The following is a 144,179-nucleotide window of genomic DNA, read 5'->3' on the forward strand; positions in this document are numbered from 1 at the left end:
CCTTCGTAATTTATGAAAATTTATAATCTCTTTATTCTCTTCTTAATTCTTAGTTTCTTGCCGAGTTACAATTTTTCTTTGCTATCACCTATCAAACCTCCTTTTGTAACCGCCTTCTACCTGATAGTAGCGCTCTATTCACAGAGTCACAACCTCCCCAACTGCCTCATACCCGCTCCTTATCGTGATATATTGGCGCCGCCATAGCCTTTCACTCATTTTATAAACTTTGTACATCACTGAGTAGGAGAATGACCATAAGGCATTCTATAAAATCTCATATTATTTCATATTAAGATATAAATGATACAAATTTATTTTTTTTCTTATATTCGCATTCACTGATGCACTGCGTGCATATGAGACTAGTACTTCGTATATTAAAAATCTATTTATTTGCAATTGTTTCATATAATTTATAATATTAATCGATAACCGTTATTGAATTGGAATCGCCTATAAACACGAGGGTTAAACTTATGACTTACCAAACCATAATCACTTAACAAACTAACAATTACTTTAATCTATTTTCAGTTGGTGCAATAGAGCACTACAAAGAATGTGGGCGTCGAAGCTATGTCAATGGCAATGGAGGAGCATAGCCAAAGAAGCACTAGACCGCACCATAACCGTGGCTAAATTCCTCAGTCTCTTCCACATCACAGATACCTACATATTCTCTCCCACAATCGTACTTTTCTCTCTCCTCCTTTCTCCTCCTCTCAATTCCCTCAAATTAATCAAAACTTTATTGCTACTTCTGAATTTTTTGTAGTTTTAATTTACAGGTTTATGGCCCGAGTATGCTTCCGACTTTAAATGTTAGAGGAGATGTGTTGTTGATCGATAAATTGTCGCATCGATTTGGGAATTTGGGGTTAGGTGATATTGTCATTGTGCAATCGCCGAGCAACCCTAGACGGATTTTGACCAAACGTGTTTTGGGAATGGAGGGTGATGTTGTTTCCTATAATGCTCACACTGGGTTTGTCAAGACTTTGGTGGTGAGTTTTAGTGATTTTTGCATTGCCCGTTTCTGGTTTTGATTTTTGCATTGAAATTTGTTTGTTCAATTGGGAATTTGGATTAGATGAGCTGCTTTTGTTGTGGGTGCTTGGTTAAATCTGTGAAATGGATAATTTGTGGGGTGAAAAGTTGGTTGCTTGGTTTTTCAGAATTTTCCTGTTTTTAGGTGATGATGTTATTTTTATGTGAATTTAGGATTAGGAGGGGTGTATTTTGGTAGCTTGAATGACTGATTTGACAAATGGTATCATTTTTGCATCCTATCCCCATGTTAAGATAATGAGACATACCACTTAGTTGAGCTTATAGTATTGTAGTCTATTTCTATACCATCAGTCCTAGTGTACCAAACCTGGCATGATATTCAAGTTGACATTTTTTTTCATTACACACAATTGATGAGAAAGTGTAGGTAAGTAGGTTAGTATACGTAAACTGCAGATTTATGACCTACCACAAAGTGTGGTGGTGCTCCGGAGATCTTACTGTTCCGTTAGCTTTTGGAGAAAAAAAGTTACTTCGTATATTCTTTATCGGTTACAACTTACAAAAGTAGTCAATTAGTGATGTTATACGAAGTATATTAGTTTCAATAATAACCTATACTCTTCCTAATACCTAAGGTTATAACTTATAAGTGATAACATGATATCTTCAATAAACTCGTTGATTTGCTTCTCTACCTTCACCTTCTGGTCCTGTGCCAAATAATTGAACTCATGCAATCAGCACTTCAGCAGTTCAAGATATCACTATCAAACGAAAATGTGTTACCTTATCATAACTTATAACAACACCCATGGACTCTGGTTCTAGACCATCAAGTTTATCGTTCTTTGTTATCTTTTGAACTTCCTGTTTATCTGTTTTCAGCGTCTGCAATCAGTAAAAAGGGAGCAGTCACTTTGCAGACTAAAAATATTTTGCAAATATATACACTCAAGATACAACGTCATTATCCAATCCTAGTAAGGAAAAAAATAAAAGTTCCAACAGACCCAAACATTAAGTAATTTAGAATTGAACTTACTTCCGTTACGGAAGTGTCATCCGGGTAGAAGATGAACCTTTTATTGAGTATTTGGGGGAGAAAATTATCGAATAATTTGTTGTGGTGTGGAACTTTAAAGGGGCACATGTTTTTCTTGTTTAGTAATATTTATGAAGAAAAACCATTTGTAGCTTACGGCAGCAGTTAAGCTTTCGGATCCTATGCTAGAGGTCCCAAGTTCAAACTCAGTTACAGATAAAAAGAAAAGTAAATGGTAGAGATTGGAACAGGTGACGATTAGAGGTCTTGGCAAAAAGAGGAAGAAATTGAATGGCTGAGAATTATGACATGGTATGAAATTGAGTGGGGGGTTTTATGAGTTTGAATTGTTTATGAAATTGAATGGAGGGGAGGAACTGACGAAGAAAGGAATATGAATCCGGAAGGAGAAAAGTGAGCTGTTTCGGGGGAATATATGATAGTTTGATATCAATAATATTAATGAGCCGACAAAGTGTTGCTAGCTCAATTGGTTGGTTCAATTACGTATCAATTTTAAGTAAGAGGTCCTGAGAGTGAACCCTATAGATATAATTCTATTTTCCTCCTGAGAATAAGAGTGACTCAGTGACGTTGCCATCATCATGCATTCATGCCATGATATGCTAGTAGCAGTGATCTGAGGTGGCAAACTGGCAATATGTAATCATATCATGATTTAGAGAGAGGGTGACACGTGGCGGGATGACATGATATTTCCTTGAGTTTTAGGAACAGTATAGATGTCATAGACTAGGTTAAATGTGGCAAGAAAAAAGAGGTGGTGCTCAGTTCTGGCTATAATAAATTTTCTAGGTGGCCTTTATAAGGAAATTTTGTGTTTTACCACCTAAAAAATATCCGAATTTGTGTTTTACCACCTTTAAAAAAAAATCATTTTACCACCTTTTAACCGAAAAATCAACGGCACCGTTTGTGGCCTCCTTCTCATTCAATTTTTTACCTTCTTCTTAACTCCACTTCAATTCTCATCACCCATTTTTGCGCTTCAAATCTCCAAATTAATCAAATTACAAACTTATATTATACGACATGTTTAAAAACATCGTGGAATTTATGAGAGAAATGCTATACTAGCTGTTGAAGTGGACCCAATAACGATTCCGTTAACTTTGATGTTAAAAGGTGGTAAGACGGATTTTTTTTTAGGTGGTAAAATAAAAGTTTGAGATTTTTAGGCAGTAAAACACAAATTTGGATTTTTTTAGGTGGTAAAACACAAAAAATTTATAATGAGTATATTGATCCTCCATAGTTATCCATTCTTGCTACTTATTGTTATTATAATTTCCTGTAGACCGATATTTATAAGGACATAAGTACAAATTTAATCACGTTTTGAAGCGCATGAGTGATCTTGATGACATTGTTAATCAAAGAATTATGACATGTCTAAACATCCCTTCTGAAAGATTATTGGATAGAAGTTGGGTTAAGCACCCTAGGAGACAGTTTTGGTTCTTAAATCTTGAAACTTATAGTTTAAGCACCAAGTGCATAAGATAGGCTATTAATGCACTCCCCAATTAACAAATTCCATCTTCTTCCTCGTAATAATTTTGGAGATTCAACTTAAATCATGTTGATTAATGATTACTCCTTATTATTCTCAAGGTTTTTTTTTCCTTTTGGTTTCCACTGCCATCTTCACTCTTCTTTTTTTTCATTCAACTTAAAAAAAATCTCAAAGTAAACATAAAAAATAAAGAAAATAAAACAAGAATTAAAGTTCTTTAAAGAAAAGTTCAAAAATAAAAAGATTTCAAAAGGCAAACATAATAAATACTCCCTCTGTCTCGATTTACTTACACCATTTTCTTATCAAGCCGTCCCAAATTACTTGCACCATTTCTGTAAAAGGCATGAACTCACTATTTATGTATTGGGCCAATTCTCTCACTTACTTTGGGACCACTTTGCTTACTACTCCTTTTGTTCTTCCCGGTTTGAATCGAGGATGGGATTAAGAAAAGTGAATGTCTAGGAGAGAGAAAGTGTAAAAATAATTAGATTCTACCTTTTGCATTATTGATGGACTACTTTTTTTTTTGGTAGAAAGAGAACTAAAACTTAAATATCAGAGAGTTGCAGTACCATAGTACTGACATCCCTATTACACCCAAATTGACCATTGTTGAGGTCAGTGGCATTACAACCTTGTTCTCGGTTGCCCAAAGAAGCAGCAACAGTCATCAAGCTAGGAGTTTAATACAAACAGGAGGGAGGGGGGGACTGAATAACACATCTATGATTACAGACAAACAAATTCAGCCTTGCGTCCTTTGCCAAAATATCGGCCACTTTGTTAGTTGATCGTCCTTCATAAATCAAGGTTGCTCCGTCAGTAGCTCTAGCTTTGGCCCTGCACTCATCAACAAGAGTTTTTATCTTGAATTATAATTAGCACTTCCATTTATATCATTGCAAGCCTGTAAACAGTCAGAAGATACAAAACAATCTTTCCAATTGTTTTCCTCAATCCAAGAAAGGGCTTCTTTGGTTGCCATCAGCTCTGCCGAGAATGCATTGTGGGCAAAAGCAACCATTGATCTCCCCTCCACCCAATCGCCCTTATGGTTCCTAGCAACCACAGCAAATCCAGCTAAGGAGGAGGAGTTGATGAACGAGGCATCATAATTAAGCTTAAGAGTAGGAGGAGGAGGGGGGGACCAAGAGATGAGAGCGGGCTTTAATTCTTCAGACGGTTGATTTTGGGAGAAAAACCATTCCAAAGCAGCCCACGAGGCTTGTTTGATTGTGGAGGCAACAGGGATATTGTTTTGAGAGAAGTACCAAGCATTTCTACGCTTCCACAAGGTCCAAATGCCAAAAGCAAATAGAACGTTAGTGGGAGTAGGGTGTTGCACAACAGATTGGTTATGTAGAGAGTCCTTGATCCAAGTTCTAAAAGGGGTGTTGAGATAGATGTTGAACCCATCCCCCTCCCAGAATTCCTTAGCCCTAACACAAGTTCTGAAGATATGATCGTTATCCTCAACCAATTCGGGCAGAAAGCACAGTTCGGGTTCGAGTGAATTCTAATGCTTAGATTCTTATTGTTAGCAATTCTATCCCACCACAGTTGCCAAACGAAAATCCTCATTTTTGGATACCCCGGAATCTTCCAAACCCAATTCCAATCCTCCCCCAAGGGTGGCGAATTATTTTGATCATTATTGAATTCCCTAGCCAACCCCGAATTGAATTTGCCCTTGACTTGCCAGTCAGAAAATAACCTATCCCTACTACCAGAGAAATGAGTAGAACACAATTTCAGGCAAAGGTAGAGGGAAAGCTAAAAAAGATTGAAGTTGCTAGACAAAGAATCAATATCCCTGACCACTTTAACATTCTGCTCTTTTTGGATTGGGCCTATAATAATAGATCTCAACGACTTGTTTCCTACCCATTTATCCTCCCACAGGTTGATCGAGGCTCCGTTACCTACTTCCCACGCAAGACTATTCTTATACAACTCCCACCCTTTACCAATTGCTTTCTAAATTTGAGATCCTGTGGAAAAATTAGAGGGCATAGGTTTGTTGCCTATGTATTTATCATGAAGAGGCAATGGTATCCTTATTCTCCAAGTTCCAACACAACTTTGCGAGAGCAATGTTATTCACCTCTTTACCGGTCGAAAAACCCAATCCCCCTAAATCTTTCGGCCTACACAAACTCTTCCAGGCAACCCGAAACATTTTTCTCTTCCCCCCATTCCCACCCCAAAAAAAGTTTAAACACACAGAGTCAATTTTTTCAAGGATTGCGGCAGGACAATGGATTTCTTGCATGTAGTATCTAGGAATAGCCATGATGGAAGAATGGATTAGGAGTGCTCTACCGGCCTTGGAGAGAGAGTTAGACTTCCAAGAAGCCAGTTTAGCACTCAACTTATCAATGATGAGGGAAAGATTAGCTCTTGAAGGCTTGCGAGTTTGCAGCGGGAATCCTAGGTAAGTACCCAAAGAAGTGGAATTTTTTATTTGGAGTTGCTGTTCGAAGTCATCAATCATGTCTATGCTTGTATTTTTTGGAGAAAACCATGGAACTCTTATCCGGGTTCGCCTTTTGACCGGACATGGAAAAGAAGGAATTTAGGCAGGATTGAATGGCGTCTAGGGTACTATGGTTTGCTTCCCCAAATAGCATCACATCATCTGCAAAAAGAAGGTGAGAAATCTCTGCCTTTCCCCTCTCGCCTTGAAAGGGGTCCACTGATTTTGAATGCAACAAGAATGAACTTTTCAGGACAAGAATTCCATGCACAAAATGAATAAGTACGGAGACAGAGGGTCTCCTTGACGAATTCCTCTAGAAGGCTTGAAGGACTTAGAGGGGTTGCCATTTATAAGGATTGAGGAAGACCCTGACGAAACACAACTCATGATGAGGGAAATAGTATCCTGATCGAAGTTGAAGAATTGAAGACACAGTTGGATGAAAGGCCACTCCAACCTGTCATAAGCTTTTTCAAGATCTAGCTTTATAGCAAAGAAATCTTTCTTGCCTTTCTTTTTTTTCATGGAATGGAGAATCTGTGAAGCAACTATAAAGTTAGTATCACACCTCCTACCCGGAATAAAACTTTGTTGATATGGGGAGATGATTAACTGAAGATGGGGTTTGATTCTCTGGACTAGAATTTTTGTGACAACTTTATAGCAAGTATTAATAAGACTAATAGGTCTAAAATTTGTAATCTTCACATTTTGGGAGATTTTTGGAATTAGGACAATGGCTGCTTTGTTCATCGAGTCTGGGACACACTTATTTTGTAAGATGAGTTGAATCTGAGAAAGGAAGTCACTAGCAATAATTTCCCAAAATTTCTGAAACATAATAGCATGGCGTGGCGCTTTGGAAGACCTAATTGAGAACAATGCTTCCTTGATTTCCAAAAGAGAAGGGATGTGTGAGCACTTGATCCTGTTTTCAGAAGTGAAAGATTCTTCTATAACACATTGACCAGAGGTAAACATTTGTGTGAAGAAAGATAGGATATGGGCCTCGATATCCTCTTTGGTTCGCAATTCTTGGCCCATATTATTTTTTAGGAAAAGAATACTATTGGCTTTACGATGCAGAACGGTGGACAGGTGAAAAAAATTTGTGTTTCTATCTCCCAATAACAACCAATCTGATCTGGCTCTCGAAGCCCAAAATTCTTCTTCTCTATCTAGAAATGATTTCCAGTTCTTTGTTAAGGGAAACTTCAAGGTCAAACAAAAAGTTGCAACTCAGCTGATTGTGCCCCTTTGATTCTAGCCAGAAGCTTCTTTTTTAAAAAAAAATATCTCCAAAATTGGCAGCCGCCCACCCCTTAAGCTCACCAGCCATAAAACCTAGTTTTCGTGATAAATCCCCAACAAACGACTCCCACGCCCCTGCAAACCACTCCTGAAGAGATGGATCCGAGAACCACATGTTTTCAAACTTAAATGACTTGGGCCGAACATTCTGATTGACTTTGGTCGAAGCCAGAAGCAAAGGGTTATGATCAGAAGACATTCTCGGGAGATTAGACACAACGGCTAATGGGTTTTTTAGGATCCAGGACGGCGAAGCCCACACTCTATCTAGTCTCTCGAATAAGGGGTACCCTTTTCTCTTATTGAACCAAGTATATTTACTCCCCTCTGCTCCTAGATCGATCAAGTCACACACATTCATACACTCCCGGTAGGCTCGCGTTTTGTATTCTTTGGGTGGATTCCCTCCCCATTTTTCATTAGTGGCAGTAATTTCATTGAAATCCCCCAACATTACCCAAGGCATAGAAACTGTAGCACTAAAACATTTTAATGATTCTCACAATTCAAGTCTACCTTTGAATTTGGTAGGAGTATAAACAGCAGATAAACAAAATGGGGTTTCGTTTTGTACCTGAATTATTGCGTGAAGTGCCCTCGGCTCCTTGGAGACTATGTTCTGGGCAATCGAATTCCCGTTCCACAGAATCAAGATGCCGTCGGTACGACCTACAGGATCCACGGTCTCAAAAGAATCATATGGCAGCCCAGCGACAATCCCTTTCGCTCCTTCCCTCGGAACTTTGGTTTCGGTTAGGATGATGATGTCAGGGTTATGGTCTCTAATCAACTAGTTGATGTTTCTCTTGAAGCCCTTCCCGGCAATTCCTCTAGCGTTCCAAAGTAGCATCATCATGTCTGATTTGATTAATGGTATTCTCGAGATCTCTGCAGCTATCCCCCCGGGAGTCTGACTCGACAGTTCTACATACTCTTGGGCAATTCAGCTGAATATTTCCCTTTACGTTTGTCTTGATTTTTACTCCTGAGATTGTGTCCACGAACATATCCGCCCCATGGCCTCTTGGCCTTTCCCCAAGCACACTTCAGATCCAACTGATGGTATGGCTCTTCTAGTTTCATGAGTTTGAGGTTGTCTGTCCCGCTTCCGGCCCGGGCCGTCAACCATTTCTTTGTAATTGAGAGGAGCTTTCTTTCTTGTGGTAACACCGGAGCCGGGTCTGCTAAGAATTGGAGTTGCCATGGAAGTACTTGCTGATCGTTGTTGGCCTTGAGGCGTTGCATCCACCATTTCAGCAGAATCCCGATGGAAGGGGATAGGGCTAGCACATCTGTCAGGGTCGGAATATGGGCCGGAATTACTATTCCCGGTTGGTCTGGGTCTATCATGGAGAAGATTTTGAACAGTTGTGGGGTAAATTCCAGCTTGAGAATAAGGTCCCTGATCACCCATTTGGAGATCCCTATCCATTTGTCTTTGAAAAGAGTTTCCACATAGAAGCTGGTTTGGTTTGTCCACACTTCTGGGTAGGTGAGTGATGGGGGGGTTAGGTTGAGAAACTTCGGCAAGCTGATGGGATGATCTGGATCTGGGATGGAAATTTGGTAGGAGGGATATGGAAAAAGTAAATGGGTTTTTAATCAAAGAAGGTGAGGGATGGTAAACTAGGTCCAATTTGGGTAGTTGAATTTCTTTGGAAGCCGGGATGATGCCAGGTGGGTGGTGTAGATGAGATATAGCAAAAGAAGGGATAGGATTAGAAAGGTTAGGCAGTAGGTCCTGTTTGGCAGGCCATGTTTCGCAAGGAGAGTCCCCCTCCTCATTAAAAACAAAAAATCTATTTCCCAAAGTAGTTGACAACTGAGTTTCTGAAAAAACAACTTTTTCTTTTTGGATACAATTGCTTCAGCGGGAGCTGCTATCGTTGGGTAAAGGCCGACCGTTTCTTTTCACCACTTCCCTCCATTCCCCTGTTTTGGTGGTGACCTTGCTGTTGGATGTTCGACTCCCGTTACTGTAATCCGATGTACCTGACTTTACCCTCTTGATTTTACTTTCAAATGGCTTCCGTATTATCTGACCCGAGGATGACGTTTCTTTTTTCTCTGAGGAGCAGGCTTCCTTATGATGGCCTATAGAGTTGCAGTTTGCACAAAATTCCGGCCAGTCTTTAAACACGAGAGTTTGTTTAACTTACCCTAGTCAGATGATTTCTTTCTTTTGCTTTGTGATATTTACCAACACCAAAATTCTGGCAAATCTGACTCTGTTCGGCACCGCTGGCGAGTTGTCTGTTTTAATGAAGGAACCAATCGAATTTCCAATTTGGGTAAGCATCTGAACGTTGTGGAACTCGATAGGCAACTCCGGTAACTCTACCCACACCGGGTAGTGAACAATACTAGATTGCTACGGTTTAAACCCCGGGTACCGGTTCATAACAGAGAGAAAAACTCTAAAAACCAAGGGCCTTTTTCCAAAATTCTGACAAAGTCTTCCTTGAATTCAAAGGAAGAAAGGAAGTACCCTTTTCTCGTGGGAATTGTCCTCAAAGGCCCTATAGGTTTCCAAATTTTTAATAATGAGGAGGAAACATAGTCTGAGGAAAAAGACCGACCACATGGTTTAACAATCACATCCCACGCCCATGGAGAGCAGAGTTTAGAATAAGTGTCGCTTGCAATTTGGGAGGAAAGATTGGGTCGTCTCATCGAATTCTGGGGGTGGGGTTGTGGAAGCAGGGACTTGGCCTGAAAACGTTGCGGCGGAGGAAAGGATTTTGTTGAATGAGGCGGTGGACTGGTTGGTGATCCGATGAGGAGGGTTGCTAAGCTGCCTTGATGATTCAATTGGAGACGGATCCTGTAGCTGATCGGAAAGGGTACTTACACAAACAGAAAATGGAAGGGGAGGGGGAGGGGTTTGGAGGGCGAGGGGAAGGGGTCATTTTTCGGTTGTGGTTAAGTTTTTTCCTTCTACTTGCACAAAAAATAAGGTGGGTTGGGAAATTGAGGGATAAATTGGGTGAAGAAACTATAAAATAAGTATATGTGGGGTAAGTTAGTGAATAAAGAAGGGATATGTGGGTAGTATAAGTTTTAAAAGAGGGTATTTTGAAGATGTTTGCGTTACAAGTGAAGTTGCACCATAACAAATAAAAATAATTCGACACTTTTACAACTAAAATAATAATAAAAGGCTTCTCAAAGTAAACATAAAAAATAAAGAAAAAATAATAAGAATTAAAGTTCTTTAAAAATAAAAAAGAATTGAAAAGACAAATATAATAAAAGGCATGAACTCACTATTTATTTATTATTTCTCTCCCTTACTTTTTGACCACTTTACTTACTACCCCCTCCGTTCCCTTTTGTTCTTCCTAGTTGGAATCGAGGAGGGGATTAAGAAAAGTGAATGTTCTAAGCAATGGCGGATCTATTAAAGGGCTGGCGGGGAACATGCCACCCCTCCATTAAAAAAAAGTGTTAGATTTTACCCGAAAAAGCTGCTTATGTAATATAAGTAAAATAGTTTACATGTAAGTATAAAAAATGAGCATCTGCTTCAGTGGGTGGGAAGTTAAATTAGTGCGTGTAGAGTTCATTGGTCAGGAGTTCGAGCCTTTGTGAAGAATTTTGTTTTGCAATATTTTTTTTTCAATTTCAGTATATTACGTCGCTACATATTAACATTTGAACTGCAACATACAAGTACTGGTTATTATTTGGATTTTTTATCTTTTATTTTTTGTTTATATCAAATTTAACTATTTAAGTAATTCTTCTTTACTACGTACATTATATTTTTATTTATCTTTTTTTTTCTCAATTTTTATTGTTCTTTTTTCTCCATTGTACCTTTGTATTTGTTTGATTGCATTTAAAATCTTCCACTACAGAAAAATCTTGATTTTTTAAAAGTATAATAGAACTTGTTAATATTGGGTTGACGACAAGGATAAAAATGATTAACTTTTACAACTACAAGGGTATAATGCGTAAAATTTAAAATGTTTGGTTACAATGTATAAATCAGTGAATTATAGTTGTACAGTGTAGAAATCGTTGTTCTTTTTCTAAAAATTCCAAAAGATAAATACCTTGCTATAATTGAACTACAATATACGCCGTAGTTGTTTTTATATTTTATTATTATTCGCATCAACTTTAAGTACGCCGTACTTGTTTTGATATTTTATTATTATTTGCATCAACTTTACATTCAAGTCTTGTTCCTATTATTTATTATATAACCTGAATTCAAGTCAACAACGTTAATCTTTCCTTCATAATATAATATTGAAGTATTTTTTATGGATCTTTAATAATAGGAAAAATTACTTTTAATAATCCAACCTTTGGACGAGTTTCCGTTATAAATCCAAGCTTTGGATTATTATCTAATAATCCAACCTTTGTACCCTATAGACTTTTATTGCACCAATATGACCTAGAACCGGTTGAGAAGGTCAACTTTTACTGTCTTCTACGGAGTATGTATCAGTTGAGCTCGCTTCTACATTTCACTATTTCAGTCATGGACTCATGGAAGAATACCATCATTTTCGCCCCTTTATACATTAACCACACCCAAAAATCTCCCACAAAATACCATAATTCAATGACCATTACCATCGCAACAAGTACCCAGACTACACCCATCACCCTCGCATATCCCCTCTCTTTCTCTCTTGTTCCCCTGCTTTTCTCTCTCCTCCGCAACACCGTAGCCCCCCCTATGAGCAGCCTCGTCCCCCCCTCCCAGCTACCACCAGCCTTATCAGAAAAGCTACCCCGCCTCCATGAATCATAGACCTGACCATGGAAGTTGCAGAGAGAGAAATTGAGAAGCCGTTAATGGCGACAACGACGATGACACACAAGAGTTCATAAGATTTTAACTTTTTGCAAATCTAGATGAAGAAGCATCAAAAGCCCAGAAAATCTGAAGAAGCAAAAGGGTGTATTGGGATTTAATTTGTTTCGATTTTGATTTTGATTTTGATATTTTTTTTTGAGGGGAAATTTTGATTTTGATTTGGATGAATAATGTTTGAGTGATTTTGATTGATACCAAATGCCTGGAGTTTAATTTCATTCACAAATTAGCAAATTTCGAGTATTTACTTTGATTTTGTTTATATTGATTTTGATATGGATGAATAGAGTTTGAGTTATTTTAAAGGTGGAGGGAGGAAGGACGAAGGACGGAGGAGGAAGGAAAGAAAAATAAAGATTTTTTTTTTGTTTAATATGCAAATTATAGCGAATGGTTATTATGACACGTGGGTAGGTTACATGCTATATCAGGTTAATGACCGGTAGGGTGCAATAAAAGTTAATGGGGTGCAAAGGTTGGATTATTAACGGAAAATCGTTGAAAGGTTGGATTATTTAAAGTAATTTTTCCTTAATAATATCATATGTTTGCTTCAGCCTTGTTTACTTTTGTATTTGGTTAGTTGATTGGTGCCCCCCCTCACTAGAAGTCCTGGATCCGCCATTGATTCTAAAGGTGACTTTATCCCTCAAACTCAATCTCAATCTTCAGACTCTGCCAGCTTTCTACTAATTTTTACCTACTTTTTCATTATTCAGACTCACACAAGACTCTCCCTATTTTTACATATAGACTCACCTAAACTCCTAAAATACGGAGTAATATTTTATGATTGTGTATCTATTTGAAATGATGTTTTTTCTTATATACAATAAAGTAATTATAATTCGGAAAAATGAAAATAAAAATAAAATATTAATTTGGAAATTGGCATATATTCCGTAGAAATTAGAAACATTAATACAACACAATAAATAAAAAAGATCTAGAACATGAATTTTAAGGCAAATAAACCAATTAATACATAAAGCATCAATAATTTAGTTAACATCTCCTCCAAAACGTAACCAAATGTGTTCCCTCAAGTCATATTGAACTTGATGACATGAGTTCGACTACGAATTCGGAAGTGCAACAAAAATAATATAGCCGTTGAAGTGCAAGTGCAGCTAATATAAATAAAGTATTTTTAAGGGGTAGAAAAAATAATCAAGTTTTATGATGTAGCATGATTTGATTTGGTGGGAGGAAAAAGTGGAGCCTTGAGTGAGTGTGGGATTTTCAAACCCGCTTCCAGACTTAGTCTTTTATAACATTATCCCAGGCTCCAGAGTCCAGACTCCCCATCAGACTAGGGATAAACTCATCCTAAGAGAGAGAAAGTGTAAAAGTAATTAGATTCTACTTTGCATTAATGATGGACTACTAATTTGCACAAACAATAAGGTGGATGGGGAAATTGAGGGATAAAGTGGGTGAAGAAACTATAAATTAAGTATACGTGGGGTAAGTTAGGGAATAAAGAAGGATAATGTGGGTAGTATAAGTTTGAAAAAAGGGCATTTTGAAGATGATTGCGTTACAAATGAAGTTATCCATGCAAAGCTAGATAGTGCTTCAAGTGAAGAGAGTAGATGAGGGAGCATCATGAATACGTAAATAGTGGAAATGAAAGATAAATATTGTTGATAAGAGGCATGGGTAGCTTTAGAGGATTGAGTGTTCACCATATTCCTCTGGTTTCTGGATCCAGTGTCGTATCCCCCATGGCTCCCATCCCCTTTTGCAATTATGCAGAGAGGACAATATGTATGGCCCCTCATGTACCTTTAAAGAAATAAGTCTCTTTGTTGGAAAGGTGTGACTTGTAAGGCAAAGAAAAGCAAGGGTATGTGAGGATAGTCTTTCGTAACTTAGATTTGTAGGATAGGATCAATGAGGATGTTCGGTGGGAATATTTTTCTCAAAAATTTGCACCTTCTTCCTTGAAAAACACATTATGATGACCACTTTGTTTTGGGTAGTTTAGGTCCTTTTATCTCTTTATTAATTATCATGTTTGTCATCATTATATGTTTTTTTTCCTACTTTTCATTCTCGTGGATTCACGATTTTGTTCTCTGACGGGTATTTACAAGAGCAAGTGCTCCACATACTGTATTCAAACCTCTTGTCCACCAAATTGAAGATTGATCAATTTGATTACAAATAAACTTACACTTGAGTTTTATAATACAGAGCATAAACAAACTGTTCTCTAGCTCTTTTTAAGCACAAGAAATATCTAGCTTAGTTCCATTTTCCTTTATCGTCAAATGGGTCTTTACAGACTGAATATCAAGGTGGATTTAAATCAATTCCTGTTTTGTCCACCATGTCCGTTGGAGGAGCCTTGTCTGTTTTTTGCAGGCAAAGCATAATGTGGTTGTGGTAGTTGCCGTCTTTGTGGTGATGCTAGTTGCTGTCTTTGTTGCTGGCCTGAACACTATTTTCTTATTTCTTAATGAACAAAGACAAATGAAAAGTATTATTGAATAATTATCAGCCTTTTAATTGCCCACCCCCCCCCCCCCCCCCCCCCAAAAAAAAAAAGTGAAATAATCAGCCTTCTCTCCTGTCTTTCGGGTTTTCCTTCCAATTTTGCACAATGGGACAGAGAAAATAATACATTTTAACTTTCTAGGAAAATCTCATTTTTCCAAGAGCAGTAATGTACTAATGTCAGTAAACCTTGACTATTTTCATTTGATTTTTCTTCTAATCTTCAAAATCAAACAGGTGCCTAAAGGACATGTTTGGATTCAGGGAGACAACTTGTATGCATCAAATGATTCCCGGCATTTTGGAGCAGTTCCTTATGGTCTTATCCAAGGCAAAGCATTTTGTCGGGTATGTTTATCGGTTTATCCTAGTCTCGGTTTTAGGTTCACTCTTGTGGCCTTAGTGGGTTCTTCTGGTTACATGGTGCAAATCTACCGTGATGATACAATTGTTGCATTTTGGTTATAAATCTCACACACATTAACAATAACTTCGTTGTTGGTTTTCCTTTCTTTTGGGGGAAAATTTGGCCGTGGCCGGTGTTGTTTCTTCATACCTGCAATCTTTTTAATGGCTCTTTCTAAAATATCGGATACACATGAAGTTCATTCTAATTGAACAAGTTGTATAGTACTAAATACCGTATGGTTGAAAAAATGACAGATAGTGTTCCTGGAATCAGATTTTGATGTTTTTTATTTGATTTTATTTTACTTTACAAAAGAAATCTGTTTAAGATCAGTGAATTTTCGGGTCAGTGTGATTACCAATTTAGCACAACTTCTGTTAATAAATAATACTTCGATGTTTGGCATACGAAGGTAGATAATGATGTTGATGGTATGTAGCGTCATTCTTATTTAAGTTGAGATTCTGTAAACTGTTATAGATTTGTCTTTGCACTCCGGATCACTGAGAACTTATGTAAAGGGCTGATTTGTCTAAATATGGTTTACTTTCTGCCCAAACCCTCCACCTCCCGTACCTAAAACTAAATGAAAAGAAATATCTGAGCAAATCTACAGTCTTTTAGTTTTCTCATGTGCCAATTTTATACTCCGTAGTAATTACTTGTAGTATTTGGCATACTGTGCATTGATACATTTGTTATTGTTGATATAATTATATGAATTTCCACAGATATGGCCTTTTGCTGAGATCGGATTTTTGGGGTCGGTATAAATATCGAGACGAATGGCTGAATTGGGACGTAAGGTACACTTTAACCATTTTCTCCTAGACATTTTTCCATTTGCAGTTGTCATTGCATTAATAAACTAATCTCAGAGAGGTATTTGAGATTGAGATGTCCTTTTGGTGAATGTAAATCCTTATGACCTTATCATCCTGTTGAATCCATCTAATTAATCTTCTGTTGTGTGCCACCGTTGAGGTGCTCCAGACTTATACCCGTTTCACGAGTGATGAATTGACTCGAACACATTGTCCACTTATGATTCTCTAATTTCGGGGTTTCTTCAATCTTATGCATGAAGGTTCCCCTCGGTAGTTATGATCAATGGAACTCCTCTTGGTTCTACTTTTGGATTTGATTATTGTTGGTTGTCAAAACAATAGTTCCCGACTCTCCCCTCGTAAGCTGGCTATTTGTTGAAATTGTTGTATAATTTGGATTGATTTATTTAGTTTATGATAAGTGTACAGATGAGTAGTTAGGTTAATATATAATGAAGTTTTGCAAGAGATGTCTTATTATTTACGCCGTATTATTCTTGTTATTGGTTGCATAATCAGAAAAACTGTAATAATATTTGTCATGGATTAGAATGTCTAGCTTTGGATACTTGGAAATTGGGGCATATAGTATCAGTTTTACCAAGGACATGGCATCGGCTTCTCACGGTTCTCAGGTGCATTCATTTTTGGTTGGATTAATTATCAAAAGACCAGCAGTGAGTTGCCAAACACTGACATGGATTAATTGATATGCAGTATTACCATGAATTACCCTCTTTCTGTTCCCTTCCTCTCCTCTCACAGCCACCACCACCACCACCACGCTCAGATTCATGCTGTAACCATCCAGCCTCCACCAGAGCTGCCAGTGCACGCTGTAACCATCCAGCCTCCACCACAGCTGCCAGTGCCCACCAAACGGAATACGACGGGGTGGTGAGGGCCGTGCCTTGCGTAGAGGTGTCTGCATCCTCGCGGAAACCGTCATCTTTCGGTGGTTTAAAGTAATCTTAGTAAGCAGCTGTATTGTAAGTGCTGCTCAGTGGTTGTGACTCGTGAGATCCAGAATTTTTTATTATACGGAGTAGTGTAAAACAATGGTTAACATTTATTTTATTCAATTAAATTTGGATCATAATTATACTCATCACACCTAACGAGTAGCGAGTACAAATCAAAATTCACATCCGTCCAAAATGGTGTAAAACATATTAGGTGTACTCGGGTGTATCGTGTACTCTCTTATATTTTCTTTTTACATGTGAGGAGAAAATGTGTGAGAAACCACCAATAAGCATTAAAATACCATTGGGTCACCTAATAATTTTCAAAAATTAGTGTGTAGCCCGGGCGATGCCCCGGTTGCTACTTTGAATAATTAAAATTTGATTTTTTTTCAACTCAATATTTGACTAAGATACGTGTAGACCATAAAAGTGAAAAGATTCATTAAGTTCATCAATTACACATGTTCATTACCCGCACCATGCAAAGTAATTTTCCTAATGTTTTAATTGTTTAATTCACGGTTTTCCTAATATTGTAATATAGTCCATACGAAAGAAGAAGTAACATAAAAATTTAGTTGTTTTAGACTTCATGTTAACATGTATTATAAATTAACGTGCATGGATAAACAACAATTAGTGGTTGGTTAAGATGGTAATGAGAGTTATTCTCCAAACTTGAGGTCTTGTGTTCGAACCTTATTATATGACACATAAACATTTTTCATTTTTCGCAACGTCTTTTAATATATTAGTATAGATGGTGGAGTATAACATAGATTCATACATGCTCTACCACCCAAATAGATCTAATAATTGCTTGTTGGTTCAGTGGTGATTGAGGCTGAACTTGGTAGGGAGTACCCGCGTTCGATCCCCCGCAACAACAATTGGGATGGGACTGGAACCTAACCGCCCAGAACTCGCCCTTAATCCGAATTAGCCCTAAAGGTGAACAGGGTGCTAACACCAAAAAAAAAAAAAAGTAGATCTCCTATATACCCCTTATCATTCATTTACTCCCGCCTATTGTCTACCTGGGGGATCAGTTATAGGTGTACGAAAATATTTTTTCCAGTTCTTTTTTAGGCACAATTTCAAATATTTTAATATTTTCATTACTGGATAAAATATTCATTAATACGAATCTAATAAAACTATACATGATTGTTTTTTCTTAAATATAAATCAAAAAAGAAAAAAAAAAGTCAAATAAATTTGTGTGATTATTGTCAAAAATTATATTGTGTCATCTAATAAAGACTCAGAAAAAGTAGTTAGATACAAAGTGAGGATAAGATGGCGGGTGGATGGATGTGGGGGGAGTATGTTTTCAAAATCACAGAAAAAATAGTTAGATACAAAGTGAGGATAAGATGGCGGGTGGATGGATGTGGGGGGAGTATGTTTTCAAAATCACATATCCGCTACTCAAGTTGGTATGACGTTTGATATTAATACGACCAAACCTGTCTACTATACACCAGTATCGTACCATACTACCATACACCTCTAAATGAAGTGGGTACACTGAATGAAATCCACGGAATTGTATGCATTTATCATCCATAGTTGTAACTTGGAAATTACAATACCACTAACATTTATCCCCATTGTTTGGAAATTTTGTCAAACTAGGTGTCGGTGCGCGGATCTCCTCCAAGAGGGACGATGAATTTTGTTTTTGGAAAAGGGAGTGTCAGGCTATTGCTAGCAATGTATATGCCTAATTGATGGGGAAACTCGATCTTATAGTACATAATGTCAGCAATTATATAAAAGTGAAAGTGTATTACATGTTTAACATTAAATTGTACTAAAATCAATAGTTAAGAGCTCGTTCGGTATCATTATCAGTTTTCAATTTTTGGATTTTTGGTTTTGTAAGTCATATGATCTAGATTAAATAATGAACTAAAAAATAATTTTACTCATAGTAATCATGTTGATTTTGAAAACTGACAACAAAAAACTGGAAACTGCTTTTTGTGGTTTTCATATTTTAGTTTTTAGTTTTGTAAAAAACAGAAAATTGAAAACAAAAAACGATACCAAACAGGCCTAATAAAATTGTATTTATGAAGTTTGCACTTTTTATTTGTAGGACATAATGGTTACGGTATTAGACTAAAGATCGATTGAAAACAACCTCTCTGTAAGTATAAGTATATCACAAGGGGAAGATTGCATACATCTAATCCCCTACCTTGGTTAGAGTAGGAGCTAATTTGTTGGGGTAGATTGTGTGCTCGTACGTTTGTAAAGCATCATAAATAATATAAGAACCTTTTGCCACATTAGGTTGAGCACTACTATATAAATAAAAATAAATAAATAAATAAAACCCTTTAGAGTCGCCTCTTAACCACCTATAGGTTGTACAGGTGGCGAGAATATAGGTACCTCTTTACGTGTCGCCTGTGATCTGACACTATAGGGTGGTTTATGAGTCGCCTCTTACATTGGAGCCGGCGCGTAGTCTATGTTGTCGCCTCCTTCTTCCTATAGACGTTATGTATCATAGTCTATGGTGTCGCCTCCTTCCTATAGGCGACATGTATCGCAGTCTATGATTTCGTCTGCTTTCTTAGAGGCGACATGTAAAAAAGTGTATGGTGTCGCCATTCTTTTTTAGAGATGACGCATAAAGTACTCGACGGTGTCGCCTTCTTTCTGAAAGGTGATGCATAAATATTAACCTATGGTGCCGCCTTCATCTTAGAGGCGACGCGTAAAGTAGTATGTGGTGTCCCCTTCTTCTTTAAAGGCGACACAAGCGGAAAAAAACATGAGATTTAGTTTCAGCTATTGAGTTGCATATTAATTAGAGGCGACACCATTGCTATTTGTTTTATCATATATAGTTATAGCCTATGTAGGACTCGAACCTACATAAAGGTGCAATGGCACATTACTCTACCATTTAAGCTAATAGGCTTTCAAAAAGAATTAAGGCCTTGCTATCCAACCAACGCAAATACAAAACACAGAGGCATGTTCATTCCCCATTATAGAATCTATGATTTTTACAAATCATCCATACCATGTTGGCCGGTTTGTGCATGGAGTCTGATCATTTGCATCAGGAGATATAACAAGCTAGACATAGCCCCTTGTCAAATTTACCTTTGCTTGTGAAGTGGTTTTCATGGAATTAGGTGAATACCTCTAAGTTATTCTCTTCTACACTACCACCTTCCTTTTTGTCCATATTCAACTCCTTTCTTCTCCTTTATCCTCTTCTCTTCCTGATATTCACACCATGCTCAGAGAGCATGGTTTTAGCCTAAGAGAGGATCCATAACTATAGGCTTTCTCTCACTCTCTTCCACTTCTTCTACAGTAACAACAATGCGGTATTGTGGTAACCAAATGATCTGGATTTCTTGAGTGAAACTACCAATAGATGACCCATCCCAAGAATACCTCTTTTCCAGAAGGTCCATTTTTCCGAAGATTCAGCTGCACTTAGTTCATTGTTTTGTGCCTTGGCATCTCCGCATATCTCACCTCCTCTCTCTCACCTCTTTTGCTACACTGATACCCCGACATCCCTCTATAACCTTCAGATTGAGTCATCAACCATGGTCCTCTTTTACTCCTCCTCTTCATCCTCCTTGTTTCATCTCTCTCCAACCACTGGAAATCTCATATCCGTGTACCTCCACTCATCTGAGCCGCCGATTGTCCCTAGAAATCTCTAGAATCATCTTGATTCTTCTAACTACGGGATATTTCTTCAAATCGAAGTGATTTTACTGCTATTCAAGCTAAGAAGAGTGATATTATATTCTGATCTAGGTGTAAGTTGTGTTGGATTATCATTAATTCTCCTCTTTTATGTTGTCGAAGTAGATTGCTGAAGAGTAGTCGTTGGATCTCCCTCGGCCATGGCGATTATTCCGAGATTTTTTTTCTTGTATTAGTTTGTCCAATTCATTAATTGTTTGTGGGAAATGATTGGGTTTTATATCTCTTTAATTTTAGGCGTTTTGTAATTGAATTAAGTTGTGAAATTATAGAGGCTCTTTACTGCTCTTTGATTTTAGGCGTTTTGCAATTGAATCAAGTTGTGAAACTATGGAGGCCCTTTACTGCTCTTTGATTTTAGGCGTTTTGCAATTGAATCAAGTTGTGAAACTTTGGAGGCCTTTACTACTCCTTAATTTTAGGTGATTTGTTAAGGCATTTACTGCTCTTTGATTTTAGGTGTTACAAAGTATAATCTGTCAATTTGATTAATTTTGAAAAATGTAATAATTTGTAATATTATTCGATTTTTTGTTGTATTGTTGACTTGACTGGCTTTGTAGAGAAAATGGGGGAGAAAATTAGAATTCTTTCCTTGTTTGTGTTTTTGTTGTAGAAGATTTGTTGCGTGAGATATGGGAGATTAATTTGACATATTTTGTTGACTAAACAGATAATTTATGCGTGAGTGGGTTTTGTAATTTGTGGTCTTCCGTTTGACTTTCTTTGTTGGATTGATTGCTAGTGTTATTTTTTTTAATAATTTGTTTTTCAATTTCCAAGGATTTAATGGACTTTTCTATAGGAGGACACCAAAAATGTAATAACGAAATTAACATCAGGTGTTCCCTTATAGAATAAAGATAAAAAAAATTAACCACCATCATCAATTCATCATCATCATCATGATGAACCCAAAAAATAATTCCTAGTTTGCACCACAAAGGAATTAGAGTTGCCCCTCTTTATGAATCAATCAACTTCACCATATAAATTTCCCATATCCAAACACTTAGCTTCTAATCAAATCACATCAATAATAAGTTCTAAAACTAAACAAAATTGATTTTTTTTTTGTCAATAGAATTTCTCTATTATATGGAGTATGAATTACATTCGTTCTATGGATTATTTCTCTAATAATATGGACTACATAGTTGATTATTGTGTATAATCGATTAACACGGACTTGTTATCCTTCAATCAAATTACTTTGGTACTCAACTTACGGCAAGACTCAGAATTTCAAGCTATCTATATGAGCGGCGGCGGCGAAAGCGAGAAAGAGGCAACGTTGAAACTTCCAGGCTTGGAATTTAATGGTGCGAGCACAGTGAAAAGATGGAGCACAATGAGAGGATAAATTGATGGAAGATGATGGAGACATGGAGTATTACAGGAGGAGCTAGTTTACCAGATTGATGAAGTTGAGAAATGGAAAATGTTTATTGGGGGTTTATTTTTGAGAGATTTCGATTTTCTGTAGATGATGTTTAAAGTTGTAGAAATTCCTAAAATACGCTCCTTTAAAATATAATTTCCAAAGTATCGTTCATGTCATCACGTGTATTGTAAAATTTATTATTTTTCCCAGTTCACATGTAACCGCCAACTGAATTGACGGTTTCTTTCAACTCAATTAGCGGTTTCAATATAAAATTGAAAATAAAAAAGCAGCAAAATCTACCCGTTAATAGAGAAATTGGAGAGGAAAAGGCAAAAATAAATATTAAAATAAGTCATCTTCTTACTTTTCCCACCCCCTACCAAACCACAATTATCATCACCCACAACAAAAATGGTGAACCAGCCAAAAAATACATCAGTAAGCCAATAACTACAAGTTATTGATCCAATTCAAGGACACCCCCCAAAAAAATTACAAGCTTTTTATCCAATTTTAGCAAAACCCAAAAAATTACAAGTTTTCATAATCAAATTTTAGCAAATCCCAAAAAGAAAATTACAATACACAACAATATGGATTATATAAACATCAAATTTAAGTTAATACGGAGTATCAATTTGATTTAGATAGCAATTTCATACAATAATTATTCAATTTAAAAATAAGAAAATTAGGCAAATTTCTTGTTGCTTGCAGAGTTGCAGACACACTGCTACTGGTGGAAGACGACGATGATGGTGGTCGACAACAACCGACAGCGAAGGGAGGCATTTGGACATGAGGGAGATCGGAGGTCTTTGTTTATTTTTTGGAATTTTTTGCTTACCAGTAATTTTAGGGGGGGTTTGGTTGGGGGTATTCAGGAAAGGGAATGGGAATGGGCCGATATGATACCCTTTGTTATTGTTTGTTAGGTCTTTTTAGTGATTCCCTTTACCCCTTTTTATTTTTAGGTTCACCCCAAAAGGCTCTAAACTGATTACCCACCCCCTCCAAGGGTTTCCCATTCTCATTCCCCCATTCATTTCCCCACTCCCCCCACCCCTCTCTCTCTCCTCTTGCCCTAGTTTACAGATCGACTTGGACGGCCTGCACTCCACCTTGTCAGCGACATGCGACCACTCCATTAACTCCGACCACGTTGTCATCTCCGGCCGCCGTCAAAGTTATCTCGTCCCTTTCTTTCTCTCTCCTCTTTTTCTTTCGTTTTTTTTGAAATTTATCTTATGGAGGTTGTTTTTTTTTCTTTCAATTTGACCTCCAACACTAGATCTCCGACCTCCGACCTCGTCATATGTTCATGAAACTTTTGAATTTTGTCCAGATTTTTTTTTCCAGAAATTCTAATTAATTTTTTTCCATAAATTCTAATTAATTGATTTTAATTAAAATTTTTTCCTTTCTCTGTTTTTTCACCCAGTTTCGTTGCTGGGTGTTTTGGCTTAATTGTTTTCTGATCTCTTGTGACATAAGTATGGATAACTAACAGAACTCTCTTGTTGTGGGTTTGTTTGTTTATTGTGGGTTTGTTTATTTGATTCTGAATTGTTTATTTGATTCTGAATTGTGAATTTGGATTTGATAGTTGGGTCAATGAATCAATCGCCCCCTTTCTTCTTGTAAGTTGTATTTAATTGAAGTTTGAAGCTTTAATTTATTGTTTTTGGGTGGTGAATTTTTGTGGATTTTCATTAAGCATTTTATTTTAATTTGTGGGTTTGTTTGTTGGTTGATTTTTTGACCAGTTCCTAAATTTAATTATATTATATTTATATTTTAAATATGTTATTCATAAATACATGTTTAGGGAAAAAAAAAATACAGTTGATTCCCTGCTTTGAACCAAACATCCATAAAGGGAATCAAGGTGTATTCCATTCCGTTTCTGGGACATACCCAAACAGGTAGGGGGAATCAGGGTTAATTCATTCCTTTCTCCTTGATTCCCTTTCTCCATTCCATTTCGTTTACCAAACGCCCCCTTAGAATATTGTCGAAAATTGATCTGGAAAACCTAGTTTGAATTTTGCAACGTGACTTCTTCGGCCGGCTGTGCCCTCTCTTTGCACCTGCACATTCTCTCTCTCCTCTATATAAACCCCGACCCTGACATTAGGGTTTTTCACATTGCCGTTGAGAGAACTCAGCCGCACACTCTTTTGCTTCTGAAGTTCCGTTGCAGGCATACATCAATTTTCAAAACTCCTTTCTTCCTCATCTCTCTATTTTCACAGAAATGAGAAAAAGGCGTTTTGATATATTCGCATATTCTATCTCCTCTTAATATTTCGAAACTCCATTAATGGCCGATCCAATGAGTTCTCTTCAATTATTAACGGAGGACTCTATTTCACCCGGCCTACAAAAGTACTGATTATTTTGGTTGGGGCAATTTCTTGATTTTTCATGCTTTTATTTCTCTATCATAGATTTAAGTCATGCGATTTTGCCCTAAATTTTTCGCTATTTATATTAATGAATTTCCTAATTATTTCTTTTTCCCCTGTGTTACATCGATTTTGGTTTAACATTTTACTGATAAAGTTTTGTGAATCGATTCAGAGTGATTTCTGCAATAAGTAAAGCTGATGTTTTTGCTCTGAAATCAACTATTGATTTTAATTAAAATGAATTCTTAATTTAGTTGGTTTGGTTTAAGTAGGTGAAACATTGCATTAACGTTCTGATAATCTGGGCACGAATTTAACATTCGCAGTTGTTCGCTGTTGATTTGCGATTTAATTGCTAGAATTGTAATTACTAATTGAGTTAAAGTTGGACGATTTATAGATTTCCCCTGATAAATTCGTCAGGACCAAATGCATAAACGGTAGATCGTCTTGAGTACTCCGTAATCGTGTTGTGAGTTTTAGGAGTTTAGAACTCTATTTCCCCTTTTATCATCTTATGGAACCACATTCACAGGAAAAGGTGTGCACCGGAAAAATGTCTGGGTCGGGTTTGGATAGGGTTCATTTTGGGTCACTTCCAGTTAGATTTGTTGATATTAAAGCCTGAGTTGTGTGTTATAGACATCTTTGGTGGTGTAATCAGTACTGCAAAACAGATGGTTGATGATACTGTGATGAATGACTACAAGAGAGGGTGAATTTGAATTATATTGTGAGTATAATTTTGCGATATCTAAAAGGATTATTTACTTTTAATAATCCAAACTTTTAATTATTATCTAGGCAAATTTGTTAAAAAGGACCTTTTATAATCCAAATTTTGCGAGAAAATACCTTATATAATTATTATCTACACATTAATGTAATTTTTTTGCGAAAGACAACCAAGAGTAAATTTCCGGCATTGACTGAGCTTTTTCCGGCCATTGACTTGCACGTGAGAAGCACGTGTGACATTATTTTGCTAATCACACCCAATTTTTCTCCAAAATTCTAAGCTTTAAAACCTAAAGTTGAAAAAAAAACCGAAATAAAATCAAGTTTGAAAATTCAAGAGTCGGGAAAATCATTTTCTTTAGCCAACGTAAGCCATACGTGCTGCTCACGTGCAAGTTAATGGCCGGAAAAGCTCAGTCAATGCCGGAAACTTTCCTTAGGTCCTTTCTCGCAAAAAAAATTACTTTAAGGTGTGTGTGTTTTCACAAAAAAAATTATATAAGGACCTTTCTCGCAAAATTTGAGTTATAAAAGGTCCTTTTTAGCAAATTTGCCTATTATCTATTAATCTAACCTTCATACCTTAGATATTAATTTCTTCCAACTACCTTCTTCAACCTTCTTTAGCACGCCTCTTCATCCATTCTCAATCTCTCTCCACACCATTACTGCAATCACCATCCCCAACCTAAACAGATCTAAAGAAATTTATAAAATTTAATAGTAAAATTCGCTTCGAAAGTGATAATTAATTGAAGGGATGAGCCCTAGATTTGTAAGACCTACAAACTTGACTTAGATAAGATTGGCCTAGAAGAATTCATGAGCTTTGATGCACAGAAATGGCTGAAATGTTTTGTGCATGTGAGATAGCGAGAAAGACCCAGTAAAATACGGAGCAATAAGCGCTTCGACAACACGTGCTACAGTACCCTAGTATTCAATTCTTTGAATTAAAAAAATAAAAAAATTAAAGCTTAGCCTTCAATGGCGATTCTGGTGCTTTGGGGAAGAAGAGGAAGAGGGATAAATGGAAAGGATGAAAAATAACTGGGGAGTGGGGTTTTAAATGGCCCACTCATAATTTTTATAACAGTCATGAGCCACATCATCAATATGACTGGCTTTACCTGCTTCATAACAAATAGGGTGCAATATACCTTAAAAAGGTATAAATGTTAGATTAATATATACTCCCTCCGTCCTGGAATACTTGACCTGTTTTTCTTATCGGGCCGTCCCTTACTAATTGACCTATTTCTAAAAATGGAAATATTCTAACAATATTATATTATTTCTCACTCCACCCCTATTAATCCACCTACTCCATACAAAAAATAATTAAAAATTCAACCCCTACTCTCACCCAACCCCACCTCTTAACCCAACTCCCACTAAGTATTCCGGGACGGAGGGAGTAATAATCAATAGGGTGCAATATAAGTTAAAGAGGTATCAATGTTAGATTAATATATAATAATCAAAAGGTTGGATTAATGTTGGAAAATCGCTCAAAGGTTAGATTATAAAGTAAATAATCCTATCTAAAAACCGAAAGTAAACGAAGATTTTTACTCTAATAAAGTTGAGGATTTCTAAACCTCGATTTATATGGACATAATTTAGTACTCCCTTTATTCCTAAATTTTACGGAGTAGTATTTATTGAGATGAATTAAACAATAGTCCACATCATTATGTTTTTTGATTCTCTTTTATTATGAATAATGTAAAGATTTTAAATGCGAAGAAAAGGAACAATGGGAGTACCAATAATACAAAATTGCTTAGAAGTACAAATATAAGCCATTTTGTGTTATTAGTATTAAAATGCTCTTTTTGTCCTTAATATTTGCACCGCTTTCCTTTTTGGACCGTCCCTTAATACTTGCATCGCTTCTATAAATGGAAAAATTTACCAATATTATATTATTTTTACACTTACCTACTACACCCATACTCCCTACAAAAGTCATTTAAAAATCCCCACACTCACTACTTCCCACCTCTTACACATTTTTCCACTAATTATATTAAAAAAATGCCTCACTACCAACTAACACCCATTGAATTAATAAGTTAATTCAATTGTCTTAAACTCCGCATCGGTCCATAATTTTCTGTATTGGTAATCGGTGTGAGTATTAAGGGACGGAGTGAGTATTATGTATTGGTACTAAATTTTCTGTGATATTTATTGTGTCCATATGGACACAAGCCACTTGAGACCAAGATTTCCTCTTTAAAGAATGAGCCACAACTTGAGACACTCAAGTTTTCATTAACGGTTTTCTCAAACTATTGTCTTCACACATCTCTTGAATATGGCGGTAGGTCACAAGATCATTTGCAATGTTGGTGTACCAAGGAAAGCTGCAGACAATTCAACAGAATTCAAGGGATGAGGGAGAGCATTCAAATGCATAGTCTAATTCTCACTTCTCAAGCAGTGATTGATCTGGAAGCTAGCTCCCCCACCCATGGATGGTGATGCGCAGGTGGTCAAAACGTAGATCCTGTTTGGTACCACATATACCAACAATAGTGACAACTTTGATGATCAATGCGAGAGAAGGTGGGATTGAGGAAGCCAGTTCTAAGGTAGACGAAGTTCATTCACACGGGAGGGGTAGTTCCGTTGGCATTTCTCTTTTGAGGACGTCTTTATATTTGATATGTATTGCAAATGCATATCACAACAAAGACAATTTCTAATAGAGAACATAACTTAAGAATATTAGCTTAAGTAAATATTAGACTATGAAATATGGTTAGCTTAAGAATATTAGCTTAAGTAAATTTGGTTAGCTTAAGAATATTAGACTGTGAAATAACTTAAGAATAACTTAAGAAGTGATGATAAATATTAAGTTTATTTATTAGATGAAGGGAGTGCTCGACTGGGCTGTGCGACGAGAGCAAGGGAGAAAGCAAGGAGAGAGGAGAAGGTGTCGTGGGGTGCAAGTGAGAGAGAGAAAACAATGAGGGTTTAATGAAGGAGATTCAATTGAAATATAAGAGGTATTTATAGGCTTCCATAATCCCTAGTGGGCTAGGATAAGTAAATTGAGTATTGGGCCTGCCTTAAAGATTGGGTTTGAATTATGATTCTAACTTGGATTCTTTGATTGGGCTTAATCATGAAAACGAGTTGGACTTTAAATTAATTCAAACCTATTTAAAATCAAAACCCAAATAATTTTTCGACTTCGAATAATAAATTCATTTCGTAATTAATTAAAATAATAAATATTCTAATTAATAAAAATACATTTAAATAATATTTAAATGCGATTTAAATTCTAAAAATCATAAAGTTCTTTATGAATATAATAATACGTATTTATAAATATGAAAAAGTACGAGGTATTACAACAAACTCTCTCTCTCTCTCTCTCTCTCTCTCTCTCTCTCTCTCTCTCAACTCTAGCTGATGGTTGTGCTGTTGGTTGTTTTTTATTGTCTTCGTTGCAGCTCTGCACAGATCTAGAAAGTAGAAGTTTCCAAATCAATAATGGTGAGTATTTTACAATTCCTTCGCAATTTACCCTTCCATTCTTAATTTAATTTTCAATTTAATTTCAATTTTATGATTGATTAATTCAAATAAAAGGGGGGTTCAGATGAAGAACTTGAACATTTGTTCGATTACAGCCGAGTTCAACCCTATTTTTCCGTCGACCTTGAAGGCTTCTCAACCCTCATTCCATAATATTTTTCTCTCCTTCTTGTAATTTTGTGATTTTTACGTTGTTTTTGTTTTACAGATGATTCTGATTCTTCCTCTTGGGTTTCTCCAGAGCGGCAAAAAGTTGGAATTCACCTTCCAATGTGGTTGTGACTAGCTTGAAGCTCGATAAAGACAAGAAGGCATTACTAGCTAGATCGTAAGGTGGAAGGTCGTCCAAAAAATGATAAGGTATTTCTATTGGTTAAGAAGTTTCAGATTGGTTTATTTTGAGAAATTAATTTGTTATGATGTTTGCTGTGATTTTGTTTTTACCTGTTTATTTGCAAATTCAAGGTACTCGATCGGTTTCCCATTTGATTTTTTATGTGAAATTGGGTGTAGTCATCTTATTTTCTTGATTCATACTCCATAGAAAATTTGCAAATGTTCATCTTATTTTGTTAATTCATCTTGTTTTGTCGATTTGTAAATGTTTAATTTTCTCTTGAATTTGTGTTTCTTTCGCCAATTTCTTTTAGATTTTTGATGTGTTTGAATAATTATAGAAAATAAATTGAATTGTTCTGAGAAATTTGAGCTACACATCAAACTTATGAGACCGATTTGAGAATATTGGAGTTACCCGTAAGAGTTTAACATAAAATACTAAGTTTTTAACCTGTAATTTGATTTTCACATTGGAAATACGGTTTTGGTGTGGCTGGATTGTTTTTGCTTCTGGTTTCGTAATTTACAAATGTAACAACGAATACTAGCAATGTAACTCCGTATAAACTACACTCTTTGTGTAACTCCGTATAAACCGGAACAAATATCTTCTCTGCAATGAAACCAAAATCGCAAAATTCCACCATCTTTGTTGTTGAAAGCTAACATTTGTTTGGGTGTTAAATTTGTAGGGGAAAGGAACAGGAGTTTTGGTAAGAGAAGGAAGAAGTCCCACATTCTTTGTGTGCGATGTGGCCGCCGCTGTTTCCATCTTCAGAAGAGTCGATGATGTGCCTTTGCTTACCCCACTGCTCGCACCAGGAAACGTATGCATCCTCGTTTTTCTCTCTCACGTACTTTTGTTGTTTTGATTGGTTCATTTACTACGGTTTTGATGAATAATTAAAGAGATATGAAGTGGCCGGATTTTTTGTATGTTAGGGTTAAAAGGGGATCTTGCTTTTGTTGATTGGTTATATCTATATTGCATTTTGGTATATCATATTGTATTAATTGCTTGATAATGTGTTAAATGATGATATATTGCATTGTTGGTTGATAGTTTTAGATTTTGATTGGGATCGATTTTGAACAAACTAGACCTGCTTTTTTAGGATTAGAATTGGACCTTTCATTCATTTGCTCCTTGTTGAACGCTTCAGTTTTATGTGGGATTACCATTGATAGCTCACGATGTTGGTTGATGAGTTTCTGATTCGTATGTGGCCGTTGTTTCTGTTATTGTTTTTCATATTTCTGACTTGGATATTGTTTTTAGCTTCTTATGTGCTTGGTTGTTTTAATTGGTTTAGACTTCGACCTGTTAATCATTAATTTGTTGAATATTAGCGGTTTTGGTGTGGCTGAATTATTTTTGCTTATGTTTTTCAATAACGGAGTAATTAGTTCGGGTTTCCATCTTTGTTCATGCGTGATTAATTATTTACATTTCCTTATTTGCTTATGTCTTCGCTGGTTTGGAGTAATTGGTTTTTAATTTTTTGTTTTTTTAAATTTTGACAGCTTTCGTTGACTTTGTTTCCTTCTTTGTTTAAATGACACGATTATTTAGAACTATCAAAACTTAGTTTAGATATAAACTGTAATTAGTTAGCCCTTATTGTTCCTAGACTTTGTTTCTTGACTTATCTAAACAATGGGTTTCCTTCTTTTATAAATCTTCCTCATTGGAAGCCATCAGGTCTTACCACTTCCAAGATGCACCAAGATAGTGAGCTTTTGTAACACCCCGACCTCTAATTCAATTATTAAGGCATACTTAGCAGCGGAATTAACCTAATTCGGTCGGGACATTACTGCCGTAACTCCCTCGTGGGAATTACAAGGCAATCATCATAATAATTACTATTAAACTCCAAAATTAACATAATAATCCTTTTTAATTCCTTAATAAAAGTACGTAACTTAATCAAGAATCTTTACTTAAACTTTACAACTTAACATTAACTTAGGTGAACGATGCAATAGTGAAATCCTCGCCACTACTCGTTTCCGTGGTCCCCAGCAGTACCTAAAACGGAAAACAAAACGGTGAGCCGAAGACTCAGTAACAAGTTACTCTAGCATCGTAACATCATTTCAATTCATTTTATTTAATAACACAGGGAGAATAGAATATAGTAAAACATTTAATAAATCAACATTTCGAAACATCATTTCAGAAACATCATTTCATTAATATCGTTTCAGGAACATCATTTCAGGAACATCATTTCATTAACCTTTTTTCCTTTTAACAGTATTATTCTGGTCTTTAGGACTTTACAGGAAAACATGGTAGGACATCTCCTACGAACAGGGGAAGCCAGTGCTTCATAACAGGGGGAGTCAATGCTCCATAACAGGGGAAGCCAGTGCTTCATTTCAGGGGGAACCTTGGTTCCATATCAGGGGAAGCCAGTGCTTCTTATCAGGGGGAACCTTGGTTCCATATCAGGGGAAGCCAGTGCTTCTTATCAGGGGGAGTCTGGGCTCCATATCAGGGGAACTTGACCAGTTCTTACACTTTCATTTATCATGTTTACATTTCTTTTAGTTGAACATTAATCAGGAAAATCTCATTCATTCAGGATTGTTCAATAAAACCATTAAATCTCGTTATTTCATAAAATCATTACTTTAAGGAACAATAATTCATTAAATCAATACTTTGCATAAAGCTGCCTTATCATAAAACAATTCAATCAAATCATACTTGTAATCCCGCAAATCATAAACCATCATTATAAAACATCAATCATTCACAACATTATTCATAAATACATTTCGAAGGGATTGCGGGTACTAGCAATAACCGTTACCTCAATTCCGCGATTTGCTAAGCCTTTTCGTTGGTTCGTTCTTCCTGAGCCCCGAGTCTGATTTCTTTCAAAATATCGAGTTATTGAATTAGTATTAAATCGACAAATAATCTAAAATCGATATTTTATAAATATTAAGTTTATAAATAATGAATTCATTGATAGTGAATTTTAAAATAATGAATTTAATAAAAATACAATTTTTATAAAATATTAATAAACGAAATTTCAATCAAAATTTCATAAATCGATTTACATGAATATTATTTAATTTCATAAATTAACGAAAATGTTATTTAAATCAAATTTTCAGTCAAAGTATATATATATATATATATATATATATAATCATCATTTAAAAATCCATTTTATTTCAAGGCTTAAGTAATCATTTATTTTCATAAAATATTAAGATTAGTAAGTATATGGACATGTTACCTAAATTCACTTGAGCTATTGGGCTAAAAGGAAAGTTGGGCTTGCTTGAATAATTAAAGGAACAAAGTTCCAATATTGGAACCTGTTTCTCGCGGAACTGGTCACGAAGCAGGGGCAAAGAACAGGGGAGAACGGACGAAGGGGAAGGAGAGAGGGAAAGGGAGGTGGCCGCAGCCTGGGCTTGGGCGGCGCAAAGGCGCGGAACCGCGCCGGAGAAAGGCGACGGTGGCGGTGGTTGAATGGCGTTTCACGATGGCAGATTAGCGAGAGGGAAGGGGATGTTTGTGCGAATAGAAGAGGAGAGGCAGGGGATTTCTTTTTTTAGGGAGAGGTGTCTCGGGTCGGTTCTTTCCGGCGGCTCACCGGGGATTGGGACAGAGATTAATTGATGATGGTGGTTGTGATATGATGGCCTGGTGGCGTGGTGGCGCAGCAGGGGAAAGGAAAGAGAGAGCAGGGGAGTGCGCGGGAGGAGGAGGAGGGTGGGAGTTGTGGTGCGTGCGGTGGTCGAGTGGTGTTGGTGATAGTCAGTGGTGGTGCTGGGTGGTAGGTGAGGCGGGTAATGGTGGTGGTGATTTCTGTGGAAGGCAGCCACTGATGGTGGTGGTTCGAATAAGGCAGGAAACAAGGGAGGGGTGGTTTTCAGTTTTGGTTAAACTGATTTTGGTTACAAAAATGGTGACAATTTGTGGCTTATTTATAGTGTTGAATTGAGTGAAATCCTTGGGAATCAAGGCATGAATGTAGTCTGAATTGTGGGTAGGAAGGAATAAAGGAATTCCTTCATTCTTGTTGTTGTTTGTATGTTGTTGTTTGTACGTGAATAGCAAGGAAAGAGAAGGAAAGATGCCAATTTGTTCCTTAGGGGCATTTTGGTCATTTCACTTAGTTAGGCAAGATTTCTGAAAATTGTTCTCTATTTTTAGGAAACTAATTGGAATAGAAAAGTTTAATTAAAACCAAGTTTTAAAATAATTATTTATAAAAATATCGTTAACGAAAAATAAATTATATATAGTTTTTGAATAAAATAAGAACGTTTTGGAATTATTAAAAGTTCGAAATAAATTACGAAATATCTAATATTTAAAAAGTAGCTTAAGCTCGTAAATTTGAAATTAAATCATAGGATCTGAAAAATAATAAATCGTGTAACAATATTAAAAATTCAAGCGAAGTAAAACTTCGTTAATTAAAATAAAATTCGAAATTAGGATTTAAAACGATTTTAAGCTAAATAAAAATAATTAAGCATAATTAATCGAGTTTTAAAAATTCGGGGTATTACATTCTTACCCCCTTAGAAAAAGTTTCGTGCTCGAAACTTGAAAATTAGATTTATAAAAATGATTGATGAAATTGAAAACACTCGAATGAAAGTATGGTGTTTTATTTTAATACCAAGATCTCACAATTTCAATTCTGACAATGTCTAGCCTTCATTCCGCCATCATCTTTTTGGATTCCGCTTCAACTCGAGACCCAAAATCGAAGAGTAAAGAATACAAAAGGGGCAAAATTATATATTAATCCTTAATCGTCATTAAGGTCAATTACATTCCGCCATCATCTTTCGTATCTCTACTTACTTCATAAAATAGGATCGAGGAGCAAAGAACGTAAAAGGGGCAAATTGTTAGCTTAGACTAGGCTCCCATTTTACTTTGTGATATCTTGTTTGAAAATATTTTCTACCGAAAATAGTAACTTTTAATGAAAATTAAATTATAATTCTGAAAATATATGTATATGTAGTAAAAATAAATATTTATCAACCAATTTCAATACTTGAATAATTTGTAAAAGTCATTCATTATATCAATCTCGTACTCTGAGCTCAGGAGAACTTCCATCGGAGACGGCTTCTATGTATAACAATTAGATTACCAATATAATCATGTCAGCATAAACATAATCCATATCATAAGGACATAATTCATAAACTGAAAACTTTTATATTCAACATAAGCATAACATTCATAATCATTTGATCTAACACACGAGCATGGTTGACCATAACATGATCATCCATAGAAAACATAGTAATTCATACATCATATCGTTCGTGGGCGAATAATTAGAGATATTTCGCTTCCATTTTCCATTGGGCTTCTTTGTTGCAGGAAACTTATCGTTGACTTTCGTTATTCAATTCGTTTCGATTTCGATCTCCGATCTTTTTTCTACGTCAAACAACTTCGTTGACTACGTTCGTTGCGGGGGTTTGAGTCCAATCGTACGACTTCGTTACTTATTTTAAGTCGACAAACACTTGGGTTTTGGCGAATAATTCTAAGCCTTCACATGTGCCTTAATCAGAAACAACCTAGGTTCTAGAAACTTAGTTCGGACTACCTGGCTATCATTTCGTTGATTCCTTTTCTTAACTCCATTGCATTCCTCAATAATAATTCTTTTCGAACTTCATAACATTTATTGATATCATCAACCTCATAGACAGACTAATTCTCGACAACTTACATTGGTAAGATCCCCAAAACTTTATGCAAACTTAGTTTCATCTTTTCGATCACCAGAAATCATGTTTTCCACCTAATATTTTGCAAAAACTTAATTCTCTCGCTTAGCTTTCTTCAAGCATTCTTTCAAAAACAATCCCTATAAATGATGCGGAAAGGTATACTGAAAACACCATCAACTTTATTGACTGACTAATTCCTGATTACTTCCTTCGGTATAATCCTCAGAACTCCATGTGTAACCTCAATTTTATATTTTCACCATAAATCGTGTTTGGTCTCGATCACATAATATTTTTGCATAACTTTTTAATATTCTAGCTTAGCTTCCTTAACATATCTGAAAATACACTTAGGTGCTTATAACCACAAAACAATCATTATGAAGGGTGCGGGAAAATAACCCATAAATCAACCTTAATCATAACTTAAATGCTTTGAACCCTGAATAACCTTGATTTAAGCGGTGACTCACCTTTTATGAAATACAAACTCACACTCTTCTTGTACTCTATCATTCATCCTTAAATACAAACTCATGCTCTTTCGATACTCTAAAAATCAACCTTAAATAATTCATAAACATAAAAGTTCCAATCCATATCCACAAAATCATGCTTTTATTAATTCTTTCATAAACTTCCTTGAGGACATTAATAATCCTTAAACATTTCATAACATGTCCTTGACAAAATATCTATGACATGATTCAAATCTAAAACAGGAAACTTAGGTTCAAACGTACATAAGAACTAAATTGAAATAGTATCAGCGTTGGCGTTATCTTCTTCTTCCTTGTCAGCTCTCATCAGGTAAGCCTTTCCAGATATTGGTGGTCGTGGTGGATCATGATTAACCCTAGCATTGTTGTTGTTTCGTTCATGATTGGTCGAGGTTGCTCTTCCAATATCCGTGGGAGGTGGTTTAGGGCAGTCCCTGACAAAATGATCTTTTCCTCCACATCGATAACACATCTTCGTTCCTGCACGACATTCACTTTCAGTATGGTTTCTCTTTCCACACTTAGCACACCATACACTACGAGCTGCTCTATCATTATAACCTTGGTCTCTTCTATAATTTTGGTTCCCTTGATTTGGCCTTTTAGCTCCTCCATGGTTTTGATTATCATTCTTCCTTTTATCACCAACATTTTGCGCTTCTCGAAGTAATACAACTCGTTCAACATTAACTGTAATATCAACCATATCTTGATAGGAAATAAACCTTTGAGTTGCCAACCTATCTTGGTACTTCAAATGAAGACCTCGCTCAAAGCGGTTCATCCTAGATTGTTCTGTCGATACCAGCTCCGGTGCAAATCTTGATAATTCCATGAACTTGTTTGCATATTCCATAACACTCATTGTTCCTTGTTGCAAGTGCAAAAACTCGTCTTCCTTTTGTTTCCTCAGGGATGGTGGATAAAACTTATCTCTTAGTAACTTTTGTAGTTCGGTCCAACCAAATCTAGGCTCATTCTTCCTTTCCTTATTAACTTTCCACCATAAACTTGCTTGGCCCGTTAAGTAAAACACGGCGAAATCGACTCTCCATTCCTTAGGACATTGCAAGGTTTCAAACAACAGATCTATGCGATTAATCCAATCCTCGAATTCTACAGGGTCGGGCTTGCCATCGTAAGATGGTGGGTTTAGGGATGAAAACTTCTTGAACATTGACGCATTTTCGTTCGCATTCGTCGATTTCTGTTTATGAGAATCTTTGATTAATTCTGCTAACATCGTGCTAACGGTTTCTAATCGTTCCATCCTTTCTTTGTGATCTTCGATAGGTTGATCGTCATAGGGATCATCGTGGGCAACATCCTCGTAGATAGTGTCATCGTTAACATGGACGTTGTGCTCGTTGTGAGCTCCATCGTTAATATCGTTAGCAGCCTCGATAGTCGACATTCTGCGTAACGTGCTCAATCAGGAAAACATACATAAATAGGAAAATAATCCCTTTTCAGCCCGTTCCTACACTCACACTCATTTCATTTTAACTTAACATGATTTTAACATATTCTTTTATTCTTTAAAATTCTTTGCTTAAAGCCTATTGAATTCTACAACGCGCAAAACCCGTAAGGTTTAGCACTTATGGTCCAAAACCTTGGCTCTGAATACCAAACTGTAACACCCCGACCTCTAATTCAATTATTAAGGCATACTTAGCAGCGGAATTAACCTAATTCGGTCGGGACATTACTGCCGTAACTCCCTCGTGGGAATTACAAGGCAATCATCATAATAATTACTATTAAACTCCAAAATTAACATAATAATCCTTTTTAATTCCTTAATAAAAGTACGTAACTTAATCAAGAATCTTTACTTAAACTTTACAACTTAACATTAACTTAGGTGAACGATGCAATAGTGAAATCCTCGCCACTACTCGTTTCCGTGGTCCCTAGCAGTACCTAAAACGGAAAACAAAACAGTGAGCCGAAGACTCAGTAACAAGTTACTCTAGCATCGTAACATCATTTCAATTCATTTTATTTAATAACACAGGGAGAATAGAATATAGTAAAACATTTAATAAATCAACATTTCAAAAGCATCATTTCGAAACATCATTTCAGAAATATCATTTCATTAATATCGTTTCACGAACAACATTTCAGGAACATCATTTCATTAACCTTTTTTCTTTTAACAGTATTATTCTGGTCTTTAGGACTTTACAGGAAAACATGGTAGGACGTCTCCTACGAACAGGGGAAGCCAGTGCTTCATAACATGGGGAGTCAATGCTCCATAACAGGGGAAGCCAGTGCTTCATTTCAGGGGAACCTTGGTTCCATATCAGGGGAAGCCAGTGCTTCTTATCAGGGGGAACCTTGGTTCCATATCAGGGGAAGCCAGTGCTTCTTATCAGGGGGAGCCTGGGCTCCATATCAGGGGAACTTGACCAGTTCTTACACTTTCATTTATCATGTTTACATTTCTTTTAGTTGAACATTAATCAGGAAAATCTCATTCATTCAGGATTGTTCAATAAAACCATTAAATCTCGTTATTTCAAAAAATCATTACTTTCAGGAACAATAATTCATTAAATCAATACTTTGCATAAAGCTGCCTTATCATAAAACAATTCAATCAAATCATACTTGTAATCCCGCAAATCATAAACCATCATTATAAAACATCAATTATTCACAACATTATTCATAAATACATTTCGAAGGGATTGCGGGTACTAGCAATAACCGTTACCTCAATTCCGCGATTTGCTAAGCCTTTTCGTTGGTTCGTTCTTCCTGAGCCCCGAGTCTGATTTCTTTCAAAATATCGAGTTATTGAATTAGTATTAAATCGACAAATAATCTAAAATCGATATTTTATAAATATTAAGTTTATAAATAATGAATTCATTGATAGTGAATTTTAAAATAATGAATTTAATAAAAATATAATTTTTATAAAATATTAATAAACGAAATTTCAATCAAAATTTCATAAATCGATTTACATGAATATTATTTAATTTCATAAATTAACGAAAATGTTATTTAAATCAAATTTTCAGTCAAAGTATATATATATATATATATATATATATATATATATATATATATATATATATATATATATATATATATATATATATATATATATATATATATATATATATATATATATATATATATATATATATATATATATATATATATATAATCATCATTTAAAAATCCATTTTATTTCAAGGCTTAAGTAATCATTTATTTCATAAAATATTAAGATTAGTAAGTATATGGACATGTTACCTACATTCACTTGAGCTATTGGGCTAAAAGGAAAGTTGGGCTTGCTTGAATAATTAAAGGAACAAAGTTCCAATATTGGAACCTGCTTCTCGCGGAACTGGTCACGAAGCAGGGGCAAAGAACAGGGGAGAACGGACGAAGGGGAAGGAGAGAGGGAAAGGGAGGTGGCCGCAGCCTGGGCTTGGGCGGCGCAAAGGCGCGGAACCGCGCCGGAGAAAGGCGACGGTGGCGGTGGTTGAATGACGTTTCACGATGGCAGATTAGCGAGAGGGAAGGGGATGTTTGTGCGAATAGAAGAGGAGAGGCAGGGGATTTCTTTTTTTATGGAGAGGTGTCTCGGGTCGGTTCTTTCCGGCGGCTCACCGGGGATTGGGACGGAGATTAATTGATGATGGTGGTTGTGGTATGATGGCCTGGTGGCGTGGTGGCGCAGCAGGGGAAAGGAAAGAGAGAGCAGGGGAGTGCGCGGGAGGAGGAGGAGGGTGGGAGTTGTGGTGCGTGCGGTGGTCGAGTGGTGTTGGTGATAGTCAGTGGTGGTGCAGGGTGGTAGGTGAGGCGGGTAATGGTGGTGGTGGTTTTTGTGGAAGGCAGCCACTGATGGTGGTGGTTCGAATAAGGCAGGAAACAAGGGAGGGGTGGTTTTCAGTTTTGGTTAAACTGATTTTGGTTGCAAAAATGGTGACAATTTGTGGCTTATTTATAGTGTTGAATTGAGTGAAATCCTTGGGAATCAAGGCATGAATGTAGTCTGAATTGTGGGTAGGAAGGAATGAAGGAATTCCTTCATTCTTGTTGTTGTTTGTATGTTGTTGTTTGTACGTGAATAGCAAGGAAAGAGAAGGAAAGATGCCAATTTGTTCCTTAGGGGCATTTTGGTCATTTCACTTAGTTAGGCAAGATTTCTGAAAATTGTTCTCTATTTTTAGGAAACTAATTGGAATAGAAAAGTTTAATTAAAACCAAGTTTTAAAATAATTATTTATAAAAATATCGTTAACGAAAAATAAATTATATATAGTTTTTGAATAAAATAAGAACGTTTTGGAATTATTAAAAGTTCGAAATAATTTATGAAATATCTAATATTTAAAAAGTAGCTTAAGATCGTAAATTTGAAATTAAATCATAGGATCTGAAAAATAATAAATCGTGTAACAATATTAAAAATTCAAGCGAAGTAAAACTTCGTTAATTAAAATAAAATTCGAAATTAGGATTTAAAACGATTTTAAGCTAAATAAAAATAATTAAGCATAATTAATTGAGTTTTAAAAATTCGGGGTATTACAGCTTTCTACTCATACAATTATTCAGGATGGATCAGAGGCTGAGCTTTATGGTATGGAAGGAAGTTCAACTCCCAATATGGAGTGATAGTGTCACAAAACTTGGTGGGACCTAAATAATACTATGTACGACGTTGTAGTATTTAGTTAAGTATTTTGGGGATAAACTCCTTATATGTGACAGCCATGCATTTTTGGGTGTAAGTGCTAATGATGCTAAACAACCAATGATCGTAAAGGGATGAGTATTACATTGTTGCACTGTTTACATATTTTTTTTTTAATATAAATGATGCTTAATGTTCCTTATGATGGGTTTTGTGAAGTTTTTGCATATTGTGTGTGGTAATTAAATATAACAACACAATTTTCAGTTTTTATACTTTCGCACGCACCGCGTTCATATAAGGCTAGTCATTCACAATGGAAGAGACCTGAATAATTTTTTTATATAAACATTTCGAAACATATTCATGTGAGATCTTGTTTTGCTCGTCTCAATTTATAGTTTCACAATATCAAATTGATATTTTTTTTTGGCATACGTATTTGGAGATATTTACGTTTATATATTGCACTTAAATATGTATAAAATACATCTATACTAATACATTGAAAGACGTTTATAACAAATAATATGTGCCACGCGGAACCCCCTTTCACAAGAAGCATGACATGTCATCAACTTTGCAAGAAATATGCGTATAAAAATTTCGCGTAGTAAGTCTCGAACACGAGACCAACAAGATGTAAGGTAGAAATCTTACTTTCTTAGCCAACTATTTGTTATAATTTTTACTCAACGTAAATAAGTATATAGTTTGGAATAATGAATTTTATACGAAATATTATGTACTAACTCTTACAATTATTTTATACTTTAACTAGATGTTGATTGTAAAAACATTTTAATTTAACACCAAATAATTTTTAAGTAAAAAAATAGTTAAAGATAATTATTCATGCTACAATCAAATTATATTATTCAGAGTAGAAACCGGAGCATCTACTGAACTACACACTAGTTTATTTTTAAATATTGCATAGGTATTTTTTTATTATTATTTATTTTAATTCACCTATTTTTTTGCGCCAAGTGAAATAGTGGAATATGATTTATTTTTTTTACGCAAAATAGGTGTAGAAGCTATGAAGTATTAGGTTTTATTGAATAATACTGACGGCAGAATACATCTTTAAATATACAGAGGTCTAAAAACTTAAAACCAACTAAGAGAATAAACTGCAGAGAAATAGCTAACAAACCTTAGGAATAGGACTAAGCAAAGACTAAGTAACTGAAGCAGAGACTGAATAACTGATTCTATACAATGACTGATAAAATCTAACAAACTAACTAGTTTGACTTGGTATACTTTCCACAGCCCCCCGCAAGATGGACGGTCTAACAGTCAGGCCAATCTTGGAAATATTTGTGTGAAATTGTAGTCTAGCCAATGGTTTAGTAAGAGCATCAGCCAATTGATCCTTCGTTGAGATGTATGATACTCGAAGTGTGCCGAGTTGTACTTGTTGCCGGACGAAGTGATAATCAAGCCCAAGATGCTTCATCTTGGAGTGAAATTTGGGATTAGCAGCTACGTATGTAGCACCCATGTTATCACAAAATATTGTAGGTTGTATGTGAGAGGATATGCCAAGTTCACTCATAAGATTAATCACCCACATAACTTCAGCAGTAGTGGCTGCCAGTGCACGGTATTCAGCTTCCGTGGATGATCGTGCCAATGTACGTTGCTTGTGAGAGCTCCAACAAATTGGATTTTTACCCAGATAAACCACATATCCAGTGGTCGAGACATAATCATCCCGGGTACCTGCCCAATCAACATCAGTAAAGGCATGAAGTGACATTGGAGAATTTTTATGAAGAATAATTCCTTTGTGCAAGCTGCCAGCAAGGTACCGAAGCAATCTATGCAAGGCAGCCCAATGTATGTGAGTAGGCTTGTGCATGTATTGAGATAACCGATTTACGCAAAAGGCTATGTCAGGTCTTGTCAAAGAGAGATATTGCAAGCTGCCTATGAGTGCTCTATAATCAGATGGATTATCAAGAGGTGTACCGTCATTCAGAGATAAAGAGGGAGCAGTTGCCATTGGAGTTGGAGTTAGCTTAGCTTCATCCATTTTAGCTTTCCGAAGAATATCGAGAGTGTACTTTTGTTGGCTGAGAAATAAACCATCAGGATGAGGAATTACTTCAACACCCAAGAAGTAAGAAAGAGAGCCCAAGTCTTTCAAAGAAAACCGATCAGAGAAGGTGGTAATGAACTCTTGGACCATGGTAGAGTGTGAGCCAGTAATAATAATGTCATCAACATACACCAATAAATATATGACGTGATTGTTACGACGAAGGATAAATAGAGAGGAATCAGACACAGTGTTAATAAATCCAACAGAGAGAAGATAACCTTTGAGTTCGTTATACCAGGCCCGTGGGGCTTGTTTGAGACCATAGATTGCTTTCCGAAGTTTGCATACATGATCGGGATAGACCGGATCAATGAAGCCAGGTGGTTGCTCCATGTATACATCTTCCTGTAACGTACCTTGGAGAAAGGCATTATTAATGTCAAGTTGCCGGAGAGACCAACCATTGGTGACAACAAGAGAAAGAATGGCTCGAACAGTAGGTGCCTTGACAACAGGACTGAACGTTTCTGAGTAGTCGAGACCCGGTCTTTGGTGAAACCCTTTTGCAACTAACCTTGCCTTAGGTCTATCAATTGCACCAGTAGATGTGTACTTTGTGCGGAACACCCATTTGCAACCCACAAGATTAATAAAATCAAAAGCAGGAACCAAATCCCATGTGTTATTCTTCATAAGGGCATCATACTCGGCTGTCATGGCACATGTCCAAGTGGGACTTTTAAGTGCTTGTTTAGCCGTAGTAGATTCAAGTAACTCCTGAGATATTAGTGTTTGTGCTTGATATTTGGGATTGGGTTTGGTGATGTTGTTTTTCAAACGAGTGACTATAGTACTCGTTGGAAGGGGCGGAGGAGGGGATGGGCTTGGAGAAGAAGTGTGAGATGAGATTGGAGAGGGGTCTGCCATGGGAGAAGGCTGAGTATATTCAGATGTGGGAGATGGAGGAGAGGTTGTAGGTGCAGGGGTGTTTAAAGTAGGCATAGATAGTATTTGTACGTGAAAATCACACCAAGAGTCAAAGTTTGGTAGGGGTGTTGGAGATGGTGCTGACATTGCAAAAGGATAGATATTCTCAACAAATTTGACATGTCTTGAAATAAATATCTTATTGGTAATCATATCTAAACAATAAAATGCACTTTGACTCGGTGAATATCCTACAAATACGCATGGTTGAGATTTAGGATCAAGCTTGTGGGTGGTGTATGGTCGAAGCCAGGGGTAACATAAACACCCAAAATTCTTTAACTTATCATAATTTGGCGTGATCCCAAAATTTTTGGAGAATGGTGATTGGTTGGAAAGAGTTGGGGTCGGCATACGATTAATGAGATAGACAGCCGTAGAGAAAGCCAAAGACCAATACTTAATGGGCATTGAGGCGTGGGATAGGAGTGAGAGTCCGGTCTCAACAATGTGACGGTGACGACGCTCAGAATAACCATTATGTTGGGGTGTATGTGGAGGGGATGTGAGATGAGTGATCCCATTAGAAGTAAGAAAATTGGCTAATTTGACATACTCCCCACCGTTATCTGAGTATAAAGCTTTAATCGGCTTGCCGAAATGTTTTTCGACTAATGATTTGAACCTGATAAAGACATGTTCAGTATCCGATTTTTGTTTCAATGGATATAGCCAGACATATTTAGAAAAGTGGTCAACAAAAATAATGTAGTATTTTTACCCATCAAAAGAGTGAATAGGAGAGGTCCAAACATCACTATATATAACATCTAGAGGAACATTGGAAGTCACAGTAGAAGAGAAAAATGGAAGTTTGTGGCTTTTATGGCAAGCACAAGCATTACAATGCAAAGTACTAGGAACAGAAAGATTAAACAAAGTACTACATTGCTTTAAAACAGAAATTGAAGGGTGGCCTAATTTATGATGCCAATCAATAGATGTAGGAACAGAGGCAGAGTGGAGTGTTGGTGAACTAGGAGGAAGCAACTCATATATTCCACCATTATTTGAGCCTTGGAAGAGAAGTGTCCCCAACTGAGCTTCCTTCACAGTAAAAGAAGTAGATGAGAAAACAATGGAAATATTATTATCTTGGCATAATTTAGAGAGTGAAATAATATTGCGAGAGGCAGAAGGAACATGTAAGACATTATTAAGATGAAGAGAAGTAGAGTTAAGGATGAAGGAAGAATAACCAGTGTTCGCAATAGGAAGGCCGGAGCCATCACCAATAATGAGTTCATCACTACCGCCATAAGGAGCATGAAGGGACAGGTTGTCAAGATCATTTGTTACATGGTGTGACGCTCCGCTATCGAGCAACCACCCAGTGGTGTGTGGCATAGAAGTACTAGCAGTGTATGCAGTAGGTTGGTGAAGGGTGTGATACCCAGATGGAGGAGACCGGTGTTGGGAAGAAGACGCCACCACAGTAGCCTGACTTGGTGGGGTGGCATGAGGAAACTGTTGCCGAAAGATTGGACATTGAGACACATAGTGGCCGGCTTGCCTGCACCATTGACATTTCCCGAGATAAGGCTTCGATTGTGGCTTGGACGAGTCCTGGGAGACTGGTGTTGGCAAGAGTGGCTTGGAGGAGGGGGGTTGTGAGTGTTGTCGCCCTTTGTAGCCCGGCTTGGTTGCATAATTCGCAGTGGCTGGATACATCAGAGGAGCAGCTTTATGTGCTATTGAAAGTTCCCTATTGAGGAGCTTCTCATGTAACTCGTCAAAGGAGATAGTGGTCTCCCTGGTTTGCATAGCTTGCACAATGGAGTCATAGTCAGAGTCATTGAGTTGCTCAAGGATTTTCTCAATGAGTACATCTTCTTCATATGGCTTGCCAAGAGATGCCAACTGCTTTGCACAATTTTTGATGTCGTACATATAGTCGGTGATTGAACGAGAGCCTTTAGTAATTTTACGAAAACGCTCTTTAATTTGCTTGACATGACCCTTAGAGGGATTAGCAAATGTTCTAGCAAGAGTGTTCCAGGCTTCAAGGGATGTAGTACAACGGGAAATAAGAGGAACAAGAGGGTCAGAAAGAGTACCAGCAAGAGCACCATACAAGAGTTTATCTTGTCGCACCCAGGTGTTATATGTCGGGTTATCGGCTTCAAGCCCTTCGAAGGTGATGAGTTTTGAGGAAGTAGGGAAGGAACCATCAACATATTTGTGAAGATCGTAACCGATCAGGGTAGCTTCGATTTGAGTTTTCCAGGATATATAGTTGGTAGAGGTAAGTTTGAGAGTATGGTTAAGGGAGACAAGGATAAATGGTTGTGAAGGTTGGTGGGCATTTGGAATGAGGGATTGATGTGGATGGGCCATGAGGAAGATGAGAGTATAGCAGCGGAAGAGTAAGGAAAAAAAAATTGAAGATATTTCTTCAATGGCTTGATACCATGTAGAAGCTATGAAGTATTAGGTTTTATTGAATAATACTGACGGCAGAATACATCTTTAAATATACAGAGGTCTAACAACTTAAAACCAACTAAGAGAATAAACTGCAGAGAAATAGCTAACAAACCTTAGGAATAGGACTAAGCAAAGACTAAGTAACTGAAGCAGAGACTGAATAACTGATTCTATACAATGATTGATAAAATCTAACAAACTAACTAGTTTGACTTGGTATACTTTCCACATTATATTACTAATTAGTTAATCTGAATTACAAAAGGCATTCCTCCTGGGACTTTAAAAACTATTTCTACCCTCAAAAGACCCACACAACATTGTTTATAATACATCAAAATAAGAACAAAAACATAAAAAATGACACAATTTGGTGAAATTATTTCCCCCACTTTTCTTCCACTTTACCGCTTTTCACCAAAAAGGGCCAATCACAGATTCACAGCTTTCAAACCCTGGGGAACATGTAATCTTTAGGAAGTGCTTCATATATAGGATTGTTGTACCTCGTGGTACTTGCTACATTTGCATGGTTTTAAAATAAAGAAAAACATAAAAACTATTCCCTCCCCTAAATAGTCGCACTGGTTTGTCCGGTGCGAAAAATCGATGCGGAATTTAATACATTTGAATTGACTTATTAATTTAATGAGTGTTAATATATAATGGGTATTTTTTTTAATATAATTAAATGGAAATGTATAAGGGGTGGGGAGTGGTGAGTTTGAGGTGTGAATTTCTAAATGATTTTTTTGTAGGGAGTAGTAGATGAGTTAGTAGGTAAGTATAAAAAATAATATTTCCTCCGATTTTAACATTCGCAACGTTTGTGTATTTTATACTATTTACATATTTTATTTTGACTATTATCGGTGATTTGTACGAAGATAAAACATAATTATGTAGGATCTTGTTAGATTTGTCTCAATTTTCATTTTCAAAATATTAACTTTTTATAATTTTTGCTTAAAGAGAATTTAAGATAATAATGATCAAAATTTTACATAGGCATGCGTGAAGTGACCAAAGTTGCAAGTATTAAAAATCGGAAGAATTATAATATTGCTAAAAAATTTAATTTATTGAAGCAGTGCAAGTATTAAGGAAAGATCCGAAAAAAATAGCGGTGCGAATATTAAGAGACGGAGGGAGTACCAAATACAGGTAGTTTTGGTCCCGTGTCAATTGCAAAATACTCCGCGTGGGTTAATAATACAAAGAAGAGGGCCTCGTGGAACTCGTGTACATCATAGTTGATTCCATGCATAAAATGGCATACTATTCTGCACACTAATCGACAATCTTACATTCTAAAAAACAAAACAAAACAAAAAAAATGATAGAAATCGGGTATATTGTAAAATGGGTAATTTGTTTAGTGATTGTTAGATGGGTATGGAAGATTGTGAATTGGGTTTGGTTTACACCAAAAAGGCTTGAGAAGTTTCTAAGAAAACAAGGTTTAGATGGAAATTCATACAGATTTTTGTTGGGTGATCTCAAAGATATGTCTAAAATGCGTAAAGAAGCTAGACAAAAACCTATTCCTTTTACTCATGACTTCTTTCATCGTATCTTGCCTTTCCACAATCACCATTTCAATAAATACGGTTAGTTTTTCTTTTCTACTCTTTAATTAATAGTACTTGCTACTTGCTAGTGGTTTTGTCGACTAATATTTCTTGTTGTTTGTGACTATATATGTGGTACAATTTCTGCCAAACTAGGAGATTAGATCATACCATAGCAAACTAGATTATTTTTGTAGTACTAGATAATAGAAGATTCAGATCATGTAAAGAGAATATAGTCCTTGTGTTGTTACTTCAATTTCTCTGTTAGGAATAGTACGAGATAACAATCTAGACAAAGCTTACACAATATTAATAACGTGGTATACCCACGTCCCAACTTGTATTATTAATCAAAACCATTATTAATAATATAATCAATCAACCTCACATGTGTTTCTCTCAAACTATGCTCAAGTTCAGGATCTCGAGCATATCAATTATAATTATATACCCCAACTTCCTAACCCTAGTCCTTGTTGGTTTATACTTACCGCAAGTTCATTGACCAATGTTGCTTGTGTGGGTAAGAATTTTGTTTAAGGAAAGGAGAGAGTGTTAATTATGTGTGAGTATTGTGTTAGGTTTTTGCTGTAATATTATAAATATTAATTGAAATGATAGGGGGAATGGATATGATGGTATGCAGGGGAAAGCTTCTTTTCATGGATGGGGCCTATACCAGTTGTGAATGTTGCAGAACAAGAGCAAGTAAAGGGTGTGTTCACTAGGATAAAAGAGTTTCAGAAGGCCAAATTAAACCCACTTGTTGCATTGCTTGTCCCTGGACTTGTGAGCGCTGAAGGTGATAAATGGGTCAAGCACAGGAAGCTCATCAACCCGGCTTTTCATATGGAAAAGCTTAAGGTATCCTATTATATACTTCCTCCGTCTTTTAATACTCGCACTTTTGCCACTATTCATATAATCTACTTTGACTATTCGTAGTGTTTTTTGTATAAGATAAACCATAGTCATGTGGGATCTTGTTAGATTCGTCTCAATGTGTATTTTCAAAATATCAACTTTTTATAATTTTTGCATAAAGAGAATTTAAGATATAAATGATCAAAGTTGTGCATTGGCATGCGTGAAACTAACAAACGTTGCGAGTATTGAAAGACGGATGAAGTATATTGCTCCATTATATTCGATCTGACTATAGGGTTTTGTACTTGTTCTTCTTTTAGTATTGGCCGGCACGTGACATCTCTACTTTCCTATTTGTGTAGCTTATGCATCCAGCATTTGGCGCCAGTGTTTTGGATATGGTGAACAAGTGGGAGAAGATAGTATCTAAAACAGGTTCCTCTGAAGTGGATGTGTGGCCGTTTGTTTCCAGCCTGACTGCAGATGCTATCTCTCGTGCTGCTTTTGGCAGTAGCTATGATGAAGGAAGAAAGATATTTGAGTTGGTTCTTGAACAAACTGAAATCACCCTACGCCTTCTGCAATCAGTTTATATCCCTGGATGGATGTATGATATTATGTACTAAGTATTGCAGTTGGAACTTTTTTACTTACTTAATTACAATGCACTGATGATTTTATATTGGTTTCCTTATAGGTATGTGCCAACAAAGACCAACAGGAGGATGAAAACAGTAAACTCTGAAATACAAAATTTATTAACCGGGATAATCGTTAAGAGAAAGAAGGCAATGGAGGCCGGCGAAGCTGCCAAGGATGATTTGTTGGGGATATTGTTGGAGTCCAACTACAAAGATACTGAAAATGTTCTCAGTAATAAGAAAAAACTAAGCATGACTTTCCAGGAATTGATTGATGAGTGCAAACTGTTCTACTTAGCAGGGCAAGAGTCGACCTCGGTGTTGCTAGCATGGACAATGATTCTGTTGGGAAAGCACACAGAGTGGCAAGCACGAGCACGAGAAGAAGTAGTTGCAACGTTTGGTAAAAACGAACCTGATTTTGAAGGCTTAAACCATTTGAAGATAGTAAGTGCTTAATTAATTCTTTTATACTAGTAAGGTTCAATTGAACTGTTTAATCAATTAAGTTAATTAATTATAAATCATGTTGTAGGTGACAATGATACTGAATGAGGTGTTGAGGTTGTACCCTCCAGTGTGTACAATCACCCGTAAGAATTTCAACCACGACGTACAGCTTGGAAATCTGACAGTCCCTCGTGGTGCTATGGTTACGATGTCAGCATATCGTATTCAAAGAGATCCTAAAATATGGGGTGATGATGCAAAAGAGTTTAACCCACAGAGATTTTCAGAAGGGGTTGCAAAGGCTACAAAGGGGAATATTGCATTCTTTCCGTTTGGTTGGGGGCCGCGAATTTGCATCGGACAGAACTTTGCACTTATTGAAGCTAAAATGGCAGTGTCCATGGTTTTACAACGCTTTTCTTTTGAGCTATCACCGTCTTATACTCATGCTCCTACCACTATCCTCACTCTTCAACCCCAACAAGGTGCTCATCTCATTATACATAAGCTCAGGGACTAAGTTATTGCTACTATACCATGTATACATCTAAGATTTCATCATGACAGAAACCAACTTTAGTATTTACTTAATTTTGTGTTTTAGTCTATAAATTAAATAAAGTGCTTGTGCACTAAGTAGAATCTCTTGATAAATTTTTGTTTTTACCACTAGATTTTGTCATACTTTTATTTTACGCATTCTACTTAATTATTTTTCCGTAACTTGTACTTGGTGCATGAAGACATTTGAGCCTTGAGTTCATGAAAACAGCAAGCAATCAACATTGTCATTAGAGCTCTCATTTCATTTCTATTTCATTGATTCAAGTTGTGAGCTAACTGCTCATTACAAGTCCTTAAATAGGACGGCGCTGCAATCAACTTTGGAGTAAGAGCTAGCCAATCATTGTCCTAGGAATTACCCTAAACATGACTCATACAAAGAGACAAGGAAGAGCACATGATCCCATAAGTTGGGCATGTGACTTTACAACTAAGTGGGCTGGACAATAAGAAATGAAATGGGCTTAAACTTAAACACACTGCCACACACTAGCATTCTCAACAGTGCGATCACAGACCACCCTTCTAGGAAGTGTCCCCTCTAGTTCACTAGTTCAGAATCTTAACCAAACTAATTAAAGAGCAGGAAAACCGACAGCTTTTGCCTTAATCCCGAGCTAATAATATTGATTACTACTTCTTCCGTCTCTTTTTGTTTTTTATGTTTTTTTTTTTGGGTGTCAACTACTCCCTCCGTCTCTGTTTGTTATTTACATTTCCTTTTATATTATCACAAAAATGCTTTAGTATTCTAGCAAAATTTGTGTCAAATGATTATTTTAACCAATTAAATTAATTGGATCATTTAATCTTTTACACTTTTTTATTAGTACATTAAAATTTTCTCATTTTTCCAATATCAGAATTTTGATAAAAGTAAAAATATTATTAATAAACGTAATTTGCCTTGTTTAAGTAAAAAAAAAAAAATAGAGGAATTTCAATTCACATTAATTAGTCGTTAAAACGCGTACAAAATACCAAACATAAAGAACAAAAACAGACGGAGAGAGTACGTAGTTGACTACATCGAGCACTAGCTGTATGTACTAACACTCAAATAGAAAATCATTAATATTAATTATGGGTTTCACAAGCATAATCACAGGTTGTGTACTTATCAGAAATTAAACAACAATATTGAATATCTGTAGCTTTTTAGTCTGTAAATTTTGGTGCATTGTAAGACAAGCAATGATCCCGTGCTTAGGACAGTTAAACCGATCCCATACTAGTTTAGAGTTTACACCATTGTAATTTCGCTGATTCTTAGCCACCTCTGAATAGTTCTTGCTGATGGAGAATCGAGACTAAGTTAGCCATGTATCCCTAAGCTAAGGTAGATCAGTTCATCTTTTGTTTTACATTAGTATTCATGATCAAATTGAAGTCACTTTTATCTAGCTTTTGGTTACTCTTAACCTGTTTTGTTTAACTTTTACCCATTTTAAGTTGGTTGGTCATGATTTACTTTATTCAAATGAGGATTACTACGGGTGGAAATTACATCCGAATTGACTTAATGTCCGATCGAGTCGGCTACTGGCGTGTTCAGCGGTAGCGTTTGAGGTAGCGGGTAGCGTTTTGACCTAGTCAACACGCTACTTGTAAAATTTGTAAGTGTTTGGTAAAGTAGCGATTTAGGTAGCGGTTAGCGATTGAGGTAGCGGTTGGGTAGCTTTTGTCAAACGTTAAAATTGGTAGCGTTTAAGGTAGCGGGCAGCGTTTGACAAATTTATAATAAAGTTTTAAATAATATTCTTGCTTTTATTTTTATTTTTATAATATCAACCGCTACTTTTACCGAACACTCATATTAGTTACCGCAACTTTGACAGCTAACCGTTACCCGTTACTATTCACCGCTACTCGCTACTTTAACCGCTATCCGCCTACTCAACCGCCACCCGCTACCGCTAATTTTGCCGAACATGGCCTACAAGTAACCAAATCTTGGATAATAATAATAGGACGTAAATTCGTAGTCGACTCTTGATCGTTTACCTTTTAGCTTGTCTATTCTTAGTTATGAGAAGCCACGGTGCACGGTGGTGGCGTAACGCGTGACGTATCAAAATAGTACGGGAGTATCTTGGTATCGTGTGTCCAAAATGAAGACAGGTGGTCAATTGTATAATATCATCACTGGTGACTAGAGCTGTCAAAAACTGACCCGACCTGAAAACCCGACCTGAACCGACCGAATCCGTAACCGACTATGACCCGAAATTACGGTTAAACAGGTAACCCGAAACCCGACCTGTACCCGACCCGAAAAAACCGATAATCGATTTTAACCCGATGTTGTAACACCCGAACCCGAACCCGACACCCGACCCGAAAATGACCGATAACCGAACTGACCTGACCGAACAATGACCCGAACCCGATTCGATACCCGATCCGATGTCAACCCGAAACCGATTGTAACTCGATGAAACCTGCTATTGACTCTAAAATAAGTTTTTAAAAAAAATTAGAATATAAAATAATTAAAATGTATAGGTTAATTATCAGACCCGAGTTTGACACATCCCTAAGAGTGACCTGGCCTGAATTCCATTTGATCTGATTATTATCCGATCCAAACTAAGACTCGAACCCGAAAATAATTGTGTTGCAAACCGACTTAAACCCGACTCGATAAGACCCGAACCCGAAATTATCTGCTACAAACCGACTTAAACCCGACCCGATAAGACCCGAACCCGAAATCAAACCTGATCGAAATGTGACCCGACCCAAACCCGACCTGAACCCGAGATAGGAAAAAACCCGATATGACCCGACCTGAAATCGACCCGACCGAACCCGAACTCAACCCGAATGGAAGATTGACCCGACACGACCCGACCTGATCATGACCCGAGACCCGAGATGACCCGACCCAAACCCGATCCGATGACCTGTTTTGACAGCTCTACTGGTGACTTCATGTCTTCATGTGCAACAGCTTGGGACGACTTTCTAACACATCATGCACGGTTGCTCCATATTTTTTAATCTACCACTTTACAGTTAACACTCCAACATATTGCAGGTCTGAGAAATAGAATATTCTTTAATTTAAAAATGTGAAGCAACATTTAAATAACATAGTAGGAGTAAGGAAAAAGAGGAGGAAACACAAATTGCTCTTAGACTACATACATCATTTTCATACGTGGCATTCTCTACATCAGTATAACAAAATGTTATTTACTTCTCTCCGTATGTGTGGCCATGTGGGAGTTACGATCATTAATTTGGGCCCTATTTTATTAGGAGTTCTAAGTTTTTTTTTTTTATATTTTTTGTAACTATTATCTATCTGTTTTTTATTTTTTTTATTTTGCTATGAACCCATTAAAATTTTAAATAATTCTATTTTTGAAAGATTTTACCCCCACTTGTTTTATAGTCACTTCGTATCTTTTTAGGAATTACATTTACTATTTTCCGTCGTATTTTATTAGGACTCATACTTTCGTTTTTAATAACTTTTTTTAACTCACATTCTAATTATTTAATATATCTAATTTCTTTAGGGACTACCAATACGGCAATACAATAAACTCTTTCTACTTTGGCTAAAATACGTTTTCACCATTTTTTTCCTCTATTTGTTTATTACTCCCTCCCCACTTGCTTAATTATCTTTATTAGATTCGACTCTCCTTCCTTAATATGCGTGACGATCAACATGTGAGTCCTAAAAAAATACGGCGGGAGTAGCTTATTGTTCACTATTCTCTCCGTCCCTAAAAGATTGCCCAAAATGCATTTCACTTTAATAAGTTCACTTTATTAAGACTTGGTTCTAACTAAAAGAAAATCGGTAGGTAGATTTGTCTTTTAGTTAGATTAAATAATAATGTGTGGGGAGAAACATTTGTGAAACACAAACCAAATAAGATATGAGGCAAATATATAGGGACATCCATTTATAATATATGAGACAATCACTACAAGAAATTGTACTATTAACGACGGGAAATCCCGTCGCGAAAGGCCAATAATCGTTGATTAACTACGGGATTTCTTGTTGCGAACCCGTCATAAAAGGGGGCCGTCGTTAATAGGAATCCCGTCGTAAATCCGTCGTAAGTCCGTCGTAAAAGACATTTGCGACGGTTATTCCCGTCATTGTTTGGTTGTTAGCCCCGTCGCAAAAAGCTTTTGCGACGGGATTTTTGACCCGTCGTAAATAGGTTGTCGTTAAAGATACAAATTCTTGTAGTGAATCTTTTAGAGAAGAAGGAAGCACCTCATTTGCTTTATTATTATATACTATATTTTCTTAATGCTTATATTGGTCAAAACATGTAAATAATTACACAAAAATAACACGCCTAGAAAGATAAGTAAGTTAGAGGATTTACAAGAGAAATTTAGGAATAAGAATAATTTCAAGAAAAAATAACTTTAATTCTTCCTTCCATCCTTTAATACTCTCTCCGCTTTCCTTATAAAGTCACCCTTTAATATTCGCTCTGTTTGTATAAATGACATATTTTTACTAATATGATATTATTTCTCTCACTTAAACATAGACCCACGCATATTCATACTTCCTAAAAAAATCATAAAAAAATTCAACTCCCACCATATATCCCACCCCTTTATTTGACACATTTCCACTAACTATATTAAAAAAAAACCCAATATCAACTATTAACTCCGTTTCAAAATGACTTTTACACTTTTTGTTTTAGTCCATTTCATAATGTTCTTCACACTTTATTTTATTATATTTTTGGACATGAAAATTACTACCTTATCCTTTTTACCTCCACAATATTTATAATGTCCACCCACTTTCTCTTACTTTATTAATTATTTTCTTACACTCACCTACTTTTTACACATTTATCTTACTTTATCCATATTTTATTATATTCAACCAACTTTTCTACTTTTGTCTTAATTTTTGTGTAAATAGTAACTGTAGAGATCTTTATGAAACAGATGTAGCATTTGTCTATTATCCTGTTTATTTTATTCTATTATTCTTATTGATTATATTTGTTTGGTTAACCTTGGGCCGGGAGAGCTGCTAGTTGCTCCCCACTGATTGTTGATCAAATTTTAGGATAGTTTCACAAACAGAATTAGGATAGTTTCACAAACACAATTATCTGTGAAGGGAGGAAGTATCGATCATGGACTAGCTTAAGTTATCACTTATGTAAACGTAAGCCTCAACGTCGGCAAATCTATCCTCCACCACTTATTAAATACGAAGTATTATACATAATAATTCAAACAAATAAATAAGTAAAATTTGGTGGCTGCATGTTATTTGGTACTTGTATAATTTATAGTGGAACCCGCAGCCATAAACCATTAACCCACCAAAGACTTTTCGCCAAAAAATCTATCCCCATTTTCCACCTCTATATTACCTCGTCATCTTCTCCATTTTTTTTTGAAGAAAGAGAAATTGGTAAACCCAATAAAAATGAGAACCGGGTATATTGTAATCGGGTTAGTTTGTATAGTGATTTTAACATGGGTATGGAAAATGATAAATTGGTTATGGTTTAATCCCAGAAAGTTGGAAAAGCTTCTCAGAAAACAGGGTTTGAAAGGGAATTCATACAAGTTTTTGTACGGAGATATCAAAGAAACCTTCAAAATGCGTAGTGAAGCAAGAGAAAAGCCTATTCCTTTTACCAATGATTACGTTTCCCGTATTTTGCCGTTTCTTCATCAACATGTTCACAAATATGGTTAGTTTAACTGTTTCTCTCTCTTCTCAATTTAGAAAAATAAATGATTTGTGGAGTTTTGGCTGTTCCAGGTATTGGTTTCGTCAATTAGTTGGTAAATTAATTGAAGATTAATTTAATACTTATTTCAATTATAAATTCTACTTGTCCAACTTTTTTTTTTTCTTTTTTTTGGGGAACTTAGGTTGTCTAAATTTAACTGAATTTGTTTGAAATTATCTAAACTTATTTTTACTGAAATAAGTGGAAATAAGGCGAACTGGGAACATAGTTGAGCTTAAGTGGCACTGATCAAGTTAATATATAGTTGATTAATAGTGGAATTATTCATTCAATACTAAATTAATACCATGTTTACATACTGTATATCATTATTCCTAAATATAACCACATATGCTAAATTAGTAGTCTGTATATGCTAAATTAGTAGTTTTTTGGTTAAAAAGGGCTGATACTGAACTGGGCAAAATTTGATATGAAATCCTATATATCTACTCTGGTATACTGATTACTGACAATGCTGTATTAGACTTTATGTTAATTGAACTTTTCATATCACCTCAAGTACCAACATCAGCATGGATGCTCAATCCCACAGTCTAACATAAGTAGTCGAGTAGAGCACTTTAACACTTCATTTTTATGCCAAAATCATGGAAAACTAGTACAAAAAAGCCAAGTCACACACTTGAAAACATACCTGTATCGGACATGATAGTCCAAGTAACATAGATATTAGTGCAGTTTGTGGCTGTCTAATGTCTATATACCGCATAAAAAATAGTGGAAAGGGAAAGGGAAAGGGAAAGAGAAAAGGTTTACTTGGTCATCACAAAATAGAATAGTGCATTAAGTAATAGAATTTGCCCCAGAAGGCTACAATGAGACAATGTGCAGTGTGCCTGCTGAGTTGAGTTCTGAAGTTGAATTTGAGAAGATAGGACAAATGTGCAAAAACTAAATTGGGTGTACCTAGTTCGGTTAGTAAGTGTAATTGGGTACATAATAGATTAGTAGAGGTTCTCAAGTAATCCAAGTTAGTCTAGTTTTTATTACATTAAAGTAGAAAATACTCCTTATGTTACAAGTATAAAAAATTGGAGGGATTCATTTACTTTCCGATTCAAGGCGTTGTATTTGTTAAGAGTCATGGTAAGAATTGGAAGCTTAATTAAGATATGCATATTGTGATCGTTTACTCTTGTTTGAGAAGAAGTGTTCCCTTTGTTTACTTAATTTCTTAAAACAAGTAGTCTAGGACTATCAGTTATGTCATGAAGTTGTTCAAAGTTAGATTTTGATTGTAAAATGTTGGAATATTTGATGGAAAATATGAGAGTAAATGCAGGTGAAAATTGTTGGACATGGCTAGGGCCTGTACCAATTATAAATATTGCAGAACCAGAGCTAATAAGGGATGCTCTGAATAGGATGAATGAATTTCAGAAGGCAAAACTGAACCCACTTGTTGGGTTGCTTGTCCCTGGACTTGTAGGCTATGAGGGTGAAAAATGGGCGAAACACAGGAAACTGATCAATCCTGCTTTTCATACTGAAAAGCTTAAGGTATGTAATTGTTCTGAACAAGTATTGAATTCAGCGGCCCATTCTTTAATAAGTTTTTGATAGTATTGACCTTTTATGTAGCTTATGCTCCCAGCATTTAGGGACAGTAGTATTGATATGGTGAAGGAGTGGGAGAAGATAGTTTCTGAAACAGGTTCCTCTGAGGTAGATGTTTGGCCACACCTTATTACCCTATCTGCAGATGTTATCTCTCGAGCTGCATTTGGTAGTAGCTATAAGGAGGGAAGAAGGATATTTGAACTTCTTAAGGAACAGACGCAAATTACCTTACGCCTTTTCCAATCAGTTTATATCCCTGGATGGAGGTAATTAGTTATAGAGTGCTCTATTATTGCACTTGGGAATTTAAGTTTTGAACATTTTACAAAAAATAATAGCATTGAAATTCATAGGTTCGTGCCAACAAAGACCAACAGGAGGATGAAAGAAATGAATTCTGCTATACAAAATTTGTTGACGGAAATAATTGACAAGAGAAAGAAGGCAATGGAAGCAGGTGAATCTCCAAAGGATGACTTATTGGGGATATTGATGGACTCCAACTTTAAAGCGTCTCAAAGTATTGGGAGTCAAAAACAACAACAAGCCATGAGTTTCCAGGATATGATTGATGAGTGTAAGCTGTTCTACTTTGCTGGACAAGAGACAACCTCGGTGTTGCTAGTATGGACAATGATTTTGTTGAGCAAGCACCAAGATTGGCAAACACGTGCACGAGAAGAAGTGCTCGCAACATTTGGAACAAATCAACCAGACTTGGAAGGGTTAAATCGTTTGAAGATAGTAAGTGCTTGCGTTCAATTCATTTATGCTTATTTGATGGTTGCATTGTTGTTAATTATATTTGTTTGAGTTTGTTGTAGGTGACTACGATACTGTATGAGGTGCTAAGATTGTACCCACCAGTGGTTACAACATCCCGTAGGATATATCAGGGTGATATGAAACTTGGAAATATAGTGGTACCTCGTGGTGCAATGGTTAGTTTGTCAATAATCAATACACACCACGATCCTAGACTTTGGGGTGATGATGCAAACGAATTTAAACCAGATAGATTTTCAGAAGGGATTGCAAAGGCAACCAAGGGTAATATATCATTCTTTCCCTTTGGTTGGGGACCGCGGATTTGCATTGGACAGAACTTTGCAATTGCTGAAGCTAAAATGGCAGTGTCCATCATTTTGCAGCGTTTCTCTTTCGAGCTGTCACCGTCCTATACCCATGCTCCTACCACGGTTATAACTCTTCAGCCCCAACATGGTGCTCATCTCATTTTACACCGGCTTCCTAGTTGTGACTAGTTAGTTGGTACTTCAAGTTCTATAAAACATAAGTGTATTGTACGTACACATAAGTTACGTACTGTATACATTCATGTATATGATTCGGCGATTATCTTGTAGGCTCTAGTATACATGAAAGAATGTATCCATCTCTACGGAAGATGTTGCTGATGCGCGTTTGAGGCTTTGTTATATATGTCTAGCTAGTAACCTTTAAAAGTAGGGAGAAAATGTATATAACCCCACATGTAATACATTATCTCATCAACTAATTAAGGGCGCCCATGAGCTTGGATGCATTCTATCTTCCTATATTATTCATACGGGTCTGAATGTCTGATGATTGAGGCTGTGGTATGTTGTTTGAGACTAGTCAATAAGAATGCCAGTTTTCTGTTTTTTTTATTATGCCGACCAGTTTTTTTTTGATAATTATTGCATGTATTTTATTGACTGAGTATCAATTAGTACATGCCTTTGTGCTCGGCTTACATTGAAGCATGATCATATAGGAAATGCATTATTAAAGCCAAGCCACAAATTCGTCCATCCTCAAGAGGCCCTGCTTGGCCATGGAGTCTGCAACAACATTCGACTCTCTCCCCTTGTATGCGATATGATGCTAATATTTGGCCCTTTATGTATCATGCCACGAATGAAATTGAGAGTGAAGTTCAGGTTCCAGGGGCCCTTGATGATACCGTTACACCATTTGACAGCGTTGCTTGAGTCCGACTCCGCTATGAGGGAGGAAAATTTCAGTCTATCAGAATTCATGGTGATTTTGAGAGCTCTTTGAATGGCTAGTACTTCGGCATGGTTTATCTCCATGTAAGGTATTGGGCTTGAGAATAGACACATAAATTTCCCGGTATGATCACGAAGTACACCACCAATAGAGCATTTGGAGAGTAGGGAGAAAATTAGAAAGCAAATCATAGATTCTTTTTTGACCCCCAGTCGTAAATTCATGGATCCACTCCCTGATATTGAATATTCGAATTAACACGAAACAAACGCAAAATATTGAGTATTCGAATTAACACGAAACAAACACAAAATAATCTGGTCTCATTTCTAGGTCACATCACAAGTGTTAATGACTTAGTGGTGCGTTACAAAATTTCTCGAAAGGGAAAATTTAAAGCAAGGTCTATTGTACTCCCTCTGTCTCTTTTTGTTTTTTACGTATGTTATTTTGCACGCGTATTATCAACTAATTAATGTGCATTAAGATTCCTCTATTTTTTTTTATTTAAACAAAGCCAATTACGTTAATTTATAATGTTTTCACTTTTATCAAAATTCTGATATTGAGAAAATAAGAAAATTTAATGTCCCATTGAAAAAATACAAGAGATTAAATGACCTAATAATTTAATTGATTAAATAATCATTGGACATAAATTTTGATAAAATATTAAAATATAGATGTCATAATATAAAAGAAAATGTAAATAACATTTTGAGGAGTCCGGATTCTCTAGAGTTTTAATAAAACTCTACCTTGTAGAGTTATTTTAGAACTCTAGAGGATCCAAACCATTTTGAGACACCCAAAAAGGAAAAGGTAAAGAACAAAAAGAGATGCAGGGAGTATTTTTTAGTAAATTAAAAATAAAAGTATGAGAATCATAAATCTATTTTCATTTCTTGTTACTCCGTATTACTCCGTATTACTCCCTTTATCTCTTTTTATTTTTTACGTTTTCCTTTTTGGGTATTTCAAAATGTTCTTTACATTTCCTTTTATATTATCACATAAATGACTTATTATATATTCTATCAAAATTTGTGTCCAATTATTATTTTAACCAATTAAAATTTTCACACTTTTCCATTGGGACATTAAATTTTTCTTATTTTCCAATATAAGAATTTTGATAAAAGTGAAAATATTATAAATAAACGTAATTTATCTTGTTTAAATAAAAAATTGAGGAATCCCGATGCAAAATAATTAATCGTTAAAACGCGTGAAAAATACCAAACGTAAAAAACAAAAAGAGACGGAGGGAGGGAGTAGTTTCCAAAACCAACATATGTTTCTGGGAATGACTAATTTTAAATTAAGAAGTCTAATATTTAGTCAAAACAACAAATAGTAGAAGTATTATAAAGTCTCATAAATAGTTAACTGAGGATTAACCTTCCCAAAATTGCTTGGTATTTACCGAAGACTAATAATGTTGACTCTAAGCTTGTTGCTCCCAAAATCTTGGAACATGAGCTAAACCAGTGCCATGCATTCGTCCTAGGGATTACACTTCTGCATGGGAGACACGTAACAACATAACCCTAAAGCCATTCTAACTAGACACTGAACTAAATGCATGCATTTTAGTTCAACTATATACTTCATATATAACAAAGCCATTCTAGCTAACACTCCAATATCACGCACATTTGAAGAAAAAAACCACAAAAAATGGGAATAATTGGGTATATTATAATTGTGTTAGCTCTTATTTTGATTCTAAATTGGGTATGGAAAACATTGAATTGGGTTTGGTTTACTCCCAAAAAGCTTGAAAAGCATATGAGAGAACAAGGGTTGAAAGGAAATCCCTACAAATTGTTGTATGGTGATACTAAAGAAATCTTGAGTATGCGTAATCAAGCGACGGAAAAGCCCATTTCTTTTAAAAATAATGATCACGTTTCCCGTATTTTTCCCTTCCTTTGTCATCAAATCAACACATACGGTTAGTTTTATTCCCATTCTTTTACTCGCTTCTAATTTCTAAATAAGGTTATTGTTATTATGAACTTTTAAGTTAGGGGTTGTAATAAACGTATAATTGATCGAGTTAAACATATTCGGTAAAAATGCAGGTGAAAATTGTTGGACATGGCAAGGGCCTGTACCGATCATACATGTCCAAGCACCAGAGCTAATGAAAGATGCGTTATCTAGGATGAACGACTTTATAAAGCCGAAACTGAACCCACTTATTGACATGCTTGTACCTGGAGTTTTTAGCTACGAGGGCGAAAAATGGACCAAACACAGGAGGTTGATCAACCCTGCTTTCCATGTTGAAAAGCTTAAGGTATATATGCCTTACTTTTTGTTGCAAATGAGTCACGAGGGCAAATAAATTACATATGGGGACGGGGAATTTTCGCATTCTTAACTATTAGGGCAAGACCTCATTGATAATTACGCGTTATTGTTTCTTTGATTTCATGCAATTGTCTCACATTGAACATTTTCTGTAGTTTATGCTTCCGGCAATAGGCACAAGTGTCACTGAAATGGCCAACAAATTGGACAAGAGGTTATCCGAATCAGGTTCTGCTGAGGTGGATGTGTGGCCGTACATGACAAGCCTATCCGCGGATGCTTTGTCTCGTGCTGCTTTTGGAAGTAGCTACATCGAAGGATGTAGAATATTTGAACTACTAAAGGATCAAATACAAATCATTATGCGAGATTTCTATTCTTTTCAAATCCCTGGTTGGAGGTAATTAATTACTGGAATATTCTTGCGTGGATCTGGTCCACAATAATATTAGTGTGGACCCAAAATCAATAATTATAGTGACATTTATTGTTCATATAGTAACCATAATAAATTAAACACCAACATTTTTAGACATAGTAACCATTTTTTGAAGCATAGTAACCTTATGTTTTTACAAGCGAATTATGACTTAAAATCACATTATTTAAGCACAACATGTATCAACGACACTAATTAGATATATTTTTTTCCATAATAATCCTAATAAAATGCCAAAATAAATTAGGCACAAGTTGTTAACTTTATTTTAAGACATGGTCCACAATAAATTTAGTGTGGACCAAGTCTATTTAAGAATTATACTTAATTACTTGCAATTAACTTACCACCCACCTAGCTTTATCGTTCACTTTGCAAATTATTAATGTTGTATTGTTGTAGGTTTGTACCAACAGAGACGAATAGGAAGATGAACAAAATTAATTCAGAAATACAAACATTATTGACGGGATTAATTGACAAGAGAAAGAAGGCCATGGAGGCCGGAGAAGCTGCTAAGGATGACTTGTTAGGGATTTTGTTGGACTCTGACTTTAAAGCGTCTGGTAGTAATAATAAGCAACAAACGGCCATGACTTTCCAGGATATAATCGACGAATGCAAGTTGTTCTACTTCGCAGGACAAGAGACTACCTCGGTTTTGTTGGGTTGGACAATGGTTTTATTGAGCAAACACCAAGACTGGCAAACTCGTGCAAGAGAAGAAGTCTTGGAAACCTTTGGAAAGAATCAACCTGACATTGAAGGACTAAGCCGGTTAAAGATAGTAAGTCGATCTAACTTAAACAAACCAATATACGCAATTTAGAAGTTGGACCATGGTGCACAGTGAGCATGGTTCACCTTAAGAACACTAGTATATAATTAAAAGAACAGTTGGTTACGTTAATATAACACTAATATATTTTTTATTATATTTTTAATAAATAGTGAAATACTCCGTACTATATTATTTTTTATAACATAAATCTAATATTCTAATATACATATATAAAGGAGGCATATTTGCTGAAATATTAAAGCGCCACCTAGGATTATTAATGGTTTCGTCCAATGAAAAATAAGATTTCTAATTTATTTTTGAATTAAAAAAATCAAGTGCCACGTAGATAATTAATTAGGTGCCATGTAGATATTTTAATTAATTAATTACTAATATATACAACTCCATCTAAAATCAAACACACTAATAATTAAAAAATAATCGATTGCCACGTAGATAATTAATTAGGTGCCAAGTAGATATTTTAATTAATTAATTATTACTAATATATACAACTCCATCTAAAATCAAACACTCAAATAATTAAAAAATAAATCTAAAATAAAATTCATCCAAAATCAAACCCTAATCCAAAATAAAATAAATAAAATTCAATTTAAAATCAAAACATTAATCAAATATTAGAGCGCCACGTAGAAAAATCTAATGGTTTCGGCCAATGAAAAATAATATTTCGAAATTAATTTTGAATTAAAAAAGTCGAGTGCCACGTAGATAAATGATTAAGTGCCACGTAGATATTTTTTATTAATTAATTATTAATATTACGCATATACAATTTCATCCAAAAACAAACACTCTATTAATAAAAAAAAACTAAAATGAAATTCAATGCAAAATCAAAAACTAATCTAATCTAATATATAAAAGTGGTATATACATAAGATGTTTATTTAAACATAACAATTTAATAGAATCCGTGCATCGCACGGGCTAAAATCTAGTAGTGAAATACGGAGTACTATATTATTTTTTATAACAAAAAAAAGTGAAATATTATATCGCATGTTCTTTTGCTTACGCACATATGTTCTTTTGGCCGGTGCACCATGCTCACTGTGTACCATGGTCCATAGCGCACGGATTGATCCAATATATGCTCACCCACCATTTGAATGAATGATTTTGTTTGATTGTTTTACTTTTTTGTATAGGTGACAATGATATTGTATGAGGTGTTGAGATTGTTTCCTCCTGTAATAGAAGTGTCTCGTGCAATACCAGACCGCGAAACAAAGCTTGGAAATATATTAGTCCCAGCTGGTTCAGTGGTGAGTCTGTCAATCCTTCATACACACCACGATAAAAGACTATGGGGTGATGATGCACATGATTTCAAACCAGATAGATTTGCAGAAGGGGTTGCAAAGGCAACTAAAGGCAAAATGGCATACTTTCCCTTTGGTTGGGGACCTAGGATCTGTGTTGGTCAGAACTTTGCAATTGCTGAAGCTAGAATGGCAGTATCCATGATTTTGCAGCGCTTTGTTTTCGAGCTTTCCCCGTCTTATACTCATGCTCCTACCACCATTTTAACTCTTCAGCCCCAATTCGGTGCTCATTTGATTGTACATCCGTTACAATCATGATTAGCTTCAATGGCGTGCAAACATTATGTCAGAGGATCGGCATATTCGACTTCAATTCGCCTGTACTAGTTTCACAAGAGGATAAGCTCGCCTGGCTACTCGAGCTTCTTGCTAAATGTTTATTGCATTGTACTAAGTACTATTAATTAGCTAAGCACTCTTTAAGATTTAGTCTTACTCTTGTTTCCGAAATAAAATGCATGAATTATTACTTGCTGGGATTAATGCATTACTTTGCTAGCCATAATAACAAAATTTATATGTTGAAATTGTAGGATAATATAGATGCATGAAGGGGAATTTTAGGAAATAATTTCTTAACATCTATTATAGGATCACATGCATAATAATAATATGAATCAGATTTATGATGGTAGAATAATATTCTCTGTACCGTGTTCTCCCGTTTGTATGCAAGCTTCGAAGATCTAAGAGCCTCGAGTGTTGCTCCACTATTTAGTCCATGCATGAATACCAACGTCTATTAGAACGGGAGAGAAAAACTTCTCTTGCTTTTGGTGGTAATGTAAGTGACGTCTTTTCAAGGGAAGGGTTTTGGGTTTTCTTTTGTTTCAAAGTTACTGATTAACTTGTTATACATAAAACTTAATATTATATCAATATAATATTAGAGTTATGGGTTAATTAGGAGAACTAATTCTTCAACCCTTTCCCTTTATGGTCGACTGGTACAAGGCCCACTAATGGGCTTGTTTGTTTTTGTTCAACTAGTGTTGCAATGTCTAACCTCATAGGATTAATATATTTTAGTTGTAAGCCCAATCAATATTGCCCTACTAATCACATTTATTCTCTAGCAAACTAATATGATTACTAAATAATTAACTTATTATCTTCATAATTAATTCCTATTTATATTTACACTACAAGAAATTGTACCTATAACGACGGAATATCCCGTCACTAAAGGCCAATAGTGGTGGAATTTCTTGTCGCGAACCCGTCATAAAAGGGGGTCGTCATTGATGGAAAATCCCGTGGTTAGCCCATCCTAAAAGATATTTGCGACGGGCGTTCCCGTCTTTATTTGGTTGTTAGCCCATCGTGAAAGACTTTTACGATGAGATTTTTCACCCGTCATTATTGGATTGTCATTTAATGATACAAATTCTTGTAGTGTTAGAAATTGCCGGAATGCCGAAGGACATATTCCTTCAATCTCAGCTCCTACTTGTCGGAAGACAAGGACGCAATGCTAAATTACTTAAGTCTCTTAATTCCAAATTTTATATCACAATGTTATTCTCAAATTTAGTTTCTTGATCGCCGAGTTTGAACTGTTCAAATAAATATTAGCATTTTAATCCCATTGCGCATGGCCATGCAATTTTTCAATTCTCGCTCATCAAGAGGCCTTGGCACCATTCCTATCTAATAGGAGGACTTATCACTCTTGTATGACCATAACTCCCACTCAATTCTTAGCCTACATGATCACCGCCTTTATAACCTCCTTTTACGGTGCGATGTTTAACAATGTCAATGTTAAACTAATTGTCTCATGGTTATTAAGACATACTCATGTCTAAAGAATCAACTAAATATAGAAATTTAATTCTACTTTTAGAATCTAGTTAGGTCATGTCTCAATGCATCAAATACACATCCATATAATCAATTAGAAAATTGATTAGTTTAATATTGACGCTGCTAATCGTCGGATAGCCAATGATCTTTCTTATGACTCCCTTCAGGATATTGACGGGTGATTAGAATTTTTTTAATATCAGCATACCATGCATCCTCATCATCTTGCAAAGTCGAAGCAGCGTCCCATGTTAAATTTACTGCTAAGTTTGCTAGCACATCCGTGAAACTTTTTTGCTCTCGGGGTAGATGTGTGAAGTCAATATCTTCAAAGTAAGGAATGAATTGTTGGAGATACTCAGTATACATTTGCAATCTTTAATCTCAGACTCTCCACACTCCGATTGTTTGAGAGATAATGAGGTTAGAATCTCCATATACTGCGAGGAATTTTAACCTTGCTGCTAAGGCTGCCTTAACACCATAAATGCAAGCTTCGTATTCCTCCGTGTTATTTGTCGTTGGAAAAATCAGCTTCACAGTAAAAGGGATATAAAATCCATAAGGATCAATGAGTAACACACCTGCGCCATTTCCCCTTCAATTAGATGCTCCATCAAAGTACAGTTTCCACCTAGATATACCAACGTCGAGTAAATGTTCGTCGGGAAAATCTTCATCAAATTCGTCTCCTGATATTGGTCCATCAGCCAATGCTTTAGATATCGCCCTCCCCTTGATAGATTTCTGGTTTACACATTGAATATCAAACTCTGAAAGCATTGCATGCCATCTCGCGAACCTCTCAGCAAGAATTGGTTTCTCAAAAATGTACTTGATAGGGTCAAGTCTTGAGATAAGAAAATTTGTATGAGCTTGTAGATAATGTCGTAGCTTCTTCGTGACATATATGAGGGCGATGCAAGCTTTTTCTAAAGGATTATATATGGTTTCATAATCCAAAAACTTCTTGTTGAGGTAGTAAATGGCAATTTCTCTTTTGGTGTCTTCTTGGTATTGAGCCAATAATGCTCCCATGGCAGTTTCAGCGACTGTGAGGTAAAAAATCAAAGGCTCTCCTTGCTTGGGTGGCATTAATACTAGGGGATTAGAGAGATATTCCTTCATTGAGTCAAATAAAGGTTGACATTATGCATTCCATTTTTTCTGTTTATTTTTCCTTAAAAGCTTGAAAATCGGTTCACATCGAGTGCCAAGTTGCGATATGTACCTGCGAATGTATTGAATTATTCCAAGGAATCCCTGGATTTCTTTTTTTTCCTTGGGGGAGGAGCTCTTGGATGGCTTTCACTTTTTCGGAATCAACCTTGATCCCATCTTGGCTCACAATAAAGCCCAAAAGTTTTCCAGAAGTAACTCTAAGTACACATTTTTTAGGATTTAATCTTAAATTATTTTCTGATCTTGTCAAAAAAAATTACCTTAATGCATTTATGTCCTCCCCTCAATCGTGGCTTTTGAGAATCATATAATCCGCGTATATTTCAACTATATCATTACTAAGGTCATGTAGAATTGTTATTGCAGCTCGTTGATAAGTAGCACCTGCGTTTTTTAAACCGAATAGCATTGCTTGATAATAGAATGTTACCCATCATGTGATAAATGACGTCTTTGGAATATTGTCTTCTACCATGAGTATTTGATTATAGCCCGAGAACCCGTCCATAAATGAGAACATGGAATGCCCTGCAGTGCTATCTACCAGTACATCAATGTGAGGTAAAGGGAAATAATCTTTTGTGATGTAGCATTCAAAATCCCTGAAGTCAATGCATACTCTGACCCTTCCATCTTTTTTGGGAACTACCACTATGTTAGCCAACAATTCAGGGTGTTTGATTTGTTTCATGAAGTTGGCATCGAGTTGTTTTTGGATTTCAGCTTTGACTTTTAGACTAATTTCCGGTTTCATTCTTTGGAGCTTTTGTTGCTTCGGCTTGCTGTTGGGATAAAGGTGAATGCGATGTTCAGCAATGTTTCAACACCTGCATATCTTCATACGACCATGCAAATACATCTACATACTCCCTAAGCAAAGCAATGAATGCAGTTTGTTCCTCGGGGGAAAGTGAGACCCTACTTTGACTTCTTTTACATTACTTTTAGTTCCAATATTTATAACTATTGAATCATCTTTGGGCATCATGCATGACTTAGGCTCATCGAAAGATTCACTATCAGATAATGCATTGTGATCAAAATTAACTTCTTGCATGCAAATATATTTAGCTTTATTAACACATTCAAAGTCTTCATTATCAGAATAAGCTGGGTATGAAGGAATGATTGGGTAGATGATGAACTATCGAATTCATAACCTTTCAAGGTAGAGGAATGGGTAGTGTTTGAATTTGAAAGATGTTTGGGAGTTGGATCACTTAAAACGTGTGGAATGTAAGATTATTTGTTCTTGATATAGGTATTTCCTTCGCGCTCAATCCTTGCACTAACTGGTACAATAAACGTCATTGGATCAAGATTTCCTTCATTTCCAAAGTTTGTAAATAATTATCTCAAAACTCCTTGCTTTAAATACTTGATCCAATCAATGTTCTCTTTCGGCTTAGGCTCTTTGTATAATCACTTTTTGATTAATTCTTCATTTCTAGCTTCAGCAAAGAACATCTCTAGTCCTGGGAGTCTCTGCTTCTTAATTGGGTCATACCATGCAGGGCCGGTCCTGACTTTTTTGTGGCCTGTGGGCGAAAAAATAATTTGGGGCCCTATATATTTAAAGGTTTACAATAAAAATTATTTGTAAATAGGAGATGCTTTTTATTAAAAGGGTGATATGATACTACTCTCATACAACTTGTTTTTTTTTTCCTCTTTTTTTCATTCATTAACTCTATTAAAAACATACATAATAGTACTTCTATAAGGTTTAAAACATTCGATCTTGTATTATTAAACATGAATTCCAATATATCTCAAACATTAATTATCAAAATAACATCTGAAAATAACAAGTTAACAACGAAATATGTACGGTTCGCAAAGTACGTTGGATGAAAGAAATGTATTGGAAAAATAATTACTCCGCATGTTCGTATTGTACAAGAGTTTTAGCAAGTGTATGCAAATTTTCGAGCTATGCGTTAAATTAATTTGATAAAATATACTATGACTAAAAATTCAATTCTTTTTTCAAAATCCTAAAATTAAAATATTAAATAAACAAAAGAAGAAAAAAAGTTAGTAGGACTGGAAAAGTTGTGCATGAAAATGACTGACTTTATTTTGGTGTATTATGTTTGATACAAATTGAGAAATAAAAATAGCAGGTATAAACGTGAAAGAAATTAATAAACTTTTGGGAAAAAAAAAGTAACGATTGCGGAATCAAACCCGCGCATATCCAATCCATGCAGTGAGTTACTTCTATGCGCATTAACCAGTGAATCAAGTTTTGGCATTTCTTAATATGTTCAATAAGAATTTAATGATGACGTTATCTGGTAGATTGCGTTGATTTCAGGCCTTTTCCCTTGGGCCCAGGGCGAGTGCCCCTTATGCCCTGCCCAAGGGCCGGGTCTGATACCATGGTTCAGAAAATTCGTAGTAGGGCTCAGTATCAGTATCATATTGTAACACAAACTTTCCATTCAATGTGAGAGATGTAGGGGAATACAGTTAAACATAATAACATGTGCGGAAACAATCCCCAAAGCCAGGAAGCATGTATAAAGCACAGATTAAGCATACTTACGTTTAAAGCGTGTTTTCCACAAATCTGTCAACGAACACGAACTTAGAACTCCACTTGTCGTTCCTCTACTTGGTTCACCGACACGATCAGATCCGTCTTGATTATCGTAGCTTAGACAATTAATCAAGATAGTTTGCTTTTGGGAAGAACTCACTTTGGAGGCATAGAGAGAATTAGGGTTCTCTGAGTCTCTAGGGTTTTGAGTATGTGTGAATTATTTTATTGGAAAAAGGGTTAGAAGGTTATTAACATAACCTTACTAACCGGCCAAGCCACAAGGGCAAGACCGGCCAGCAAGCCCACACAAGCGCACACGAGCACACACAACGAGCTGGGCCGTGGGCCGCGCTGCTGCTGCTGTGTCGTTGCCTTGGCCCCCGCGCACACACACGCAGCTGCTCGGCCATGGGCCAGCGGTGCTGTGTCGTGGCCTTGCTTGCGTGCCGAGTGTCCATGGGCCTTGAGTGCTTCGCGCACTTGGATCGTGGGCCACTCCCCGTAGTCGCGACTTAACATCGTTCCGGATATTATTTATCGTTTCGTATACGACGAATAACCGTCGTACGATACGATTTATTCGTTTCTCCTAGCTTACGAATATTCGTGATACGATATACGATTCCGATGCAAGGTCGTATCGTATAATACGTTTTCCAAAACTAATTCCCGAAAAGCTATTAAATGAATTTCCGATTCATTTAATCCGGTGATCTGTTACGTGTCATTGGTGTGACCTTGTAGGTTCAGTCAAGAGTAAGCTGTGAGTTTAATATTCATTAGAACTCACTGATCGGAAGCATTGCTCCAGCTAGCTGTTACGATCACTTGATCTCACTGAATTAATTGTTCGCAATTAATCTGAACCTTGGTATTAGACTTAATGCACCTTGGGTGAAGGACATATTTCCTTCAAGAGATGGTTTCTTGATGACGTGGAGGTCCTTGCTTGGATCATATCCTAAACCATAGCGATTTCGCTTCTCAGTAATGGGGATTTGATGTTTCATACCTTTGCCATCACGACCTAAATCTTCGCCTGGGATATATCCCATCTTCATCATCAATTGAATGCCTTTGGTGAAGGATTGAGAGGCATTTCTTTTTGGGTCTTGTTTTGAGATATTTGATTATTGAGGGTGGTGTGTCATTTTGTGGGAATTGAGGCTTCAAATAAAAGTGTTAGGTACTTCAAGGTTTTCACCTAAACATAGGATACCTATGGTCAAATTCATGACAGAAAAAAACAATGTGAATGCAGGAAACCAAAGACACATTTTATTGGTTTTGAAAACTCTATTTTAAAATCAGGTCATATTTTTTTAAAAGAAAAAGAATATAAATGATTTTCCCTTTCACGGAATCAGAAATATTGTAATTGACATTTGACTGTGTTAGATTAGGGAGGTGATTGTTAGAGGATCACAATTATTATTTTTTATTGGATAACAACATGTTGTTTTATGTTCTTTTGGCGTTCATCTCCGTTTCACTTATGGTATCCGAATGATTACTGACATAAATAAGAAAACAGAAAAGAAAACCAATAGTACGGAATGTATCCCTTTTACGTATATATTTCTTAATTTGGAATTGAAGTGTGTTTCGTGATAGAATTATGTACTCGTGTTGTTTGTGCTAACGTACATGCCCCTGTGAGTCAAGTAGAGTTCTCTCGTATCTTAAGAGCTTTGGTAGAGGCTCTCCTCCTGCCGTTTCATAAAAAGAAACAAAAACTTATTAGCTATTTCAGGATCGCACCCGAAAGTTGTATACGGTTCTCCACGCGTGTAGCCATTTTGAAGAAAGTCTTATAAGTATTTGTGTATGTGTTAAGCGGAGAATCAGACTCGTTGTAGTTATCAATAGAGTCAATTAGTACATATATTCTAAAGATGATTAAAAGAAAATGTTGATCCAAAAAGAGAAGAAAAGTTATCGATACAATATACTGCGTTAGTTTATTTTTTTAATCTGTAAATTAGAAATTTTATAAGCCAGAACAAACTTCCAAAGAAAAGGAGATACAAACATCATCTAGGAGGGGCTTATCATCGATGGGCCTCCCCGGTCCGCACTTCCAAAGATGACAAACTTCCAAAGAAAAGGAGATACAAACATCAAAATGATATTTTTCAATAAAGTTACATAAAATAATAATCAACCTATAGTTTGTTGAAGATGATTGGAGCGTCAAATTGAGGTCTAAGAGCTCCAATGGCGGATGGAGCATGAGCATAAGACGGCGAAAGCTCGAAAGAGAAACGTTGTAGAATCAAAGCTAATGTCATTTTGGCTTCAATCATGGCAAAATTTGATCCAATGCATATTCTTGGGCCCCACCCAAATGAGAAAAATGACATGTTCCCTTTTGTCGCCTTTGAAATTCCTTCACTAAACCTTTCTGGCTTAAATTCTTTAGCATCATCGCCCCAAAGCTTTTCATCTTGTTGAATAAGTAGTATTGGAAGATTAACTAACACACCTGCAGGTAAGAAGACATCTCCGACCCTAATATCTTCTTCAACTGTACGCTGTAATTCTAAAACAGGGGGATATAACCTAAGAACCTCTTGTAGTATCATGTTTACCTATAAAGATAAAACCAGAGATTAATTACTTAATGCATGTATCTTAATTGAACTACACATTTAGAAACCCTATTTTTGGTTGAAAAGATGGTACTCCCTCCGTCCCGGAATACTTGATCTGTTTTCCTTATCGGGCCGTCCCTTCATATTTGACCTGTTTCTAAAAATGGAAATATTCTAACAATATTATATTATTTCTCACTCCACCCCTATTAACCCACCTACCCCCATACTCTATACAAAAAATAATTAAAAATTCAACCCCTCTTCTCCCCCAACCCCACCTCTTAACCCACCTCCCACTAACTACATTAAAATAATACCCCACTATCAACTACTACCTATTAAATTAAATAAGTCAATTCAAATCCCTTAAACTCTGTGCCGGTCAAACCAGGTCGAGTATTCCGGGACGGAGGGAGTATTATTTAGTTTTTAAAGATGGACAAATAAGATAATTATGTAACCATTATTTCGCACCAAAAGAGTATAATTAACATTTGAACTTACAATTTTGAGATGATTCAATCCCTGAAAGTCAGGGTTACGATCTCCAAACATGTTTAAAACCTCTTTACGAGCTCGGGCTTGCCAGTCATGATGCCTTGCCAACATGATTAGTGTCCATACAAGTAACGTAGAAGTGGTGCCTTGACCTGCTAAGTAAAACAACTTACTTTCGTTGATTACTTCCTCAATTGTCAACTCAATACGTTGTTTTCTTTTATTTCCATGTCCAATGTCATCTTGAAAGTTTGTCTCCAATAGTATTCCCAGTAAGTCATCCTTAGGCTTTTCCCCTGCTTTTATTGCCTTCTTCCTCTTTTCAATAACACCTTTTAGAAGGGTGCGGATTTCCACGTCTATCTCTACTATCCTTTTGTTTGCCTTGGTTGGGACAAACCTAATTAAAGCACAAAGTTAGTTAATTACGTAATATAATTAAAAATTAAAAGTAAAATAATACTCCATAACAACAATCTACTCGAAAGAACTCAAAATACTTCTACGGCATATTGATAAATTTAACTAGGACAAATACAAGCCCATGTCATTCTTATGACATGCAAACTTAGCTAGTATGCATGATTTTTATCCTACAACCAATTGGTAGTAGAGTAGTCATTAATCTTATAAGTAGGTCATTGTTTCTTTATTTGTTTAATAAGTGACAAGTACCAATTCACGTAGAAAATTAGATAAATTTTGTATTTTCCCCTAACTCCAATTAACAATACTAGTTATCATAAAGGGAAAATAAACTTGCAGAAACTATAGCTATCCATGATTGATTACTACTTCCTCTGTTCTTTTTTAAATGACACAATTATTTAGGCACGTTTGCCAATGCATGATTTCAAACGTTAATATCTCCAATTATACACAAGAAAAAATTATAAAAAATTATATTTAAAAAATATTTATTAATACGAATCTAATAAGACCCCACACGACTATGTTTTTTTCTTAAGTATAAATCACAAAATGAAGCCAAATAAGCTTGTGTAAATAGTGTCATAAACCCAATTGTGATATATAAATAAAAACGGAGGAAGTATTAACCATCAATTGAAAAAAGCTTTATCCTTGGTACGTAGTATAATTTTCATACGGAGTATTTTATTTCTTTAAGTATATTGTGATACAGTCTTGAATAAATGATCCTAATTTTAATTGTAGATCCCAAGAAATGGGACGTAGAAGACATGGGCAGAAAGAGAATGCATGAAGTTAAATTTTTATTAAATAAAATAATCTAGTATGCCAGATTGACAGTTTGAATAATACTTGAGTACCGTGCACTAGAAATATTCTTAGCTAAGTTATATTCTGTTCATTTTATTTCTCCTTATTTTAAGAAAATTAAGTTAAATAGGGGTTATTCAAGCTGGATAATTTATAACTAAAATAAGTTTATATAAGTTTTAATAAGTTTAGACAATTTCAGATAAGATAAATTCATATAAAGTAAATGAAAATCGGGTGAATTAAACGTACCTTACATTACAAAAAATTGTACTATTAACGACGGAAAATCCCGTCGCGAAAGGCCAATAATCATTGATTAACGACGGGATTTCCTGACGCGAACCCGTCATAAAAGGGGCCGTCGTTAATAGAAATCCCGTCGTAAATCCGTCGTAAACCCGTCGTAAAAGACATTTGCGACGGTTATTCCCGTCATTGTTTGGTTGTTAGCCCCATCGCAAAAGGATTTTGCGGCGGGATTTTTGACCCGTCGTAATTAGGCTGTCGTTAAAGATACAAATTCTTGTAGTGTTAACTACGAAAACATTTAGATATATTATGTAATTAATTTAGAGTTACCTCCAACCAGGAATATAAACTGCATTGAAAACTGGAACTGCAATCTGAAGTTGTTCAGTTAAAAGTTCAAATATCCTCTTTCCTTCTTCATAACTACTTCCAAATGCGGCTCTAGAAATGAGATCAGCTGATAATTTATGTAAATAAGACCACACTTCAATTTCATATGAACCTGTCCTCGATATCATTTCTTCCCACTCCTTTACCATATAATTAGAGCTTTCCCACAATGCAGGAATCATATACTGCAATAAGTCACAAAAAACAATTACAAATGGTAGTTTTACTTGATGTCCATCGTCGAATCATTTAGTTGCTCTGAATACTCGTACTATGGGGGAAGCTATAATAAGGACGAATGAAATACTCCATCCGTCATCCACTCACAAAGTGTTATACCATGTCATGGACAACCAAAACTAATGCAATGAGATTCGAACACAAGACCTCATGTGTAGATGATAAGTTTCATTACCACTTAACCAACCACCATTTGTGGTTCATTTATTCACATAATTTATAAATAAATATTAACATAAATCTAAACACATGTAAATTTTTACATGACATTTTATTTTCTTTGGACTGTTTGAAAAACATAATAATAATTATAGCATTAAAACATGAAAAACATGTTTACGTAAATTATAATAATTTGGTGTTTAATAATTTGAAGCACTTAGTTCCACTAGAAAACAAATTATACGAATGGTAAAATGATCTAATTGAAAAATTACTTAGCATGATAAATGACGTAGTGTGTCTTTGTAGTTTACGAACTTAATGGATGTTTTCACTTTATGAAATACATGTATTTTGGTCAAATATTAAGCACAAAAAAATCTAAAATTTTAAGTATTGAATGTAGCAAGCGGGGCATCGCCCGAGCCACACACTAGTTTTTTCTTAAAAACCGTGAAATTGGTCAAACAGAAAGATAATTTTGGGACGGAGGGAGTATAAAATAATAACCTTTAACTTATCCATGTGGAAAGCTGGAGTGAGAAGCTTCCTGCGATTGGCCCACATTTGACCCTCTAACAAAACCAAACCAGAGACGACCTTCTTTAAAAGTGGATTACCAGTTGGCTTTTGAAACTCGTGTATCTTCATTAACACTTCCCTTATTAGCTCTGGTTCCGCAATGGTAACCAAAGGCACTGGACCATTCCATACAAAGCATCTTCTTCCTGTGCCAAATATGCATGTTTTAATTACATGAAAATGGAGAGTAGATCGAATGTACAACACTTCGTCATAATATAACCCGAGTTTTAATTAGAAGAATTTTATCTCAAGCCCTGTAGACTTCTATCTTATACTACCTCCGTTCCTTAATGTTCTTTACGCTTACTATTTGCACAAACTCCAATGCAATATTTAACCACTTATATATCCATTTCCGTATGTGAAAAAATTATTAAAATTTGATATTTTGAAAATACATAACGAGACTAATCTAACAAGATCTTACATGATAACATTTTGATGTATATAACAATGAGAATCTACGGTCAAAGTTTTCATACTTTGGACACATATTCCAAAGCGTAAAGAACATTAAGGAATGGAGGTAGTATTATATAAGACAATTTTATCTTATATGATATTCTATCCTTTAGGATAACTACGTTATCCTTAACAAACACAATATTTATTCAAGCAGACGAATTGAAAAATAAAAACAAAAACATACCATGTGTGTTAAGAGTATGATTGAAGAAGGGGAGGGCACGTGGAAGAACGTCATTGGACATAAGTGGCAAAGGAGGCTCTAATCTAGCTTCAATAGTCATAGAAGCTCTATCTTTGGTGTCACCATGCAATAGCCTGTAAGAATTACCTTTATACCCTTGATTCCTAAGGCATTTCTCTAGTCTCTTTGGCTTTAACCATAGCCAATTTAATGTAAACCATGATACACTTACCAATACAACACAAACCAACGAAATTCCTATTGATATTATAGTTACTTCCATTTGTAGTTTTGGAATGAGAAAATTAGTTTTTTTTTTTTTTTTTTTAAATGAAATTACACCAAGAGGTAGAAAAGAAAGAGAGAAATAGAGATAATAAGAGTATGTGTGGTTAAGAATAATAGGGAGAATGGGAGTAGTATATATATGTAGGAATAGAAATACGAAATGGAACCACATATGAAATTTCCATGATGAATTATTTTAATGGCATGTTCCCTTATCATCGCCGCAAATGGACAAATAGGTCACGTATCATGACTTTCTGGTGCTATTATTCTTCCAAAAGACCCATTTCACTAATTATTCACATTTGACAAGTCTTCCGTGATGATCAAGTATTCGAATAGAGATGTTGGGTAACTCACAGTGGGTTCGTTTTTTCGCATATCTATGTGTGGAAATACACATATCAATTAAAAGACAAATAGTTAAAAGACAAAAAAGGAAGTACCATTCATGTAAAAGACAAAAAAATAGGAAAAAGGACAAACTCGGGCCTACCATCATTATCTGCTTGTGCTTGGTTTGGTACTTGGTAGTAAGAGTTTCATTTTAAAGCGTTAACCTGTGTAGTTGTCAAATTAACTTGACGAATGTTATTAATAGGTTATGCACGTACTTAAAAATAAAGTTCATATGCATCCTAACACTGTTTACATTGGGCTGTTTTGAATAATAATCTACTTTTACTTTGTTATATTATAAACATATATTTCTTCTGTTCTTTAAATATCACACCATATTTGACTTTAAGCTTTCCAACGCATACTTTGACTCTTAATATCCCGAATTATGTATAAGTAAAAAATTTAAACTTTTATATTTAAAAATATATATCGATACGAATCTAACAAAATCTCATCTGAATACAAATTTTCTTAGGTAAAAATCACAAAAAATGAACAAAGGTGAATGGTCAATTATGAATAGTGTAAAAAAACGATGTTGCAATATTTATGGAGCGGATGAAGTATCATTATTTTTCTTTCAATCTGGCTCATTCCCTAAGACCAGCTTTATTACGGACTATTTCATTCTATCTTTTTGTTAAATGATCAACTCAACCAAAAACTTAACCTAATGGTCGCAAATCCCAAAATTAGGTTTATACTCTATCATGCCCTTTATATGAAAGCCTTTCGGGTTTGACGTATGGATGCATCATGGGCTTCTCCTCACCCAACGCTAAATATTCTACTTTAGGGGGGGGGGGGGTTGAGATTTGAATCTGTGACCTTTGTGTCACGCTGGCTCCGATATCATGTCAAATGACTAACACAACCAAAATCTTAAGCTGGTGGTCAAAGTCTCAAGGTTAGTTTTATACTTTATCACTTTCCTCAATAAATAGAGTATGATGCAAGGAATGAATTAAAAAAAGGGTAGCCAAATCTAAAGAGACTGTACTGGACAACAAATAAAAATCTTACGTAGTACTACCTCCGTTTCAGAAAGTTCTTTACGCTTTGGAAAATGTGTCGAAAAATTTGACGGTAAATTCCCACTATTATATACATCAAAATGTTACATGTAAGATCATGTTAGATTGGTCTCGTTATTCATTTTCAGAATATCAACTTTTTATAATTTTTTCACATATGAAATTGGATATATTAGTAGTTAAATATTGCATTGGAGTCCGTACAAATAGTAACTGTAAAGAATTTTATGAAACGGGGGTAGTAGTTGCTAAGTTAGGTGTCGTTTGGTTCACATATCAAGTAGAAATTCGCATGAAATACAAATTCATAGAAAATGAGTTCCTTAATTAAATCTATGAGCTAAAGTTGTTTGGTTAATAATGTGGGAAGTAACTTTCCATTGACATTTGTACTTATCCTATCGGAGACTTTGTGGGAAGTTGAAATTATTAGGAAGTTTCAAATTATTAGGAAGTTTTACTTCCTCTATTCCACCAAAATTTTATCTACCAAACAACTCACATACTTTGCAGTTGATATGAATGTAACGGAGTAACTTTCTATGGCTTTGTATACCAACCCAACAACACCCAAGTTTTATATATGGAGTTGGCCTTTTTTTTAAAAAAAATAAGATAATATAAAGTGTCCTAGTAGGTCGGATCCCTTTTTGAATCAACCTAACCTTTATACAGTACTCCTCGTTCCCTACAAAAATTCCCCATTTGACTTTACACGGTATATCTAATACACGACTTAAAGCGTAATATCTCTAATTTTACATACATAGAAATTATAAAAGTTGGTATTCTAAAAGTATATATATAATGAATCAAATCCTAACAAAATCCAAATGATTATATTATTTCTTATAGGTTAATGAGATTTCATATGTAAAGTTTTTAAAATTTGACCCAAAAATTTAGAATGGGACAATCTTTTAGAAATGCCCAGCCCCGACCCTGGGCATATGCCAGGGATGCGACGGCCTAGGGCCCGGGGTCCGAAGGGGCCTAAAAATAATCTGCTTACAGTTAATATCAATTTTTAGAAAATAACGCAATAAATAGCACAAATAATTCATTGGTAACGGGGAGCTAAGTGATTCCAATAGCCAAGGGATCGGATCACCATGACATTTGTTTTCAATAATAACGAGCTGAGGGCATATCTCCTTTTTATTTTTACTCTTTCCTTTCTCCTTTATCGTCCTTTTTTTTAATGTTTCTTTTTGTTTTTATTTGTTTTTTCTTTTTATGTCTAATAAATCTAAGTTTTTTAATTCCCAGTTTTATACGCAGTATAAGGTAATTTTTTAGGTTGGTTGATATCTTTAATTCAACAAAATTAGTATCTAATAAAAATCATTTAATATATATTGATATTAGCGTTTAAGAAATTAACTTGTGTTAAGAATTTTGTCGCAAAAAAATTAACTTGTCATACTCTTCTTGGACAATCTACAATCAATTTCATTCTCATATTGCTCTTCGTGAAACCTATATATAGAAAAAAAATCTTCATCTTTCTTATAACGACATCATACAAATAAGAATTTTTTTTATTGCATCTGATTTATATCTATCAAATACTATGTAAGAAAATGTAACGTAAAAATATAAATAAGCGTATTACTGGGGCTCATATCAAATTTTTTGCCTAGGGCCCACTAAATATCAGGACCGGCCGACCAGCCGCCCTTGAGAAACGGAGAGTACTGACCCGAGTTAGTAATAACTTAGATAGCAAGAATGCATAACTAAGAATGAGTCGTAACCAATTGAGATTGGCATGAGTGGTTAATGGCCTCTTGCTCCTTAACCAAAATCTCGAGTTCGAGCATTGGATATGAAAAAATCTCAAATAAGAGGATATTGCCCATCAAAATACCCATACAAACTCTTCGCGGGAGATTAGCCTCCTCATAAAATTTGAGTCGTCATTCGTGGATCGAAAAAAGGCCGTTGAAATTGGGACTTGGAACCAAAGGAACAAGGATATTTATGTCATTCCTTACGTCATTGATCTTTACGTAATAATTTATGAATCATTCATGAATATGGCCGATTCTTTCTTTCCTTGAAACACATTCCATTTCTACCCAGGATTTGCAAACTAACACGTGGAGATGTCAATGTGTCCATCTTCAGCCTGTTCTTTCGATACGTATGAGTTGAACTTAATTGAACTAAACTATTATTTTGACCCGTATAATGCATGGGAACATCATATTTATAAAGTGTGAAATTTTTTTATCGTCCGAGATACAATTTTTAGGTATCATAAAATAAGTAATTTTTATGAGACTTTCATAAATATTGTGTTAGTAGATATAAATAAATGGCAAAGAGCGAGAAATGCCTATATATTGATTAAAATAATATAAATAAATAAGAAAAAATTAAGACATAGTCATAGGAAAGGTAAAAAAAATACATAAAATAAAAGCATATTACCTTTGAAAATGTATGTTAATATAGTTGATTTTGTGAATGATATAAATGGTTGGTAGTCATATTTGTTTATAAGGGGGTACGAGAGGATAAAAGAAAAAAGATGAAGAGGATGGAGAAGTGGACACATGTCACACATGTGATTATGGTTTGGGTTTTTTAATACTAGATATAGATTTATGCCATGTTAGGTTAAAATGGACTAAGTTAATTTATTGGACCCTTTTTTTTTGGCAAGTAAGGTAAAGTATTACTCAACAAAAATAATTACAACATATGAACTTTATGGGCAAAGAAAAATCTTCTAGGAAGGACGTACTCCCCTCGAACACCTAAAGCTTCCGAAAAAACTAGGCTAAAAACAAGCCTATAAAACAACAAATGTACACCACTAGTTTTAGCCTCTATTACAAAGAATCAAACCAATTCCTATAAATTCTATTATGTACTTATATTCTTTTTAATTACAACTGTACACTCGAGTTTAACTATATATTTGATTTCCTGGAAAACGTTTTGCATATGAACAACCATCTTCTCCCAACGAGCAACATTCCTGACCTTCCATATTGAGTAAATTGTACAAGCAATAGTAGCATGGACAATTTGCTTCCTCAAGGTACCTTTAAAACCTCTCATAATTAATCCACCCCATCATGTTGTAAATATCATTAGCATGATATTGAATTCCAAAGCCACTGTTTCACCTTTATCAAAAGCTCATTACTATAAGCACATTCAAAGAAAGTGTGCTTGCTTTTCACCATGATTCTCATAGATCACTAGTAGAAAAATCGGCATGTGCTTCCTTTTTAGTGCGGCTCATTTAGTAAATTTAAAGCACTTGAGAGCACTAAAAAAAAGAAAAAAAATATAAGTTCACAGCACTTGAGTTCAAGTCCGGGCTCATTTCACAAACAATCCGCACAAAACAACATAAGGTGACATGCTCCTCTCTCACTCTCTCTCTCTCTTCACCTCAAACGACTCTTATTCACTCTTCACCTCAAACCCTCTCCCTCTTCGCTCTGCTGCTTCTCCGCCGGTAACCTACCACCACAATATCTCTTGCCCGCGGCACGACTACTTCTGTCGTAGTTGCTTTTCGCGTTGCTCCAATTGTTGTTGTTTCTATGCTCACTCTCGCTTGCTCCATCTTTCTCTCGTCACTACCCTGTATTGCCACCGCCAACGGTGGTCGAGGGTGGTGGTTGGGGGTTTGTCATCCTTGCTACCCTATCAATCGGTAATTTCCTATTTCCCTTCATCAGTTGAGTTGAATTTGAATAAAATCAAAATCCCCAATTTTCAAACCCTTACTTCCATTTATTTGATTTTTGGTTAATCTTTAATGTTACTATCCTTTATTTTGTTGATCATGAGTAATTTATTTGATTCTTTGATCTGGTTCGATTGAATTTTAATTTTCAAGTTAATTGAGAGTATGTTCATTTTTATTATTTAAGATTTAATTATTAATTTGCAATTCATAATAAATAACACTGCAGATATCCACGAGGGTAATTATCGATCCAATTAATGGAATTTGAATTTTCTCTAAATTTTTGGATATTTGATGGTTTCTTATTCACCATTTTATAGTTTGTTTTTCTTTTGTGCCTTATCAGAAGTGAATTGTAGGGGTCGGTGCCAAGTTTTGTTTGATTTCATTGGAGGAGCCTATATTATGATAGATGTTTTTAAGATACTTAGAAGAATTCTCAAATTTGGGCATTACTGAGAAACGAAAATTTGTATTCTTGGTTGTCCAAAGTAAAATATGTTATTGATCTAATATGTTTTTCCAACAATACTACTCAATTGTTTAATATGATTATATAGTTTATAACTGTATCAGATCCCTTTAAGTTTATGTATACTATGTGTAACCATGTGTGAGGGGGTCGAAAAAATACGAGGCTAATGCGTGACCTCGTCCCTCGTGGGTGTGACGATTCTTTTTATTCAATCAAGTGTAATTGGATTTCCTGTGAGTTTACACCCAATTGACTAATAATATAGGAGTCGCCATTCAGCTTTTAACGACAATGAGAAAAACTGACAAAACCCGGTTACCGTGACATAAAGGGAGTGCAATTATGTTTGACCACGACGGCCGTAGGTTCCCTTGTGATCCCTGGTGTGGGGATCTCTCAATATACACCCGCAAGGTAAAGATTGAGGGTTCGGGGGACTGTAACTACCGAGAGGAGTACTTCGCTCGTCGATAACTCCAGAGGCAGGATATCCTTACTAGCTCAGCATAAATAATTGAAGGGACATGCGTTAACTATTAAACTAATCTGAGTTGATTTTAGCAATATGCAACCTATAATACTAGATCGATCGTGATTATCTGATTTAAGTAGTATTAAGGGACCTAGCATGATAATCCAATTTCCCAAAAATATTATATTTGTTAGGCGTGATAGAACAATCAGATTTATTTAGTTTAACAGTTCATAAAAAGGGCGAGGAAAGCAGTTAAATCATCGAAAAGGGACACATTACAACGCACCCTTGAGAGGTGCGTCACGGTTCTCAGAAAACTAACCACTTTGACTTTGCTATTTCTCCTTTTTATTTAACGAATCTCAATTATGGGACAGGATACGTTCTGTTCGATTTATGGATCGATTGCGACAGAACGCGTGAACAATTTCGCAGCGAGAGGCTTAGGCTAAGGGTTGGAGTCAATACTCAGAATATAATCATGTGTTGTGTGTTCCTTCCACGTCGAATTTAGGGGTCTATTTATAGGGAAGAGTTCGTGGAAAGATAGAATTGCAGAGTTCTAATCCACAAAGAATTAGGAAAAAACACGTACCCAGGTATTTTCAGCGCCCAGGCCTGGGCGCCGAAGATTTTCGGCGCCCAGAGCCAGGCGTTGAAAATAGGGTCTGGGCTGTTTTTCTTTAGTCAGATTCGGATTCCTGAAATCCGTAGAGTTTGAGATTAATTCGAGTCTTTTAGGGCGTATCAATTTTATGACGGAATGCGTCTGGGCTCGTTACGAACTCTAGGCTCGTTAGGATTTTAATTAATACGTAACTCTTATTTCCGAATCATATTAGGAATAGGATTCTCGCAGTTTTCTATCTCATTTAGGATTTATGTTGGAATGCAACACCTAATTCTGACAGGTTTCTATCATTTATGATTTGCCACTTTTAGAAGCTACCTTTTACGGCAGTTACTATTTTTAGCAGGTTTCCATAAATAGCAGGTTTCGGGTGAAATGAAAAGGGGAATTGAGATTCGTTTATTTTATAGGAGATGCGTTGTCAAGTGGAGATTTATGCTTTCATCATCGAACCTTTCCCTTTAGGGAATGGGGACAAAAGTAGGTGTCTACAGTTAGCCCCCACTTTGACTGAGTCTTGGAGTAAGACGATGGTCAAAGTATTAGACGGAGTGCGTCACACAAGCCATGGTGTATGTGACCTGTCTTGCGAGGGTCTCACGAGCCCCCGAGTGATAACATTTGACTTAAGGGTCATCACTTGAAGTGTCGACATATCCCTCACGTGTCATTGGGATTTGTCAACTGATAGTATAGAAGCTTCCTCACTTTGTCATTGGAAGGATCTAAAGGTGCGTAGAAACTCCCTCACTTTGTCATTGGGAGTAGCTACAGAGTTTTTCGAAATCAAAGCTGTAAAGTGTAATTGGGCCTGGCCAAGCCCAATCACGAGGTAAAATGTTTTTTTAAAAATTCTCATTTTCAAGGCTAGTTAAACGAGAAAACCCCCTTGTTTTTATAGGACGTAAAACGAAGGAAAATCCAGCACCCTGGTTTTTATAGGACGTAAAACGAAGGAAAATCCAGCACCCTTGTTTTTATAGGACGTAAAACGAAGGAAAATCCAGCAAAAGTTATCGCTGCAGCGACTAAGGACCTGCGCGGTTTAATGGCGCAGACCCCGCCGACTAAAGATGGCGAGCCTGTCCGCTAAGGGTGGACACCCCGTCCGATAGAAGTGGACGAATCTGTTTTTGAAATTTGAAAATAAGGACCTACGCGGTTTGTGGCGTAGACCCCGCCGGCTAAAGATGGCGAACCTTGTCCGCTAAGGGTGGACACCCCGTCCGATAGAAGTGGACGAATCTATTTTGAAATTTGTTTTGCTTTTTTTGAAAATAAGGACCTACGCGGTTTGTGATGTAGACCCCGCCGGCTGAAGATGGCGAGCCTATTTTAAATTTGAAGACTTTATTTTTGTCGAAAACTGAGGACCTGCGCGGCTAGTGACGCAGACCCCGCCCGCTGAGGGTGGGCGAGCCCTGTCCGCTAAGGGTGGACGTCCCTGAATTCGTTTTTTTTGATTTGGGAACTCGCGCGGTTGGTGACGCGATCTTGCCGACTGAAGATGGGCAAGTTCCTATTTCTTTGTGATTTCTTTTGAGAATTTCTTTTTATTCATTCTTGCAAGAGCGAATTCTTTCGAGGGATGCTCGGATTTAGTTGTAACCTGAATGTGGGTTGACAACGTGCTTAGACGGACCATTGTCTTGTGGTCATCATCTTTCATGGTTTTGAGCTAGTCTTTATGGCTCAATCTTGCCACTACCTGGGTCCTTGATTAGGGGACTATGTATAAGTGTCAATGGCGACCTTTGTCTTGAGGTCGTAAACCGGTTTTATTTTTTGAGACATCCAAACACGGGACTTCGTACAGCGTAGTCTGGGAATATTTTTTTAACTTTGCATAATATATATTTTCTGAGCTCGTCCATGATCAAGGAGCTATGATTGTTAAGTTATCTACTAATCTTCTTATCATGAACAAGGATACCAATTTTTTTGTGTTAATACATATTATAATATGGTGACCTCTTGCACAAATGAAATTGGAACCAATGTTGAGAATTCTCAAGCAGCAACTGTACAGGCAAAATCCCATCTGGCAAAGGCATCAAACACTCAGCATTCAATTTCATCACCGGTGAGTTGTGTTTTCACCAATGATATTTCTTTCAGTGTTATCTTATCCAAATATTTTGGCAATAGTTGGTCATTGTGTTGAGGGGGTGGGGGTTAAAAATGAAAGCATAAGCTGAAAGATGTTTCTGTTTGTTTTGACAGTCTTGGCAATATTCATTGTGGCTTGTGACAAAAAGTTTTGTTGGAATTTAATGCTAATCTAATTAACAAAGCGGAAAAAAAATCCCATATCTAGAATCTCATGCAAAATTATTAGCTAAACATATACATACATTTGATGAATGTACGCCCACTAGCCTTACGAACACGAACGAGAACTCCAATTATAGCTCCTCTACAAAGGCACACAAAGATTTAGGATTCTTGTGTTTTCTCTAGTATTTGATCAAGTGTGTAGTGTATGGAAAACTAACACAGGTTTAATGAATAAACCCTTAGGGAATAATATAGGCTAATCGATCAATGCATAAAGCATTGATCGACCAGCAATGCACAACCCACAAGCGTGCATGCGCGATGGGCCTTGTGCCATGCCATGCAGCTTTGTGGCTGCTGTTGTTGCTTGCCTTGTCGCACAGCCCGCGCGTGCATACGAGGAAAATCCTTGGGCTTGCCGAGCAGTAATGTTGCCCGCGTGCATGATGCTACGCCCATGGGCCTGGCGCTTGCACGCTTGGGCTCGCGGGCTCGTGGGCAAGCATCTTTCTCGTTCCCCTTTCGTCTCGTGTCTAATACCTTACGTATATTTATCGTATAGTACTTGACGATCCCATGTCGTACGATATGATTATTTGTCCGGCCCGTCCTACAAATATACACAATACGGTATACGATTACGATCCAATGTCTTGTCGCATATTTACGTTTTTTTGTATTGGGTCGTGTCTTGCCTCAGACCGGCTCGACCTAGTGAAATCTTTAATTTTTTCAATTATAATTTTATGTGATAATCCTACTTGACCGTGATATTCATTAATCCACTCAAGTCAATTACATAAAAATTATCTTCTAAGAGCAACTTCAGACTTTTCAATAGAAAAATTAAGGACTTGCTTACAATACAAATAAAATATAGGAAAATTTGGTAATATTAATCCAATCTTTCGCCGATTTTCTTTATTAATCTCGCCTATGACTTTTTTTTTTTTAATAATCCCACCATTACTACCTAACTAACTTATTGGGCTTAAGTGACCGGTAACCGGTGAAAAGGTAAACTTTTCTATTTTTTTCTTTTTCTTTTTTCTTCTGTTTTTTCTATACCTGAAAACGCCACCAAACTTCACCCTCAAGACTTCAACCACCGCCGCCGTCGTATCCCCATTCGCTTTCGGCTTTATCTCTTCCACCTCTATCTATAAATCCTAGCACTCTTAAACCTTACCTCTCACACCTCCTGCAAATTATCGTGGTTAGGTAAATTATTTTAGGCAGTTTGGTAACTTAGATTTCATTTGAAATTCTTGAACTCAAATATGGGAATTAAAATGTTGTAATTGAATACCAAATCAAATGTTTGGCAAACACCAATAATTTCAATTCCAACATAGTGTTTGGGAAATAAGTGATATTTCAATTCATAATTACCAATAAATTATTCAATAAGTGTAGTATAGCTTACATATTATTCATTTATCAATGTCATTGAAGCCCCAAAGTTCTATGAGAGAGAGAGAGAACGTGGTATAGTTGCAGGAGAAGTTACGGAAAGGGATCGACTATTAAACATACACAAAATGCAATTGAACCTTAAATTTAATTATCAAGATTATCAATTGGAGATTTCTTCATACCAAAGGTTATTTGATTATAGAAGAATTTGATAGAAAATATTTACAAGTCCTAAAAATTATATCATTGATGAGTAATGGCGGCCAGATTAATGGCGGAGGAATATTCGACTTAGCTTGTTCTAACGCCATCGACACCGAGGAAGGAGTGAGTTGGGCTTCACAGTGATAGAGACGAAGAGATGGTTAGAGGTGGTTGTCGCTTGTGAGTCATGAAACCAGAGATGGTTGTTACGTAGGTGGATAGAGGTGGTTATGGAGATGGTCGGTGATAAGGTGGTGGTGGAACTGTCGTGAAGGCAGCAGTGGGTTTGGTAGACGAGAGAGAAAATGAGAGGGGAAGTGGGCAAGGAGGTCAGATTGTGAGAGGCGGGGTGAGAAAGTAATCAGTTGTAATTGAAATGACAACATTTGACATGGCATTTCGAACTCCTTAAAATGGACTTATTTTTGTAAGGGTTGGATTTGGCCGAAATCCAATCTCAAATTCTATGTGTTTCCAAAAAAGTGAATTGGGTCAAATCCAGAATTTCAAAAGAAATCCAGATTCCTAAACAAGCCATTATCGAATTTCTTCTTACATTAGCTCAAATTTTCAGTGCAAATGCAACATATTTTCGGTTATTTTTTACTTATGTCGTTCGCATATTAATTGAATTGAAATTTGAAAAACCTTGACTCGCTACTTTTGTCCGTACGCTATATTCATTTGATGCATGTTTTCGTTTTTAATTATCCGTGGAATTTGATTTTATTAGAGTTAGACGTGGTATCTTCTTTGTTTAAAGCAATTGGTGGAAAAAGAAAAGAAATGGGATAGTTTTCAGTGAATTGTTAGAATAAAATTGGAAAAAAGTGGTTAGTAGAAATTCCCACCTTTCTTCTACTCCCAATGGGCGGAAATTATTGCTTAGTTTCTGATTGATCAACAATTGGACTAATTTTCACTGAATTGATAAGGAACTTGAGCGAATTTTTAACAACCTTGAAGCTTTAAGTACTTCTGTTTCAAAGAGGTGTGAGGGAGCGAGAATTGGGGAGAAGAAGTAGTATTGAGAGGGAGAGGAAAGCAGAGGAGAAGAACAAAAATTGCAAAAGAAAAGAAGAGGAAATATAAAGAAAAAAAGGGGGAAAATTTATTTTTAAAACTGTGTAGTACCACACTGCCACGTAGGACATATTACCGCCTACAACATGTTTATGGCATGTTAGGCCCAATGAAAGTAGTTAGGTCGTAATGGTTGGATTATTAAAAAAAATGTCACATGTGAGATTAATACAAGAAAATCGGTCAAAGGTTAGATTAATATCACCAAATTTTCCTAAAATATATAGTTGCAAGGTTATCATTGAAGAGGAAAAAGGGTGAGTAATGAGTATGCTCTTATATATTAAAACAGCTACATGCTTGATTGAAAAAAAAAAAAATCAACTCTTATTAAATATGACGTTTATTATTTTGCAAACTTCAAAGTGTACGTTGTATCCTACCATTAAACAAATTGGCAGTTTCAAAGCATTGTAGCTTAGAATTTATGATGCAACATTCCAAGCTATGTATCTATAAATTTGTGCAACATTCTTATAGCCGATGAAACTTAATCGGAACACCAAATTGGGGTCTAAGAGTTCCAGCGGCAGAAGGTGCATGAAAATATTTTGGAGAAAGCTCAAAAGAAAAGCGTTGCAGAATTAAAGATAAAACCAATTTGGCTTCAGTGATGGCGAAGTTGGACGCAATGCATATTCTTGGTCCCCAACCAAATGAGAAAAATGACATATTCCCTTTACTTGCCTTACAAATACCTTCATTAAACCTTTCCGGGTTGAATTCCTTAGCATCATATCCCCAAAGTTCTTCTTCTTGATGGACTAGGAGTACCGGAAGATTCACTAACACACCGGAAGGCAAGAACACTTCTCCGATTTTTATGTCCTTAGTAACTGTGCGAGTCAATTCAGTCACCGGTGGATATAATCTGAGAACCTCTTGTAGAATCATATTGACCTATAAGGAAAAAAGAAGTAAGAGATTAAATTTATTACGAAGTATCATACTACCTACTCACCCCGTGTTCTTTACGTTTCTCTTTTTGGGTGTCCCAATATGTTCTTTACATTTCCTTTTATATTATCATATAAATGTTTTAATATTCTATCAAAATTTGTATCCAATAGCCCATCCTCTGGCTTAGCGGCAACCGCCTTTGAAAACAGAGACTTCTGAAAATAGGTCGCGTCGGTAGGGACCCAGAGAGCTGCCTTTAACCAATTAAATTCATTGGGTCATTTAATCTCTCACATTTTCCCATTGCAACATTAAATTTTTCTCATTTTCCCAATATCAAAGTTTTTATTAAAGTGAAAACATCTATTACTTTATGCTAAAACATACACCAGGAATGACACGTGTCATTTCCTGTTGCAAAATTTTCCCGCCAAAATTCATTTTACTAAGAAGTGTATATGTTTTATGTTCTTTATATTTTCTACCCTTTTTTTTACAAACAATTTATTTATGAAAAAAATATTAATTTGTAAATTATGTCAATAATAAATACTACGAAATAATAATTTTGCTAAATATTTTTAATTTTAGTCTCATCAGTACATTAATAATGAAAAACATATTAACTCAATATTTTAATTTGGTCAAATTAGCATATTATGCATATAAAATATGCATATAAGATGAATAAATTAAATGAGTATATATGTTCAAATTTAATAATTATGTACTAGTTTAATTGGGGGATATCTAGTTAAATATTTTGTAAAAAAATGGATCAAAATCCTTTGGTGCACGTGATATAATCTAGTTATAAATAAACGTAATTTGCCTTGTTTAAATAAAAAAATAGAGGAATTTCAATACACAATAATTAATTGTTAAAACGCGTACAAAATACCAAACGTAAAGAACAAAAAGAGACAGAGAAAGTAGTAATCAATAACCAATTAGGACTATTTCGAGTAATTAAGTAGTATATACAAAATATCTTAATTTTTTTTTTTTGGTGCGAATGAGCCACAAGGGCGGGGATGAGAATCGATCTCATGATCACCTGGAACCGAGATGGAAGCTCTAACCAACTGAGCTATCCATCACTCTCAAATATCTTAAAATATGCATATACATATGAAATCATAAAATATCGAGGATATAATAAACAAATAAATATTATTGCACTTACTGTTTTTAAATGGTTTAATTGATGAAATTCCGGAACTTGACTTCCAAACATGTTTAAAACCTCTTCTCGTGCACGCACTTGCCAGTCTTGGTGGTTTCCCAACAACATTAGTGTCCATGAAAGTAATGAAGAAGTACTTTCTTGGCCAGCTAAGTAGAATATCTTGCACTCATCAATAACTTCTTCAAGATTCAACTTAGTATAACTCTCCTTCGTATTCCCATTTTCAATTTCTTGTAAACTTGAATTCAATAGTAAACCTAACAAATCATCCTTTAGTTTTTCTTCTTCCTTTATTGCTTTCTTCCTCTTCTGAATAATATCTTTTAGTAGATTTCGTATGTCCTGGTAAATCTTTTCCACTTTCATATTTGTTTTAGTTGGGACAAACCTAAACCACAGATTTGATGAAGCAATTATTTAGATTTGGAATGTATGAATAAAAATTATATAATAAATATTACCGAATTACTAGATTTAATATTATCAAATTAGGTAAGATTTAAATGCATGGTGATGCGCGTTTCACATCTCAAAATACATATACCATCACTACTCACTCGTATTGAATTAACATTACCAATAATGTCTTGGCCTAGTGATTAAGAGTGAAGTGACATGTGTACAATATCACAAACTAGTTTAGTGCCCGTGCAACGCACGACTACTACTAAAATAATTTATTATTTTAATAGTAACTAAAAGACTTGTGATATTAGGAAAACATAAAAGTAAAAATGATATATGAAAAAGTATAAATTCAAAGTTGTGTAAAAAAAATATTCAAATGAACTAAATTTGCATATTACTATACAAAGTTAAAAACTATAGTCGTTTACTTGTATGTAGAACGATCTAACAACGTTAACCAAACCCGAATGACTCAAGACTAATTTTCGAAAAGATCCGAGCATAACCGAGTTAGTCAAATACAACATATTTTGAATTGAGTAAAATCTTGGTAAATAAACTTATATGTTAGTCTACTTACCATGCATTATTATTTTAATTAACATTCTTACTTACCAGTTACCATGTATTATATTATTAATAGTAGACTAACATTAGAAGTTCATTTATCAATATTTTTTATATTTCTTATCAGATTAAAAAGTTATAATAATACATAAATAAAATTATATAATAAAGGAAAAAATAATATTGATTTAGTTTTCTTCCAATAATAATATATCATGCAGTACACATCTATGGTAATTAAAATATATTTTTATCTTAGTTTCCTAAAAAAAACGTATTGTAATTTATTTATTTTAAAGTAAAAAATAAAAAAAACATTTTGGCAGGAAAAAATCGCACTAGAAAATGACACGTGGCATTCCTGGTGTCTCTTTTAGTATATAGTAATAGATAGATTCTTATTTGCAAGTGGTGTGAGTAAAAGTTAAACTCAAAATCTTTAAAAGATCTATATATGTAAAATTTATCTTTTTTTAGTGATAAATTTTTTCATTTTAATTCAAATTATTTATTCAAAATCACTAGTAATGTATAAAGCTAATCATTTAACCCTTTAACATGTTTATTTATCAGTTTACTTACTGTTAATATAAAAAGTTCTTCAAATTATGTAAAAGTTACAAAAATTTAGGTAAAAGTTATTCTGTAATACGATAAATTTATTGTACACCTTGTGCATACAAGAACTTTTGATACGATATATCTCTAGTTTAATTAAATCCATCCCAATTTATTATTTATATTGCAATCGTGACTTATTTATTTGCACACAAAAATGATTGAATTAACATTTAAAATTTTAAAAACTACAACAACAACAAAAAAAATAAAAATAAGGCAAGTTAACTTATACGTAGTACTAACTAGATTAGATCCCGTGCACGCACGGATTTTGATCATTTTTTTCACAAAATATTTAACTGAATATTTCCTCAACTACTGCATAGTTATAATATTTTTAACATACTTGTTTAAATTTATTCATCTAATATGCATATTTAAAATGCTAATATGGTAATTTGACCAAAATATAGAGTGATATATTTTCCATTATTAATATAGAGATTTGACTAAAATATTATCAATTAAAATTTATTACGTCGTATCTATTATTGCCATAATTTATAAACTAAATTTTGTTTCCATACATAAATAGTTTATATAAAAAAGGTAGAGAATAAAATCAAATAAAACAAATACACTTTTTTGGGAATTGAAAGTGGTTTTTGGCGGGGGAAAATCACAACGGGAATTGACACGTGTCATTCATGGTGTCTCTTTTAGTATATAGTAATAGATTATAGAGATACGGGCCGGATTAAAAATCCATAATTCATAGGCCTCGGGCTAAATCTTTTGTAAACGTACTCATCCATCTAAACCTTTTGACAGTCACACATGAAAAACAATTTTTTTTAAAGCTAATACTTCGTATTAAATCAAAATTAACACATAAAAATAAATGGATCATTGGGGATTTACCCCCCTTATTAAAACATTTGTTGTTCTAGTGCTATCACCAGTATATTGATTGATCGCAAACTTTATTTTCTTGATTTTTAGTAGTGTTTTGATTTCATGTTTACATTAAATTGACATTATTTTTCATTATTGGGTTTTTCTAACCCAATTCTTAGATTTTATCTACCCACCCATATGTATTTCTATTTTTGTCCTTGTAAGAGTTTCTTTGATTATGTTTCTCTATACTGTTATTAAAACTCTAAGGCAAAGAATGCCATCACGCTACATGTCGCTTCCTATATAACGATGACATAACGCATCGTCATCTTCGACATGTCATTTCATATATAAGTTTTTTTATCATGAAAAAAGGTTAATTATAGTTTTTGAACGTGTAAATTCTCATTTATTAGTCACACATGATAACCACTATGCCACAAATCATTTTGTTGATTCTTATCCGTTCAAAATTATATTAAGTCAATATAATTAAACAATGATCTGAATAATTTCTTAATAGTCTCACATCACTAATTAATAATTATTCAATACTTTTGGGAGTTAGTAATCTTTACATGATTTTATTAAAGCATACTCAAAGTAAGATATATTATAATGTAACAAATTTAATTAGACTCAAAACAAGTTATATAATAATCTAATTGATCCATTTGTCTATTATTCGAGGCATCGCCTGGGACACTAACTAGTTAATTTCTATTTCTGTCCTTGTAAGATTTTCTTTAACTATACTCCCTCCGTCCCTTAATACTCGCACCGTTTTGACTGGACACGCTTGCCAATGCACAACTTTGACCACCAATATTTTTAACTACATATTATAAAAACTTATAAAAATATAATATTTTGAAAATATATATTAAGACGAAGCCAACAACATATTATATACTAACTTTTGTTTTCATATACTAGAAATAAAATAGTGTAAAAGTGAATTATTTGAATAGTGTAAAAAGTCAAAACGGTGCGAGTATTAAGGGACAAATGGAGTATTTATATAAAATTGATCTGTTGATGATAATTTGTGTAGTACTGATGGGGATGTCAATTCTACGTATGCAATCAATTGTTTTAGATTTAGTTCAATAGTCCTTTATTTTAGCTTTAGTTCAATTCAATTTCAAAACTACAATAGTTCGAAAGACGCCCTCAACCCTCCGATCGCAACTGAGTTAGCTTAAAACAACAAGATTTGACTAATACTCGCACCTCTTTCTTTTTTGGGCCATCCGTTAATACTTGCACCGCTTCTATAAATGGAATAACTTTTACCAATATTATATTATTTCTCACACTTACCTACTAACCCACTCCCTACAAAAAAAAAATTCACACCCCGACTACCCTTACACATTTTTCATTAACTATATTATAAAAATACCCCACTATCAACTACCACCCATTAAATTAATGAGTCAATTCAAGTGTTTTAAATTCCGCACCGATTTTAATCGGTGCAAGTATTAAGGAACAGAGCGAGTAGTAATAAGCATTTACTTACCTCCATCCAGGGATATAAAGAGAATCTATAAGTGGCATAGCAATTTTTACTTCTTCTCTTATGAGCTTGAATATTCTTTTCCCTTCTTCATAACTGCTTCCAAATGCGGCTCTAGAAATCACATCTGCTGTTAGCTTCTGCAGATACATCCATACATCTACCTCACAAGACCCCGTCTTTGAAGCCTTCTCTTCCCATTCTTTTATCATAACCGATGAGCTTTCATAAAATGCAGGAAGCATTAACTGCGTCCAATGAATCGATGAAGCAAACAAGTAAAAACCATTTTTTGTTCGTGAGAGTTTTTCTGGTTAAAATAGAGCAAGTAAAATGAGACGTATGGAGTAAAAACATTAAAAAAATATAGTAACTGGAAAAAATTAACCTTAAGCTTGTCCATGTGGAAAGCTGGGTTGAGGAGTTTTCTGCGTTTGACCCATACTTGACCTTCAATTTGAACCAAGCCAGAGGAAATGTGTTTGAAAAAGGGGTTCGCCTTGGGCTTCACAAACTCGTTTATCCTCATAAACACTTCTCTCACCAGCTCTGGTTCCGCAATGTTCACCACTGGAATCGGTCCATTCCACATAAAGCATTTGGTACCTGCACTTATAAATACTTTATGTTATACTACGTATGTATAATACTCCCTCTGTCCCTTAATACTCGCACCGCTTTTCTTTTCGAGTCGTCCCTTAATACTTGCACCGCTTCTATACATGGAAATTTTATCAATATTATATTATTTCTCACACTTACCTACTACGCCACCTACATTCCTATTCTTTCCAAAACATTATTTAAAAATTCACATCCTTCACTCACCACTCCCCACCTATTACACATTTCTCACTAACAATATTAAAAAAAATACCTCATTATCAACTAACATCATTAATTTAATAAGTCAATTCAAATGTCTTAAACTCCGCACCGGTCAAACCGGTGCGAGTATTAAGGGACGGAGGGAGTAGCTTTTATGGCTTACTCACACTGGAAAAATAGTTATATTATACTACGTATGTATATTATAGTTATTATATACTTAATGCTTCATCCATTTCATAAAAATTGCAACCATTTAAGTTTTGTCACTATTCATATATTAACCTTGACCATGTATTTTTACTAATTTACAAAAAATGAATGTTATAAGTAAAATGTCGATGAATTGATTTCATTGTATATTTTCATAGTATTAAATTTTATAATTTAAAAAATAAGATTAATTAGATATACTTACGGTAAAAGTTATATCTTGACAAACGTGATAATCAAAATGTTGCAATTTTTATAAAACAAAGGAAGTATTATGCAAGGGAAAGACCAACTCAAATATATTTAACGTCCGATAAACCAAAGACGTAACATGAAAATGAAAAAAATGAATACACTCACATTTCAATTGCTAAATAAGCTGTTAGTGTTAGGTAACAATAATTACATGTTACATAGTCAAACATATGAGAACGTCTTAATCTATACTGGATATACCATTGAAATGATATATTAATATTTTGCATTTTTATTTAGTACCAAATCACGTAGTTGAGTATAAGGAAAGTAGTTGTATTTTCTCATGTAATACCAAACAACATAGTTTTGTAACATGGTTTCATTTTTATTTGGTTCCAAACAACATAGTTTGGTACTCACAAGTCAAAGATAAATGTCATTTATCGTTGACCAGACTCAATTTATTACATGAACTTACCATATAACCCTTAATATACCAACCGAAGTTACTATTTTGCCCCTAGTATACCATTTTAATGGTATACCTAGCTAGTATAGATTCAGAAAACCTCCAAATATATATATTGTATGAACAAATAATATACCGTATTTTCCGACAATGTGATGAAAAAGTGGATGAATACGGGGAAGATAATGATTTGATAAATGTGGCAAAGGCTTAGATCTAGCCTCAAGCAACATCCTTTCTTTGTCGTTGGTATCTCCATAGAGTAGCCTGTAAGGGTTACCTTGGAAACCTTGCTGTCTAAGAAACCTCTCTAATTTCTTAGGCTTAAACCATACCCAATTTAATATACTCCACAACAAATACACCACCACAACACATACCACACTAATTGCTATACTTATGCCTTTTACTTCCATTTTGCGGCAACGTACCGACCATCACAATTATGTTAACAATGATAAACTACTATGTCACAACTCACAACTATATAAATATATATAGCAAATTAGCAATGCGTCTGTTGTTGGCTGTGTTTGATTTACTTGGTCTTACGGATAAAAAAGATAAATTACTAATTAACAATTCGTTAATTTCCAAGTCAATTACTTCAACGCTATTTAGGAATACAATACATGCATTAGTGGAACACATAAGAAAAATCATGCATTGGTGGAATTATTGAATTTTGCATGGCGTTGAAGTAATCGAAGTGCATGCATATTGACTTGAAAATTAATGTATTGGGAATGCTTTAATCCCAGAAATATGAAAAACAAGACTTGAATATAATCTTGTGAGAAATTAACGATTTACATTGAACCAAATATTGCTCATTTCCCATCTCAATTTAAGTTTCAAGTTGAACAATAAACATTAATATGATATATTAATATTGTGCGATATCCTCCGTCTCTTTTGTTCTTTGCGTTTGGTATCATGCACGCGATTTAACGACTAATTAATGTGGATTGAGATTCAAACAATGCAATTTACATTTATTTATACTGTTTTTACTTTTATCCAAAATCTGACTCTGAGAAAATGTAAAAGATTTAACACCCCAATGAAAAAGTGTGAGAGATCTGACATAATGCCTCAAGGAATTAATTGGTTAATATAATCTTTGCTTACAATTTTGACAAATATTAGGACATTTATGATGAGATAATATAAAAGGAAAGATTTTTAATGTAAATAACAAAATGGTATTTGGAAATTGCACAACATTTAATCATGTACGTCAAACTCCCCAAGACCCCAACCTGATGATAGTACAATTTGTAAGGTTTTGGGACTTTGTAGGAAACTACCTGTTTGGGCTCCCAATTGAATACCAATTGGGCCATTAAGTCCAAAGCCCAAAGGCTCACAGCAACAACATCAAACCCACTACAGTTCAAAAGCCTATTCAGCCACCAATCAAGGCCCAAGGCCCACTTGCAATAAATAACGTAAGGGCATTTATTGTATAAACACTATAAATAAGCCTTCATGGCTCACTTACCAAGGTACGTCCATTTCACGCCTTAAGACTACTCTTCTAGGGAATTTCTCTCTCTAGAATCCGAGCATTGTTCTTACTTAGGCATCGGAGGGGCTTTCCTCGGAAACACCCCCGAGGCTAGTAACTTATCTTTTGTGCAGATTGATTTGGACACAACACGTTCGAGCTAGCAGGATCTTCAACACACACAAAAGGGCCTTCATTTGCAGCCCATTGTTTCATCCACTTCAACACCGGAATAATTTGGCGCCGTCTGTGGGGAAGAACACTTGAAAGCTCCGAAAAACACTTCACTTTCCACGTAAAAAATGGAAATGCCCAACAATGACAACCAGGTGGGAGATGTCCTTGTCCAAACAGATTCGGAATCCGATGGGGGTGAACAGTTGCACTCAGTGGCGAGATCGCAGCCAACAAGGGCCACCGCCACGACCAGCAGACCACTCCCCTCTCGAGAAGAGCTCGCTGCGGCCATGACCATCATGCAGAACTTTCTCTTCAACGAGAAAGAACAAGCCCAGGCAGCAACACGGCGAGAGACAAGGAGAGCTAGGCGACAGGTATTGCTGAACATGCCCTCGACTGACGAGGACAATGTGAGACCCGAGCAAGATCTCTCCACAATGTCAGGAACGCACCTAATGACAAGGTGGAGAGAGAGCACGTGGGATACGCAGCAGAGAGCTGCACAGCAGCCAGAGTGGTTCGCAACACCGTCTCCAACACCGCAAGCCCTCCAAAGCGAAGCGAGTGATCGCACTCGGATCCAAAGCTCGGTCCATAGCAGACTGCGACCTTCGGTTCATGATAGGTTGGGTAGCCCCTGGGTCCAGTAGACAACCCGAAGGCAGTGGCCAGTCGAGAAGGAGGAGGAGAAGTGACCGAACTCCTAGCCCCCTACACGCCCCCGAGCAATCTCTTAGAGGGAACTCGAAGAGCGAAGGTATTAGGGCGAGGCTAGGGAAGAGGATCATGACTCCAGCATCGTCCCCATTCTCGGACAACATTATCAATGAGACAATCCCCAAAGTGAGGCTGCCAGCACACTTGACATACAGCGGGACTACGGTTCCGAGGGATCACGTCATCTCTTATGAACAACAGATGTTTCTGAGTCCCTACTCCGAGGCCTGTTGGTGCAAATACTTCCCAACCACGCTGACAGGAGTTGCAGGAGAATGGTTCAGATCGCTGCCGAAGGGATCGATCAAAAGTTGGAAGAAGCTGAAGAAAAGGTTTTGTGTGCAGTTCGTGAGCAACAATCGCCCATCACGAACCACAGCCGAGCTAACTTCTATACAGCAAGAAAGGGATGAAAGCCTGCGAGACTTCATGGCCAGATTCATGAAGGAATCCACCAACATTCCGAACCTACAGCCAGACGTGGCAATCTTCGCTTTGAAGCACGCGCTACGAGAGGGAAAGTTCCGAGACAAACTGACAATGAAAAACCCCTCCAAGATAGCGGACGTGCTCCAAATGGCAGATGCGTTCATCAGAACAGAAGAGTTCAACAAAGCCGCAACAAGGCTAAAAGGATCCTCGGATCCGAAAGATAACAAAACAAATCAGAGTAAGCCCGAGGGCAACTCGAGAAAGGGGAAAGAGAAGGTGGGTGCGAGAGATGCAAGCCCAAAGAAGGATGGGAAAAAGGGTGAATTTCAACCCAAATACACCAACTACACTCCACTCGCCATACCCCGAAGAAAATTTTCAATCTCCACAAAGATGATGAAAAATGGAAGCTACCAGACAATCTCAGATCCAACCCTCTCCGTAGGAACAAGAACAAGTGGTGCGAGTTCCACGATGACTTCGGCCATACCACTGAGGAATGCAACTCGCTGAAGGACAACATCGAGGACCTCATCCGCCGAGGCTACCTAAAGCAATACTTGCTCGACCGTAGAACGGAGAGGGAAGAAAAAGAGAAAGCAACATCTGGAAAGCAACAAGAGCAAGCCTAGAGATGAGTCCATGAGACCGAGGGGCAAAAGAAGAAACCAATTCTGGTGGTGTTCGGAGGACAAAGGTCCGGCCACGCCAGCAAGAAACATTTAAGAGCTCTCTCCCACCGAGTCAACTTCAGCAATGTTGGGGAGAATAAGCCTACCCCCCCGAACATGACCTTCACTGCTGATGATTGCCTCGGGACCCAATACAAACATGACGACCCGTTGGTGATCGAAATGGATCTCAACAACCACAACATCCATAGAGTACTAGTCGATGGGGGAAGCGCCGTCAATATCATCTTCAGGAACTGTTTCGAGCAGCTCATCCTCGAAGAGGGAGAAGAGTCACTGACCAACGTCAGCTACCCCTTGATCGGATTCAACGGATCCGCAGCTATTCCCCGAGGAAATATCACCCTACCCGTCACAATCGGCCAAGGCCTAGCAGCAAGAAACGTCCGAGAGGAATTCTTGGTGATGGACTGTGACTCAGTATATAACGTCATCATGGGACGAACCATGATCCACAATGTAAGGTTATGATACATATGACAATTCATAAATCATGCGGAAAAACCATTTAGCCAGGAAAATATATTATTTACACATAATCATTTAGCATAGTTTAGATGCATACTCTTTGTTGCGTGCCTTCCCTAGCTGCGCCCGAACCGAACAAGAACAAGTCTTTAGGAATTCAAGTGTCGTCCCTCCGTAGATAGTCCACAGTACGTCCGGATCCGCCTTAAGATTGAGCAACTAGAATCGCCCTTAAGGTACTAAAAATTTCGGCACTTTTGAGCAAGGAATGTGTCTGAATTTTTTTCTCAAAAACTCACTTTGAATACTTGAAAAACTTATTATAAATTGTGAACCTAGGCCACATATTTATAGGGGTATGGAAAGAGAATTGGAATCGAATTAGGATACGAATTAATTAAATTAGAATCACAATAAAACTCTTATTTAATTAATTTATCAAATAGAATTAGGAATTTAATCATTAAACGAATCCTGTACGTTTTAGGTTTCGTATGTGAACACAAACACCCACGCACGCACAGCAGCCCACGAGGGGCGCCATGCGCGCGCGCGCACAGCCCGAGCATCGCAGCCCACGACTGCCGCAGCCTTGGGCGCGCGCTGGGCCTGCCTTGCGGTGGGCCTGGCGCAGCCTTGGGATGGCGTGTTGTGGCGCGCGTTTCCCTTGCTGGACGTGGGCCTGGCTTCTTGCTGGGCCTTCGTCTAGCAAGCTCGTCCGATGCTAATTCGTACGACGCGCTTCCGATTAATTTTCCGATTCCGGAATTTATTTCCGATACGAACAATATTTAACATTTCCGATTCCGGAATTAATTTCCGTTTCGAACAAATATTTAATATTTCCGTTTCCGGAATTATTTTCCGATTCCGATAATATTTCCGATTCAGACAATATTTCCGTTTCCGGCAATATTTCCGATTCCGACAATATTTCCATTTCCGATAATATTTTCCGGTACGTACCATGTTTCCGTTTCCGGCAACATCTACGACTTGGATAATATTAATATTTCCGATACGATCCATATTTCCGTTTCCGGCAATATCATCGTTTCCGGAGTATTCATTTCTTGCCTGTGACGATCTCAGCTCCCACTGAAACCAAGATCTGTCGATTCCGAATATCCATAGATGGAGTATTTAATGCCATTAAATACTTGATCCGTTTACGTACTATTTGTGTGACCCTACGGGTTCAGTCAATAGTAAGATGTGGATTAATATCATTAATTCCACTTGAACTGAAGCGGCCTCTAGCTAGGCATTCAGTTCACTTGATCTCACTGAATTATTAACTTGTTAATTAATACTGAACCGCATTTATTAGACTTAACATTGAATGCATACTTGGACCAAGGGCATTATTTCCTTCACACAAAATACAAGCAGTTCCATCCACAGACCATCAGATGATGATGTACGTCTCGGATGCAGGCTTCGCCGAGCGGATAAAGGGTGATCAAGAAGTGGCAAGGTCAACCTGTCACACGGCCATCCGAAAGCCGAGGCTATGAGATAGCCCTGAGGACGAGGACGAGAAGAGTTCTCCCTCAGGTGGAGAAAAAGATGCCAAGAGGAGAAAGGCGGGGCCGAGCAGCCTGGTAAAGCCCGCAGAAGTTGATGCTCGACCAGAAACCCTTTCCCCCGAATCAGACCAAGAGATGGAAGACATTCCCTTAGAGGATGAGTCAGACAGAAGTGTCCGAATAGGCAGAGGCCTAGGCTCGGGACTTCGAATAGAGTTGATCCAGTTGCTGAGGGATCACAAAGACATCTTCGCATGGTCGGCGGCTGACATGCCAGGGATAGATCCGAAGATGATCTGTCACAAGCTGAATGTCAGTCCCGAAGCTCGGCTAATCAAACAAAAAAAAAGAAACTACTCCTCGGAGAAAAACAAAGCTATCGCCGAAGAGGTGAAAAAGCTACAAGAGGCAGGCTTCATCGAGCCATGCATGTACCCCAAGTGGTTGGCCAATGTGGTCATGGTCAAAAAAGCGAATGGCTCATGGCGCATGTGCGTCGATTTTACTGATCTGAACCGAGCATGCCCAAAAGACTGCTATCCCCTCCCGAGGATAGATCAGCTAGTGGACTCAACCAGCGGCCATGCATTGCTAAGCTTCATGGACGCCTTTTCAGGGTACCACCAAGTGTTCATGCACCCCGACGATAGAGCGAAGACCGCCTTCATCACAAGTGCGGGAGTGTTCAACTACAGAATGATGCCCTTCGGATTGAAAAATGCCGGAGCCACCTACCAAAGACTAGTTGACCACGTCTTCGCCGACCAAAAGGGAAGGAACGTCGAGGTTTATGTGGACGATTCCATAGTAAAAAGCGTGAAGGAAGAGGATCACATCAAAGACTTGGCTGAGACCTTCGCCAACCTGAGGAAATATAACATGAAGCTGAACCCGAAGAAATGTGTCTTCGGGGTAAAGTCAGGGAAGTTCCTCGGATTCATGGTGAGCGAAAGGGGAATAGACGCGAACCCGGATAAGGTCCAGGCTGCGCTAGATTTTCCCGAACCGAAGACAAAGAGAGACGTGCAAAGGCTAATAGGCAGGTTAGCCGCACTGTCGAGGTTCATATCGAAAGCTTCGGATAAGGGGGCACCCTTCTTTAAAGCTCTCAAACCTAAGACCCTCCCAAGAGGAGAAGCAGAACCCATCAAAAAGAAAGGCGTCCCGAGGAAAGTGGACCCCGAGTTGACATGGGAACAAGAGCAAAGAGACGCATTCCAGCAACTAAGGGCTCACTTAGCTCAACTACCGACGCTAGCCAGGCCGAAGGAAGGGGAAAATCTGTACTTGTACGTCGCAGTCAGCTCCGGAACTGTAAGCGCAGTGCTCCTCCGAGAGGAGGAAAAGAAACAATAGCCAATCTATTTTACCAGCCGAACCCTGACAGACGCCGAAACTCGGTACCCACTCATTGAGAAAGTAGCATACGCGGTGGTGGTAGCAGCTCGGAAACCGAGACCCTATTTCGATTCCCATCAAAGAAATGATGCTTACCTCGTTCAAATGGAACTGAGCCATTTGAGTAGGGTGGTTCGCCTCCCGCCCAGGGACACGCCAAGTAGGGATGCCCCGAAGCATGTTCTCCCTAGAAGCGCTGGGGCCAATCATGGACTCGGGGTGCGCCTCGGGGTCCTCACCCAGAACAGAAGCACGAGCAAACCGAGCCATGGTGTCCCTCACCTTCCGAGGAACCCTCCGGATCGGCACGTCGAAGGAAGGGTAGGCCAGACGCTCCAACACCGAAGTAGATGTGGAGCCCAAAGTCTCGCGGAACTTCCTCTTCAGTCCGCGTTGAGGGCCAAGCTCCCCACCTTCGGGAACCTCAGAGTCAGCACCCTTGGCCGCCGAAGGATTACCTTCCTCAGCACCCGATGAGGTAAGGTCGACAACCACCTTCGGGGGATCTTGCTGACCTTCGGGGAAGCTTACTCTTGAGGCTCGGCGGTGGACCCATCTCTCCCTTCTGCCGAGCAAGATAGCGTTCGCCCGCTTCAGCTAAACTGGGATCCGCAGCAACAACCTACCGAATTCTCTCCCCAGTCAGATAAGGGCGACGACTCAAAAACTCGAGAACTTTGGGACTAGGAGTTACCTTCGACGAAGAAGCGAATCTCTTCTTCAACTTGGAAGGAGACCTCTCCTTTCTGTGCTTCTTAGGAGAAGCCTCTTTCTCCGAAGCTTTCCTCTTCTTTAGCTTCTTCGACTCCTACAAAACAAAAGGGTGGGGCGGATGAGCAACGACCAAAAGGCCGAAAAAGGCAAGAAGAGTGCGAATGTAAGATCGCTCACCTCGGGAGCGACGAAAGATGGAGGAGACGAAGCAGAGGAAATGACAGGCGTAGCAGCTGTTACCTCTGGTCCCTAAGAAAAATAGGCACCGAGGACAGGGTCAAAATCAAGACTACAAGAACCCACAGAGTCGAAGTCTAAACCAAATGAACGAAATAATCAGCGTTACCGGATCAGAGGTAGTTACCAATTCAGGAAGCACTGTCCGCCTCGGGACAGTTTCTCCAGGGTTCTGAGAATCCTTAGGGTCGGCCCGAACGTCTTCCAGATGCGCGAGAGAAAAACTCGAGAACTCGTGATCCTCGAGCTTCGGCTGGAGGATTCTGCGCCTTGAAATCGTAGGGAGGGCAACGAACGAGAACCTCTTCGCCGTTGAGCTGATAACCAAGCACCGTAGGGTCAACAGCCTTCTCGCCTTGATCTACACAAAAAGAAGAAATAAAAAAGATGAGATTCAAAGGGATAAAGAAAGGGGAGGCCAACACCCCAACTGAAGCTAGATCTCAGCAAAGAAAACCTCACCCCTGTCATATATCCTACTGAGACCAGCAGCAGCAAGGATGACCTCCCGTGTGATATAATGCAGGTTCGGAAGCCAATACATCGGCTCCCGAGCCGTCTTGGCTTTAAACCACTCCAGCTGCATGGCGTGGTCAGGATTCTCTCGATCAACAGGGCCAACCCGCGACATCGAAGGGTCCGGCTTCACGAACCACTTCGGCGGTGAGAAGTAGTGAGGATGCTTCGGATGGACGGGAACACAAACCAACAGCCATCGCTCTTTCCACCGTGGACCGAGGATACGTAAGGAAAAGCGGTCATATAAAGATCCTCACCTTTCCGTTTATTCTTGTTGTTGATGGCCCACCAACCAGCCTCGGCATTCGCGTGCCTCACGAGCTCATGCATCTCTTTGAAAACCTCGACTGACGGCTCGTAGCCAAGGTAATCGCACATCCAGCGATACCCCACAAGATGGCGCATGGACTTCGGGGTCAACTGACCCAATGAAACGTTGTACTCCTCCAGCACACGGGCGATGAACGGATCCAAGGGAAACCGAAGCGCGAAGTCGAAGTGGTGGAGATACACAGGAACGTATTCCGCCGGAGTACGAGTCACCCTCGCATTTTTCTGCTTCGGGAGCTCGCACCAATAGCCCAAGGCATGTTGAATGCCATATAAATCCTCGGCAAGCCGATGATACCTTCCTTTCTTGGCATCCACCAGCCACTTCCCATCAACTGCCACTCCATCAGGGCCAGCAATCTCGGACTTATCCTCGTAGAGGCTAGCAAGCCTCCCCAAGGGATCAGCCTCCTCCCACCGCCTCGGAAAGAGCGAGCGGATAGGAAAACGACCTGTCACGCCAGCCCCCTGACTTGACTCAGCACGAGCCTCATTCCCCAAATTCTCTTCGGCACCAGCCTCAGGAGATGCTGACCTCGGTCCTTCGGAAGCAACCCTATCCTCCTCCCCACTAGAGGAGGACACCACACCAGACTTCTTCTTCCATCTTCCCCCAGCCATGGCAAACATAGGGAACGCCGAAGATTCACAGAAAGGAGTAGAAACAGACAAAACCGAAAACGGAAAACAAATTACCTTCCCAGAAGCGGAAATTGCCGATGAAGTGAACGAAGTAACGTCCCGAAGAAAATTCGCAATGAATATGCAAAGATCTGAAGAAAACACCCAAAGAAATTGCCGGAATTATGAAGATATGAAAACGTTTGAGTGAATAAAGTTTGAAATGAAGAAAAAGATGCGGTATTTATAGGCCACGTCCTAAAAACCGCCCAACTTCCGCTCTCCACACTTGTCACTCATCCGCGAACCCGCATCATCTTCCCTTCGAAAAAAGAGAGGACCTTTGGACTTCCCACAGTTGGAAACCCACCCATTTAATGCAAAATGGGCCGGGTCTGGGGGGCATGTTGTTTGGGCTCCCAATTGAATACCAATTGGGCCATTAAGTCCAAAGCCCAAAGGCTCACAACAACAACATCAAACCCACTACAGTCCAAAAGGCTATTCAGCCACCAATCAAGGCCCAAGGCCCACTTGCAATAAATAACCTAAGGGCATTTATTGTACAAACACTATAAATAAGCCGTCATGGCTCACTTACCAAGGTACGTCCATTTCACGCCTTAAGACTACTCTTCTAGGGAATTTCTCTCTCTAGAATCCGAGCATTGTTCTTACTTAGGCATCGGAGGGGCTTTCCTCGGAAACACCCCCGAGGCTAGTAACTTATCTTTTGTGCAGATTGATTTGGACACAACACGTTCGAGCTAGCAGGATCTTCAACACACACAAAAGGGCCTTCATTCGAAGCCCATTGTTTCATCCACTTCAACACCGGAACACTACCTAATATTTTCTCCGTTTCGACATAATGGCTATACTTTATCTTTTCACAATCAACGATGTAAATATTTGAACTTAATACTAATATATTTAATTTTGTATTTGTAAAAAAAAAAAATATTACGTTGCCTGGGACTATATGTGCTTTCCCAAAGTTTCTGGTGGCCGGAACCTTAAACATATTCATACATGGAACAAGGCTGCTATCTCTAAGCTACTGTGGGCTTTAACCTTCAAGACAGACAAGCTATGGGTTCAATGGGTAGATACTTATTACATTAAGGGCAGAGAGGTCAGCACCTTAGCAACCCCTTATTCTGCTTCCTAGTTGCTAAAGAAAATCTTGCAGGATCAACTTCTGTTTAACCCCTTCTAGCTAGGGAATTTTGTTAATGTTCCCTGGAGAACGGCTCCGAATTTGTGTGCACTCACAAATCCGAATGGAGTTAGAGCATATGCCCAAAACCGAGAGCAATTTGAGAGAGAAAGAAATGTGTTTTAAAGAGTAACGATGCTTGTTATGATCTCTGTGTGTAACGAATGAGAAAGAGATTGATTAAATAATCAATCTCCGGGTATGACAACAGCCAAAAACAGGCAGAACTATAATTATGAAGATGTAACGGCTGTCATTAAGGCTAATTAAACCAATGGTTACGTAATCAATTACAGAATCTCGTAACAAGGTTTCAACCAAACATACCGGTAACAAAAAAAAAGGTAAGCCCCACAAAACCCACCCCGCACATCGCATCATTCCCAAGAGCCTAAGGCCCACAACCAGTGCCCCGAGCCCGAGTCGGCCGGCGTGCATGCGCGTGTGTGTGTGTTACATGTCCATCCATACCACTCTCACACTTTCTCAAAATAAGAGTTACACCCTCAACCCAATATATAAACAAAGAAGAAATGAGGAATTCTTTCAATATGGGACAAAAACACTATCCACATTTTTACACTCTTTTCTTTTGTATTTTCCAACGAGAATTTCCAACAATCCCCCACAGGTTCGAAAATGTGAAAAAGAAAGAAAAGAAAGAAATTGGTTTTGGACAAAACATAAAAACTGAATAAGTGTCAATGTTTTTCGACTTGAATTAACACTTCGTGACATTTGAGCTATGATCTCTTTCATACCAAGTGACTTTCATATTGAATTTGATAGAGAGTTAGAAACCCACCATTCAAAGCACGCAACTGAGTATGTCTGATATTCTGACTCTGCGAATAAAGGGACGTCTTATACTAGCCATACGTCCGACCTGGCCGGATATGCTCATATGTGCTATAAAGAATAGCTCATATCGCAATTCTCATAGGAAGCGGTCACACTTCCACACCTACGTAGGTGAATCTCATCAAGTGTGAGCTACCTTCACACCACCAAAAATTTGGATATGGGTTCATTAAGAGCTATATGCTCAATCTCTTTCTGATTGTAGCACGCACATGATAACATCTAGGGGATGGACAAAAATAAAAATTGTGCTTTCGAATTATATCATAAAGCCCATCCCTTCCAATGTTTCCAAAACTAATTTTCATTATAGGCCTTTTCGTTTACGGTTATGCTTTAATTTCATTCATTTCCGACTTTCCACAGTCTAGTGATATCACTCCACTTGACAATAATTCTTTGACGGCCTTATGCCTCAAACGAATATGTCTATCATTCCATTGTAAGCATTGTTGACTGCAACAATGATTGCAACCGAAAGAGATGGCTTACCTTACCGTGAAACATCTACAAGCACATTTCTCAATCATTTTGCCTCGTAACCTGCCAACTCAATAACAATAAGTTCATATTCTATATTAGTCATAGCATCCAGTGCAAGATTGCTTGCCAGATTTACGAGATACAGCTCCACCCCATAGGGTGAAGACATAACAACTATTGGAGTGAACTTTATAATTGTCAGATACCAAATAGGCATCACATGATCCATCCAACACTCTTGAAAATTTGGAGTAGTGCAAACTCCAATCCATGGTACTCACATGGAACCGAAACAATTATCTTATAGCATCCCAATAATCATTACTTGGGATATGATTGTACCTGCTCAATCCACTCACAGACTAATTAATGTCAAGCGTGGTGTAGTTCAGATGAAAATTAATGCTACCAAATCTTACATATTCAGATTGACAAACTAGATCACTTTAATCTTTAAGTGGATGTTTGGATCAAAATGAGTCTTAACTTGATGGACATCAAATGAGAAAAACGTTTTAAGCAAATATTCGTCTCAAACTTGTAATGTATTTGCCAAAATTTCGTCTCAACAATTTTGAGACGCCGTATTTTCGTCTCAAATCCCTCCCTAATTCATCATTCAGGGACAAATTTGGACTTTTTGGAGACGAAATTCCTCGTCCCTATAAAAAGATTATTTTGTAGTGAAAGAACAAAACCAATTACTCCTTGTACATATAAATGTGATGCAAGTTAGATTGATTATGCTTCAAAGGCAGGCTAATTAAAGTTGTATTTTCCTTCGAAGTTAACTAAGAACTCTCTCAATTTACTTCTTCAACTAAACTTCATCGTTCTTAATTAGTCTCTTAATTTTGTTACTAGCTTTATTTTTAGTAGAGATATTTGGCGCCTAAATTTGAATAAAACCAACTTACCAAGTATGAAATTATGTTAGAGTTTCGAATAACCCTAATCACAAGTCATTATTTTCAGTTGATTAATCATCTTAATGCTTCTTCTATGCTTTTAAGTCACATCAGTTCTTTGATACTATTGGTCTATTTAAGTTGCGGTCCAACTAACTTAAATTATGCAATTACTACAAAACTTATACAACATTATTATTCACACGTTTACAAGATCGAGTTTCCAAGCTGTTCATGTTGTGTTGATCATCCTGGTTCTTATTAGGTTTTCTTCATTCCTCCCACTTCCTAGTTCATATTCGTGGCGGATCTTGACCAAAATATTTCGAGAATTAAGGTTTGAAAGTTCAACATCTTCTGAATATAAAGGCATTCAATCGATATCACCTGCATACGCATATAGTGCAATAAATTTATTGTACACCAACATAAGTTTTAACCAATCTTTTATAATTTTTACCTAGTTTTTTGTACTCTCTCCCTCTCTTTTTGTTCTTTACATTTGGTATTTTCCACGCGTTTTAACGATTAATTAATTTGCATCGAGATTACTCAATTTTTTTATTCAAACAAGATAAATTACGTTTATTTATAATGTTTTCACTTTTATCAAAATTCTGATATTGAGAAATGAGAAATTTTTAATGTCCCAATGGAAAAGTGTGAGAGATTAAAGAACCAAATGAATTTAATTGGTTAAAATAATAATTGAACACAAATTTTGATAGAACACTGAGTCATTTATGTGATAATATAAAAAGACATGTAAAAAACATTTTGAAATACCCAAAAAGGAAAACGTAATGAACAAAAAGAGATGGAGGGAGTAACTTTTAATATGTTTTGGTTAACTTTTATGTTATAAAACAAAATTTGATATATAAACATTTTAAAGGTTAAATGTTCATTTTAATTTTTGGAATAAATCATTTTTATTAAAATGAAAAAACTTATCACTAAAAAATAGATAACTTTTACCCGCAAATTGGATTATACACCCGGGTGCACAGTGAGCACTGCGTATCCAGTGCAAAACGACGTAGTTTTAAGTATTATTTACAGTAATTTGAAAAAAATAAATTAGATATCCTTTTTTTTTAGCAAGGAAGTTGAATAGAATCTTTTTAAAATATTTTAGTTGGGAAGTTTTGAAAAAAAACGCATTAATATAAAATTATCTATGTTAAATTAGAGGATTTGATTTTCTATAAATTTGAACATGTTATCATTCCAAATTTGTTGTTAAAAGAAAACATATTTCTTATATTTTTTCATGTGTTTTGGTATTTACTTTTTCTTAATATTTTTCATGTGTTTTGGTATTTACTTTTCTAATTTTTATTTTTGTATGAGCATGAAGATGACGTACATTAGATTATAATGTAGGTAATTTTGTTATTATGTGTTCTTTGAGTTTGTGTTATAAGTTATTTGGATTGAATTATATGTTCTTTAGGTTTGAACCACATGTTCTATGGGTGTATATGCTTTATGGATGTATATGTTCTATGTAAATATATGTTCTATGAGTTTGAACTATAAGTTCTTTCTACTTTAGTCTGGAATGTTCTTCCACTTGTTTACGAATTCTTTGTTTTTATTCATGAAGTTGTTGATAAGTTTGAAGATTTGTTGATGTTTTTTTAAAAAAAATATGCTAAATTTATGGGATAAATTGTTATATTTTATCAATGTTCTTTGTATTTTCCTTTATGCTCTTCCTATTATCTATGTTCTTTATAATTATCCTTTATATTTTTTCATTTAAAAACAGGGTGCACGGTGATCATTGTACACCCGGGTGCATAAACCACATATTAAACTTTTACCTATATATATATAAGGTAACTTTTAAAAAAAATTTGAATTAACTTTTACTTCGATGTACATATTTATTATACACCACTTATAAATAAGATTTAGTGACTTAAAAAAATGGAAGTATTTGTATGTTGTATGTGGTTTGTAAACGCCAAATAAGGAGTCCTTTATCCACATAATAAAAAAATTTGAACTACTTCGTGATCAAGGGCCCATGTCTCATGGGCCAACATGCCTCATTCGAAGTATGTAGTTTGTAGGCAAATGAAAATATTTTATACTTTTTGTTAGAAATGATTTTTTCTAGAAATAAATAAGATGAATTAATTTTATTTTTTCATTAAGACAAATTTAATCTATTATTACATTCATTTCTAAAAGTTCTTTACGTTTTGAAATATGTTTCCAAAATATGAAAATTTTGACCGTAAATTCTCACTATTATTTATATCAAAATGTTATCATGTAAGATCTTGTTAGATTGGTCTCGATATATATTTTCATAATACCAACTTTTTATATTTTTTTCACATACAAAATTGGATATACTAGTGGTTAAATATTAAATTAGAGTTCGTGCAAATAATAAGCGTAATGAATATTAAAAAACGGAGGTAATAGTAAGGTATAATAAATATTTTATTGGGGACATCAAAAAAGTCAAACACATCGAGTGTGTCTTTGGAGTAGAATAGAGATACTCGAAGGTTAGATATGATATGATTCAAACTCACCTTCTCTTGATTTTCTAAACCCAATACCATGAGTTTGAGTAACATATTTAAATTTAATAATTTCTTAATTTCTTAATTGAACACAGAGTATGAATTTCACCTTTCTAAACCCATAGCTGATACCCTAACCTTTATGAATTATGAGCCAAACACCCTTGTCAATTCGTAGTTGATTGTCAAACAATGTCATAATTCATAAATAGAATAAAAAGTTACATTTTGGCTAAGAATAGTATGTTTGATGAAAGATTAATCAGATGTTAAGAGTTCAATTACTTAATTAATTTACATGGTTAGTTGGTTACACTAGAGTAAAATTTAATTACTTCTTGTAATGCAGCTTAGAAGAGTAATAGGCATCCAAAGGAACAACATCACAAAACAAAAATGGAAAGTTACAAAATAAGCAAAACCCAAATGTCAGAGGGCGAAGAAAGAGTCAGAGGAGAGCTAGAGATGGAGATGGACAAAGAAAAAGATTTAGAAGTAGAAATCAAAGAAGAAATATATCGCCTCGCACTACGCCTTCATCGCCTATACCAACACCAGAGAGACGAGCATATTTCTAGCAAAGCTCATCACGTCGACAATCACGACCACGACCACGACCATGACCATGATCACGACCACGACCACGACCACGACCATGATCACGACCACGACCACGATCACGACCACGACCACGCCAACAACAACAACAACAACAACAACAACAACAACAATAACAATAACAACAATAACATATACAACTTATACGGAGTATTTTTGGTAATGTCATAATCGTAAAATTTCACTGTATGATTTATTTACTATCTGTTTATTTGTACTGATGAATAAGTGGCTTGATCACGAATGGCTTTGTTTAGTTTTTCAAGCTTTTGTTGATTTTTTACAAAAATAAGTAAAACGTTATTTGTTTGTTTATTTTGTTTCATTTATTTTTATGTTATTACTAATTTTTTTTTTTTTTTGGTGTGTGTATGAGTCATAATTTAATCTGTCTATGAATGATTTAAAAGTTGTTTCTCTATATATAAAAGACTAGAGAGAAGTTGAGTACATATTTGGAATAAGTATCCATAAAGATAGATCGAAAAGGTTGATTGGACTTAGCCAAGAGACTACTAATTTAAACTACTTCTTCCATCTCCATTCTATCAATGTGGGATAATTCCCAACAACAAAACTCACCATATAAAAGACTACTCTAACAGGACCCAATAAAAGAGAGTCGGTTAGTCCACGTGTTCTAAGATGGAAAATGTTGCTTGAAAACAAAACATAAGTATCAGTAGTACGTATATATTGCTTTAAACATCCATATGAAAGTGGTAATTAGAACCTTCCTTTACCTTATTTTACAACACAAATTGCTATTATAACAATGGATTTTAGTCGTTTAAAGTTACATAAAATAATAATCAACCTATAGTTTGTTGAAGATGATTGGAGCGTCGAATTGAGGTTTAAGTGCTCCAATGGCGGATGGAGCATGAGCATAAGACGGCGAAAGTTCAAAAGAGAAACGTTGTAGAATCAAAGCTAATGTCATTTTGGCTTCAATCATGGCAAAATTTGATCCAATGCATATTCTTGGGCCCCACCCAAATGAGAAAAATGACATGTTCCCTTTCGTCGCCTTCGAGATTCCTTCACTAAACCTTTCTGGCTTAAATTCTTTAGCATCATCACCCCATAGTTTTTCATCTTGTTGTATAAGGAGTATTGGGAGGTTAACTAACACACCTGCAGGTAAGAAGACATCTCCGACTCTAATATCTTTGTTAACTGTACGGTTTAATTCTAAAACCGGGGGATATAACCTAAGTACCTCTTGTAGTATCATGTTAACCTACAAAGATAAAACAAGCTAAGATGTTAATTACTTATAAACATGCGTCTTAATTCAGTAGTACGTACTCCCTCCATTTTTTTGTTTGTGTTATGCTCAACTTTTATATTTTAATCAAAACATAATGATGTACATTGATATAGAAGTTAAAGGGTAATGAACTAATTAAGTATCCCATCATTAATAAATTAGGATGTTATGAACGTAAATAAATTAATTAAAAATATATAGAGAGTCATATAAGAATTTTATTTATTCATATAAAGTAAAATTAGGATCTCAATGTAAATAATAATAAAAAAAAATAAAAAATAAAACATAGAAAAGCAAGGAGAAGACACACGACATGCAAACCTTCATGTCTTAAAATAGTAGTGTCAATATTTATAACACGCGCGTTATAATTTAGAATAGTGCATGACTTTAGTATTTTTCTTTTTAAAATGATGATTAATACTTTACTTGATAAATTTATGTGAATGACTATAGGTAATTTAATTAGCTAGAACATATACCTAAAAGATGAAAATAAATAAAACTTTAATATAACAACTATTTCGAATCGATAGAGATTAACCTTTGAACTTACAATTTTAAGATGATTTAGTCCTTGAAAGTCAGGGTTACGATTTCCAAACGTGTTTAAAACCTCTTCACGAGCTCGAGCTTGCCAGTTTTGATGCCTTGCCAACATGATTAGTGTCCATACAAGTAACGTAGAAGTGGTGCCTTGACCTGCTAAGTAAAATAACTTACTTTCATTTATCACTTCTTCAATTGTTAACTCAATGCGATGTTGTAATTGTTTTTTATTTCCGTGTCCAATGCCTACAAAATTTGACTCCAATAGTATTCCTAATAAGTCATCCTTTGGCTTTTCTCCTGCTTTAATTGCTTGCTTTCTCTTTTCAATAACACCTTTTAGTAGGGTGCGGATTTCCCTGTCAAGTTCCACTATCCTTCGGTTTGCCTTGGTTGGGACAAATCTAAAATACAAAAAAAAAAAAAAAAAAAAAACAAATATAATTAGAGAAACATGAAAAAATCACAAAAATTGTTAACCTGGTTCAACTAAAATCAATAGCAGATTAGCGAATCTTGAACAATTTCGGCCCTATTTCGTTCATTATTATTAAAGGAAAGGAAGAGAAAAGAAAGGAAGGGAAAAGAAAAGAAAATAATGGAAAGGAAAGGGATTTTATTTTCCTGTGTTTAGTTTAAGGGAAGGAAATGAAGGGAAGGGAAGGGAAGGGAAAAGAAATATAAATGACAGCTTTTAATTTTGTCTTTCCTCTCAAATTCCTCCAATTTTGGCAGGACAGAAAACTTAAATGTTTACAAATGATCTTTCCTCTCATTTTTTCTCTTTTCCCATCAAATCCTATGTAATTTATATAACCAAGCACGGGAACATAATAAAACCAATTCATTTTCTTCTTTTCCTTCCAAATCCCCTCAACCAAACAAAACCTTCATGAAGGGAACCAGTAGAAAAATTAAAATAATTGAGCATGAAATTTATGTCATTATACTCAAATTTTAGGGGGAACAAAACTAAAAATGCATTTCGAATATTTTCGCACGGATGGGCCAAACCCGCCCAGGCCACAAGGAAGATACACCACTGAGTGAAATTGTTACAACCACATTGGACCCAAAGAAACGCACAACATATAAATGTTGCATAGTTCATAGCTCACATGCATTACAATTCACAAGTCCTAGGGCTCCCTTATAAAATTTCTTAAAAGAGAAATCCTATGTCCAAATTAATTTTTTGGTGTTAGCACCCGGTTCACCCTTAGAGCTAATTCGGATTCGGGGCGAGTTCAGGGTGGATAGGTTCCAGTCCCCTCCCAATTGTTATTGCGGGGGATCGAACACGGGTTATCTCTACCAAGTTCAGCACTAATCACCACTGAACCAACAAGCAATTGGTCCTATATCCAAATTAATGAAAGTCTAATCATAACACAATCCTAGTATGGGTTGTTTCCGTTTCCGTAACCAATTCTTGCCCCCCTAGTCCCTACATTAATGATCTAATTTTATTATTATTATTATTATTATTATTATTATTATTATTATAATGTTAAATATTACTATTAATTATTATTATTAGGATTAATTGACCAGAATAATCCCAACTTTAGGTAGTTTGCTTTTAATAATCCCAACTATAAGTTTTTTTTTAATAATCCGAACTTTTACACCTATTGACTTTTAACGGGCCTAGCAGGTAAGTTACTTACTGTAGCAGGTAATGTATGGCGTGGCGCTGACATGGCAATAGAGAGTTAGTTTTTTTTTCTTTAAATGCATTTATTCCCCCTTATTTATTTTCCTTAATAAATCTCCTTATAACCCTTGTTTCTCATTTCGTCATTTTCTTTGATTCTCCACCCAAAATTTTAAATGTTTTCAAACCTCATATTTTAATGTGACATTTAATAGCTGAACGAAGTAAACCTCATATGTTAGATCCAGCGGGTCATTTTCAGGTTCAAGGGGGTGTATTCCTTTGGGTTTTTTTTAAAGGATACAGAGTTCAATTTATTTAAATGGGTTACTACCAGTAACTTAATAGTAGTAACAAGGTTGATGACCTTTGATTTCAGTTATTTGAAAGGGATACAACCATAGCAGAAATGGTGGTTACCAAATGAAGCACGATGAAGATGATGTAGTATGATTTAAGTTTATTTACCTGCCAAATTAAACAAATAACACAAGGTAAAAACAAAAATGTCAAAATGAACCTCCTTTTACAATCAAAAAATTGTCAAATTACAATCTAAGGTTAAACATACGAGCATGGAAGGTGTTTGATTTTTGTTTTTATTTTATTTTACAGCAGATGAAAAACAAAAAGGGTTTAACTTTGGGTGAATGGATATTGAATGAATGACGTGTACCAAATTTTTTAGAGAGAAACTAAAAGCCCAAGTCCAAGTTTGCAAGTGTTTACCATTTTAACAGGTTACCGGTTTTTGGGATTGTTAAAAGTCATTAGGGGTAAAAGTTTGGATTATTAAAAAAAAAACCATAGTTGGGATTAATAAAAGTGAATCGTTCAAAGTTGGGATTTTTCCACTCAATTATTCCTTATTATTATTGTTATTGTTATTGTTATTGTTATTGTTATTGTTATTATAAATCTAATGCTAACAAAGTCAATCACAATTAAAAATAAAAAATAAAAAAAATGGAAAGCCGAGATACAATATGGGCCCTCACTCCTCTATCTATAGCAAAGCCTATCCTGGTGAAGATATGAGCAGCGACACGAGCCTCAATGTCTTGAGTCTTAGAGAACTTCTGAACCTGCTTCAACAATGTAACATCAAGATAAAGGAATTGAAGAAAACCATAACCAATTTCCTGACAACTTGCTTCGTACTCAACCCGCTTTCGATTAGCCGCATTAGTCACAACCCGTCCATGGACAAAGCCAGACAACCCAGATTGTGTCTAATGAGAAGATCTTGTCAGGCCGGTCAACACACACATCCAGACCCCGTTCCCAAGAATGGAGTAACACGTGTGCAGCTCGGAGAGCTCCATCGTTCCCTCCAGACAGTTTCATATAAACATATTTCCTTTCCAAAATCCCAGACCGAAAACAAACATCAACAAGGGTGACCCGAACAACATTATGCCTATGTTTAATACCCATAATACCAGCACACGACACTCATGATCACCGAAGATATACCCTGCAAAAATCCTGGAAAAAGAAAAACATGGTGTCGAAATAGAGAACAAAGGAACACCCAACCGGTAACACAACACACAACGGTAAGTCTTAGCATTCATTCCAGTCCCAAACCCGATATGGGGACCGCCTAAAGCCAAGCAGAGGTGTGATCTCCCTGCTGCGATTTCCACACTTCCGATTGTCGAGGAGATAAAGAAAAGTTGGATTCTGCAGATGCAGTAACCTTTGTGAAATATATATCTGCCAATTATTTCATGAGTTTAGGGGCAGCGACCTTACTAGATTACTCAAAATTTCAGACTCCACAATTCTATTAAATAGGCTCAACGCATCTTCAAAGTCTCGACCAAGACCAACAATGCCAGCATATCGTAGAAGCTTTGTCTGCAAACAACAGACTGTAATCGAGAGGCAAGAAAAACATAATGATGAACATTACTTGCGAAATAAACATTAAGCCCCCCAAACGCAAAAGGTAAGGTGGCAAGTCGCCACTACCAATCGCTAAACCCAGGCCCCGAAGCAGTAACAATACGCTCCAAGGAAGATAAGTGCCCCATCGAATGTGCGTTGAGCTGCCTCAAAATAGAAGGAGGAAATCTACTCAAAGAAAAGTAGAGTTTTAGAAACTCTGGTACATGCCCTAAGTAACAACAAATAATACCAGGATCATCAAGCTTAACAACCATATCCATAAGCACAATGGTCTTGGCCTGTCACCCTCTGCATCACAAGCTCACCACTAAAACGGAATTGGAACAGGCGGCACCACCAAGAAACTTAACAACATGCAAAGTTCGATTAATATTAGGGGGAAAGACACCCGCAAGCCTGCTTCGAGGGTCTTCTATAGGCCAAAAAACTTTGATTTTTTCCAAACTGAGAAGTAACCCGAAATGAGGCGCTTCCTCCATAATCAACTACAAAACATTCCCCACCACCAAGATGTCACCAATAATGGTATATTCATCCAAATACCACGCTTAAAGACATACATCAAAATAGTCTCTGATTTATAGACCGGGGGTTGTAAAATCAAAGTAAAAAGCAGATGACCAAGGGTATCACCCTGCTGCACCCCTTGAGACGACCATAAGGTGTGATCCCCATAATACAATCTGGCTAGATTAGAGTAGAAGAATTTAATCCAATGCGAAATGACCGGACAACAAAGATGAACTTCACGTAACATGACCGCTCGATCAACTAAATTGAAGGCATTTTGAAAATCCACCAACAACATTGAAAGATCCATATCAGTATCGCGATCTTTGATCAACCGATTCACATAATGAAGAATTGCCTCACCACTTACAGAAACCCCAACACCAAATTGAAGACCATAAAAATAACTTCTCGAAGACTGGCCAACCATAACAGCACCGACCTTCAAAACCAGACGCAACCAAACAATACCCACAGCTATAGGTTGAATACCACCATCGGGCTCGACAAGAGGTGTCAGAGGAGCACTAACAATATACTCTCCCAAATCCATAAGATATTTTCCAGTCAGAAATAGAGTCACTAACTCATCTGAAACAGCCACAACAACACCACTCAAGCAATACATAAAGTGTTGAGCTCGTAAACCGTCCCTCCCACATGATGTTGCCACGTGGAAAACTCTTAATCCGGTCCAAAACAACAGCAGAAGTAGCGATGGGATGATGGTGATCAACAGGTATGTCACGCAAGGATGGAGCTGGAGAAGAAGCGTGTTTTGATAGATTTTGTAAATCCGCGAGAGTAACCTCATTATAATGAGCAATGCCAGAAGAAGAAAGAACCCGGACTACGGCGGGGTAATGGCCATCACAAATCTTCCTACGACACTGCTTGATATTACGCTCTTCCAAATCAAGGTCTTCGTCAACATCTATCAATTGAGGGGATCCAGCTGCCAAAGTTTCCCGCAAAAGCAGCATATTATCACCCGCCTCACTCCAAATACGAATATCATTAGCAATGCTCTCTTCTTGCCGTTGTCGTTTAACGGCAGATGAGCACTCACGATTATTATTATTGCTGTTTATTATTGTTATTTTTTATTTTTCTTATACTATTCATTCAGTTCAGTTCAGCTTCATTCAGTTAAGTTAAGTTCAGTTCAGTTCAACCAAACAAGCTCAGAAGAACATGGCCTTCGTAACTTATACGTAGTTGTGGCCTGTGTGATTAATGCTATACTAGTATGTTAAAAATTGAATACTATGCACTGGAAATTCTCTAGCTTAATCAGATACGAAAACATATATCCATAATTAATTTAGAGTTACCTCCAACCAGGAATATAAACTGAATTGAAAACTGGAACCGCAATCTGAATTTGTTCAGTTAAGAGTTCAAATATTCTCTTCCCTTCTTCATAACTACTTCCAAACGCAGCTCTAGAAATGAGATCAGCTGATAATATATGCAAATGTGACCACACTTCAATTTCAAGCGAACCTTTCTCCGATACCATTTCTTCCCACTCCTTGACCATACAATTAGAGCTTTCCCATAATGCGGGAATCATATACTGCAACAAGTCACCATAAACAGTTAAAAAGGATTAATAACTTAAATGTTGAATCATCTGGTTGCTTTGAGTATCATGCATGTCTGTTAAAGCAAATTGGATAATCAGATAGACTAACTAATAAAAAAAAATCAATACTCCCTCCGTCCCAAATTAGTTGTTACACTTACCTTTGCACAAAGTTTTAGGTGATAAGTGGTTGTTTGGTTATCAATTGTTATTTTATTAAAAAAGTAGATGTGATAGGACTTAGTGGAGTATTTTTTTAATTGAATGAGAGGGTGTATGGACAAAAAAAAAGTTAGTGGGAAGAGAGATATAATATAATAATTGTGGGGTCATTCCTAATTTAGAAGTGTAACAACTAATTTGGGACAGACGAAAAAGGAAAGTGTAACAACTAATCTGGGACGGAGGGAGTATCTATTACTATATATTAAAAGAGACCTAAGGAATAACATGTGTCAATTCGTGGTGCGATTTTTTCACGCCAAAAAAACACTTTCCCAAAAAAGTGTATCTGTTTTATTTTATTTTTATTCTCTACCTTTTTTTTTTTATAAACTATTTATGTATGGAAACAAAATTTAGTTTATAAATTATGGCATAATAGATACGACGTAATAATAATTATTCTAAATTGGTAATATTTTAGTCAAACCGCTATATTAATAATGAAAAATATATCACTCAATATTTTGGTCAAATTACCATATTAGCATTTTAAATATGCATATTAGATGAATAAATTTAAACGAATATGTTAAAAATGTTATAACTATGCAGTAGGTGGGGAAATATTCAGTTAAATATTTTGTGAAAAAATGATCAAAATCCGTGCATGCACATGATTTAATCTAGTTTTAGAACTAAAAAAGACCAAGGAAATATAAAAATAACCTTTAACTTATCCATGTGGAAAGCAGGAGTGAGGAGCTTCCTCCGATTAGCCCACATTTGACCCTCTAACATAACCAAACCAGAGGCAACTTTCTTTAACAGTGGATTTGTTACTGGCTTTTGAAACTCGTGTATCTTCATTAACACTTCCCTTATAAGCTCTGGTTCTGCAATGGTCACCAACGGCACTGGACCATTCCATACAAAGCATCTTCTTCCTGTGCCAAATAGGCATGTTTATACAAAGAATGAGAATAGATAACTTCTTGTATAAAGGGTATTTACGTATTTAGAGAAAAAATAACAAAAGGTCTTGTGCGCACAAGGTGTACAATAAATTTATTGTACACCCAGATAACTTTTACGCAATTTAGAAGGTGGACCATGGTGCACATAGAGCATGGTGCACCTTAAGAACACAAGTATATAATTGAAAGAACATCTGTTACGAGAAAAGAACATGGGTATTTTTTTTTATTTAGGTTTTTAATAAATAGTAAAATAATATATTATTTTTATAACAAAAAGTGAAATATTAGGATTTTTTGTCATTTAACACCTTAAAAAAATTAGTTTTTGTAATTAAACACCTTACTTATTTTTTATTATATTTAAACACCTTAAAAATTTAAAAATTTATAAATCAACTCCGCTTAACGATTTCCATAAGAAAAAAACGTTGATTTTTAATCATGCTATAACTTCCAAAGCATAATTTGATGGTAGAAGGAGTTGTTTACCACCATATCATGCCTTGGGAACTTTAGCATAGTTAAAAACTAATGTTTTTTCTAACAAAAATTGTCAAGTGGTGTTGATTTCTAATTTTTTTTGTTTTTTAAGGTGTTTAAAAACAATAAAAAAATAAGTAAGGTGTTAAATTACAAAAACTAGTTTTTTTAAGGTGTTAAATGACAAAAAATCCGAAATATTATATCGCATGTTCTTTTGCCGTAGTGTCATGTTCTTTTGCTTATGCACGTATGTTCTTTAAGTGCACCATGCTCTATGTGCACCACGGTCCATAGTCCACGGATTGTAACTTTTATGCAGTTTTTTGTAACTTTAACCTATTTTTTTGTAACTTTTATATTATAAAATTAAAAAGTTGATAGATAAACATTTTAAAGGGTTAAATGATTAATTTATACGGAGTACATTATTAGTGATTTTGAAGAAATAATTTTTATTCAAATGAAAAAATTTATCATTAAAAAATAGATAACTTTTACATATATAAATGTAACTTTTAAGCATTTTGAGTCAACTTTTATTCCGATGCACAATATTTATTGTAAACCCATTATAAATAAGAATTTGTGAAAAAATAATTGTTTCCAGGAAAATATTGATTGATCGAGAAAGGTTTTGTTGCAATGACCAGAATTTACATCCACTTCATTCTAAATTGGTGAATGTTATTAATTTATCGAGTCGTTCGGTATTTTTTTTTTTTCTCAAATTTCCTCTTTTTTATAAAAGAAAAATTTGTCAATTACTACTACCTACATAGTTAGAGAGTTTGTCAATTACTATCTAGCTTGTTAAAATTTGTCAATTATTACCTACCTTTTTAACAATTGATGTCATTTCTACCTTAATCCATATCCCGAGCAGTTAGTATGGTAATGAAATTATATTTAACCCTTATTATACTATAATCATTATAATTAACCTCAAAAAAAACTCATAAAATTAAATCCCAAAAATTACACAAAATTTTAAAAGAAAATTAAAAAATTCCAAAATTAATCGTGATTTATTTTTGGGATTTTTTTTTCTGGAACTGATCACTTTAAATTTTATTATGAACGAACTAAACCAAAAAATTTTAAAAACCAAAATGATAAGTCCCGACAAAAATTCCAAATGTTTATTTTTAATACTTTTGGAATTTTAAAATTTTGGTTAATTTTTGGATAGTTTTTGGGATTTAACTTTGATTTTTTTGGGGGTTTAATTTTTATTAATTAATTAAAATTAAAGGCTAATTATAATATTATTAGTGGACTACTTGACCGGAATATGGAGTAAGGGCATTAGCAATAGCAAGGTTTGTGGAGAAGTTTTGAGGTTTGTTAACAAACCTACCTATGTTGGGTGAGTTTGTGTGAGGTTTGTTTTTACAAACCGGTTACTCTTTTTTACTTGGCAATTTTTTTGGTGGTCACTTGTCAAAATAAATGATAAGAAAATATAATTTTGCTTTTATTATTTTTTTATAAATATTAAAAAAGTGAAGTAATAATATAATATGTATTACTGGACCCCACATACAAACCATTTGATAGATTTACTATTATTGAAGAAAGGTTTACTATTATTGAAGAAATGTAGAGTTTAAGCATATCAACCATTGAATGAAAAATCAATAGTTCATATATTATCTTTCCAAAATTCCCCTAATTTTTTCTCATCAATATGAGCCATTTATTTTAAAATGTATGGTTTAAATATAACTCTACCTTGTAGAGTTTTATTAAAACTCTAGAGGATCCGGACTCTGTACTATGATGATGTGGAAAGAGAACAAACCTCCTAATTGTAGTAAACGATAATTTTTAACAACATACTCCTGAAGCAAATGAAAATAATTAAGAACAAAAAATGGAAGGTTAACTTATCACGTGGTACTACGTACTCCGTAATAAGCAAACTAAAATAGGTAATAGGTAGAATATTCTACATACTTCCTCCGTTCCGAAAATATCGCACCATGTTGACTTTTAGTCTTCTAATCATTACTTTGACTCTTAATATCTCAGATCGTGTCTAAGTAAAAATTATAAAAAATTAATATTTAGAAAACATGTATCAGTATGAATCTAACACGATCCCACATGAATAAAATTTCATTACGTGCAAATCACAAAAAATGACCAAAGTCGTAGTGTGAATAGTGTAAAAAAAACAAATGGTGCGGTATTTCCGGAACGGAGGAAGTACTACTATACAGAGTATATATGTTGAATATTCTAAAACAATGGGACAAGAATATAAGATAAAGAGAAAAAAGAGGAAAAGTTAAACAGGACTGATAAATTTCTATCCATTTGACTTTTATTTATCTCAACTTGTTACCCTTTGTTTTTAAATATGTATCACTTTTTGATAAATGGTGTTCCTGGTATGTGTCCTATTTCCATCTTAATATAACTTATTTTAGCTTTGATTTGTGTTAAAAAGCTCTAGCTTATCAATGGTTATCTGTAACTTGTAACCCTGAAATAACTACTCCGTAAAAATAAAATGAGAAGAAAATATCTTTTTTAGTAAAATATTATTGCTCTATTGAATAATATTAAATAATATATAAGAGGAAACTAAAACAAAATAATACATAAATAACTAAGCAGAATGATAATCTATTAAAAAAAAAATCTTTGAGATAAGTTGAATAAACTTACAATATTTATTTGGGTAATTTAAGAGATCATATTACTTCAACCGTTATATAGATATCGCACCATCTTGATTTTAACATTATTCACATAAAATTTTATTCATTTTTCATGATTCTTATTTAAGAAAAAATTGTAGTCACGTGATATTTTGTTAGATATGTATTAATATATATTTTTTACATATACATTTTTTATAATTTTAATTTATACGTAATTTAAGATATTATATCTATACTAATATATTAAAAGGCGTTGCGAAAAAAGTTTATGTGTCATGTAGAACTCTCCTATTTACCTCACGTTTGGAGAATAATTCTCATTACCGTCTTAACCAACAATTAATTGTTGTTTATCCATGCACATTAATTTATAAACACATGTAAACATGAAGTCTAAAACAACTAAATCTTTATGTTACCTTTTATTTTTTATGGAATAAAAAATAGCAATTAAAATATTAGGAGAACAATGAATTAAACATGATATATATCATAAGTCTCATAAGCATCAACTACATAAATGCCATGCATATATCTTATTAATTTGAAGAACGTAGTTCCATTAGAAAATAAATTAAACGAATTGTAAGATGATCTAACTGAAAAATTATTTGGCATGATAATAAGTGACAGTAACGTACATGTGTAATTGATGAACTCAATGAATCTTTTCACTTTTATGGACTAAATGCATTTTGGTCAAATATTGAGTTGAAAAAGAATCTCCAATTTTAATTATGCAAAGTAGAAACCAGGGCATCGCCCGGGCCACACACTAATTAAAAGTTAAAATATGCGTTGAAAAGCGTAAAATCAACCATAGTGCAATATTTATATAAAAAACATTTAAATAAGATACACTTAACATCTTATCTTAAAACTGTTATTCGGCTTATCGAGAAGAAGAAATAAGAAGAAGAAGAAGAAGAAGAAAAAAACATACCATATGTGTTAAGAGTGTGAATGAAGAACGGGACAACACGTGGAAGAATATCATTGGACATAAGTGGCAAAGGAGGCTGTGATCTAGCTTCCATAGTCATAGAAGCTCTATCTTTGGTGTCACCATGCAAAAGCCTATAAGAATTACCTTTATACCCTTGGTTCCTAAGGCATTTCTCTAATCTCTTTGGCTTAAACCATATCCAATTTAAAATAGACCATAATACACTAACTAATACAACAAAAACCAACGAAATTCCTATTGATATTCTTGTTACTTCCATTTGTAGTTTGTAGATCGATGAACTTACACCAAGAGAAAAGGAGGGAAAGAGATAGAGATAAGAGTATTGTGGATGAGAATAGGTAGATTTCTATGAGTATATATATGTGGGGCTGGAAATAATAGAACCGTCTTTGAAGTTTCCATGAATTATAAACTCATCACCGCAATGGGCAAACATATCACGTATGATGACTTTTTGAGAGGTTTCTACTATTTTTCCAAAAGATCCATATCACTTTATTGATAAATCTTTCGTGATGACCAAGTCTTCAAATACTTTAACCAACACAAAATTAGTAGGAACGTAACTCACCTTCACAAGTTTAAGCCCCATAGTTATGTTATGTTCGAGAGTTATTCAACTTTTGAACTGCGTAATTAGATTGACTAATTTGAGATAGATGACGTTGGTTTTGTAAGTTCTTTAACTGAGCAATCCTCATGGTCAGCGGCAGATTCAGAATTTTTGTATCGGATCGGCGGCGGATTCAGGATTAATTGTCAAAAAAATTAAAATAACACTAATTCTTATTTACAAGGGTTGTACAATAAATATTGTACACAAGAGTAAAAGTTAACTCAAAAAGTTTAAAAGTTAAGCTTATATATGAAAAAGTTATTCATTTTTTAGTGAATTTTTTTTTTTCATGTTAATAAAACTTATTTCTTCAAAATCACTAATAATGTATAAAATTAATCATTTAACTCTTTAAAATATTTATCTATCAACGTTTTTTTACTAATATAAAAGTTAATCAAAACTAGGTTAAAGTTACAAAAAAATGGGTAAAAGTTATTTTGGTGTACGATAAATTTATTGTACACCTAGTGCGCGCAAGACCTTTTGTTAAAATAATACATTTAAAAATCGATAAACAATACACTTATTTAAATAATTTTTGACATTAAAAATCGACCAAATGTATTGTTTATCGATTTTTTTTGATAATTAATATTTTTTGAACATAGATTGAAGTGAATATATTAAATTAAATTAATATAATATTTCAATGCTTATCTTTTTCGAATTGATCTTGATGACATATAAATATCGAATTTTAATAAAATAATATGATGCCAAGTAGATAAATATGCATACTTCGTATAACAATTTAAATATCGATCATTTGGTCCTTTTTCTATATATACAGAAAACCTTTTGAATATGCACATAAATTTTTAAGTAATAGTATCAGTAGCGGGATTGAGGGTTTGTATATTATAAGTCACATATTAGAATCTTTCTCCCATATTCGTAATTATTTAGCATCTTTGACTCATTCGTATCTAAAATAAAAAAAATGTCGTATATATATATATATATATATATATATATATATATATATATATATATATATATATATATATATATATATATATATATATATATATATATATATATATATATATATATATATATATATATATATATAGGGGAGGGATCCGGTAAGAACACCTCCTTATGTAAGAACACTTCTTACGGTAAGAACACTTCTACACTCTCCATATTCTATATTTGTTCAAACATGTTCGAAATTTGTCCAACCATGTTCAAAATTTGCTCAACCATGTTCTAAATTTGTTCAACCATGTTCTAAATTTATTTAACCATGTTCTAAATTTATTCAACAATGTTCTAAATTTTCAAGCTCATGTTCTAAATTTATTCAAGCATGTTCTAAATTTGTTCAACCATGTTCTAAATTTTTTCAACCATGTTCTAAATTTATTTAAACATGTTTTATTTTGATTCAACCATGTTCTAAATTTTTAAGCTCATGTTCTAAATTAATTCAAGCATGTTCTAAAATTAATCAACCATGTTCTAAATTTTCAAGCTCATGTTCTAAATTTATTCAAGCATGCTAAATTTATTCAACGATGTTCTAAATTTGTTCAACCATGTTCTAAATTATTCAAACATGTTCTAAAATTTTCAAGCTCGTTCTAAATTTATTCAACCATGTTCTAAATTTGTTCAACCATGTTCTAAATTTATTCAAACATGTTCTAAAATTTCAAACTCATGTTCTAAATTTTCAAGCTCATGTTTTAAATTTATTCTACGATGTTAAAAATTTGTTCAACCATGTTCTATTTATTCAACGACGTTCTAAATTTTCAAATTCATGTTCTAAAGTTTCAAACTCATGTTCTAAATTTATTCAACGATGTTCTAAATTTGTTCAACCATGTTCTAAATTTGTTCAACCATGTTCTAAATTTATGCAACGACGTTCTAACTTTTTTCAATCATGTTCTAAATTATTCAACAATGTTCAAAATTTATTCAACCCCATTTTCAAAATTTAGAACATGAGAACATATTCAATACATGTAAACATGTTCTAAATTTCCAAGCTCATGTTCTAAATTGATTCAAACGTATTATAAAATTATTCAACCATGTCCTACATTTTATTCAAACATATTCTAAAATTATTCAAGCATATTCTAAAATTATTCAAGCGTGTTCTAACTTTGTTTACCAGTGTTCTAAATTTATTATAGCATGTTCTAAATGTATTCAATCATGTTCTAAAATTTATTATAGCATGTTCTAAAATTTATTATAGCATGTTCTAAATTTACAGTATATTCTATTTATGCTGCCACTCTTCCTTATTGCCAATTTCACTATTTCTGGGCTTGGCATTGAGCATACTTGGCTAATAAAATTTCATGAAGAAGCAGATAATAACCGACGATTTCCACCACCGCGAACTGCTGCTGGAACTGGATCTCTGGTTGGATTTCGCCGGCTTTTTTGTTCAATTTCGCAGCCTCCGATCCCTCGCTTCCAACTCCGCCGCTGCCGCCACCACTTCTGCCGCCACCGCTTCTGCCGCCACAGCTGCTGGATCGCAAATGCTAGGAAGAACACCGGTGATCGCAAATGTTTTGTTCGAGTTTTGAATTGAAATCGATTGCTCAACTCACAAAATCAAAATCGATTTCAATCGATTTCGAACTCGATTTCTCAATTCAAAACTCGATGCTCGTAGATTGAAATTTAATGATTCAAATCGATTGAATAAACCTATTCATTAACTTACTCGATTGCTGCGAGCGGCGACCAAGGATTTCAAATTGCGGCGAGCGGCGAGTTGCAAGACGTGACCACCGTGAGAAGGAACCACCGCGTGAAGGAGTGGCCGGTGAGCAGCGAAATCGATTTCGAAAACGTCAGAGGAACCACCGTGATCGCCGCCACAATCAAGCAACGACCGGCGAGCAGCGAGCGGCGAGAAGTGATGACTGGCGAGCAGCGACCGGCGGAAGTTGGTGGTGGCCACGACCGGCCGGAGAGAGAATTGGAGAAAGAGGGAGGAACTGAAGAGAGAGAAAGAGTGCCAGAAAATCAGAAATAATGAAAAAAAAACGTGAAAAAATAATTAAATTGGTTAATTTGTTTATAAAAATTACGAAAATACCATTATAGAAAGTGTTCTTACCGTAAGAGAGTGTTCTCACCGTAAGAAGTGTTCTTACGGGAGCCTCTCTCTCTCTCTCTCTCTCTCTCTCTATATATATATATATATATATATATATATATATATATATATATATATATTATTGTTAATTTTTTTAATGAATATATTCAATGCTTTGCAAAGGTATATATGCCTCCCCTAGTAATCAAAATAAGACAGACATAAGTTAGATAATTTAACAAGACCAAGACCCTTCAAATAGGAAAACAATAAAAGGAGAAAGAAATGAAAATAGGAAAACAATAAAGGATATATCATATATGGCTTCCTCGAACCCGCACGCGCAAGTCTTCAAAATTGACCGCCACCATCTTAGCCAAATGACACATTGTGTTCACTTATACAGAATAAACTACTTAATTGGATTATGGGGCGGGCCAAGGCCCACCCACCCCTCATGTATCCGTCGTTGCTCATGGCGAGGTGGGCAATAGGGCCTTGGTCTAAGTTTGCGTTTAATGCATTTAATCCTAAGTCTAATAAATGCGGTTCAGTATTAATTAACAAGTTAATAATTCAGTGAGATCAAATGATCTAAATGCTTGGATATAGGCCGCTTCAGTTCAAGTGGAATTAATAATATTAATCCACTGTTTACTCTTGACTGAACCCGTAGGGTCACACAAATAGTGCGTAAACGGATCAAGTATTTAAGTGAATATAATATTCATTTAAGTACTCTATTTATGGTGATCGTAAATGATGGATCTTTGTTCCAGTGGGAGCTAAATCATCATAAGGCAAAGAAAGAATATTCCCGGAAATGAATATATTACCAGAAAACGGAAATATGGTTCATAACGGAAATATAAATGTTATCCATGACGAATATATTACCGGAAACGGAAATATGGTTCGTATCGGAAAACATTATCAGAAATAGAAATATTGCCGGGATAGGAAATATTGCCGGAATTCGAAACGGAAATATTAGCGGAATGGAAAATATTGTCGAAATCGGAAAATATTATCGGAATCGGAAATATTATCGGAAACGTAAATATTGTTCAATTCGGAAATAATTTTCGGAATCGGAAAACAAAACGGAAGCACGACGAGCGACATGCCGACAAGCGAGCCAGCCCATCACTCGACGAGCAAGGCCTGCGAGCTCGACAAGCCAGCGCCAGGCACAAGGCCCAACCGAGCACGAAGTCCAGCGCCTAGCGAAGGCAACAAGGCAACAACAATGGGCCAGCGACCTAGCCAGGCCTGCAGCGCGTGCCAAGGCTGGGTGGCCTGCAAGGCTGTGTGGGCGGCAAGCAAGCCTTGCGCGCCAAGGCCTAAGACCCACACGCATAACTTAGGCGCCAAGTTACTTGGGCCATTAGTTTTTCGTTTTCCTAATCCTACAATAATTAGACTTCTGGGTGTTTGATTATTCCTAGAATTCTAATAAATATAATTAACTAGAATCCTAATGGGTTTAGTTATTTGATTCCTAGTAATATTATACTTCTCTATCTCCACCCTATAAATATGTGGTTCATGATCACAGTTTATAAGACACACAACACATTAAATTTAAGGGAGAGTTTAATATTTGCCTATCACCTTTGTGAGTTTCCCGAGTGCACAAAACCTTAGAGAATATTCTAGTTGGTTGAATCTAAGGCGGATACGGACGTACTATGGACTTTCTACGGAGGGGCGACATTTCAAGTTCTTTACTTGTTCTTATTCGGTTCGGGAGCAGCTAAGGAAGGCTCACATTGTATGTATACTTAATTATGCTAATTGACTATGTGGCAATTAATTTGGATTCTTGGCTTTATGGTTTTTCCACATGAATATATTGTTCATAACCTTACATTTTATACATTTGCAAAGAATTAAAGCGATGAATTAATTCCATGTAACTAATTACAAATTCATGCGATTATTTAATTATATGTTCGTAGGATTTTTGGCAGTTTTGTCAATTTTGATCGGAATCTTATGTTTTTATAGTGAATTACGCATGTAAACAACGTTTTCAATTTTTTGACAAAAACACTATTTTTTTGCCTAACCCTGTGTTCCCAAATTCGAAGCCTAACTATGACTGTTCCGAGGTTTTAGTTTTTCGAATGCATAATCTATCTATACTATATATTAAAAGGTGTCTACAAGAAATAATACGTGACATGTGGCGCTCTGCTTATGGACCGTTCGCTCCATGTAATTTTTGTATACATTTAAAAAATGTCTAACATAGGTTTGCGTAAGGTTTGAACCCCTGACCTCAAGTTTAAACAATAAATCTTTTACCACTAAGCTATTAAATGTCTTATGTTATCATTGCAAAAAAAAGAATTAAGTAAATGAGAATGTTATTAATGTAGTAACCCGGGCATCGCCCGGGCCCAATAACTAGTTATAATTTTAAATGATGTTAAAATTAATATTTGCGAATCTTGTTTAATAATCTTGAACTAATAAATGACCTACTGCGTATGATTAACAATTTCAAGATTTAAATTCGTTAATTATTCTACCTAATTTGTAATTATAATTAATTTGTTGAATTTGGGTTTGCGTAAGGTTTGAACCCCTGACCTCAAGTTTAAACAATAAAGCTTTTACCACTAAGATATTAAATGTCTTATGTTATCATTGCAAAAAAAAGAATTAAGTAAATGAGAATGTTATTAATTTAGTAACCCGGACATCGCCTGGGCCCAATAACTAGTTATAATTTTAAATGATGTTAAAATTAATATTTGCGAATCTTGTTTAATAATCTTGAACTAATAAATGACCTACTGCATATGATTAACAATTTCAAGATTTAAATTCGTTAATTATTCTACCTAATTTGTAATTATAATTAATTTGTTGAATTTCGAATAAATTGGATTTTGTTTCGTTTTTCATAATTAATTGATAATTCAATTGGGATCTCATGATTAAAAGTCCGCCTAAATTTGTTAAAGTTAAGATCTTTAAAATTTTATGAAACCTAATTTTAATCCCTAATGTTTAAGTAATCGGAAATTATTTTGATTAATGAATTTTGGATTTATCGCCTAAATATTTATGAAATTAATATGATTTATTAATTTGTCATAAAATTTAAAATTATGAATTTTTTTATTTTTATAACACATTCACAAATTTGTACACACGAGCGATGGAAGCTAGTGTGGCCTTAGGGGTTGCTGCCATAAGCACAACATACGACAACGAGCAAGGGAGCTCGTCGCCTATGCGATGCGCTGTGGAGCGTACGATAGCGCAAGGGGTGTGCGGTGTGTGGGCTTTGGCCCGACTTGTTAGGTTATGATACATATGACAATTCATAAATCATGCGGAAAAACCATAAAGCCAGGAAAACATATTATTTACACATAATCATTTAGCATAGTTTAGATGCATACACTTTGTTGCGTGCCTTCCCTAGCTGCGCCCGAACCGAACAAGAACAAGTCTTTAGGACTCCAAGTGTCGTCCCTCCGTAGATAGTCCACATCACGTCCGGATCCGCGTTAAGATTGACCAACTAGAATCGCCCTTAAGGTACTACTTATTTTCGGCTAAATGGGCAAGAGTTATGGCTGATTTTTCTGCTTAAAAATCCTAGCTTTGAATACTTGAAAACTTGTGTATAAATAATGACCCTAGGCCCTTATTTATAGAGGTATGGAAAAGGAATTGGAATCCTATTAGGATACTAATTTATTTAATTAGAATCCTGCTAGGACTCTATTTAAATAAACTTTATCTAATAGGTTTAGGATTTAATCTTTTATCGAATCCCGATAGCTTTAGGATTCGCACACGAGCATCGCACGAGCATCGTACACCCGCGCAGGCCTTGCGGCCCACGCTGAGCGCACAGCGCTCGGCCCATGCTACTGTCCGCGCGCGCCCATGGCTTCGGCTGGGCCTGGCTTGCACTGGGCCTGGTCGAGGCTTTGGCGTGTGTTGGTGTAATACCCCGAATTTTTAAAACTCGGTTAATTAGGCTTAATTATTTTTATTTAGCTTAAAATCGTTTTAAATCTAAAATTCGAACTTTATTTTTAATTAACGAAGTTTTATTTCGCTTGAATTTTTAAATATTGTTACACTATTTATTAACTTTCAGATTGTATGATTTAATTTCAAATTTACGAGTTTAAGCTACGTTTTAAATATTAGTTATTTCGTAATTGATTTCGGATTTTTAATAATTTCAAAACGTTCTTATTTATTCGGAAACTAAATTCATTTTTCGTTAACGATATTTTTATAAAGGATTATTTTAAAACTTAATTTTAATTAAATATTTCTATTCAAATTAATTTTCTAAAAATAGAAACCAATTTTCAGAAATCTTGCCTAACTAAGTGAAATGACCAAAATGCCCCTAAGGAACAAATTGGCATCTTTCTCTTCCTTGCTCTCCACGTACAAAGTAAGGAGGAAATTTCCTTCCTTCCTTCTTCCCTCATTTCAGTCAAAATTCAAAGCAAAAACCAAGTTTGTTTCTTCCACTTTATCCTTTACAAATTCAACAATTTCAGAAAACAATTTCAACACAAGAGACCAATTTCACTTCCCTTTTCTCTCTTCTCTGATTCAAGCAATCAGCCACCAACATCTTATTCACCATTGAATTTCAAGATCAAAACAATAGAGTTTATTACCATTTTATTTTCTCTTTGAATAAACTGCAAATCTCAGCCATGGAGCCACCCTCTTCGCCCCTTTTTCCGGCATAATGCCGCCTGCAAACCACCCCTTTTGTCGCCTGTAACCACCGCACCACCACCTCCTTATTTCCCGACCGTCGCAAACAACCCATCACCACCACGCACCTCCCCTGTCTCCCTCGCCCTTGCGCCCAACTCCCTGCCTCCCTCCTCACTCGACCCCCTGCCTTCGCGCCCAGCCAGCACGGTGGTGCTGCTGCGCTGGCGACGCTCCACCCCTTTCCTCATCCCTGGTGCAGCGCCACCCAGACACGCCTCCCCTAAACCCGCCGGAAAACCGTTGCAGTCTCCTCCCATAACCACCCACGCCATCGCACAGTCCCTCCCTCTTTGCGCAAACCACCGTCGCACAACCACGACCATTACCGTCGCTTTATTGCGCCACCGTGCCTCCCAGGCGTCAGCCTCCACCTCCGTTCCCCTCCCCCTCTTTCTCTTCGTGCGTTTCCCTCCTCCCTCGTGCCCTGCCCTCCTCTGTTCTTGCTCGAGGTTCCCAGGAAACAAGTTCCAGATTGGAACTGTTTTCTTATTCCCCATACCAAGCCCAAAATTGTTGGCCCAAATAGCTCAAGTGAGTTTTGTTAACATGTCCATATACTTACTAATCTTAATATTTTATGAAAATAAATGATTACTTAAGCATTGAAATAAAATGGAAATTTAAATGATAATTTCAAATTTATACTTTGACTAAAAATTTGATTTAAATAATATTTTCGTTAATTTATGAAATTAAATAATATGTAAATCGATTTATGTAATTTTTATTGAAATTTCGTTTAATATTATTTTCAATAATTTATAAAAATTATATTTTTATTAAATCCATTATTTCAAAATTCACTATCTATGAATTCATTATTTATAAAATATTGGTTTTAAAGTGTTTATCGTTTTAGTAACTAATTCAATAATTTGATACTTTGAAAGAAATCGAACTCGGAGCTCAGGACGAACGAACCAAGGAAAAAGGCTTAGCAAATCGTGGAATTGAGGTAACGGTTATTGCTAGTACCCGCATTCCCTTCGAAATGTATTTATGAATGATGTTATGAATAATTGATGTTTTATAATGATGTTTTATGAATTGCGGGATTACAAGTATGATTTGATTGAATTGTTTTACGATAATGCAGCTTTATGCAAAGTATTGATTTAATGAATTATTATTCCTGAAAGAAATGATTTTATGAAATAACGAGATTTAATGGTTTATTGAACCACCCTGAATGATTGAGATTTTCCTGATTAATGTTCTATTAAAAGAAATGTAAACATGATAAATGAAAGTGTAAGAACTGGTCAAGTTCCCCTGTTATGGAGCCCAGGATCCCCCTGATAAGAAGCACTGGCTTCCCCTGATATGGAACCAAGGTTCCCCCTGATAAGAAGCACTGGCTTCCCCTGATATGGAACCAAGGTTCCCCCTGAAATGAAGCACTGGCTTCCCCTGTTATGGAGCATTAACTCCCCCTGTTATGAAGCACTGGCTTCCCCTGTTCGTAGGAGACGTCCTACCATGTTTTCCTGTAAAGTCCTGACGACCAGAATAATAATATTAAAAGGAAAAAGGCTAATGAATGATGTTCCTGAAATGATGTTTCTGAAATGATATTACTGAAATGATGTTTCGAAATGATGCTTTTGAAATGATGATTTATTAAATGTTTTACTATATTCTATTCTCCCTGTGTTATTAAATAAAATGAATTGAAATGATGTTACGATGCTAGGGTAACTCGTTACTGAGTCTTCGGCTCACCGTTTTGTTTTCCGTTTTAGGTACTGCCGGGGACCACGGAAACGAGTAGTGGCGAGGATTTCACTATTACCAAAGCTCACCTAAGTTAATGTTAAGTTATAACAAGTTTAAGTAAAGATTCTTGATTAAGTTACGTACTTTTTTTAAGAAATTAATAAGAATTATTATGTTAATTTTGGAATTTAATAGCTTAATATTGATGGTTGCCTTGTAATTCCCAAGAGGGAGTTACGGCAGTAATGTCCCGACCAAATTAGGTTAATTCCGCTGCTAATTATGCTTTAATAAGTGATTTAGAGGTCGGGGCGTTACAGTTTGGTATTCAGAGCAAAGGTTCTGGACCATAAGTGCTAAACCTTACGGGTTTTTGCGCATAGTAGAATTCAATAGGCTTTAAGCAAAGAGTTTTAAGGAATAAGTTAAAAAGAATATGTTAAAATCAAGTCAAGTTAAAATGAAATGAGTGTGAGCGTAGGAACGCACGGGATAAAAGGGATTCATTTCTTATGTTATTGATGTTTTCTTGATTGAATATGTTATGCGAAATATCGATTATCGAACTTACCAACGATGCCACGAACGAAGCTCACAACAAAGCGCAACATTCACGATAACGTCGCTCACAATGATGTTCCCTACGTTGATTTCTATGACGAGCAATCTATAGTAGACCCCAAGGAGATGATGGAACGATTAAGAACTGCAAGTACGTTGTCAGCTGAAGTGGTCAAGATTCTCGAAAAATGAAAGTCACTAATGCAAACGAAATTGCGTCACTAATCACCCTCGAATCCACCAATCTATGATTGCAAGCCAATTCAATGGAATTTGAAGACTAGGTCAATCATATGGATCAACTACTCGAGATTTTCAAAATGCTCTAACGAATGGAATTGAATATTGTGCTAAAACGAATACTTGTTATTTATGTCAAGGAAAAGATTATTTCGTTAAAGATTGTCCTAAACCACCTCCAGCGAATATCGGAACATCAACCTCGACCAATCATGAACGAAGCAACAACAATGCTAAATCCATCACGCTCGTCAACATACGTAAGAGATTACATGATAAAGGACAAAGATGACGCCAAAGCCGATATTATTTTGATTTAGCTCTCTCTCGCTTTAGAATCGAACTTCCCTGGATTTTATGTTTACCGTCACATGTCATGTTATGAGTTTTTCTACCCTAGATAAACTAGGCAAAGTTTAAGCATTTCCTTGGAAGAAGTTAAGTTAAGCACGGTGCGAACTCAAAGATTTTGTGGATATGAATTGTTTTGAGGAATTTTCATGGTTATGAAATCTTTAAGGATAGAATAAATATTATAGTACCAAACGAGACCAAGGATGTATTTCATGAGTGATGGATCACTAATTAAGTTGAGGTTATTTTAGGTTTAAAGTGTTCAAGTTATGAATGATATTGATTCTAGGGTTACCTCCCCGTGTTAGTCATGACGAATACATTAATGTTTATAAGTACTAAAGTCTATTATCTAGAAGATGATTGGTATGCCTTATGCCTCTATTAAGGAAGCTAAGGAGTTATACAGAAAAGATATTACTGAAATGATGTTTCGAAATGATGCTTTTGAAATGATGATTTATTAAATGTTTTACTATATTCTATTCTCCCTGTGTTATTAAATAAAATGAATTGAAATGATGTTACGATGCTAGGGTAACTCGTTACTGAGTCTTCGGCTCACCGTTTTGTTTTCCGTTTTAGGTACTGCCGGGGACCACGGAAACGAGTAGTGGCGAGGATTTCACTATTACCAAAGCTCACCTAAGTTAATGTTAAGTTATAACAAGTTTAAGTAAAGATTCTTGATTAAGTTACGTACTTTTTTTAAGAAATTAATAAGAATTATTATGTTAATTTTGGAATTTAATAGCTTAATATTGATGGTTGCCTTGTAATTCCCAAGAGGGAGTTACGGCAGTAATGTCCCGACCAAATTAGGTTAATTCCGCTGCTAATTATGCTTTAATAAGTGATTTAGAGGTCAGGGCGTTACAGTTGGTGATGCGTGTGGCTTGCTGGGCGATGGTCTGGCTTCGTGCTGGGCCTTCGTCTAGCGAGCCTCGTCCGATGCTAATTCGTACGATACGCTTTCGATTAAATTCCCGATTCCGGAATTTATTTCCGATACGAACAATATTTAATATTTCCGATTCCGGAATTAATTTCCGTTTCGAACAAATATTTAATATTTCCGTTTCCGGAATTATTTTCCGATTCCGATAATATTTCCGTTTCTGACAATATTTCCGTTTCCGGCAATATTTCCGATTCCGGCAATATTTCCATTTCCGATAATATTTTCCGATACGTACCATGTTTCCGTTTCCGGCAACATCTACGACCTGGATAATATTTATATTTCCGATACGATCCATATTTCCGTTTCCGGCAATATCATCGTTTCCGGAGTATTCATTTCTTGCCTGTGACGATCTCATCTCCCACTGAAACCAAGATCCGTCGATTCCGAATATCCATAGATGGAGTATTTAATGCCATTAAATACTTGATCCGTTTACGTACTATTTGTGTGACCCTACGGGTTCAGTCAAGAGTAAGCTGTGGATTAATATCATTAATTCCACTTGAACTGAAGCGGCCTCTAGCTAGGCATTCAGCTCACTTGATCTCACTGAATTATTAACTTGTTAATTAATACTGAACCGCATTTATTAGACTTAACATTGAATGCATACTTGGACCAAGGGCATTATTTCCTTCAGTCTCCCACTTGTCCTTAGGGACAAGTGTGCATTTCCTAATTCCTTTGTCGCTCGATGCTTGCTCTTGAACATAAGGTAAGAGTTGTCATCCTTATTATGTCCAGAGGTGTTCCTCGGTTTCAGAGTTCAACTGATCAAATAAACAGATAATCATAGCCTATGATTCATCCGAGCACGGCCATGCATTTCACAGTTTCTAGCTCTCCGAGTGGCCTTGTACAACTTTTAAGCATCTCATCCCGATTTATGGGAGGACAATCCCAATCTTGCGATCTTGAGATTAGACTTCGTTTGATAGGTGATTACCTGAGCGTTGCCTTTATAGCCTCCTTTTACGGTGCGACGGTTGGTCAATGTCAAAGCAACCAGTTCTCAAACAAGTAATCTCAAATCACTCAGGTATTGAGGATTTAGTGTCTAATAATTTTAATGAAATTTACTTATGACATATTTTCATCTCTTACAGTAAAGTTTCATAGGTCTTGTCCGATACTAGTCTTCCCAAAGTAAGTATCTATGCAAATGATTATGACATTGCCATGTCCACATAGTTCAAGAAACAGAACTACTAGTCATCTTGCATTCTAATCGTCTAACGTTTTCTATGCGTCCAATTTTATAGAAAACTCCGACTAGGGACCATTTTCAACCTTTGACATTCAAGTTCACTTGATAGACATTTCTTAGTCACAGGACTGGTCCTGACAGTCTATCTTGAATATATATTGTCAAATTGAAGGGACTCATCATTTAATAAACCACAAATTAAATGGAAAAATGAATTCTTTTCATTTATTGTGAATGATTAACCAATAATGTTTTACAAAGATTTAAACTCTAAAACTTTAAAACATTAAACAGGGAAATCAAAGCCATTCTCCAATATGCTTGATTCCCATAGCTGCAGTGTGCGAGTTGTGCTTCGCCTGCGGCAGAGGTTTAGTCAATGGATCTGATATGTTTTTATCAGTTCCAATCTTGTTTATCTCGACTTCTTTTCTTTCAACGAACTCTCGTAGAAGGTGAAATCTACGAAGTACATGCTTGACTCTCTGGTGGTGTCTAGGCTCTTTTGCCTGTGCAATAGCTCCGTTATTATCACAATACAGGGCTATTGGTCCTTTAATGGAGGGGACTACACCAAGTTCACCTATGAACTTCCTTAGCCATATAGCTTCCTTTGCTGCTTCATGTGCAGCAATGTACTCCGCTTCAGTTGTAGAATCCGCAATGGTGCTTTGCTTAGCACTTTTCCAGCTTACTGCACCCCCTTTGAGGCAGAAGACAAACCCAGACTGTGATCTGAAATCATCTTTGTCGGTTTGGAAACTTGCGTCCGTATAGCCTTTAACAATTAATTCATCATCTCCACCATAGACCAGGAAGTCATCTTTGTGCCTTTTCAGGTACTTCAGAATATTCTTGGCAGCAGTCCAATGTGCCTCTCCTGGGTCTGACTGGTATCTGCTCGTAGCACTGAGTGCGTACGCAACATCCGGGCGTGTACATATCATAGCATACATTATTGAACCAATCAATGATGCATATGGAATCCCATTCATTCGTCTACACTCATCAAGTGTTTTTGGGCACTGAGTCTTGCTTAGAGTTATTCCATGAGACATGGGTAGGTAGCCTCGCTTGGAGTCTGCCATCTTGAACCTATCAAGCACCTTATTGATATAAGTGCTTTAACTAAGTCCAATCATCTTTTTAGATCTATCTCTGTAAATCTTGATGCCCAATATGTACTGTGCTTCTTCTAGATCTTTCATCGAAAAACATTTCCCAAGCCAAATCTTGACAGAGTTCAACATAGGAATGTCATTTCCGATAAGTAATATGTCATCGACATATAATACTAGGAAAGCAATTTTGCTCCCACTGACCTTCTTGTATACACAACATTCGTCTGCGTTCTTGATGAAACCAAAGTCACTGACTGCTTCATCAAAACGTATATTCCAGCTCCTGGATGCCTGCTTCAATCCGTAGATTGACTTCTTTAGCTTGCATACCTTTTTAGCATTCTTTGGATCCTCAAAACCTTCAGGCTGTGTCATAAACACAGTTTCTGTTAAAACACCGTTTAAGAAAGCAGTTTTGACATCCATCTGCCATATTTCGTAATCGTAATATGCAGCGATTGCTAACATTATCCGAATAGACTTTAGCATTGCAACTGGTGAAAAGGTTTCATCGTAATCCACACCGTGGACTTGCCTGTAACCTTTTGCAACCAATCTAGCTTTGAAAACTTCAAGTTTCCCATCCTTGTCCTTTTTCAGTTTGAAAACCCATTTGCTTCCAATGGCTTGGTAGCCATCTGGCAAATCGACCAAATCCCATACTTGGTTTTCAGACATGGAGTCTAATTCAGATTGCATGGCTTCTTGCCATTGCTTGGAGCTAGGGCTCGTCATAGCTTGTTTGTAAGTCGCAGGTTCATCACTTTCAAGTAATAGAACGTCATAGCTCTCGTTCGTCAAAATACCTAAGTACCTTTCCGGTTGAGATCTATATCTTTGCGATCTACGCGGGGTAACATTTCTAGATTGACCATGATTCTCACCAGATTCTTCTAAAGATCTCTGAGTTTCATCCTGAATGTCATCTTGAGCATTCTCTAGAGTTTGTTGTTCGACTCGAATTTCTTCGAGGTCTACTTTTCTCCCACTTGTCATTTTGGAAATGTGATCTTTCTCCAAAAAGACACCATCTCGAGCAACAAACACCTTGTTCTCAGATGTATTGTAGAAGTAATACCCCTTTGTTTCCTTTGGATAGCCCACAAGGATACATTTGTCAGATTTTGGATGAAGTTTGTCTGAAATTAATCGTTTGACGTATACTTCACATCCCCAAATCTTCAGAAAAGACACATTTGGAGGCTTTCCAAACCATAATTCATATGGAGTCTTTTCGACAGCTTTAGACGGAGCTCTATTTATAGTGAGTGCAGCTGTATTTAGTGCATGTCCCCAAAATTCTAATGGAAGTTTGGCCTGACCCATCATTGACCTGACCATGTCTAGCAAGGTTCTGTTCCTCCGTTCTGACACACCGTTCCATTGTGGTGTTCCAGGAGGAGTCAATTCTGATAGAATTCCACATTCTTTCAGATGGTCATCAAATTCATAGCTCAGATATTCACCGCCTCTGTCAGACCGTAGTGCCTTAATCTTCTTGCCTAATTGATTCTCTACTTCACTCTGAAATTCCTTGAATTTGTCAAAGGATTCAGACTTATGCTTCATTAGGTAGACATAACCATATCTACTGAAGTCATCAGTGAAAGTGATAAAGTAGCTGAAACCACCTCTAGCATTTGTACTCATTGGTCCACATACATCTGTATGGATTAAACCCAATAGTTCATTTGCTCTTTCTCCAACTTTAGAGAAAGGTTGCTTTGTCATTTTGCCAAGTAAACATGATTCGCATTTACCATAATCCTCTAAGTCAAATGGTTCTAGAATTCCTTCCTTTTGAAGTCTTTCTAAGCGTTTCAAGTTTATATGGCCTAATCGACAATGCCACAGATAGGTGAGATCTGAATCATCCTTTTTGGCCTTTTTGGTATTTATGTTATATACTTGTTTGTCGTGATCTAATAAATAAAGTCCATTGACTAATCTAGCAGATCCATAAAACATCTCTTTAAAATAAAACGAACAACTATTGTCTTTTATTAAAAAGGAAAATCCCTTTGCATCTAAGCAAGAAACTGAAATGATGCTTTTAGTAAGACTTGGAACATGGAAACACTCTTCCAGTTCCAAAACTAGCCCGGAGGGCAACGACAAATAATAAGTTCCTACAGCTAATGCAGCAATCCGTGCTCCATTTCCCACTCGTAGGTCGACTTCACCCTTGCTTAACTTTCTACTTCTTCTTAGTCCATGTGGATTGGAACATAAGTGTGAGCCACAACCTGTATCTAATACCCAAGAAGTTGAATTAGCAAGTATACAGTCTATAACGAAAATACCTGAAGATGGAACGACTGTTCCGTTCTTCTGATCTTCCTTTAGCTTCAAGCAATCTCTCTTCCAATGCCCCTTCTTCTTGCAGTAGAAGCATTCGGATTCAGAAGTGGGTTGACTGACCTTCCTCTTTACAGATTTGGCGCCAGTTTGCTTAGTTGGGCTGGCCTTGTTGCCACCTTTCTTAGCATTCCTCTTCTTTCCAGATTTCTTGAACTTGCCCCCACGCACCATAAGCACATCCTGCTTATCACTTTTGAGCGTCTTTTCAGCGGTCTTCAGCATACCGTGAAGCTCAGTGAGCGTTTTGTCCAGACTATTCATACTGTAGTTCAGTTTGAACTGATCATACCCGCTATGAAGAGAATGGAGGATGGTGTCTATAGCCATTTCCTGAGAAAATTGCTGATCCAGCCGACTCATATTCTCAATGAGTCCAATCATTTTGAGAACATGTGGACTTACGGGCTCGCCTTTCTTAAGCTTGGTCTCAAGAATTTGCCTATGAGTCTCGAATCTTTCGACTCGAGCCAGATCTTGGAACATGTTCTTCAACTCACTGATGATTGTGAAAGCATCTGAGTTGATGAACGTTTTCTGCAGATCTGCACTCATGGTGGCGAGCATTAGACATTTCACATCCTTGTTGGCATCAATCCAACGATTGAGGGCTGCCTGAGTGACCCCGTCGCCTGCGGCTTCGAGCATCGCCTCTTCTAGGACATACTCCTTTTCTTCCTGCATAAGAACTATTTGCAAGTTCCTTTGCCAGTCAAGGAAGTTTTTCCCGTTCAACTTCTCCTTTTCGAGAATTGATCGAATGTTGAATGAATTGTTGTTTGCCATATTTAAAACTACAATTGAAAAGAATAAACAAATAAATAACCATTCACAGTTTCTCTTAATAAACTTAAATTCTAGCATACATGCATAATTTAATGTTTATTAAGCATTTTATTCAAGTTATGTGTTCCGGCAGGTGTGAATAAAATGATTCCAAGATCCTAAAATCATTGAAGAACTAAGCACAGTTTGTCGACTTAAGCCTAAAACATCTTAGGTAAGCAAAAGCCTTTTGCTAATAGTCTAGAAACTATTCTTGGTTGATAGGTACGTCTAAGAACTTATTAGGTAAACCTATCGATTTTGCCACGACATAAAAGGACTCCTTACTTATATCGTTGAGTTTCACCAAAACTAACATGTACTCACAATTATTTGTGTACCTTGCCCCTTTAGGACCAATAAGTAACACCTCGCTGAGCGAAAACTATTACTAGATTGATGTAAAGGATATCCAAGCAAGTGTATATTTTGGCATGGCACCTTTTAACTCAATTTTTAAGTTTGGAACTTAAGGCTCTTACTATGTTGGTTAGATTTTAAGTGAACTAAAATCCTTAATCATGCAACATAATCAAGCTTTTGATCTCATGCATTTTAAGACATATTTAAAAGCAATAAATAACTCAAAACATGCATAAGATAAATGTGATCTAGTATAGCCCGACTTCATCTTGAAGCTTTAACTTCAAAGTCCGTCTTGAAAATCTCCGTGGGAGGCACCATTTTCTTCAAATAGAATAAGCTATAATTAAAACTAATTACAACTATTTGATGGTACGCAGACCATATTTGAATTGAAAAACAACTTTGGTCCTTTAGACCAATTACATTCAAATTAATGGTACGCAGACCATATTTTCTATCCTATTTGGGCCATACTAGTCACTTCATAACCTGCAAAACAGTACATATACAATATATACCATTCATCCATTCATTAACATGAATGGCCCACATAGCTGGTTAGTAAAACACATTATGCATCACATAAACATTTGCATCAATTAATCAAGGGCACCAATAATCTACAAATTATTCAGACCTTATTAATTCTAATCAAGTTGTTTTAACCTTAAGGATTTGTAGACCTAATCAAGAGTTTATGACTAAAAAGGGCTCCCACTTAAACCAATAAATTCATATGCTTTACTAATTTTAAACATAAAAATGTATTTCTAGTCTAACCGGAAACATACAAATTTAATTAAAATTTAAAGCTCATATAAATTTATAATTGAATCCAAAAAGTTTAATTTAATTTCAGTCGTATTTAAATTAATTCATGATTTTAATTTTAGTAAAATAATTAGAATAAATAAAATTTATTATAATTACAATATTCAAAATTAAAATCCAAGAAAATAATTTAAATTATTAATTTTAAAATTAATTAAAATTACGTAAACTGAAAATTTCAAATTAAAATTTCAAAACGATTTAATCGTAACGCAACAACCCCACGCAACGCACGCCCATGGGCCACACGCACACAGCCATCGCTGGCCATGTGCGCGCAGCCCATGCGCTGCCTCGCATTGCTGCTGCTCACCATCGCAAGGCATCACGCGAGCTGGTGCTCGCTGCGCGCGCCAGCGCTCGACGCACGAGCATGCTGCCGCAGCCCATCGCTGGGCGCAGCGCTCGTCGCACGTTGCAATAGCAAGCTGCTTGCCATCGCTGGGCGCAGCGCTCGTCGCACGTCGCAACAAGCACTCGCACGCCATCGCTGGGCGCAGCACTCGTCGCACGCACAACAAGCACTCGCACGCCATCACTGGGCGCAGCGCTCGTCGCACGCACAACAAGCACTCCCACGCCATCGCTGGGCGCAGCGCTCTTCGCATGTCGCAACAAGCACTCGCACGCCATCGCTGGGCGCAACGCTCGTTGCACGCACAACAGCGCTCGCTGCGCGCGAGCGATCGATGCTT

General features: G+C 36.0%; 7 protein-coding genes and 1 long non-coding RNA gene across 10 annotated transcripts; 5 read left to right on the forward strand and 3 right to left on the reverse strand.

Moving 5' to 3' along the window:
• The first annotated feature begins 487 nt into the window (after positions 1–487).
• Positions 488–17,074, forward strand: LOC110783767 (uncharacterized). Of its 3 annotated transcripts, XR_008932573.1 has the most exons (6): positions 488–694; positions 792–1,007; positions 14,972–15,082; positions 15,875–15,949; positions 16,521–16,605; positions 16,688–17,074. XR_008932573.1 is itself a non-coding variant. In XM_056843191.1 (5 exons), exons 1-4 carry the CDS (start codon positions 563–565, stop codon positions 15,914–15,916), a joined length of 501 nt encoding a protein of 166 aa, XP_056699169.1. In that variant the 5' UTR covers positions 488–562; the 3' UTR covers positions 15,917–15,949; positions 16,521–17,074. The 3 variants fall into 3 exon arrangements, 2 of the variants coding, with proteins under 2 accessions (XP_056699169.1, XP_021843830.1); XM_056843191.1 differs by having other exon boundaries at positions 16,521–17,074; XM_021988138.2 differs by lacking the exons at positions 16,521–16,605; positions 16,688–17,074 and adding an exon at positions 16,137–16,436 and having other exon boundaries at positions 489–694.
• A 29,677-nt stretch (positions 17,075–46,751) lies between these two features.
• LOC110800619 (cytochrome P450 72A397) lies at positions 46,752–49,837 on the forward strand. The gene is made up of 5 exons (XM_022005930.2): positions 46,752–47,112; positions 47,723–47,940; positions 48,306–48,550; positions 48,641–49,031; positions 49,120–49,837. The coding sequence occupies exons 1-5, from the start codon at positions 46,839–46,841 to the stop codon at positions 49,552–49,554; spliced, it is 1,563 nt and encodes a 520-aa protein (XP_021861622.1). The 5' UTR covers positions 46,752–46,838; the 3' UTR covers positions 49,555–49,837.
• Positions 49,838–54,912: 5,075 nt separating this feature from the next.
• LOC110800618 (cytochrome P450 72A397) lies at positions 54,913–58,590 on the forward strand. Its single transcript, XM_022005929.2, has 5 exons — positions 54,913–55,309; positions 56,658–56,875; positions 56,957–57,201; positions 57,289–57,679; positions 57,760–58,590. Exons 1-5 carry the CDS (start codon positions 55,039–55,041, stop codon positions 58,198–58,200), a joined length of 1,566 nt encoding a protein of 521 aa, XP_021861621.1. The 5' UTR covers positions 54,913–55,038; the 3' UTR covers positions 58,201–58,590.
• A 2,020-nt stretch (positions 58,591–60,610) lies between these two features.
• On the forward strand, positions 60,611–64,193 carry LOC110800620 (cytochrome P450 72A397-like). Its single transcript, XM_022005931.2, has 5 exons — positions 60,611–60,887; positions 61,018–61,235; positions 61,405–61,649; positions 62,091–62,475; positions 63,648–64,193. Exons 1-5 carry the CDS (start codon positions 60,611–60,613, stop codon positions 64,080–64,082), a joined length of 1,560 nt encoding a protein of 519 aa, XP_021861623.1. The 3' UTR covers positions 64,083–64,193.
• Positions 64,194–71,259: 7,066 nt separating this feature from the next.
• On the reverse strand, positions 71,260–76,380 carry LOC110800623 (cytochrome P450 CYP72A219). The gene is made up of 5 exons (XM_022005935.2): positions 75,976–76,380; positions 75,252–75,469; positions 74,280–74,524; positions 72,462–72,855; positions 71,260–71,951 (listed from the first exon to the last, which is right to left on the reverse strand). Exons 1-5 carry the CDS (start codon positions 76,256–76,258, stop codon positions 71,526–71,528), a joined length of 1,566 nt encoding a protein of 521 aa, XP_021861627.2. The 5' UTR covers positions 76,259–76,380; the 3' UTR covers positions 71,260–71,525.
• An 11,857-nt stretch (positions 76,381–88,237) lies between these two features.
• Positions 88,238–94,617, reverse strand: LOC110800624 (cytochrome P450 CYP72A219). Its single transcript, XM_022005936.2, has 4 exons — positions 94,411–94,617; positions 94,026–94,270; positions 90,062–90,452; positions 88,238–88,875 (listed from the first exon to the last, which is right to left on the reverse strand). Exons 1-4 carry the CDS (start codon positions 94,612–94,614, stop codon positions 88,450–88,452), a joined length of 1,266 nt encoding a protein of 421 aa, XP_021861628.2. The 5' UTR covers positions 94,615–94,617; the 3' UTR covers positions 88,238–88,449.
• Positions 94,618–108,721: 14,104 nt separating this feature from the next.
• Positions 108,722–112,027, forward strand: LOC110800625 (uncharacterized). The gene is made up of 2 exons (XR_002536707.2): positions 108,722–108,885; positions 111,444–112,027. It is a non-coding gene; the product is annotated as an uncharacterized lncRNA (long non-coding RNA).
• Positions 112,028–112,389: 362 nt separating this feature from the next.
• LOC110800622 (cytochrome P450 CYP72A219-like) lies at positions 112,390–125,048 on the reverse strand. Its single transcript, XM_056843192.1, has 5 exons — positions 124,444–125,048; positions 120,098–120,315; positions 118,953–119,197; positions 113,545–113,941; positions 112,390–112,955 (listed from the first exon to the last, which is right to left on the reverse strand). Exons 1-5 carry the CDS (start codon positions 124,724–124,726, stop codon positions 112,530–112,532), a joined length of 1,569 nt encoding a protein of 522 aa, XP_056699170.1. The 5' UTR covers positions 124,727–125,048; the 3' UTR covers positions 112,390–112,529.
• Between the last annotated feature and the right edge of the window lie 19,131 nt (positions 125,049–144,179).

The sequence above is a fragment of the Spinacia oleracea genome, chromosome 4 (assembly GCF_020520425.1).
Source record: "Spinacia oleracea cultivar Varoflay chromosome 4, BTI_SOV_V1, whole genome shotgun sequence".
Taxonomy (NCBI): Eukaryota; Viridiplantae; Streptophyta; class Magnoliopsida; order Caryophyllales; family Amaranthaceae; genus Spinacia; species Spinacia oleracea.

Bases quoted from the DNA above. Each gene is read 5' to 3' on its own strand.
- LOC110783767 (XM_056843191.1), top strand. From the start codon at position 563: ATGTGGGCGTCGAAGCTATGTCAATGGCAATGGAGGAGCATAGCCAAA. The intron at 695-791 runs GTACTTTTCTCT...TTTAATTTACAG, and splicing joins ACATATTCTCTCCCACAATC to GTTTATGGCCCGAGTATGCT. The intron at 15,083-15,874 runs GTATGTTTATCG...GAATTTCCACAG, and splicing joins AAGGCAAAGCATTTTGTCGG to ATATGGCCTTTTGCTGAGAT.
- LOC110800619 (XM_022005930.2), top strand. From the start codon at position 46,839: ATGATAGAAATCGGGTATATTGTAAAATGGGTAATTTGTTTAGTGATT. The intron at 47,113-47,722 runs GTTAGTTTTTCT...GATGGTATGCAG, and splicing joins TCACCATTTCAATAAATACG to GGGAAAGCTTCTTTTCATGG. The intron at 47,941-48,305 runs GTATCCTATTAT...CTATTTGTGTAG, and splicing joins TTCATATGGAAAAGCTTAAG to CTTATGCATCCAGCATTTGG.
- LOC110800618 (XM_022005929.2), top strand. From the start codon at position 55,039: ATGAGAACCGGGTATATTGTAATCGGGTTAGTTTGTATAGTGATTTTA. The intron at 55,310-56,657 runs GTTAGTTTAACT...GAGTAAATGCAG, and splicing joins TCAACATGTTCACAAATATG to GTGAAAATTGTTGGACATGG. The intron at 57,680-57,759 runs GTAAGTGCTTGC...AGTTTGTTGTAG, and splicing joins GGTTAAATCGTTTGAAGATA to GTGACTACGATACTGTATGA.
- LOC110800620 (XM_022005931.2), top strand. From the start codon at position 60,611: ATGGGAATAATTGGGTATATTATAATTGTGTTAGCTCTTATTTTGATT. The intron at 61,236-61,404 runs GTATATATGCCT...CATTTTCTGTAG, and splicing joins TCCATGTTGAAAAGCTTAAG to TTTATGCTTCCGGCAATAGG. The intron at 61,650-62,090 runs GTAATTAATTAC...GTATTGTTGTAG, and splicing joins TTTCAAATCCCTGGTTGGAG to GTTTGTACCAACAGAGACGA.
- LOC110800623 (XM_022005935.2), bottom strand. From the start codon at position 76,258: ATGGAAGTAACTATAATATCAATAGGAATTTCGTTGGTTTGTGTTGTA. The intron at 75,470-75,975 runs GTATGTTTTTGT...TATTTGGCACAG, and splicing joins TCATACTCTTAACACACATG to GAAGAAGATGCTTTGTATGG. The intron at 72,856-74,279 runs GTAACTCTAAAT...TGCTTTAATTAG, and splicing joins GTTTATATTCCTGGTTGGAG to GTTTGTCCCAACCAAGGCAA.
- LOC110800624 (XM_022005936.2), bottom strand. From the start codon at position 94,614: ATGTGGAATGGACCGATTCCAGTGGTGAACATTGCGGAACCAGAGCTG. The intron at 94,271-94,410 runs GTTAATTTTTTC...CATTGGACGCAG, and splicing joins TCCACATGGACAAGCTTAAG to TTAATGCTTCCTGCATTTTA. The intron at 90,453-94,025 runs GTAAGTAAATGC...TCTGTGGTTTAG, and splicing joins CTTTATATCCCTGGATGGAG to GTTTGTCCCAACTAAAACAA.
- LOC110800622 (XM_056843192.1), bottom strand. From the start codon at position 124,726: ATGGAAGTAACAAGAATATCAATAGGAATTTCGTTGGTTTTTGTTGTA. The intron at 120,316-124,443 runs GTATGTTTTTTT...TATTTGGCACAG, and splicing joins TCACACTCTTAACACATATG to GAAGAAGATGCTTTGTATGG. The intron at 113,942-118,952 runs GTAACTCTAAAT...TTTGTATTTTAG, and splicing joins GTTTATATTCCTGGTTGGAG to ATTTGTCCCAACCAAGGCAA.